Source organism: Poromitra crassiceps, assembly GCF_964638095.1.
Source record: "Poromitra crassiceps genome assembly, chromosome: 4".
Lineage (NCBI taxonomy): Eukaryota > Metazoa > Chordata > Actinopteri > Beryciformes > Melamphaidae > Poromitra > Poromitra crassiceps.
The window spans coordinates 69,784,305-69,904,603 of NC_139626.1; the positions used below are offsets into that span (position 1 = coordinate 69,784,305).

Genomic DNA, 120,299 nt, shown 5'->3' on the forward strand with positions numbered 1-120,299 from the left:
CTCTCGCGCGCCCTCACTCTTAACCCCGCATTTCTAAATAAGACGTAACGTTACTTGGTGTAGGCATACGGCTCTGGTGTCGGGCTATGCAAAACCTCTCAGCAAGCGGCAGGATTGGCCAATGTCGACTTCAGTCTCCAGAACGATCCAATCAAATCACCCGCACGTCTATCTCCTTGCTAGAGGTCCCGCCTTACAGTAGTGTTTCAACTGACTCTATCAGAATAAAATGCCAGTCGGACTTAGAGTATTATTATTATTATATTATTATACTTGGAAACCGTTTTATAAAAGCAATATAGCACTCGAGCTGCGTGGTGTTGTGGAATATATCCCGCTGATAAGCTGCTATCCCACTCGGCCTGCGGCCTCGTGGGATAACAACTTATCAGCGGGATATATTCACCACAACACACTTGCTCTCGTGATATATTGCTTAATTATAACACATTCAAGACATAATGCATCTATAGAGCTTTAATAGAACTGGATGACAATTTATAACAAGGTTTATAAAGTATTATAAGTGGTGGACATAACGTATTATTAGAAGGATTAGAATAATCTATTTTTGTTTTACACTTTACTTGCAGCCAGCAAATACTGTCCTCATAACCCTGTTATAGCATCATACAATTGCTAATAACCTTATAGTGCTGTCACTTTAAAACTCACAGTCATGTTATAGCGTAGTATTGATGTGTATTATAATACATAATGTCCACCACTTATAATACTATAAACCTTGTCATGAGTTGCCATGCATGTTTCATACATGTATAAAGCCTTATAAATGTACAGTATTGTGAACGTGCTCATAATGCATTATAGACATGACCTTCAAAGCGTTACCAAAATCATTTCAAGCATTTGAGCAGGAGCCTTTGGAGCAGGGATCAGTAACCTCTGGCACGCGAAGGGTTAATTAACCAGCGGCACAGCAGCACAGTAGCAATAAGTGCACAATTGAGATTTTCAGTAGAAATGTTGAAGTGCCCTGCCAAATTTGAAGTTGTGCCGCATGTGATTTAGGATATTTTCGGTAGTGACCCACTCTACTCTGCCTCTGATTGGTTGCCTTCCATGGCAGCGGAAAGCAGGTGGAAAAAAAGCCAGCGCAGAAGACAGAGGACGGTGCTGTGTCTCTTGTATACTGCTCACATTTCAATGTCCTGATTTTGGATGGAATAACATGACAGAGATTTACATTTTGATGTGCGAGTCATTCATCTTGGTGTGGCACACTGACTGACAAGCAAATTTGAAAATGGCACTTCATATCAAAAAGGTTGCAGACCCCTAGCCTGACTCCGCCAGATGGGGGCGGCATTGTTCCACAAATTCAGTTTGTGAAACAGAATGTGAAGCAAACCCATCCATCTGGCAACGTCAGGTTAGCCGACATGGCTGAAACCGAAGCTTCAGTCAGCAGTCAGACTAGTGGTGTAGACAGGTACTGCACACAGAGAATCATCAAAATACTTACATCATGCGATGACTTGAGACTTGGGTTCTGGTTACTTGGGACTCGATAACTTGTACCGTTATCCTTGATGTTCTTTAATTTGGCCTGTACATTCGTGTTGCAAACATGGAATTGTTTTAAAGTGAATTGTCAAATAAACTTTTTTTTATAAGACCGTTTAATCAAAAATGTGTGTGTGTGTACAGCAATATCCACTAGATGGCAATGGAATCATTGGTTACCTTGGTGGCCCCTCAATATTGTTGCGAGTTTCCACTCAGAGGTATGGCAAAAAAGAAGCACACCACTGTGTGTCAGTAGGAGTTTGGTTTAATATTGTATTGAAAAATAAATTAACGAAATAACTTTAAAACGCAACAGAAGACAAAAATCAAGATTATAAACTTTCTTTGCCAGTGGGGGGGAAAGGGGGTAGGGTAGGTCGTAGTGCTCAATGTCAGATTAAATGTACAAATATATATACCGTATATAAAAAAGGGAATTTATTAGACATATCCACAAATCACGAAAGCATTCCTTGACATCCAGTGAGCCGAGCCAGGCCGCTGCTCCTTCAGCTACAAAAAGGTCTAGAAAACTTATTTATATATTTATATTTCAGACACATGTCTGAAGAGGCTGTACACAAACAACAAGCACAGAGCTGAGGAGGGAATGATGATGACGGAAACATGACCTCTGACCCCTTGGCATGTTGAAGGGGAGGAGCCACTCCATGCTGCAGCAGGTCACACAGTTGGACAACAGAAATCTCAACCCAGCTTCAATTCAACTGACTTGGGGAGAGATTTGGCTTTAAAAACCAACACAGAGAAAAATACAAATAAAATAAATAAGTGTTGATATCTATGATGCTAACAGACAGACAGACAGAAAATGGTGGAAGTGGAAGTGGTGTGGAGGATTTGTGGTCTTGCTCTTCATTCACATAAATGGGAATCCTTAAAGTCGACAGGTGAGACAGGTAAACACACCTGGGATAAAACTTATACAATGATGGCCCTGCCCACAATAAATACCTTAACCCCGCCCACTGACACTAAAACAAAGGCAGAAAAAGAAAAAAAAAGGCAAAATAAGTCCTCCTCCGGGTCTACAGGTGAGTCTTGAAGCTAAACCAGCACGGCCAGAACCAGAACCATGAGCTACTGAGCCGGAGGAGAGGAGGGCTTTATACATCTGATCTCCTCCGTCCTGAAAATGTCCTTTCAGGAGCGAGCGGAGGGGGAGGGCGACCCCTGGTGGCTCGGCGCAGCATTACTTTTTCTTCTTGACGTTGTTGTTGGAGGCGAGACGGGGCCGCGGCGCCGCCATGAGGCTTCCCAATGGGAGTCGACTCCGAGCTGCCTCGAAGAGCTTGCACAAGATCTGAGGGAAGGAGAGAGGAGATGAGGGAAGGAGAGAGGAGATGAGAAGAGGAGATCAGAGGAGCAGGAGAGGAGAGGAGACCGAATCACAATGTGGTTTATAATAACGTCCGGGTAGCATCACGTACATACAATTTAATGGAGCGGAGCAAACGGGGCGGGAAACAACTGAGATAAAGAGAAAAACGCATGTTTGATTCTTTCATATCTCATTAATTAACAACATTTTCACTAAAGTTAGTTTGGAAACCTAATTTAGCTGTTGGGCCACAGAATAAAAACAATTACAGCTTGAGTTCACCCAAAACTAGCAGTCAGTCCGACCGGCGGTGAGATGTCAGTGTTGGGTAAATTTGGTTTCTCAACACAGTACATAAAATAATCACAACCAAACGTCAGATAGGTCAGACCACCATGTTTAACTAGCATACTGTATATGTGTTATATATTACACACACACACACACACACACACACACACACACACACACACACATATACAGTATGCTAGTTAAACATGGGTGTATATATATATATATATATATATATATATATATATATATATATATATATATATATATATATATATATATATATATATATATATATATAAGTATTGTGTCATCTCCATTCACTCCAATGGTTTTCTTTTACCTCGCAAGCATTTTGGACTTCCGTGTTTCTCATCTCCTCCAGATCAGAAATGTGGGCTTTTCTTTTCGCATGCCAGAGATGATGATTATATCGCCTCTTCTAGCTGACCACAAACAGGCAACATGCGTCACAAACTGCGGTAAAAACCCTGATTGAGACGCATGTTCCCGAATGCGGTGTATACATGATCAAAGAATCCTCCTAAAACCTGAATAATACTGGAATAACCCACGTCTTAATCGGAAAATGCTAAATTGGGGAAAAAGGCCAAATTCGGAAAATGCATCTGGAATATGCTGTTTACATGCCCCTTATCAAATTCAGAATATTGTCTTTTTCGGAATAATAGTGGAATATTGTGTGGAGGGGTGAAGAAAAGCAGTCACCCTGCTCAAAACGTCACCACACCGGTGCAATAAAAGAAACCTCACTGGAGCCCTTGCAGTGTACGAGCTGTTTTATTTATTTTTACAGCGTCTCTTTCCTGCTCTGCACCTGCTGGATTCGGCTGGGATGTGTGTGTTTCTAACTTTTTTCATGTCAGTTAAATTCCAACACAGTTAATTTCTCATATGGATGTAAATATCCTCAAATTAAAGCTGAAAAAAAAAAAAAAAAAAAAACTTCAAGTCATAGTTGAAATTCCAATGTGCTAAAACAACACAAAATGTTACTGACATGTTACTCAGATCATAGTGTTGTCACAATGCCAACATTTTGACTTTGATACTGATACCAAGTTTAGTATCACGATACTTGATACCGATACTTGAAATTTAAACGGATTCAATACTCAATAACTAATAGATCACAAACCGAATTAAATAAAAAATAAAAAATACGTGGAATATATTAAAAATAAATAAATAAAACAATCTTTCAAAAATATAAAACATTTTAAGAACCGAATACGGGAACTTTTTTTATTTAATAAACTCTGTAGCGCAAGTCCCGTCCCCCGCGCAGTGCATGCATGTGAGTTTGAGTAACAACAAAGTGATATCCATTCTCCTGGCCGATTGTCACATTTGCCCATGTACACTGTAGGTCATTTAGAGGCACCAGTATTTCATAACCAGTTTAAAAGTTCTGTGCATGGATTTAATTTTAACGTTATACGTTATAGGCTACTTTGGCTATGGGCGGAGGGCAGATATGCGGTCGCTATGACGACCAGGTGTGGGCGGAGGCGAGTAAACTTGCTATGGAAACAGAGTCTATATCAAGTAGAGACGAGTAAGACCAGATCGAGTAGAGCTGTACTGTGCTGTTATATGTGGTGGAAATGAGCCATATGTAAGTAGTAGTATGTAAGATGGCTCAGACTGAAAAGTTACAGTAGTAACATGTCTGTCCAGTAACACACGATAACCTAAGTGTAACCCAGGTTATTTCTTTTGTAGCGACACAATACAGATGTCTCTATATGTCACACTCGCGTGCTTTACCGACACTCCATGAAGGCATCATCTGCAGGAGGCAGGCTACTGGAGCCAACCTGGAGGATATGGCTACTGAAGCTGCAATAGTGTTTTTCTGCTGTCAACCCGGTTAATCTGGCTATAGTCTTCATCACATCGGCTCATTAGCCGCTATACACTTAGGTCGCTTTCACACCGACCTCGTTTGATTCGGTTGAATCGCATTAGTTTGTTTTCCTCCTTAGTGCGGTTCGTTTGGGGGGGTCCACGCGTTAGTACGACACCCCATAGGTCAGACTACACATAACTCCGACCACCCGCTAATCCGACCATTGATGTCTACGGCGGGTTTTATCATTGTAGTCTCATAATGTCGACCCTCCATTAATCCGACCATTTTAACGCCATTATTCCGACTGTCGGATTTCATACCCAGTAGTTCGACCTCGCGTAAATCCGCCTATATACAGCACTTCCAACAGAAGCAGTCTGTGCATTTCTCTGTGCGCTCTCAAACATGCACACACTACAAGATTTGTAAATGTGGCGCACCACGCACTACAGGATATTATTAAGATTATCGGCAGGATAATCACCTTGACGCCCGGCCATACTCCGAACCTGTTTCGTTTTTGGGGTTCCAGCAGTGACCAAAGCGCTCCGCCCCCCACCTCACCTCTCTCTCTCTCTTTTCCCTCATTTTCATGCCCGTCTCGCCAAACAAATGAATCTCACGGCAGTTAGCATGCGTGTAAACAACGCGACTCTATTGTCTGTACAAGTGAGAACACAAACACATGGGCTACCCAAAATATATCCCCTGCTGCATGTCTTGATGAGATTGCTTCCCGCAGCAGCAATGCCTTTTTTCCCCACACTGCTCGATAGACAGGTAGGAGATTACAACAGCCTCTGACTGGCAGGGGCTCAAAACTACGATATAACAACTTTTTATTCATTGGTCATTCATTGTGATATAAATTAGTGACATTTTCCCCCAAATACTCGTGGTTCTGTGCTGTTGGTATTTGGTAGCCTATCTGATGCCTGCAGTGCAGCGCATCAAATGAGCCGCGTCAATCTGTCTCTCTCTCTCTCTGGAGTCCCACGCAACTGTCTAATTTACTGCGGTCGGATTTTTGGGAGGTCGGATTTATGAGATTAAAATAATAGGGCGGATCTTTGGGTAGTCTAACTCATGAGTGGTCGAACTATTGAGAGGTCGGACAGAAGACTATGACCCTCGTTTGGGCAGGTGTGAAAGCAGCAATCGAACTCTGGAGCGCACCAAACAAGCGGCACTTGGTGTGGTTCCAAACAAACTCTAGTACAGTTTGTTTGTGGTGTGAACATGATCCCAACTCGATCCGACCCAAATGCACGAAGCCTCATGCATTTTTGGATTAAACAAACTTCCATTGTCAGCTGGTCTGTGCGTAACAGGCTTAGGACCATGCATTTTATGGTTAAAAATAGAGCCCGACCGATATTATCGGCCGATATTGGCGATTATCGATATATCGGTATCGGTAATATTTGGCGCCGATTTTTATTTTTTTTATTTTTTTATTTTTTTAATATATATATATATAAGTTATAGACTAGTCCATGGGCCAGACCAGATATCGGTACCATATGGGTGGGCAAAACTTTACCTATACTAAATTGTTTATAGGGTCAATATAAGTAAATTAATATATGATAGCCTTTCCACAGGAGTAGCTTTTCATATTTATTGGACATTTTCTTATTTTCCCCTATTTAGTCCATGGGCCAAACACAAAAATTGCACATATCGGTACCACTCAAGTGGACAAATTCTAATCATGATTTTTGAACAGGTATATATATCCATAGATGATATTTTAGTATGATAGCCTTTGCAGAATGGCAGCTTTGTCACAGTTATCGGCTCATGAAGTTAGCAAACCCCTACAATAAATTCGATTCTAGGTGCTGATGCATAACCTCTTTTAGGCTCAGGACCTTTAACCATGTTCTATGAGAACATGTTTGACAACATTTGAAAGGGTAGCTTCTTAGCTTTCATTTGAGCTCAGTTGTGAGTCTGTCTGACAAATAAAGAGCTCACATGGGCTCTTCAAAGTGTCAGTGACATTCATTTTTCCACAGTTTTCGCCTAAATTATAGTCTTTATTTCAGCACTGTGGCATCTAGGAACATCAGAGACACAAACAACAAACACTAGAATACTCATATAGGACTATAAGGATTCAGAAAAGGTATAATGAACCCATATTATCCCATCGTGAGGGGTGAATTTTGCCCTTTGAATTTGGTAGAAGAATGCCTTCTCGAGGGAAATGGGCCAGAACCCAAAATGTAAGATATCGGTACCATCCGGGTGGAGAAATTCTACTTACGATTTTTTTTAATTCCTATGACCATGGTAGCTTATTAGTGCTTAACCACCCCTCTTAAATTATGGACTTATGGGAATTATGGGAAATCATCTTTCTTTCATTATATCCTCTCCCTGGGGTGTCTGGACTACTAACTGTTAATATTACATGTCTAGATATAGGCATGCTATCCTATGATACTATACATACCATACCATACTATACTATACTAAATTGGCACATTTCCCAGTCAAAAAGAGGGTAAATTGGCATGCTTTTCAGTCAGAAATTGTTTTATTTGTGTTACGGTATATGTACAGCTACATTCAAAATGTTTCCAGTCTTTCAACACAATATTAGGACAATCTACCCTTCCTGAGACCATGTCATCCAGGAGGGCAACACCATCATCGTCATTCACATCTGAGTCTGTCAGCTGTGCAGCAAGCTCTTCTTCACTGTGTTGGTTGGCACATGTTTGTAGTTTGCACAGGTTTGTGCATTTCAGACCGTTATTGAGACATGTGCACTCTGGTGGTTTGCACGACCTCACACACTTGCAGGAGAGCAACTGCAAGACGGCAACTGGTGCTGGGGAACCGTGCATCCACTGGATTTCAAGCTGCCCCTCATCATCTGTGGTCCACCTATGGTCCTTAAAGTACAGTCCATTGTTGATATCATGGGAAACTCCTTTGTGAATCCACTCAGTCCAGATCAATATGAGTTTGTGAGCTTGTCAACTGCAACTGTTGCCCCGCCAGATGTAGCCAACCTGCATGATTCCAGCCACAACATCCAGCAGTGGAGGAAACTGCTCTACAGTGCTGCCAGCAAAGTCAGTCTGATCAAATTCTTGTTTGAGGAATGGAAAGGACCCAAACACAGATAGAAACTACAAGACAAGGCCTTATATGTTACCTGTGAAGTAGTCTGCTTCAAAATCAACAAGAACCAATGGGAGGAGGTAACACAGCTCAAATCCTCTCAGGAAGAAGCTGACACCTGCATGCTAATGCATGCTCTCCATGTAGCAGAGTCTGGCTTCAAGGCAATGATCATCATGGCAGACACAGATGTCCTGCTACTGACTCTGGGTTGGAGCAAGGACATCCCGGCCCCTATCGTTGCATCGGCGCTGTTTCTAGGCCGAGCGCCTGGCGCAGCGCAAATCAGTGGGCGTGGACCAGCACACTTGATATCTTGGTCTTGGCGCTAGACGCAGCCTCAACCATTACAACCACGCATTTTAAGCGTAAAATTATGCACCGTCAGTTCATTGGATAAGTGCAATAAACGAATCGCATGCTTGCCTTTTAAGCTCCATTCCAGTGGTCCAGCAAAACCAGACGAAACCCAAGCCTCTGATCCCCCCCCCCCCCCCCCCCACCCCACCTCCCTTCATCCCGTCTGTCTCCATATATCGGCTATTATTCCATATTATGATGCTTCTCAAACCAATATAACTGCAGTTGAAATACTGCAAGCATGTAAATACGCTACACTATAGCAAGATCAAAGTGAAAATAATGTTCTAAACGCATCAGCTAGAAAAATATAGCCTATTAGATTGGTGAAAGTTTGTCCAGAAAGATATAATTTTCTCTCGCCTGCTGCAGGAAGGATGATGCACATAAATATAGCCTACATTATGTAAAGTCATTGCCACAATGTGTTTTTATTGTAAAACTAAATGTGGAGTAGGGCCAAGTTATTGGAGCGGACATCACAGTATAGCAGATGACAGTAGAAGCTTCCGAAGCGCGTTCCGCTGTCACTTATCTAAATCACGTTAAATCGACAAGGGATATTTATAGCCCCAGTAGGACATATATGTTTCACATAGGGTGGTGTTTTCATTTCGATGTTTTATTTGGTCCAATATTGAAATGTTCTACAATTGGAGGTTGTCTTACCATTACACATTATTTAGATCCTCCCTTAATATAGGTTTTCGGCTCATTTGGTTGCTATTTAGTAGCGAAATGGTGAAGCACAATGCATGTTTGGACATTCACATTGCAGTGAAGTTACAGCTTATTTTTTCTATGGGACTCTGAGCGAGGGAGTCAGAGACAGTCGGTATTGTGCCTGTCAGACTGAGGAGAGAGGGAGAGAGGTGACACAGAGAAGGGTGAAAGAGGAGAGAGCCAGAGGGGAGGGAGAGAGCCAGAGGGGAGCGCTCCGCGCAACTGGCGCACTGAATAGGCCTGCTTTTCAAAGGCGCAAGGCGCTAAATTAACGCCAGGTCGGAAGATAGCAGTACGCCGGTATTTAGCGCCGACCCGCCCACTTTGGCCCATTCTGGGACTGCGCCACGCCCATTCGGCCTAAAGCGCATTTGGCAGCGTAAAGCCATATTGATATCGTCCCAAAACAGGCGCAAGGCACGTTTTTTTGCGTTTAAGGCCCGTTTTAGCGCCGAAGGCTTGTGGGAGAATAGGGCCCCCCATGTCCAATGTACCAAAAATGTGGAACACTGACAGAACAAGACAATGTTCCAGGACATCACCAAACTATGCAAATCACGCGGCGATAGTATTGCTGGCACCTTGATTGGCATGCACACGTTCACTGGCTGCAACACTGTCAGCGTATTTGCAGGACACGGAAAAGTGTGCACCCTGAACAGACAGGACATATCAAGAAGCCTTCCTTGAGCTCGGCCGTGCTTGGGATGTCTCCAATGAGCTCTTCAAGAAGCTGCTGGAAATCATGTGCCACATGTATTATGTAGGCTATATGTACCCACTACACACATTACAGATGTCAACCTCCTCCGATACCAACTTTTCTGCACCAGACGTGGGGAGGTCGAGTCCAGCCAGCTTCCACCATTTGAGGATTGGCTATTAATGCATTCCATTCATGCAAAAGATCAGACTGCAATCTCTAGACGGTCTCTTCAAACCCAGCCATCTGTACCAAGCCCCAAGGACCATGGGTGGACCACAGACGATGAGGGGCAGCTTGAAATCCAGTGGATGTGCGGTTCCCCAGCACCAGACCGTTTTGCAGTTGCTCTCCTGCAAGTGTGTGAGGTCGTGCAAACCACCAGGGTGCACAGGTCTCAATAATGGTCTGAAGTGCACAAACCTGTGCAAACTACAAAAATGTGCCAACCAGCACACTCAGATGTGAATGATGATGATGGTGTTGTCCTCGTGGGTGGCATGGTGTCTCAGGAAGGGTAGATTGTCCTAATATTGTCCTGAAAGACTGGAAACATTTTGAATGTGGCTGTTCATATAATGTAACACAAATAAAACTATTTTTGACTGAGAAACGTGTCAATTTACTCTGTTTTTGACTGAGAAATGTGCCACTTTAGTAGACAAGCATAGTATATCTAGTATAGTATAGTATAGTATAGTATGTACAATATCATAGGATAGTTTGCCTATATCTATGTAATATTAACAGTAGTCCAGACACACCCTAGGCAACGGATAATGAAAGAAAGATGATTTCCAGGGAGGGCACTTTCCTAGTTTTGAACGACAGCAGTCCATAATTTAAGAGGGGATAAGCACTAATAAGCTACCAGTCATCAAGGTCTATCATATAAGAACATAATCTAGGGATGTACGGTATAGTAAAGTAAAATTTGCCCACCTGGCTGGTACCGATTTGTTAAATTTAGGGCTCTGGCTCATTTCCCTTGAGAAGTCATTCTTCTACCTTAAGGGCCATATTCACCCCTCACGATGGGATAGTATGGGCACATGATACCTTTTCTGAATCCTTATAGTCCTGTGAGTATTCTAGTGTTTGTTGTTTGTATCTCTGATGTTCCTAGATGCCACAGTGCTGAAATAAATCTATAGTTTAGACGAAAATTGTGGAAAAACGAATGTCACTGACAGTTTGAGGAGCTCCTGTGACCTCTATATTTGTCAGAGAGACACACAACTGAGCTTAAATGAAAGCTAGGAAGCTACCCTTTAAAATTATATCAAATATATTCTCATCAAACATGAGTAAAGGTCCTAAAAAGAGCCTAGAATAGGATATGCATCAGCACCTAGAATCCAAATTATTGTAGGGGCTGGCTAACTTCATGAGCTGATAACCGTGAGAAAGCTACCATTCTGGAAAGGCTATCATACTAAAATATCATCTATGGATATATACATGTTCAAAAATCATGATTAGAATTTGCCCACTTGAGTGGTACCGATATGTGAAATTTTGGTGTTTGGCCCATGGACTAGACAGCATGGACAGCATGTTGTGTATATTTGATATTTTTTCTTAACTATTTGTTCTATTGTGTTTTTGTATTTCTAGTTATTTATAATTATTAAATTCCCAGTTAACACATTGAGTGCCACAGCGCTTCAGTAAAATTGTCTGCAGCCTGTGCCAGATTCACTTCCATTCAGTTGAAAACAGCTATAGAATTTTTTCTATTAGGACTATATTGATAGGGCTGGACTTTAATGAAACATTGAACACTCCTGCTTCTTCCAAAGAAGAAATTTTGTTTCTAGACAGTTCCATTATGAAATGACAGCCTTTGAAAAAAGTGCACTTTCAAGGGTTTTCTGTCGTTTTTTTTTTACTTTCCAAGATATAGTCCCTTTTATGAATACCTTTTGCACTCTAATTTCGAGCACATTCACTGACTCTGGCTGGTGTTTTCTGATGTGGTGGCGTGTGGTGTGGTTTTTGTGCAGCCTGCGTGCCCCCCCCCCCTCCCCCCCCCCCCCCCCCCCCCCTCTCCACCTCTGAGCTGCGGGCTCCTCCCCACACGCACAGTTTGTTTTCTGAGACTCGTTTTTGCCCCGGACGAATCCCAGCGCGCATCAAGGAAATGCCAAACGCGACTGAACGAAAAGGCTTGGCCGTTCGGCTTCGGATGCTGGCTTTCAGGCAGGGAATCGTGTGCAGATAGATAGAAGCATAAGAGCTCAGTTGTGAGCGCGGATGCAGCCGAGCCCACTCTCCGCTGTAGACAGAGCAATATATACGGCTCTGGCTGAAGCATGATCGGTTTCCACTTTGATCACGTCTTTTCCCTGCTTTCTCCTGTACAAAGTAAAGGATCTGAGGTGGGTGGCGCAGCTTCCGTGTCGATGTTTAAGGTGGCGCCGTGTGATCCCTTGAAGGGATTCATGCTCACTGGCTAGGTACGACCTTAAACAGCAGAATTATGGAATAATATGAATTATGATTTTAGGACGTGCACAGACGTCCTTGGCACTGAACGTTACTTTTTTTTAGGACGTGCACAGACGTCCTTGGCACTCAATGTGTTAAGTTTACTGTTTCATTGCATTGAGTTTATTAATAAGCTGTAAAATATCCTGCCTACATCACATATTTCAATTCATGTCAACTCAATCATATCTTTGTCAAGTGTTTGATATTTGAGGGTTGCTGATGTGGTGCCTCCTCTGGTCGTTAAGGGCGCCTGTTCGGAGGGAGGGGAACTCGTTGGAATAGCGTGATCCTCCCACGTGCTATGTCCTATCGGTGAAGCTTCCCCTGTCAGGTGAAAAGAAGCGGCTGGCTAACTGCCCATGTGGAAGCATGGAGCCAGTTTTCGGCTGTCCCCAGATCGGCAGAGGGTGGAGCAGCAACCAGGATAAATAAATAAAAAATTAGCACTAATGGGGGATTAGCACTAATGGGGGATAAACATTTGATGATAAAAAAATAAAAAATAAAAATAAAAAATATCGGCCGATATTATCGGTATCGGTAATTTTTTATTCCCTAAAATCGGTATCGGTATCGGTTTCAAAAATCCCATATCGGTCGGGCTCTAGTTAACACATTGACTGCCAGCCGTTTTTCAATGCTGTAGGTAGGTTCTGCCAGGTTTTTTTTTGAGGATTCTGGCTCATTTTACAAGAGCCGAGGATTATTTTCTGTTAGGACTTCGTGAACACCAATCATCTAAAAAGAACTAATAGAATGTGTGCTTTCTCTGTCTAAAATAGTTAGTTTGTAGAGTTAGTAGTTATGTAAGCATTAGCAGTTGAATACAGCATGGTTTCAGCGTCAGAAAAAATATTCAGAGATAAACAGCTTTTTGTGAAATTCGATAGAACAGTCACTTTAACCATTCATTTTTGGCATCAGTAAGACCTAAACAATAGTTTTGAACAGTAATTTCCTCCATAACAGCAGGAAACTCCCCTCTGCTTCCAACTCCTCCCTCTGTGGGCATTCTTCTTGGCTGCAGCGCCGTGTCACAAGCTTGTCACCAGTCTCACTGCTTTGCTGCTGCTGTGCGGCTGTGCCTGGCTGTGCCTGTCTGCGCGGCCGCTCTTTGAGGAAGTCTGGTTGGACTCGCTCGCTTCTTGGAGTTTTGGTTGAGAGCTTTGATGAAGCTTTTGCGATTCTGGTCATATTTATGCTGCGTGTTTCAAAGTGTGTTCCATCCGTAATCTATTATGCAAGTTTGCAATCCCGCACTGCCAGCAATCAGCGCGAAAACGAAAGCGTTTTCGCCAATCCATTTTCATGAGAATGGCTTCGTCACACTGCTTTTTGCTTGCCTTCCTCCTTCCTTGTCGCCACTTAGTGGGTCGGTGGAATGGGTTGTACACGTTGTACACGTCCAATACTTATATAAGAGATGTAAAAGGGTTAGATGCACAGCCCACCGTCAAAAAAAAAAAATCGATTCTGAAAACGTGTTAACACGTCGTTGGCAGTCAACAGCTGGATTCTGAAAACGTGTTAACACGTCGTTGGCAGTGAACGTGTTAAAAACAACATCTTCATTCTTCACATTATGTTTTGGTGACTGGTGAAGCTGTGTGGATTATTTTGGGGGGGGATTTTTTGCATGATTGCTGTCATCAGCAGAGTGACATTATAGGCTACTGTACCTCGGCAAGGAGGCATGGTCTCTCATCCGAACCAGCTTCTTCTGATCAGGCTATTTATTATTTTATTCTTTTTAGGTGGTCATATGTGTCTCCATAGCCTATAGGCAGCAGAAGTTGCGAGGGTTTTGTTTTACTTTTAGCAAACGAGGGGTCGTTGAGGGTCGCAGTCTCTGATTGACAGGTGCTATAGCATGTTTGGGACATGGAAATGTCGGTTATGGATCTTGCAGATACAGAGCAAGTGCAATGACAGCAATCAGTTCAGATTTTGGGGATTTCAGAGCGGTCTAATAATCGGTCCTGACCGACACGCTGATAATGGTCCCGACCGACGGTGGAGGGGGAGGGGGCCAAGTGAAGTAGGCTACAGCACACACATTATAATTTCACCCATCAAAAAATCTCTGGGAAGTTAAGATTTTCCATCCCGGGAGACTACCAGAGTTGACTGGTCAGTCTGGGAGGGTTGGCAGGACCTGTTTGGTCCACTTGCTTTTTGGCTGGTGTGAAAGCGAACCGGACCAGTTGGAAAACAAAACAATGTATAATTTTTGCATTTGGTGCGAACCAAGGAAGGAGACTAAAGCGGACTATCAGGTCTGAAAGCGCCTTTAGACGTGCACTAGTTCTTCACAAGCACTCATAGCTTTCTCCTTCTTTTACCGACGTTCTCGCTAATCCCCTGGTTGTTTACATGCTTTTCAGATAGTTTTAGCTGTTAGCTACTTAGCTCCTGTCTCTCTCCCTCTCGGTAAGATGTTAATGTTTATGTTAACGTTACGCATACCATTTCTGTATATTTGCGTGAGTGGGAGAAGTCCCCCGCTAGTGTTGATGTCCAGTGTGATGGCAGAGACACTGGGAAACCTGTGTTTGTTTATTTGCTGCGTCGTGGGTAACGTTAGTTAGACGAAGAAATCCACCACAACAACGGCTAGTTAAAGTGATAGTACCGAACTTTGGGAACTTCCAATACCGAACGGTTTTAAGCAAAACGTATCTGAATAGTATCGAAATTTATACCGTGCAACACTATCAGATCAGCTGATCAACTTCATGGAAACATGACGACACAAGCAGAAACTCCCAGGATGCAGTGCTCACCTTTCGTGGAGTCCTCTGAGAGCGATGGGAGAGAAGACAGAAAGACAGAAAGACAGAAAGAAAAACAGACAGGATTTATTTGAGTAAGAGGGAGAGGAGGAAGGTGAAGAGTGCTGGTGCTGTGCATTCACACAAGGGGAATTTTCAGATCTTCACGCGGCGAGATTACATACAAAGTCAATGCAAACGCACGAGGAGATTACATACAAAGTCAATGCAAAAATGAAACGCGCAAGTAGATGAGATTTCGCCCCAGGCAAAGCGTATCGCCTTGGTGTCGTGAATCTCTGCGGCGCAAATGAGGCGATTTTCACCTCATCGCCCCCTCATTCGCGTGAGAAGCTTTTTTTTCGCCTTGTGTAAACATACAATTATTTACAATTATTGAATTAATTGTTACAATTATAAGAGAGGATCTCATTCCGTCAAACAGGGACTGAAGCTGAAGTTAAAAAGCAGCATCGTTTGTTTTAAACCACAGAACGTGACTGGACACAACGGTTCTTCCTCTCTTCGTCATGGTAATTTAGCACTTTAGCATTTTTAGATATTAAAGTTAACATTAGTGACAAGGCTAACGTAGCTTTATCACAGCCGCAGCATGCTAGTCATCCATGGCAGCAAGGAGACATACAGACAGAGAAGCTGCTTTGGTTCAACCGTCCAGGAACATCGATTTGAACAGGAATGGCTGTTCTATCTGTTTTAGTTCTGTGGTTTAAAGCCCCCTCCAGTCAATCTGTTTAGCAGTTGGTGAACTATTTCAAACGTTCTTCTAACGTTCTATGAGCGTATAGTTGCACGTCGTCTGATTCTGTGTTATACACCAAGCAGATACGTCCGGAAAACTGTGCAAGTTACACCAGAAACAGTTTTCCTCCATAGTTTAGCTGCAAGGATAGCCGCATTATTGCTGAGATCTCAACAACCGGCCTACGCATTTCAAAATGGATGCCCCCGTTGGAAACAGCGTGATGGTTCGAGATGGTTAACAAGCTAATGTTTTGGTGACTCAGTGACGTTTTGAGCCCGATTAATACGTACAGCCAGCAGACAGCGGGCTTAGCACAAGTAGCTAACAGCTACAGTAGCTAGCTTGTATGTATTTTTTTTATTTTTATTTAACCTTTATTTACCCAGGCAAGCAAGTAAGAACAATTTCTTATATACAAAAGCAGCCTGACAAAAAGCAAGGGCCTTTTGGGGCCCTTGCTTTGATCGAATTATTATTAATATTAGTTTAATTTCTTAGGTAGAGACCCAGAATATACCCACTAGGGTTTCCTGTCTCTACGGGCACAATCTCTTTTTGTTTCTTTTTGTCTGTTTTTGATTTTAATAATCATAAATAAATAAAACCAGCTAGTTAACATGCCAGCTCGTCCTGCAGACAGAATCGAATTGGCATTATGTATAAATACAGCGTTCCATTGAGTCGTACAGATATCGTTCCATCTTAGCAACTAATTAACATAACTTTTTTAACTTGAACACAAAATTAAAAAAGTTATTTGTCAAAAAATTATGTGGCGAACAGTGTGGCTAGTCCACATGGTCAGGACATGACTCCGAAACATATGAAATATCTTCAAACGGACAAAATACACCGGAGGAGCTTTAAAGGGATAATTCTGTATTATGTGAAGTGGGCTTGTATGAGGTTCTTATGGATAGTCGGTGTTTTATCTACCAGACGGCATGCCCCCAGTTTGCAGAAGCGGAGAGCCTTAAGTAGCTCATACAACCCCAATTCAAATAATCCAATATATCCCGTTAATGTGCCGTCATATTCATTTAGCTGTCAATGTGTTTTTCCAGATGCTGGAGATTCATTTATTTTATGAAAGAAATCTGAAATGAAACAATAAGAGACATGTGAAGAGACAGACAGACAGGTGACAGGCAGGTGAGGCGTGGGACAGACAGGTGACAGGCAGGTGAGGCCAGCTAAGCCCCGCTCCTTCATCGCTCCTCTCACCTGTTCCCAGATGGTTTCCGCCACCTGGTCAATGGCTCCGCCCACCTGGCGGAACTCTCCGGAGTATTTGACGTAGGCCCAGATGCAGAGCGCGGCCAAGGCCCCGCCCATCAGCAGGTTAGCAAGCGCGGCCAGCGAGCCGGCGCCCAGGAAGCCCGTTGCCATGGAGATGGCGTACAGCAGGAAGACCAGGGCGAGTAGTGTGGCCGGCGTGCGCGCCGCGTGGAAGATGTTCTTCGCCTCGTTGTGTTTGGTGAAGTTAGCGTACACCTCATCTAGCTCCGCCTCCAGCTGCTCCTGGTAGTAGGGGTGGGGAAATCGATACAGTATAGTATCACGATATTTTGTGTGGCAATTAGGGATGTTCATCAGTTATCGAAAATCGATAATTGATCGTTAAGGAATGGAATCGATCATGTGGAATTTTTATCGATTTTGTTATTATTAAAAAGAAAAAGAAAAAAAGAAAAAAAAATTGCGGACTAGGTTTGGGTGGAATTCGTTCCTCCTCGCCCCACTCCATTGTACAGCCGACTAACGTGAGGTGGAGCTTCATATAGTCTCTAGTTTTCTGGCTGGGCACGGGCCTTAGTGCCAACAAAACTGTTTTAAACATGGGGAATTCACACCCGCATGCGCCGGGGACAGCAGAGTGTTGGAGAGGAGACACATTGAAATAAAGAGTTCATTGAGGAGAACACGTTGTCTTTCATATTTTCTGCCATAGGCATTCATTTTGTAAAATATATATATATATATAATTATTAATATGATCGATAATCGATAATTGATCGTTAATTCTCCCCGATTTTCGATTATGGACATTTTTCAAAATGAACATCCCTAGTGGCAATATATCGCATCGCACGGATGCCAAGTATCGTGATATTTTATTATATGAATTGTCAGGTGCATGCAACATTTATGACAGTGTTGGTCAGTCTGTTTTGGGGACATCATTTGCAGTGGAAAAAAGATAATAAAGTGCAATATATCCAGTGTTTCCCCTAGAAAAATTGTCAGGCCTGGAGGGATTTCAAAATGTACCCTGACCGCAATGGTGGGGGCCCTCGCTGGCGATGCTAAACTTTTAGCTAACCTGTTCGCATTAGAGGTCTTCGGGTATGCCCGACCCCCCGAATACCCGAGGTTCCGACCCGGACCCGGCCGGGTCTGGGTCCATTCAAAAGAAGTGACTCCGGGTCTGGGTCGGTTCTGGTAGCGATTGTCACGGGTCTGGGGGCTCTGACAGTGAAATGCCGGGTCCAATAAGACCCGGCGATCAGCGCTGATCACGAGAGAAACGCATCAAAACAGCACACGTGAGGCTTGTTGTCACAAACTGCAAGTAAATCCATAGAGAAAATAACTAGCAAAGAGCGTTCCCATCTGCAATGAAAATTACTTCCTCGTTTACATGAGGCACATGTGACCACATGTGCACACATGCGCCTCAGGCAAACGAGGAAGTGATTTTCGTTGCAGAGAGGTAACCCTCTTGCTGGTTCCTCGCTATGGATTTAATTGAAGATGACTGTTTCCCGTACTTTTCGATTATTATTCGATGATCGCATGGTGAGTACACAAGTCACAACATGTATGTGATTGTTTCTAGCACTGTTGTGTGTGTTTTTGGGCGAAGGAACGGCGGTAGCATAGCCACTGTACTATCTAACTAGCGTTAGGCAGCATCAACCAGGGGAGAATGCTTTAACGTTAGTTAATAAAGATGCACAAAGTTTCATTTGATATACGACTTGTAGCAGTTAACAAGCAACTTTGACGTCGACACCACTAGTCTCTCTCTCGGTATTTCTCAGATCTGAACGGGGCCGGGTCTCAGATTTCTAATAATAGACGGGTCCACTCCGGGTCCGGGTCGGACATTTATCGCTTCTGAACAGGGCCGGGTCTCAGCTTTCTAATAATAGACGGGTCCATTACGGGTTCGGGCACAAATTCCCCGGGTCCATTAGGGTCCGGGTCCGTGATTTTGGACCCGTGAAGACCTCTAGTTCGCATCTATGTTCGCACTGGCATCCCAAGTATCATCATACTATTATGGGATGGGATGCCAACAGTTGTATTATGGGATGTGCATTTCCCAGGCAATGACACACGTTGACACGCTTTGGACCAGCGCTGCACGCTGGCACGATGCTCCTAAAAGAAAAATTCTTATTGTTTTGAATGATTTGGCATATTCTATTACTGTCAACACTATTATTGTTGTATTGTAATAATATGCCATAGAGGTTTATTGAAATTTTGGGGAGAGCAGGATATATATACAGTATATTTTTTTTGCAATTTTCTTTTCAGTAGAATGGTAGGGGAAACACTGATATCACAATACTAGCATATTGCAATACTATCGTATGGTGACTTAAAGGAACACTCCGCCCATTTTCAACCAGCTTTGTATCATTAGAACATCAGTAGTATATCAGAAAACTGTAAACTGTTTTGAAGTCTGTCATTTAATTTGACAGTTATTGAGTGTTAAAGTGTGGACCGGTGACATCACTGGTCCACACTAACTCAAATTAATAACTCATTAACTCAAATCAACTCTCAATAACTGTCAAACTATATGACGGTTTTGAAGTCATTCATCTAGTTTGACAGTTATTGAGAGTTGATTTGAGTTAATGAGTTATTAATTTGAGTTAGTGTGGACCAGTGATGTCACCGGTCCACACTTTAACACTCAATAACTGTCAAATTAAATGACAGACTTCAAAACAGTTTACAGTTTTCTGATATACTACTGATGTTCTAATGATACAAAGCTGGTTGAAAATGGGCAGAGTGTTCCTTTAAGGACCCTATAAAGTCAAAAATCAGTTTTTCTTCTTGTTCCTTCAGGTGGATGTCTGAGCTTCTCTGTGCAGAATGATGTCTGTGCAGAGTTTGACACTACAAGACTGTTTCCACAATCATCTGCTGAAAGTGGAAAGTTTCTCTGAGCTCACTGAAAAGGCCATTTTCATGATTTCTAACATCACGAATGTTGGAGCCAATCCCTGTCCAGTATTCAGCAGTTAAAGTCGAGCTGAACCCAAAAATGACTTTTATATTTATTTTAGTTCACATCCCTGGGTATTCAGTGCACCTATTTAATAATGTATAAAAAAAGAAATCACAAAAATCAAATTTCTTTAGTTTTTCACACTTTTTCACATCAAAAGTTAATTTTTCACAATTTCATTCATAACTGTAATCTACAGTATGCTGATGTAACGAAGAACTAAATGTAAATGTTAATATACTTGGCCAATAAGTATGTAACATACAAAATAAAACAAACGTTAATGTCTTAATTTAATGTACAATGCACAGGACATGTAACTGATTCATTAAACTCGCATTCCAGGAATATTGTATTTACTGCGGCTGTTTACCGCGCGGCTAGTCGACAGTCCAAGCCGGCAGGCAGCACTCTTGCCTCGGCATGTTCGCATGGAAGCAGCCAGTTCTATGCGGATCCCACTCGCATAGTGGCAGAACACGCCATACAAGCGCCAGGATTGGCCAACGTGAACTCCAGTCCCCAGAACGGCCCAATCAAATCATCCACACGCTAGGTCCCGCCTCACGACCCCGTTCCAGTCAAAGCAATGCTTGTTTTCACTCGGATACGTCATCACAGTGCCTGAGATGTCAGTTCATGCCATCTTTAAAGCCCTTGTTTGGATGCTGTGATTGGCTAATTGTGTTCTAGATAACCCTGATTGGCTGCTTTGGAATTTTTAACGAGGCAGAATGAGGGAAGTCATTTTAAGGATTTTAACAAGATAATTTACCCTTTTTTGTTTGAAAAACCATCAGACACAAATTATTATTCATTTGAAAGTCTTATCGTGGGGCATCTAAAGATTCCCACCCCTACCTGGTAGCGGCGGCAGAACTCGGCCCCGCCCATCTTCTTGACAGAGCGGAAGTGTTGCACGGCGGCCTGCCGCAGTTCCCCGTTACGCCGCTCCAGCTCCACCGGTGACATGTAGGGCTGGTCTCCACCACAGAGCTGAGATACATACAGACGAGGGGTTAATACATGTAGGGCTGGTCTCCACCACAGAGCTGAGATACATACAGACGAGGGGTTAATACATGTAGGGCTGGTCTCCACCACAGAGCTGAGATACATACAGACGAGGGGTTAATACATGTAGGGCTAGTCTCCACCACAGAGCTGAGATACATACAGACGAGGGGTTAATACATGTAGGGCTGGTCTCCACCACAGAGCTGAGATACATACAGACAAGGGGTTAATACATGTAGGGCTGGTCTCCACCACAGAGCTGAGATACATACAGACAAGGGGTTAATACATGTAGGGCTAGTCTCCACCACAGAGCTGAGATACATACAGACAAGGGGTTAATACATGTAGGGCTAGTCTCCACCACAGAGCTGAGATACATACAGACGAGGGGTTAATACATGTAGGGCTGGTCTCCACCACAGAGCTGAGATACATACAGACAAGGGGTTAATAGAGTAGGGCTGGTCTCCACCACAGAGCTGAGATACATACAGATGAGGGGTTAATACATTAGTGGTCTCCACCACAGAGCTGAGATACATACAGAAGAGGGGTTAATACAGTAGGGCTGTATGCTTAGGGTCCCATAAAGGCTCCCACTGTAACATTTTCCAGACTTTTCCAGACATGTTTTTCCTCTCAAATTCCCAAACTATTTCAGACCTGGAAATGATCGAATACATTTTTAATAGTTTTCCAGACTTTCCAGACGTGCGTAGGAACCCTGTAAAAAGACTATTCATATCCACTGTGGGATGGACAATCACATCCTATAATTATTTTAAATGTTTTTTTCCCGATTTTTTATCCCATTTTATCCCCCGTTTTAGTGCTCATTTGATTACTCAATCCTGGTTGCTACTCCATCCTCTGCCGATCTGGGGAGAGCCGAGACTGATTCCATGCATCCTCCGAGACATGGGCAGTCAAGTCAGCCGCTTCTTTTCACCTGCCCGAGGGAGCTTCACCGGTAGGACATAGCACGTGGGAGGTTCACGCTATTCCAACCAGTTCCCCTCCCTCTGAACAGGCGCCCTTAACGATCAGAGGAGGAACCATATAAGCAACCAGGATGTTGCATGTTTTTGTGAAGGGGGTTCCTATATGAAGGAGACCCCCGGGAGGCACGGGGAGAACATGCAAACTCCACACAGAAAGGCCATTTTGCCGACCCCACCCGGGCGGTGGGCACTCGAGGACATGCGGACGGGCACGCATTCCTTCAGTGTTCACATCGGTCCAGGTGGGAATCGAACCCACGACCTTCGAGCTGTGAGGCGATAGTGCTTACCACTGCACCACCGTACCTCCCAATCACATCCTATAATGATCTGAAGTGATGCAGGCTTGTCACTGCTCAGACAGACTCGGATCAATGACGGAAGATGTACGTGTTGCCATGGCAACGTTGACAGATTCTGATTGGTGCGTTAAAAATACAGTTTGCATGTAGGTCACATGGCTGCATGCAGCTCACAGCAGGTCAGATGAGTCTGAGCTCAGTGTCTCTGACTCCCGTTACACCTGGCGTTAAAATGCGTTTTGTTTCCAGATTGTATCTGGATATGATTGAACCTGATTACGTTTACACCTGGCATTCATGTGTCTGAATGAGATCCAATTGCTCTGTCCAGCTCAAACAACCCAACGTCACATCCTCCTCTCATCTGTCCGTGCCAGCCTACCTACTTTTATACGTTATAATTATTTATTTATTTACATGTATCCATAGTAATGTTAGCCTGGTAAACCAGCCCGTCACATGAACTCACATTTCATTTGGTTCTGCGTGACGGTCTGGCCCCAAAGCCAGTGGAGGGGGGTTTAGCAGAAGCGGAAGAGCGGAAGAGCCAATCAGCGGCTGCGCTGTGATTGACAGCGCAAGTTGGCCAATCAGGAACGCCACTAGCACTGCACTAACAAAACAATAATGGCCGCCTCCTTGCCTGATCGTCTCGAGGAGTCATGTCAGCGTTTGTCTAGTTTAAACAGCCATAAAGTGCAGTTATTGCAGAAATAGACTCAATAACAACAATTAAACAAGTACAGGAGTATCGGCGCAACCTCAGAGTTTCTCGGCGGAAAATGTGTTTTTGCCTTCTCCCGAGTGGATTTGGGTTTGACTGGATCCGACGCTGATTGGCTGAAGGAGTTGTCTGTCAAGGCAACTACACCCGCCCATGCTCCCGCCCCTGCTAAGGACTGGGTGAAGAGTTGGGGCCAGACCGTCACGCAGAACCACATGAAATGTGAGTTCACGTGACGGGCTGGTTTACCAGGCTATAGTAATGTAGGTAAGCTAACCAAAACAAAACAAACCATTACTCCTGATCTTGGTTGCCAGTCATATGTGTTTTTATGGTCGGCGATGGTCAGCTTTTATGGTCAGTTGAATAACCGTTCTTAAACTAGATTACTGCATGGCGTCATATTTTAATTTGGAACATTTATAGTCAAATGTGAAGTTGGGCTGACTTCCAGGGGCATGTATTGTTTGTTTGGCAGACATCTTTTGTGCTGTTCAATTATAACTTAAGTAAATAAAATAAATAAAAACAAGAAGTGATGCATTACCTGCTCCATGCTCTTGTTGTAGATGTCTTTGCCTCCAGCTACAGCTGCAAGGTTATTGGCTTCAGCCGTCGCCTAGGTAACAACCGTCAACAGAGCACATGACAGAATTCAATATGGAGAATAATCCAGTCACACATTACAACTGCAACTTTGTCCTGATATACACCGACTAGAAATATGTAGCGTGCATCGCTTCTAGCGTGCGCTTCATGTGCTCGCCTGCAAAGCGCATGCTGCGAGCCGAACCCCTCACCTTATTATAGTAGTGAGATATGAGGCAGGCTGATTGATTCCATATAGACACTGACTGTCTGTTATCAACAGTCCAGACAGACAGTTTCTACATTAACATGTTGGTAATGACTGTCTGTTGTCAACAGGTGGTCACTTAAGTCCACGTCAAGCTCTGCCCTTCCTGCACAGATTTCGGGTATAAACGGTATAACTTCCAATAAATCAGAAATATGTGAAGCCTTCAATCAACATTTCATTTCAGCTGGCCATCTATTTGATAGGCTCCATACAAATCCGATTTATCCTGTTGCAGTTCCATCTCCTCCTGCGAAGGGCCTCCCAACCGCCCCTCCGCTACCTGACCTCTTCTCTTTCAGGCCGATCAGTGTACATCAGGGATACTCAACTTGCTTTGCCCGGGGGCCACTTTCGTAAAATGATAGAAGGCCAGGGGCCAGTTAATAAACAATCAATATACATTTTTCTGTAGCGGATTGTAGGTGTCAGACGGAGTTTAGTCTGACAATGTTGTGCACACCGGATAGTTACTTAGGTTAAGTACATATAAGTGCCTGGGTAGCGAGCAGATGGCGGTATTTGACAATTTAGCAGCTAAATCATAGATTATTGAAAGATATTCCATATTCCAGACTGAAATGCTATAACAGAAGTGTGAGTATTGGCCAGAATGACATGAACAGTTGGACACTTATTCAGCGGGTATCTTGCATGTTGCATTCAGGTGCACTGCAAAAAAGAAAAAAGAAAAAATTGCAATTCCATCGCGGGCCACACAGTTGAGTATCACTGGTGTACATGAAGTACGTAAATCTCTTTTCAAATTAAATGTTAAAAAATCCAAGGGGGAGGATGGAATTTCCCCATTCTTCTTGCGCCTTAGCGCCCATTTAATCGCAGCTCCGATTGCACACATATTCAATTTGACTTTCATCTCAGGAGATTCCTTCCGTATGGAAAACAGCCCAGGTCCTGCCTCTTTTCAAAGGTGGCGACCAAACACATTTGAACAATTTTCGTCCCATTTCTAAATTATGCTGTTTGGCAAAGGTACTTGAAACCCTGGCCAACCATCAATTACGTGCTTTCCTAGATTCTCACAACATACTTCAATCTAATCAATCAGGATTCAGACCCGGACACAGTACTGTCACAGCCACATCCCTAGTTGTTAATGACATTTGAAATGGCCTCGATACCCGCCAACACTGTGCGACTTTGTTCATTGATCTATGGAAAGCCTTGGACACGGTAGATCATGACATTCTGTTAACCAAATTATCCCACAGCGGCCTGGACGGGCTTTCCATCAGGTGGTTTACCAATTACCTGGCCGGAAGAAAACAGGCCGTTGTAGCCAGCGACATCAAATCTAGCTCCCTGTGTATTGACAAGGGCGTGCCGCAAGGATCCATTTTTGGTCCAGTATTATTTACTATTTATATTAATAACATTTTCTTCCCCTCCGGGCTTAACAAAGTCCATTATTATGCCGACGACACGGTCCTATACTGCTTTGGCTCCACTCCGGCTCAGGCAGTTGGGGGTCTTCAGACAGCTTTCAACTCCTTCCAACAGTCCCTGACTGAGCTCAAATTAGTCCTGAATCCGAAGAAAACCAAATGGATGCTGTTTTCTAGAACACTTAGTGTCACCGACAATTTTAGCATTTGCACTTTTCAAGGAGAACATATAGAATCGGTAATGTCCTATAAGTATCTTGGTATCTGGCTGGACACCAAACTCTCCTTCCAATCACACATTGACCACCTCACATAGAAATTGAGGAGAATTATCGGGTTCCTATACAGGAATAAAGCTTGTTTTTCATTTCATTCGAGAAAAGCTATTGTTCAATCATTAATACTGTCTGTTCTCAATTATGGTGACATTGTTTATATGCATGCTTCATCTTCCATCCTGAAGCTACTTGATGCTGTTTATCACAATGCCTTACGTTTTGTAACAGGTGATGGTTTTCTCACGCACCACTGTACTTTGTATGAAAAGGTAGGCTGGCCCTCCCTGACAACACGCAGAGAACTACACTGTCTGACTTTCATTTATAAAGCACTACTCAGGGAGCTCCCATCATATCTATATTCACTCATTTCTCTCAATACCATAAATTACCAAACACGTTCACAGTCCCACATCCGTCTGTTTGTTCCGCGTGTGTAAGGACTGAACAAGGAAAAACTGCATTTTCTTTCTATGCCCCCAGTAAATGGAACATGCTCCAGAACAATCTGAAACTGGATCATTTAATCTCTCTCGAGTCATTTAAACAACTCTTAAAGGGAGAAATGCTCTTGTTTTATTTAAAATGTGTTTTACTATTTTCTTTTTATCTTTATTCTTATTGCTGCTCCATCTTGTCTGTCTGCAACTGAAACTTCTTGTATGTGTTCTACAGTATGTACAGTAATCAGGGCACTCTTGAAAATGAGAGCTTGCTCTCAAGAGATTTCCCTGTATAAATAAATGCAAAATAAAAACAAAAAATAAAAACAGTCCAGACAGACAGTTTCTACATTAACATGTTGGTAATGACTGTCTGTTGTCAACAGTCCAGACAAACAGTTTCTACATTAACATGTTGGTAATGACTGTCTGTTGTCAACAGTCCAGAGTCAGACAGACAGTTTCACATTAACATGTTAGTAATGACTGTCTGTTGTCAACAGTCCAGACAGCTTCTACATTAACATGTTGGTAATGACTGTCTGTTGTCAACAGTCCAGACAGCTTCACATTAACATGTTGGTAATGACTGTCTGTTGTCAACAGTCCAAATAGACAGCTTCTACATTAACATGTTAGTAATGATTGTCTGTTGTCAACAGTCCAGATAGACAGCTTCTACATTAACATGTTGGTAATGACTGTCTGTTGTCAACAGGGTGAAAACAGTCCAGACAGTTTCTACATTAAAGGTCCTTACACATCGGGAGCGTTTTGTTTCTCCGTGCGATTAATTCACACGTCAATAATATTTTCTGAACCTATATCAGTCAATGCAACCGTGCATACCAACGGCGAAGTTGGTATGCACGTTATTGTGGTGTTTATATTTTCGGACCAAATTCGCTTCCGACGTATACACATCTGTTGCTGTGATTGAGAGGTGGGTCAATATTCGCATCGCAATTTTGTGCTGTATATTCGCATCGCTCTTGATGTGTAACAACAGCCTTAACAATCGCCTGCTCTATTGGCATGCGCAGTGCACATTTGCATCACTGATGACATCACAGTCACTGATGATCACAATGCCTTTTATGACATCACTGATGATGTCACAATGCCTATGACATAATCAGTGCCTATGACATCATCAGTGATGATGATTTTGGTCAATAATGATCACTGATGATGTCACATCACTGATGTCATAGGCATTGTGTTTGCTCAACTTCGCATCACTGATGACATCACATTTGCTCTTATGACATCACAGATGATGTCACAATGCCTATGACACCAATGTCTATGACATCAGTTTGTTTGTTTATTTGGATCTCTTTTAGCCCTATTGGACTATTCTTCTAAGAGACCATCAGTGATGTCACAATGCCTATGACATCATCAGTGGGACAAAAATTGAAACAGACACACATTGTCCACTTGCTCCCTTACACACACACACACGCACACGCACACGCACACGCACACACACACACACACACACACACACACACACACACACACACACACACACACACACACACACACAACCCTTTAGGGCGATAATGCCACTCATGTTTAAATACAGGGGAGTGGGGATCACTGCACAAATCCAATTGCTGGGTACAAGTTGGGTAGCATAATCACTAAAATAAATAAAAGACTAATATTGGTTGCTGGATCCAATGAAGCCACATTAGCGTTCATATATTACATCAAGGAACGTACGTGACCATAATTTATTTCAATGTCCGCTATCAAGAGCAATTCACTTGGTTAATGAAATCGCTGGGCTGGGTGCAGAGCGTTTGCTGTTTGTGGTGTGGAAGCTTCGAGCTGTCAAAAGGCAACAAGAGGCCAATCCCGACGCTTGACTGCTGTGTAGGCGGGCGCAGGGTGTGGTCTGCCCACATCCGCGGTGGGTTCCATAATAACGCGTTAATGACTGACACTCATCAGAAGCAGCCAGTAAGGAGGTCAGAGGTTATGGTGGACTGACCTGTAGCATGGACTTGGGATGAGGCAGCTCCTCTCCCTGGTAGATCTTCATGTAGGACTGAAACAAGACAGACAGACAGAAGGGCAGACAGACAGACAGACAGACAAGCTCAGTGAGACAGAAGACGACTCAAGACTTCCAAAACAAAGACTTTCTTTCTTTTGAAGACGAAAAGTAAAGGTTGTGCAGGTTTCAGAGAGAAACATTTAAAGGTTCAGTGTGTAGGATTTAGTGGCATCTAGCAGAACAGACTTTGCTGAAATGAAATATAAGATTCTTAACACGTTCACTGCCGTGGACGAGTCAATTCGTCAAGCAGAAACCAACGGTTGACTGCCGTGGACGAGTCAACTCGTCAAAAAAAAAAAAAAAATGTTTTGACGGTGGGACGTGGATCAAAGCCCCCTACGTCTCCTATAAAAATATGGGAGCCACCGAACGTGTACAACCCATTCCACCGACCCACTAAGTGGCGACAGTGCTCTCCAGACTAGAAAAAGCCGAGCCAAAACTGCAGGGGAAAGCGTGAGGAAACCATTCTCATACTGTAGAATGGTTTGGCGAAAACGCTTTCGCGCTGGCGCACAACGGTGGCGCACAACGGTGGGGGGTTCCAAAAATAGACTGGGTGCAACACACTTTGAAACATGCAGCATAAATAAGCCCAGAATCGCAAAAGCTTCATCAAAGCTCTCAACCGAAACCCCAAGAAACGAGCGAGCCCCATCCAGACTCGCCCGCGGCCCGACGAGGGGCCGCCAGGCAGCAGACAGGCAGCAGAAACTCGCTTGTGACACACCCGCTGCAGCCACGGAGGGAGGAGGAGAACACACACGGAGGGAGGAGTTTGAAGGAGAGGGGGGTGAGGGTGCTGTTATGGAGGAAATTACTGTTCAGAACTATTGTTTAGATGTCTGACGTCTTACTGATGCCAAAAATAAATGGTTAAAGTGACTGTTCTATCGAATTTCACAAAAAGGCATTTATCTCAGCTTAAATTTTCAGACGCTGAAACCATGCTGTATTCAACTGCTAATGCCTACATAACTACTAACTCTACAAACTAACTCTTTTAGACAGAGAAAGCACACATTCTATTAGTTCATTTTGAGATATTTTGTTGTCACAAAGTCCTAGCAGAAAATAATCCTCGGCTCTTGAAAGATGAGCCAGAATCCTCAAAAAAAAACCTTGGCAGAAGCTACCTACAGTAAAAAAAAAAACTGTTGGCAGTGAATGTGTTAAAGACCACTAAAGTTAAAAAAAAATCTGTTTTTCTTCTTGTTCCTTCAGTTGGATGTCTGAGCTTCACTGTGCAGAATGATGTCTGTGCAGAGTTTGACACTAGAAGGCTGTTTTCACAATCATCTGCTGAAGGTGAAAAGTTTATCTGAGCTCACGAGTACCATGACATCACGAGTACCGGAGCCAATCCCTGTCCAGCATTCAGCAGTTAAAGCCCTTGTTTGTATGCTGTGATTGGCTAGTTATGTTCTAGACAACCCTGATGGGTTGCTTTAGAATTTTGAATGAGGCTGAAGGAGAGGAAGTCATTTTAAGGATCCATCAGACACAAATTGTTACTCAAATCTTTAAACATGACTTTAGGAGGTCTTTAGGTATTTTTTAAATTAGTTTATAATCAGCTGAAAATAAGAATCGTGTTTTTGTTACCTGGCTTAGAACATAGGGTGCGGGTCCTCTTCCACAGAGCCTGCCATGTTTCTACAGTAGCCCAGAATGGACAAACCAAACACTTGCTCTAAAGAGGGCCTTTCATGTTTTTTTTTGCAAGTTTCACGTCCACCGGTAGGTCCTACATGGTTGAGGGTGAGGGGGGGGGGGGGGGGGTATTTAGTTGGTTGCAATCTGAAACCTCTCCACTAGATGCAACTAAATCCTACTAGTCTTAAAGTCTAGCAGTCTTTAAGTCTAGTCTTGCACTACTGTGCACCTCCAGTTCACCTTTGAACACCACCCGGACTGTATTGACTTCCTGGATGTATCCATATACAAACACAATAATAAACTGAACTCAACCATCTACAGAAAACCTTGCACAAGATTTACACGTCTGTCTCACCACTGTGTGACAGGTGTCAGGTGTCGGAGGGCACTCTGTCTCATGCCTTCTGGTCCTGCTCTTCACTGACCGGATTCTGGGCCAAAATATTTGATACTGTAAGGCCTACAAAATAACCCTTCAGCCGCCTTCGGCTGCTCAGAATCCTCTCTGGACTTCCCTACAGCTGTGCAACAATCTCTGACACGGGACAATTGTTGACACTCGCTCTATTATTATGAGCGCTATGATCCCAATTTTCTTGGACCATGCCCACAGATTTTCATGCAAATGTAAGATATTTGAGAGATCTTTGAGAGATCTTTGAGAGGTCACCTTGAAGTAGTGCAGCAGGTCTCTGCAGGTCACTTTGACTCCTCCAATCTCTTTTTCCACCAGGTTCTCTGGAGACAGGAGTGTGGGCACCAGGCTCACCAGCTGCTCCTTGAACTCATCGTCGATATCTGGACAGCAAACAGACAGTCAGTCAGTGACACTGACTGACACATTCACCAATAAGAGGCACCTATTTGCTGTTCCTCACATATTATAGATTATTGCGCGGCCCTTTTCCATCAGGACTTCTGGAATCCTGATTTGAGTCCCTCTGTTTTAATGTTTACGGTTATTTATTTATTTTACATTGGTTTTTAGAATCAGAATCAGAATCAGAAAGACTTTAATGATCCCCGGGGGGAAATTGGGACAAGTTACAGTAGCTCGCTCACAGAACACACATAGCATAAATAAAATAAAAATAAAAATAAAAATAAACCGTGGTAATGCAATATTAACTCATTGAATGCCAATGACGACAGCTGTCGTCAATTCAAATACTGACGTAGAGTGCCAAAGACGACGATTGTCGTCAATTGCGTTTTTTGACGGTGGGACGTGGATCAATCCCTGATACATCTCTGGTACAACTATTGTAGCTATTGGAGGTCTATAACCTATTTTACAGAACCCTTAGGTGGCGACAGTGCTCTCCACATAACAGAAAGGCAAGGAAAAAACAAAGAAGAAGTCGTTATGGAAACGGAAATCGCATCGCATCCGTATGCATCGATATGCTGAAGCACGTTACTGCAGCTGTGCCTGCAGCAGCCAATCTGCTCCCACAATTGAGCCGCTCCGTGTCGGTTGCGACAGCACATCCGCACATCCACACCGTGGAGTTGTTATTATTCTCAACTGGAAGCATCGTTGCCGGTGACAAACACACGCGGAACGCTGTAAAAAAACTGGATGTTGCGCACCCTTCACTGTGCGCACAGCAAACTCAGCAGAGAGCCACCACAGACAGGAGGAGGAGTGTGCAGTTGAGGCGAGGCGGGGCGGGGCGGGGCGGGGGGGGGGGGGGGGGGGGGGGCACGCAGAGCAGCACGCAACACCCAGACAGACCCAGGCAGCAGGACAGGATTATAAAACGCAAGCCAGAATATCCGATGCCCACCAGCAGCAAATCAAGACCAGCAAGAAGCTGCAACCAGCAGCGCACGCAGGGGCCAGCGCTGCTGGTTGTAGCTAAAAATATTATTCTGCCAAACAAAATTCCCTGGCCTAAACTGTTTTATTGAAGGAAATTATTTTTGAGGTGTGACTACATTAGAAAAGATTAGCTTCAGAGTCAGTGATGTGCTTGAAATGTTTAATTTCACAAAAGGCCAATTATCTCAGCTTCTAGAAAAAAATTGCTGTTTTTGGATGAATCAAGCTATCTTCTCCGGCTCATAACTAAAGAACGGAAAATGGGATCAATAAACTTTTTTTTGCAGATGATAGAATAGAGTCTCATCGTTCTTTGTGCGTGTTCAGTGTTTACATAGTAATATCACACAATATTCTGTGGGCCTCGAGAAATCACTGAAAACGCTCTGAAACTCTGGCACTGGGAGCGTCCGTTCTCCAAAAGTGGCTGGCACTCAATGAGTTAAGCAATAAGCAGAAAAACACAACATAGCATAGAATAACTAGTAATGCGATAGAAGCAAAAGCACAAAATAAGTAGAATGTCTAAGTAGCAAAATACCAATACGTAGAGTAAGTATAGTATACATTCCGTGTCAATTATCATTATTGCCTGTGACATATTGCACATATTGCACGTGATTTATATTAAGTCGGCTTGCCCTATACGTTACACGTGGCTCAGCCAGGCACAGTTAACCTATCGGCTGGCTCAGTCTCAGGGAGACTGAGCGTCTCCGAGGTGCTCTTTTAAGAGAGGCATTAAATAGACCAATGGCCACAGGCAGGAATGATTTCCTGTGCCTCTCCGTCTTGCATCTAGGTGGAATCAGTCTCTCACTGAACGTGCTCCTGTGTTTGACTAGCACGTCGTGGAGTGGGTGCGAGTCATTGTTCATGATGGAGCGTAGCCTGGACAACGTTCTCTTCTCTGACACCGCAGTCAGAGAGCCCAGATCCAGCCCCACAATGTCCCTGGCCTTACGGATCAGTTTGTTGAGTCTGTTGGCATCTGCTGCCTTCAGCCTGCTGCCCCAGCACACAATAGCATACAGGAAGGCACTAGCCACTTTTAATTGTTTTTTTGTTGTTGATTTTATCTTTTTTTTTTATTCCTTTTGTAAAATATTTTGATAAAATATTTAATAAAATTTGTGATAGTTTTTGTTTCTTTCCATGGTCATTTGACGGTAAACAACACAACCATTGGTCATTTGACACTTCTGAGGAAGACTGCAGATGTCAGTCGAAACTTTCAAGGTAAAAAACATCTAACGGCGCATTTGCCTGTTTAAAAGAAACAAAAACTATCATTTGAACAAAGAAGACATAATGAACCTGATTGAGCTAGTAACGTATTGTGTACATTAGAGGCGGCTGGTTGCTATAGTAACGTATTGTGTACATTGGAGGCGGCTGGTTGCTATAGTAACATGTTGTGTACATTGGAGGCGGATGGTTGCTATAGTAACATGTTGTGTACCTCTGAGGCGGCTGGTTGCTATAGTAACGTGTTGTGTACCTCTGAGGCGGCTGGTTGCTATAGTAACGTGTTGTGTACCTCTGAGGCGGCTGGTTGCTATAGTAACGTGTTGTGTACATTAGAGGCGGCTGGTTGCTATAGTAACGTGTTGTGTACCTCGGAGGCGGCCGTCAAAGTGTGGGTTGGTGGCCACCTTGAGACCGGGGTGAGGCAGCAGGAAGCAGCTGAGGTTGGAGAAGCAAGAGTGGATGTGCTTCCTCACGTTCTGCAGCTCCTCATGCTGGTTCTGCTTCACCTGAACACGCACGCACGCACGCACGCACGCACACACACACACGCACACGCACACGCACACGCACACGCACACACACACACACACACACACACACACACACAGAGACACAAAGACACGCACACACAAACAGGCCAACACACACACACACACACACACACACTCACAGATACACACACACACACACACAGAGACACAAAGACACGCACACACAAACAGACACACACTAAATTTACATGGGCAGCAATACTCTGACTATTGACCTTAATCTACATAAAACAATTTGGAATGATTATTAACTCATTGAGTGCCAAGGACGAGTATGTTCGTCAATTCGTTTAATAACGTAGAGTGCCAAGGACGAGTATGTTCGTCAATTGCGTTTTTTGACGGTGGGACGTGGATCAAAGCCAGATCCATCTCCTGTGAAAGTATGGTGGATGTTGAATGTGTAAAAGCTATTTTAGGGACCCATTAGGTGGCGACAGTGCTCTCCAGATTAGAGAAAGGCGAGGAAAAAAGAGAGAAGTCATGGGAAACGGAAATCGCACGATATGCATGAAGCATAACGTTAGCTGTGCCTGTGAACAGCAGTCAATCTGCTGCCACAATTGAGCCCCTCCGTCTCCGCTGTGATAGCCCCTCCATATGATTTAGTTGCCGACACCAGCGTCTTTCTGAAAAGTTACATTATTCTCAGCTGGGAGCCGGCGACACGCTGTGAAAAAGCGGGGGGATGCAGCGCACTTTTCAGTGCAGACAGAGCAAACGCAGAGCAAACGCAGCAGAGCCCCAGAGACACTCAGGAGGAGGAGGGGGGTGGGGCACGCAGGGCAGTATACAACCATTGACAGTAAACACAGACCCAGACAGCAGCAGGCTCGATAGACAGAGAGACAGGCAAACAAGTTGGATATCTGATGCCCACCAGCAGTAAATCAAGACCAGCAAGAAGGTGTAGGGTCTGCGCACGCAGGGGCCAGCGCTGCTGGTTGCAGCTAAAAAATATTATTTGGCCAAACAAAATTCCTAAACACTGTTTTATTGAAGGAAATTCTTTTTGAGGTGTCATTACATCAGAAAATATTAGCTTCAGAGTCAATGATGTGCTTGAAATGCTTCATTTCACAAAAGGAGGAATATCTCAGCTTCTAAATTGAAATGTGTGTTTTTGCTAAAATCAACCTATCTTCTCTGGCTGATAACTAAAGAACGGAAAATGATATCAATAAACTTTTTTTTGCAGATGATAGAAGAGAGTCTCATCGTTCTTTGTGCGTGTTCGGTGTTTACATAGTAATATCACACAATATTCTGTGGGCCTTGAGAAATCACTGAAAACGCTCTGAAACTCTGGCACTGGGAGCGTCCGTTCTCCAAAAGTGGCTGGCACTCAATGAGTTAAGGTTGTTTACATGCGTTTCTTATAGAATATAGAACAGGAATATTCATATTCCTGTTTACATGCTATATAGCAGGGGTGCCCAAATTATTTCCCATGAAGGGCCAAAACTCAATCTGGGTGGAGGGCCGAGGGCCAAAAATAAACGTTGTGGAATTACATTAAAATGTATTGTGTTTTATAGAAAATTAACATTCTAAATCTAAAATAACATTTCAATATAATCTACTTTTTATCTGTTTGGTAATTGTAATAATTTGCAATTGGTTATATATATTTAAAAAAAACATCTGCATTTGTGGGGAGCTTAAACATTTAATCAGTAAACACCCAGTTAAAAACAGTTGTATTTTCCACCTTTGTAATCAAGAGAGAAATTTGACTTAATCCTCAAGGTACTTTGAAAATCAGTTTCGTAGTGGCGATGTATATTGTACTCTTTCAAAACAGCCACTCTCTGTGTGCAAATGAGACAAACTGCTGTTGAATTTACTTCGGTAAAAAATACTCGTCTTGCCACTCCGTCCTAAACTTTCTTTTGTCAGTGTGCCACTGCCGTGATGATGATCTGTCCATCTTGCTGAGCTGGTGTAAAGCCAGTGACTGGGGAGGGATCAAATATCAGAGCTCACCCCCCAACCAGGTGATTCAGCCAACCAATCAGGAGCAATCAATCCTCAGATAGCAATGCCTCACACCCGTGTGATAGAGTCGGGGAGAGAGAATACCAGCTGCACAAAATTAACGTTAATCGTAGATAGAAGAGTCCCGACATCTCCATTCAGGTGCGGACTGCTGCTGCATAATCGGGCACGTCGGGCAAATGCCCGGTGGCCTGGCCTGCATTTTTTTTTTTTTTCCACCCCCAAATCCGTGGCGGACCAAAAAAGTTTGGCCCGCGGGCCCCAAATTGGTCACCACTGCTATAGAGCATAGTCTGATTAATAATCGAAGACATGCCCACATGACATCCCTACGACCGATTTTCCCTCCTGAGTTTAGATTCAAGATTCAAGATTTTTATTGTCACTCCGTAGTACATACATGGGCAGCATACGGCCCGCGGGCGCCCCCTGTGTGGCCCGCGATGGAATTCTTTTTTACAGTGCATGCAAGATACCCGCTGAATAAGTGTCCAAATGTTCATGTCATTCTGGCCAATACTCTTCTGTTATAGCATTTCAGTCTGGAATATGGAATATCTTTCAATAATATTTATGACTAAAAGGCTATAAAAGTAATCTTGTGTAAGAAATGACTGTTCTACATTGAATTACATTACTTTTTTTGTTCTTGTGTGACCCTCAACACAGGCTTTGAGAATCCCAGGCCACTTACTGATACTTAAATGCTTAAATTAACCCACTCATATCCTGGTTTATTTCAAGAAAAACATTTCGGCTAGTGGAAATTCGAATTGCCTGGTAACTTGAAAATCTAGCAGCCATATTGGCAGGTGGTGAAAAAAGTTAATTTCAAGCCCTGCAGGGAGAGCAGGTGGTGACATAGGAGTGAGTGAGAAAAGGATCAAATATTGGTGGTTAAGACTGAATAATGACATCACAACTGTTAATTTAAAATGAGTTATTCCTCTAAACCTGGCTTCAAATGCCCAAAATTTTTCACGCTGGTGCTGTTCAGCCCTCAGCAAAAACTGGTAGCGAGGACATTTTTTTGTGGCCCTCTCTATCATCAAAGTTGCCCATCCATGGGTTACAGCATGACAATATTTGTTCGGCCCCCGGCAACAATCTGAGTTTCTCATGTGGCCCCCCATTAAAAATAGTTGCCCACCCCTGCCGTAGTACAAGTATCACGTGTGAAATTATTGTGCTGTAGACTCTGTTACAACATTGTGCAAAATAACAGGGCATATAGGTGCATATAGTCTTTCTGCCATGTTTCTGCTGGTTTCTACTGAGTTCAACCTGAAAGCCTTTCTGTCATGTCTCTACTGGTTTCTACCGAGTTTAACCTGAAAGTTAAGTTAAGTTATCCTTTATTTATCCCCATGGGGAAATTCATCCTCTGCATTTGACCCATCCTCTACTAGGAACCTTCCTAGATCTAGGAGCAGTGGGCAGCCACAGTGCAGCGCCCGGGGACCAACTCCAGTTCTTTTGCCATTGCCTTGGTATGGGGCACTGACAGGAGTATTAACCCTAACATGCCATGTTTCTACTGGTTTCTACTGAATTTACCTGAAAGCCTTTCTGTCATGTTTCTACTGGTTTCTACTGAATTTACCTGAAAGCCTTTCTGTCATGTTTCTACTGGTTTCTACTGTTTAACCTGAAAGCCTTTCTGCCATGTTTCTACTGGTTTCTACTGTTTAACCTGAAAGCCTTTCTATCATGTTTCTACTGGTTTCTACCGTTTAACCTGAAAGCCTTTCTGTCATGTTTCTACTGGTTTCTATTGAATTTAACCTGAAAGCCTTTCTGTCATGTTTCTACTGAATTTACCTGAAAGCCTTTCTGTCATGTTTCTACTGGTTTCTACTGAATTTACCTGAAAGCCTTTCTGTCATGTTTCTACTGGTTTCTACTGAATTAACCTGAAAGCCTTTCTGTCATGTTTCTACTGGTTTCTACTGAGTTTAACCTGAAAGCCTTTCTGTCATGTTTCTACTGGTTTCTACTGAGTTTAACCTGAAAGCCTTTCTGTCATGTTTCTACTGGTTTCTAATGAATTGCACCTGAAAGCCTTTCTGTCATGTTTCTACTGGTTTCTACTGCTTAACCTGAAAGCCTTTCTGTCATGTTTCTACTGGTTTCTATTGAATTTAACCTGAAAGCCTTTCTGTCATGTTTCTACTGGTTTCTACTGAATTTACCTGAAAGCCTTTCTGTCTAGGGCATTCACAGACTAGTCGACTAGTAAAACCACTAGTCAACACTGTGCTTAGTAGTCGACTACTCGTTTTAGCAAAAAAAAAATATATATATATCTTTAAGAAAGAACATGAGGTATTTACACGACATACATGGACTATCATATCCCATATCCCCCACAAAGAACATCAAAACACAACAAAACAAAACAAGAAAACTGCATAAGATACACAATAATCCAAGAACAAACAAGACTATTGGACAAAATACCAAACAAAACAATGCATTCAAAGTAAATACATAGATCTTACCCTGTTGGCAGCTAGGAAATGCATAGCTTTAAATTGGAAAGCATCCAATCCCCCAGCTGTAGTTCACTGGTGGAATGAACTCTCAAGCTACCATACGTTGGATAACATTTACTACAAGAGCAAAGGCAGATTCTTAGACATCCCCAAAATATGGCAACCACATACAGAGTTTGACTTTAAGAACTTTTTACCCCAGTGTCATTAGGCTTATCAGGATAGGAGCTGAATGCATTGTTTTTGTTTGGTTGTTTGTCCAATAGTCTTGTTTATTCTTGGATTATTGTGTATCTTATGCAGTTTTCTTGTTTTGTTTTGTTGTGTTTTGATGTTCTTTGTGGGGGATATGGGATATGATAGTCCATGTATGTCGTGTAAATACCTCATGTTCTTTCTTAAAGATAAAAAAAACAAAACAACAACTAATCGACTAGTCGACTACCTTTAGGGACGACTAGTCGACTAGTAAAATTCACTAGTCGTGAATGCCCTATTTCTGTCATGTGTCTACTGTTTCTACTGAATTTACCTGGAAGCCTTTCTGTCATGTTTCTACTGTTTCTACTGAATTTAAAGGGATAGTTCGGTTTGTTTGAAGTGGGGTCCTATCAGCTAGTTCGATACACTAACTTAATTATGTACAGTGGTCTTGAAGCGGGGCACAGAGTCTAACGAGATCCGGCACCCAGAGCAGCAGCCTCACCAGCTTTTTCTCTCTCAGTACTGGGGGTCAACAACTAAAACGTAATTTAGCCACCTCAAACAACGCCCAGTCGCCCACCTAAACAAATCGATATCTGTGTACATGTACGCTCTATTTTGAGAATTTTCCACGCTTTACTTTTCCGCCAATCAGTCATTTCATTCGGCACTGCTTTTTCTCCCAACCGTATCACTACCGTATTCCTCCGCTAAAAGCCTGCACAGAGCCGCAGCACTGGATTACTCTGCAGTTATTTGGGGGTATTTTATTTCTCTCGGTTTGTTAGTGAAGACACAACAAATAGAATACACGAACGAAAATATGAGAGATTTTGATAGCGAGGATGATATGCCATTCACCTTGGTGACAAGAGGATACAATTATGAACCAGAGAGAATATGAAGAGGAACTTTTGCAGAGAGTGAACAGGCAGAAAGAGAGATCATGCGCGTGCTGCCTAAATGCCGTGGGTGCCCTGGCTGCAGACCTTTTTCACCATTCCCAGGATAAATTGTGGAAAACGTCCCAGACCAGAGAGGCCAGGTGACTTGTTGTCTCTAAAGTAAGTCAGTGTTTTATCTCTCTTCTAAGCCTTCCTGTTTTGTAAACCGCGGCTCTGTGCTCTGTGCTGGCTTTTAGCGGAGGAATACGGTAGTTGTACGGTTGGGAGAAAAAGCAGTGCCGAATGAAACTGCTGTTTTGCGGAAAAGTAAAGCGCTGAAAATTGTCAAAATAGAGCGTGCATGTACACGGATATCGATTTGTTTAGGTGGGCGTTGTTTTAGGTGGCTAAATTACATTTTAGTTGTTGACCCCCGTACTTACAGAGAAAAGGCTGGTTTGGCAGTGGTTTGGCTGCTGCGCTGAGTGCGTGGTCTCGTTCCACAATGCGCACTCACTCCTCAACACTCTACCTAATTAAGTTAGTGTATCGAACTAGCTGATAGGACCCCACTTCAAACAAACCGAACTATCCCTTTAACCTGAAAGCCTTTCTGTCATGTTTCTACTGAATTGAACCTGAAAGCCTTTCTGTCATGTTTCTACTGAATTGAACCTGAAAGCCTTTCTGTCATGTTTCTACTGAATTTAACCTGAAAGCCTTTCTGTCATGTTTCTACTGAATTGAACCTGAAAGCCATTCTGCCATGTTAAGGACAAGATGTTGGGCCGTCTGCTAGAGGTCTTTGTTGACACCATCGCTGCATGCAGCTAACACACTGTCCACCAGCCAGCCTGTTTGTTGCAGAGGATGAGACATATTTACAGTCTTTGCTGGTGATGACACATGGAATTTAAAACCTGTTGCAAACCGCGACAGAAGTGAGGATAAGCTGTGTATATAAACAACACATGAGTAGAGTGCAGATTTCTGCTAAAACAGGGTGTAAACGGCATCTTGGCAAGTAAATTTGGCATCTCAGGGCTTGTGGAGACTTGCGTTTGATATATTATTTTTCCAAACACATGATGCAGGTTTCCTCTGGGCGCTCACCTGTAGTCGTTTCTCCAGGAAGCTCCGCCCCCCCTCCAGCCCGTACGCATGTTCATACGGATAGCTCCAGTCTCTGATCAGGAACATCAGAGTCTGACAGAATCACACACAGGTCACACAGAAACACACACAGAGAATATCTCCTTCAAATGTTGTCCAAAGACACACATCCTGGGTGGACTGTCCTGCACAAAACTGATTTCACGGTTTTTGGAAAGACCGCACTGTTGCGATATAATGGTATCCCGTAGTTCCCATTCACCCCCTTGTTAAAATGCCCCACTTTGTAACAGTGATTAATTCATTCATGGCCAAAGACGTCTTTGACGTGTTATCAGGAATAGCCCAGAGGGCCAATGACGTGTTTGACGTGTTTTTGTTTTTATTAGTACAGCGCGTAGTTCAAAGACTTCCCCAGCCTGTGACATGTTATCAGGTCCCTAGCCTCAAAGACAAGCCGACAACACGACAACACGTTATCAAACACATACCGCAGCTGTTGTTTTGAAATGGAAGAGGAGGAGAAAACGGAGAAACGCTGCCTGTTGCATAGAGGAGAAACGCCATTGAAACACCCCTCGGCGCGCTGCGCTGGTCGCCTCTGCTGCAGGGCGAACCTGGATTGAGTTGTTCGCGGAAGTCAAACCAACATGATCGATCCGGTTCCAGCGCCTGGTCCCAAAGCCAAGCCGACCCCGTTCCTGTGTCGCAGCATTCGTCCCAGCAAGAACGAGAGGAGGAAAAGGCAGAGGCAGAGGAGGCTAGACGCTGATCTCAGACCAGTTTGGTGTTCGCCCCTCCTATGCTAATTTGCGGGGTGATCAGTAGTATTCCCTGGGAAGAGGTGCGATCCAGCAGCAGCTGTGGACAGAACTCTCTCTCTCTCTCTGTGTGTGTGTGTGTGTGTGTGTGTGTGTGTGTGTGTGTGTGTGTGTGTGTGTGTGTGTGTGTGTGTGTGTGTGTGTGTGTGTGTCTGTGTGTCTGTCTGTCTGTCTGTCTGTCTGCACACTCACTCACACTGAGTAAACTGTATTGTTGAATGTAAAAAAAGCACTTCATGTATATATATATATATATATATATATATATTTTTTTTGTCATTTGTGTCATAACGAATAATATTTACATGTCTGATGTCAATACAGTTCAAAATAAAAGAATTGAGAGCGAGTTCTGCCTGAGATTGTGTATTTTACAAAAATGGCTTTTTCTCCTGTTTGTCTTCTCAGAGAGACCTTTTTGGTGAAAACAGGGTGTATATAAATGGCTATAAGTAGAGTACAGAACATGCTAAAAGCTCACTTTTTTTTTTCCTGGTGAACCCAGAGATGTACATCTTCATTTTGAGGTATTGCAAATCACTTTGGTGCTAATAGATAATTTACTGTGGGTCTTGAAAGATGACCAACAATTATGAAAATCTTTGGCCTGTGCTAAATATTGGCAGTCCTAAACTGGCCATGAATGAGTTACCGTAAGCATCTCTACAGCCTGGACCGAAACACAGGTTTGGTCTATATAACTAATTTCACCTAATCTCACCTAATTTCAACAACTATAAGGGGGTAATTTTTTATATAACTTGCCCGCTTGGAGTAAAATAGATATATAAAGGGGGGGTGATTGACAGGTCGCCTGTCCAGTGATCGCGCAGCTTGACGATAACGGACCAATAGCAGGTGGAGCTGCGGCTCTGGGTAACCCCCACCTCACGTGAGCTGGGCAAGGACCCCAAGATGGCGACAGACAACACTTTGCTGTAAAACGTGAGTCCAAAAAATAGTGGATGGGTTTGTCCATATTATTGAGGTCAGTGCTCTGGTTAAGCCCTATCACCCGGTCTAACGATGATGTCACCAGATCTCACCTGAAAGGGCTTCTCATACACCTCTTCCATGGCAAGTCTGCCGTACTCTGTGAAGAGCTGAGGAGGGAGAGGAGACACACGACAGGTGAGCTCATACAAGATGTACAGTATATTTATGCTTTCTTTCAAATAAACAGAAGAAGAGCTGCATTAACCACCATGGCTGAACAGAGAAGAGAAATTCAAACTGGATCTGTTGTTTGATTGTATTTGTAATTAATTTAAGAAGAAACTGACATTTTGCAAAATAAAGTGTAGGCCTATCCTTTACAATGAATTACAAATAGGAAACTGTGTAGCTGGCTGGCACATAGATACCAGTACCTGACTTGAGACTTGAATTGGGTTGTGGTGACTTGGGACTTGACTCTGACTTGTACTTTGATGACTTGAAAAAGTTTCTAAAGTCTTGACTTGAGATATTTTTTGGGATGCATCGGTCACATTTTTTGCAATTCCGATCCGATTCCAATACATGAATTTGGATATCTGCCGATACCGATATTATTCCGATACCAGAGCTATTTGTTTCTTGAATATACAGTACAGGCAAAAATATTGCCAATTTTTGGCCAAAAAAAGGCAAGAAAAACACAACTTGAAAAAGCAGACAAAATGAAGAAAATATACAAGACAAAGAAGGATACTTCTAAATCAAATCTGTACTATTTAGGCATTGCTGCTTGATAAGGGCCTGTAGCTGCCTCCTACTAAGAGACATCATTAGTATTTGGTAATCAATTATCTCATAACATTAGGTACCTTGCCCAAAATATTTCACAATAGCAATTAGGTCATTGGACATTTCCATTTTCCACTCAAAGGTATTAAATAACGTTTCAACAAACCAACAATGAAACACCTGGCAGAAAAACAATTCATTCGTGAAAAGTAATAAATATACATTTAATTGCCGCGATACGTCTCTTGTCTTTTTATTTTCACTGAAATGTTTTGTGTAAATCAGTACAACCCTGACTGTGTCATCTGATGCAACGACTTGTCTCTCTCAGACAGCCTCTTCGACATGTTTCTCAAAGTGAAAACCAAGTTATGAGGTGACGTAAGGGTCCCATGCAAGAGCGACACCCTCTCAAAACACCCCAATCCTAAACTGAATTATTTCTCTAGGCCTATTTTACAATTATGGAATCATTTAGGTTACTACAATAATTAGGTCTACTTTTGATTTAGATAATTAGGCTAATTAGGCAAATTAATTATCAATGCACAACACTATGCTCCTCTGTCAATACCTGTAACTCCATGGGCAATACCAAAGCTCATTACTCAGCTGCTACTATTAGGCACCTTTCCACTGTACATATTGTGTTACTCTGTTATCTCATTACTGCTGCTATATTACCATGCACCTTATCATTATACATATTTTATTACTCTGTCACTTATATGCAAAACCATGTCGACACAAGCTCATTTTACCTCTGATGCACCCTGACCCTGCACATTTCCTGTAAACAGCAAACTTAGGCTACCTCACTTAGCTGTCAAGAATGTTTATATCTGTAAATAATGTTCATATCTGTTAATACTGTCTATATCTGTTAATATCTGAATCCTTTTATAATATTTTATAATCTCCTTAAATTCTTTATATCTTATTTGTTTGTGTCTCATACATTTGTTCTTATCAATGTTACATGAGCACCAACCACACCAAGACAAATTCCTAGTATGTGAATAATTCTGATTCTGATTTTAGACAAGTTTTACAGTTGATTCCATTTTCATTAAAAAAATTCCATGATAAAAAAAAAATTCTGGATTGCGGAAATCATATTTCCCTAATGATGCTCTTACCAAGTTTGTATCCTATTAAAACCATTATTGCATTGAAAAGTGACATGGGGTGACATGCCCCGCAGTGACTCTGTACTGACCTGGAGGTGCTGCAGGTCGTCTTCCTGGACGTTCTGAGACAGATTGTAGACCTGAAACACAGATCAGACAGAGCAGCTGAGCTCATCAGCCTGAGGCCATGTTTGCACCACAACAGTCTCTGCAGAAAACGGCAAACTGGGTGCGTCTGGGTAGTGTCGAGGTAAAAGCACTCTCCTACCAGCAGGGGGCGTATGGGTAGTGTCGAGGTAAAAGCACTCTCCTACCACCTGGGGGGAGACCTGGGTTCAATTCCCAGCAGTGGTACTTCCGGCTTGGTCAGACGTCCCTACAGACACAATTGGCCGTGTCTCCGGGTGGGAATGAGTCCTGGTCGCTGCACTAATGCCTCATCTGGTCGGATGAGGCGCTTGTTTTGGGGGGGGAGGAGAACCGTGGGGAATAGCGTGACCCTCCCCGCTGTCAGGTGAAAAGAAGCAGCTGGTGACTGCACATGTATTGGAGGAGGCCGCATGTGCTAGTCTACAACTCTCCCCAGATCGGCAGAGGGGGAGGAGCAAGGAGCGGGACAGCAGGAGGGATTGGACAAGTACAATTGGGGAGAAAATGGGTGAAAAACTCGCAAACTGTGGTTGTGTTGTGGCCTTTGGTTCTGTGTTCATATGACAGCGTTGTGATAACGATTGGCGTGCAGACCGGAGCCCAAATGTAAGACAGTAGTGACACACTGCTGCAGATTGGTGCATTAAAGAATAAAAACCCACTAAAGCCCTGTAAAAAAAAAAAGGTCTGTTTTCTTTGCAGCACGGCAGAAGGAATCGATGCATTAATCTGTTTAATTAAAGTCGAACTGAACCCGTAGTGGCGCGTGGGTCGGAGTCCGTTTCAGACTGAAAACATAACTTGTCTGAGATGACAGGTTGAGAGGCGGGTCATAGTAGCAGGGAGGGTCATAGTAGCATGTCGATTTGATAATTCTGGGGACTGGCTTTGGCATTGGCCAATCCTGGCGTGTTCCACCCCCAAATCAAGTGGAATTCAGCATGTTGTCGTGCTACGCGAGTGGGATCCGCCGAGTACCAGGCAGCCAGCTGCTTCTGTGTGGAACGAGCGGACAATCCGATGCATGGGTGCTGCCCGCCTAGCCTGGGTAAACCCATCCCCCACGTGACCTGCTCTCAGACCTGTTCTCAGTGGGAACTGAGAGAGCAGGTCACGTGGGGGCTGGGTTTACCTAGGCTACTGCCCGCCGGCCTGGAATCTCCGAGGGGCGACCCCTGACAACCAGGCACGCGCCATTATCGCTACTGCGTTAAATACAATATTCCTGGAATGTGAGTTTTAACGAGCCAGTAACATTTCTTTGCATTCTCAGACATTACCGTTTGATTTATTTATTATGTTCCATACAATTGGCCAAGTTAGTAGTTAGCTTATGGGCTAGAAATGCTGTCAGATGACAGGCACTAGGCGCCATTTTCTCCTTCATTTGGAAGAGAAAATTACCCTGAAATGAAGATTTGATTGACAGTTGCCATGTTGTGATATGATTGGTTGAAATGGGGTAGAAATGTGATAGTACTAGGTGACGTCAGCAAACTGTAGATTACTGTTATGAATGCAATCTTGAAAAATGAACTTTTGATGTGAAAAAGTGTGAAAAACTAAAGAAATTTGATTTTTGCAGTAGGCATGCCCACTATTAACGTTCATGCTGTTGTAAACAGGAAGCTAACCTGCACAGAGCTGGTCATGGTGCTCAGAGCGAACAGCGTGGCACAGTCTTTGATGGTGGACTGGCTGTCGAACGCCCCCTGTGTGTCCATTAGTAGAACTGCAACCTACAGAAAGACCAGGACACTTCTCAGGAGACAGCTTGCTATTGTGTAAACATGGGGACATGTGACATGTGACATGAGAGAGGTGCATCTCATCATGAAGTCGATGGCGGAGCTGAACGTACCTTGCTGCCGTCGGGCTTCTGCACCGTGAACACCTCGCTCCAGGCCAGGATGCCCGTGGTCTCCCGCTCACAGCCGCCCCGCCAGGTGAAGCCGGTCAGAGGCTCGTCCTGCCCGCCCATCCACAGCCCACACTGCAGACACACACACGCACACACACAGGCACACACACACACACGCACACGCGCACACGCACACACAGACAGACAGACACACACACAGACACACACACACACACACACACAGACAGACAGACACACACACAGACACACACACACACACACACACACACAGACACACACACACACACAGACACACACACAGACACACACAGGCACGCAGGTATAGACACAGGTCACACACTGAGCACCCATGCCAGCCCGTAGCTACCATTGAGGACACTGAGGTTATGACCTCGGTATTTTCTAAAAAAATATATACAGTATATATATATATATATATATATATATATATATATATATATATATATATATATATATATAAGAAAAATAGCCCCGGCCCCCAGATCTATTCATCTGTCATTGATGTTTTAAAGCCCTCATAAAAAACATGATATATGACAGTTGATCAGAAATGCAACAATTTGCTTCCTCTCTGTGTGCTATAGAAGGAAGAGACATAACTCACCACAACGTTCACATTTTGCATTGGGGCTAGATTGGGGCTAGACTTTGGGGACAGTGTTATTGACATGAATGGGTAAGTAACTCCCCTGTAACTGATGTTGGTGTAGATGGGCCATTTTCCCAAAGTTTCCTGTTCCGTACTGACCTTTGTAGGAGTGTGGATCGTGACCCCACCGCGACCCCACCTCCAGCGAGGTGTGTGTGTGTGTGGGGGGGGGGGGGGGGGGGGGGGGGGGCATACACACAAAGACGGCCTTTCTGAGTGACTGAACACATTGCCGGCATTGTGACTCAAATCCTCTTTCCAGCTTAGAGACATTACAGAGTGTGAGGAAAGAGACTGGGCCCTGAACATGTGGGTCCAGAATGTTCCTCAGTGCTGCCTAGGGGTGTCACGATATTTCGTCGCACGATATATAGCGATATCGAAATGTCACGATATCGATATCGTCAGAAAAAAATGATATCGTAAAAAAAAAAAAAAAAAAAAATTGCTCCTGAATAATAATAGAACAAATGTAGCAGAATCAACACGCATGAGTGAGGGGGTAGACTACTACTGGCATGGCAAAACAGCTCAAGGGGTACATAAGATTACATAAGTTTAGGGACCATTGAGCATGAGTTATAAATAGATTGTATACTTTATTTTTCTTTCACCATGCAACAAACATTTAGTTTGTGACAGTGTGACACATTCTATTGCAAGAGAAGCATTATCTCCCATGTTGTTTTCTAGTTATTATAATAACAATTTCCAAAAACAGCATTTGTTTTGTATTTTGTGTATTTCAAATGAAAGACTATTTTTCCAGTATTTTCCCAGGGCTCCCTTGAAAAGAGGTTTCGATTTCAACGGGACTCACATGGTTAAATAAATGACAAATAAATACATCATTTTTTTTACTTTTGTTAAAAAAAATATTGTTAACACATTGAGTGCCACAGCGCTTCAGTAAAATTGTCTGCAGCCTGTGCCAGATTCACTTCCATTCAGTTGAAAACAGCTATAGAATTTTTTCTATTAGGGCTATATTGACAGGGCTGGACTTTAATGAAACATTGAACACTCCTGCTTCTTCCAAAGAAGAAATTTTGTTTCTAGACAGTTCCATTATGAAATGACAGCCTCTGAAAAAAGACTTTCAAGGGTTTTCTGTCGTTTTTTTTTTACTTTCCAAGATATAGTCACTTTTATGAATACCTTTTGCACTCTAATTTCGAGCACATTCACTGACTCTGGCTGGTGTTTTCTGATGTGGTGGCGTGGTGTGGTTTCTGTGCAGCCTGCGTGCCCCCCCCCCCCCTCTCCACCTCTGAGCTGCGGGCTCCTCCCCACACGCACAGAGTTTGTTTTCTCACAGACTCCGTTTTTGCCCCGGACGGATCCCAGCGCGCAACGAGGAAATGCCAAACGCGACTGAACGAAAAGGCTTGGCCGTTCGGCTTCGGATGCTGGCTTTCTGGCAGGGAATCGTGTGGAGATAGATAGAAGCAGAAGAGCTCAGTTGTGAGCGCGGATGCAGCCGAGCCCACTGTCCGCTGCAGACAGAGCAATCTATACGGCTCTGGCTGAAGCATGCCACGGTTTCCCCTTTGATCACGTCTTTCCCTGCTGTCTCCTGCACAAAGTAAAGGATCTGAGGTGGGTGGCGCAGCTCCCGTGTCGATGTTTAAGGTGGCGCCGTGTGATCCCTTGAAGGGATTCATGCTCACTGGCTAGGTACGACCTTAAACAGCAGAATTATGGAATAATATGAATTATGATTTTAGGACGTCCACAGACGTCCTTGGCACTCCTCGTTACATTTTTTTAGGACGTCCAGAGACGTCCTTGGCACTCAATGTGTTAAAATTAGGGATGTCACGATACCAAAATTATGAGTTCGATACCGATACCTGCCTAAGTATCTCGATACCGATACTGAAACGATACCACGGCAAAAAACTAAAACATCAGGAAAAGTATTGGAATAAATAGAGGGGACAAAACATGGAACTTAAAACTTATTTTATTGATTTAACAAGGTAATGCACAGCCATGTAGTCATTTTACTACATGCTGGTAGTACTGCCACCACGTGTGGCGCTGAACATGCTAGAACTTTTATTATCTAGTGTAAAATTAACATAATCTCTCCTGTAAACATATTTTAAAGGAATGTGAACCGTTTAAACTTATAAATAATATAAATAAAATATAATTTCACACAGCTGCCGTAATTATAGCTATTTGTTTGATCAAAAAAAAGTACTCTGTACTTGCAGCTCCTAAGCTTCATTAACATGAAGTGCCTGATTTATGGTTAATCTAGTAATATATATTATTTTCACACATAAATGTAGGCTATTGAAATGTAGGTTTATTATGTGGTGTATCCCCCCCCCCCCCCCCCATACATGTAGGCTAGGTGTTTTTTACAATGAATTCGTATATCATTAATAATTGGGATTATTGTAAATATTAGGACAGGTGACATCCGATGACTGCTTACCATGTAAAAGCTTTAATAACACTGGCATTGAGGACCATAGTGTTATTAAATATTGTACATGGTATGCAGTCATCTGATGTCCCCTCCCCTAAACGTTACATGTCATGACTTGCTCCTTCCTTGGCAGAGATCTGTGCTCCAGCACATTGCCTCGTGTTTCACTGTAAACGAGTAGGCTATTGTGACAAGCGAACTTTTTCAGTGAAACAAGTTCGCTTGTCACACAATACTCGTTTGACTTATTTGAGGGCATGTATGTTTATTGTTCACGTTCGCTAACCTGTCGGTCTTTAAACTCTTTGAACAGGTCGGGATGCCTATCGGCAAGATGTTTAGCCAGGTTCGATGTGTTTGAGCCTTTCGCTTGGGTCGCGTTTAAGCACCTTTTACACACTGGTTTCGATGTGTCCACGGGCTTGCCTTCGCTGTCGGCAACGTAAGCAAAATATTTCCATATTTCGCTTCGTGCATCTGCTTTTTCTACAAGCGTTGGTCGGCTTGCAAGACTAGAAGACGCCGCTGCCATTTTCGCTGTGTCTGTCCTGTATGTCGGGTGCTGCAGTGACTGAGGACTGAGTGGCCAGAGAGCGAGCAGAGAGGGAAGAGGGGCACGCCCCCACATGAAGCAGACAGAGTCAGGGAGAGCTTTTTTTCAGTTTTCACGAGTCACCATTGGTTCAAGGCAAGGCTGTGTTGCCTTCAAGTGAAGTGGGACACAGGCTCTCAACTTTAATGCCGCTGTGTCTCTCTCCTCCGCTAACAAACACCACGGTCGCACACTGACGCAACCCATGACATTTTTTTAAGTATCGGTACTAAATTAACGTGGTATAGTATCCTTTTTAACGGCAGGGAACCGCGGTACCATACTAATACCGGTATATCGTGCAACCCTAGTTAAAATATCGTATCGTATCGCTATCGTGAACCCAATATCGTGTATCGTATCGTGAAATTAGTGTATCGTGACACCCCTAGTGCTGCCTGTAGCTCAACACTCAGCCTGCTCTTTACTGCTGCCTGTAGCTCAACACTGAACCTGCTCTTTACTGCTGCCTGTAGCTCAACACTCAGCCTGCTCTTTACTGCTGCCTGTAGCTCAACACTCAGCCTGCTCTTTACTGCTGCCTGTAGCTCAACACTTAGCCTGCTCTTTACTTCTGCCTGTAGCTCAACACTCAACCTGCTCTTTACTGCTGCCTGTAGCTCAACACTGAACCTGCTCTTTACTGCTGCCTGTAGCTCAACACTGAACCTGCTCTTTACTTCTGCCTGTAGCTCAACACTGAACCTGCTCTTTACTGCTGCCTGTAGCTCAACACTCAGTCTGCTCTTTACTGCTGCCTGTAGCTCAACACTGAACCTGCTCTTTACTGCTGCCTGTAGCTCAACACTCAGCCTGCTCTTTACTGCTGCCTGTAGCTCAACACTCAGCCTGCTCTTTACTGCTGCCTGTAGCTCAACACTCAGCCTGCTCTTTACTGCTGCCTGTAGCTCAACACTCAGCCTGTTCTTTACTGCTGCCTGTAGCTCAACACTCAGTCTGCTCTTTACTGCTGCCTGTAGCTCAACACTGAGCCTGCTCTTTACTGCTGCCTGTAGCTCAACACTCAGCCTGCTCTTTACTGCTGCCTGTAGCTCAACACTGAACCTGCTCTTTACTGCTGCCTGTAGCTCAACACTGAACCTGCTCTTTACTGCTGCCTGTAGCTCAACACTCAGTCTGCTCTTTACTGCTGCCTGTAGCTCAACACTGAACCTGCTCTTTACTGCTGCCTGTAGCTCAACACTCAACCTGCTCTTTACTGCTGCCTGTAGCTCAACACTGAACCTGCTCTTTACTGCTGCCTGTAGCTCAACGCTCAGCCTGCTCTTTACTGCTGCCTGTAGCTCAACACTGAGCCTGCTCTTTACTGCTGCCTGTAGCTCAACGCTCAGCCTGCTCTTTACTGCTGCCTGTAGCTCAACACTGAACCTGCTCTTTACTGCTGCATGTAGCTCAACACTGAGCCTGCTCTTTACTGCTGCCTGTAGCTCAACACTCAACCTGCTCTTTACTGCTGCCTGTAGCTCAACACTGAGCCTGCTCTTTACTGCTGCATGTAGCTCAACACTGAGCCTGCTCTTTACTGCTGCCTGTAGCTCAACACTCAGCCTGCTCTTTACTGCTGCCTGTAGCTCAACACTGAACCTGCTCTTTACTGCTGCATGTAGCTCAACACTGAGCCTGCTCTTTACTGCTGCCTGTAGCTCAACACTGAGCCTGCTCTTTACTGCTGCATGTAGCTCAACACTGAGCCTGCTCTTTACTGCTGCATGTAGCTCAACACTGAACCTGCTCTTTACTGCTGCCTGTAGCTCAACACTGAACCTGCTCTTTACTGCTGCCTGTAGCTCAACACTGAACCTGCTCTTTACTGCTGCATGTAGCTCAACACTGAGCCTGCTCTTTACTGCTGCATGTAGCTCAACACTGAGCCTGCTCTTTACTGCTGCCTGTAGCTCAACACTGAACCTGCTCTTTACTGCTGCCTGTAGCTCAACACTGAACCTGCTCTTTACTGCTGCATGTAGCTCAACACTGAGCCTGCTCTTTACTGCTGCATGTAGCTCAACACTGAACCTGCTCTTTACTGCTGCCTGTAGCTCAACACTGAACCTGCTCTTTACTGCTGCATGTAGCTCAACACTGAGCCTGCTCTTTACTGCTGCATGTAGCTCAACACTCAGCCTGCTCTTTACTGCTGCCTGTAGCTCAACACTGAACCTGCTCTTTACTGCTGCATGTAGCTCAACACTGAGCCTGCTCTTTACTGCTGCATGTAGCTCAACACTCAGCCTGCTCTTTACTGCTGCCTGTAGCTCAACACTCAGCCTGCTCTTTACTGCTGCCTGTAGCTCAACACTCAGCCTGCTCTTTACTGCTGTCTGTAGCTCAACACTCAGTCTGCTCTTTACTGCTGCCTGTAGCTCAACACTCAGCCTGCTCTTTACTGCTGTCTGTAGCTCAACACTCAGTCTGCTCTTTACTGCTGCCTGTAGCTCAACACTCAGCCTGCTCTTTACTGCTGTCTGTAGCTCAACACTCAGTCTGCTCTTTACTGCTGCCTGTAGCTCAACACTCAGTCTGCTCCTTACTGCTGTCTGTAGCTCAACACTCAGTCTGCTCTTTACTGCTGTCTGTAGCTCAACACTCAGTCTGCTCCTTACTGCTGTCTGTAGCTCAACACTCAGTCTGCTCTTTACTGCTGTCTGTAGCTCAACACTCAACCTGCTCTTTACTGCTGTCTGTAGCTCAACACTCAGTCTGCTCTTTACTGCTGTCTGTAGCTCAACACTCAGTCTGCTCCTTACTGCTGTCTGTAGCTCAACACTCAGTCTGCTCTTTACTGCTGTCTGTAGCTCAACACTCAGCCTGCTCTTTACTGCTGCCTGTAGCTCAACACTCAGTCTGCTCCTTACTGCTGTCTGTAGCTCAACACTCAGTCTGCTCTTTACTGCTGTCTGTAGCTCAACACTCAGTCTGCTCCTTACTGCTGTCTGTAGCTCAACACTCAGTCTGCTCTTTACTGCTGTCTGTAGCTCAACACTCAGTCTGCTCTTTACTGCTGTCTGTAGCTCAACACTCAGCCTGCTCCTTACCGATCGATGCTCCCATCATCTAACAAGAGAGTCCATGCAAGGGAAACCGTGACTGACCCGTATTTCCATATATATACTGTAACTGAAATGCGCCCTGACAACGCTGTTAAAATGTTTGATTTTGTTTGTTGTGAACATATAGACGGTTTTAACTTGACAACAAAAACATTCTAAATTGAACCCCCGCTCACTTCCTGTTGCAGTGTTTGCTATGGACATAAAAGAAAAAAAAACATTCAAGTGCAGGACTGACCATTCCGTGAAAACCGTCTATACAGCTGAGCAGCGAAAACAAAAGTAACGATGTCGAGTGAATATTTCTGCAGTTTGCCGAATGCTGAGAAAAAGGAAGTGCTGTGGAGTTGCGCTCTGGTGAAAACAGTCTATAACACCTGCCTAAACCCAAGAACACTGCGTCATTATTATACGTTTAAGCAGCTTAAACTCTTAACATGTTTATGAGGACCAATGTAAAAACTGGACGTGTGTTTCTGTTGGCCTGGAATGTTTTCAGAAGCTGCTCTCCTCCTTAAAGTGCTACAACTACCATTCTCATTGGATCTTTCACTCTTGGTCAATTACCTTTTTTGACCAAAAGCTTTATTAGCTGTGACCAGCAGCTCTATAAATCAGCTCTTATCATTTGCCCATATCAGGACGCTTCCACATACGTCATTTTGTATAATCGTTATACCGTTTTAGACCCGGAAGCAGATTACTCCTACCTTTATCATTTTTAGACTTGCCAAAAAGCTGTTTTCAAGAAAGAAAGAAAAAACACAAACTGTTGTAAAGTTTTAATATTTTTTGGGATGAGAACATAACATATATTCCAAATATGTTTATCAGTTTATCAGAATAACACCTATTTGGAACTTTCAGTAACGCTACGAGCATGTAACTGAAGTTGGCCACACTCGCTGCTCGTGTAGCTGCTGACTGTTGCCACACTCCATTCATAGTTGACAGTTTAGCGATGTTTACAATGCAACCGGCCGGCTAACGCTGAACCGGAAGAACAAATACAATTGCGTCTGACACGGAGGGGGGAAGTGGGCGGGGCAACATGAGGTGAATAAATCACGCTGGTTGGTTGGTCGGTCCACAAACGCTCGCCACTCTTTAGCCGCTACAGTTTTCGCCGTAGGACGCTGAAATGTGGCATGGAGGTCAAGAGTGTGTGCGGGCGTGCGTGTCTGTGTGCGTGTGTGTGTGTGTGTGTGTGCGTGCGAGCGTGTGTGCGTGCGTGCGTGTAAAGGTAAAAACGTAGGCATAAAATCATAAAAATGGTCAATCCGTGTGTGGGGGACCCCCTGTACAGAGAGGGCTGTTTAATGTGTGGGGGACCCCCTGTACAGTCAGAGAGGGCTGTTTAATGTGTGGGGGACCCCCTGTACAGAGAGGGCTGTTTGTCCTAGGGAGGTTTTCCGGAGCGGCACTTTGCAGTTCCCTGCAACAGCACCTCTGGTGGCTGTGCCCGAGGCCCCCAGAGGCTCTCTCTCTGTCTGTCCTCTCTCTCTCTCTCCATTAAATTAGCAAATTAAAACGACAATCACGCAACCGATGGTGAACTCAATCGCAGATAGCCCATATATTCATCCCATCGCGCAACCCTACTGTATAAATAATAGTGAACCAATATAGATAGATAGATAGATAGATACACTAGATAGATACATACATACAGTACATAGATAGATAGATAGATAGATAGATAGATAGATAGATAGATAGTGTTTGCATGCTTGTGAACATTATTTCTTAGCACATGAATTATTGGAAACTCAGCGTAAATGAATGACATGAAAATATTTATAAAACAAATTGGATTTTAAATTTCCATGACTTTTCCAGGTTTCTCATGGCCGTACGAACCCTGGAATTAGTTTGGTTGTACTTGTACTGTTCAGTAATTTGCAAAATAGTCTTAAAAACCAATATGAAAAAGAATCGTGATAAGATCGTGGATCATGATCCTGCTTGAAAAAATTGTGATATGATATTTTTGCCATATCGCTCACCCCTATTACAGTGAGCTATGTCGTCTTTTAACTCATTCTCTGCCAAAGACGTACCCGGACGTACTTTTAACAATGGCGTTCTGTGCCAAAGACGTACTCGGACGTACTTTCATGTTTTGGGTGTTTACATTACATCAGACACTTTCCCAGCCTGTGACATTGTTTCAAGTCAAACTGATAAAAGGAACCCGCTAGTTTAGTATTTATGGGTGGAGCCTGTGGTCGAAACAGAGTCCGACCCAGTCGTTCTCGGATGGCGGCGATGGCGAGGAAGACGCCGGCGTTTTTGTTGTTGCGCCATGGTGACGAAGGCTCCCCTTCACAGCGTTCTGATCCGTCTGACACAGATGAATCGGAGGAGAAGAAATGGGTGCCACTTGGAGAGAGCGATGACGATGGTAAAAAGTAGCCTATTTTTTGTATCGCGTTTGAGATGAAATGATCACACACACAACATTCGAGTATAATTGTCACGCATTGTTTATAACTTATGCCGCCGGCATGACTCGCTTCACGTTTCCTCTTGCCAGCTCTCCCTCTCAAGGGAGAGCTCTGTCACACTCAAGGGAGGGGGAATCACATGGATACGTCAAACGCGTCAAACCGCGTCACACACCCGTCCCCAGCAACCAAGGCGAAACATGTGTCACATAAACATTTCAAAGTTTACAGCACTAACGTAGCTATTGTGTGATCTTCTGTGCTAACGTTAGTTATGAGAGGTAACGTGACAGCAGGTAACGTTACAGCACTCGTTATTCCTGTGTGTGTGTGTGTGTGTGTGTGTGTGTGTGAGAGAGAGAGAGAGAGAGAGGTGTGAGTGTGACCACATAAGGGTTTGTTCCATTTGTTTATGCTTTTATCAAGCTAAGCTAAAAATCCACATCGCAACTGTAAAAGTAAATTATTTATTTGATTTTGTGCACATATTTATCATACTTTGATAAATACTGCGGCCAAGCCTCATCTGTCAAGAAACCCCAGGGGCCAGACTCTCTCTCTCTCTCTGTAGCCGCTCACTGGGCGGGATGGACCGACACAGCTCCCTCAAATACATTCTCTTATTTTTTATTTATTTATTTGGGAAAACAAATACTGTATAATGTGTCTGATGTGTCACTGAGGCAAAAAATAAAAGGCTCAAAAGAGAGTTCTGCTTGAAACGGTGTCCTTCACTAAAAACCTCTTTTTCTCATATTTCTGTTCCAAGGAGGGCATTTTTAGTGAAAACAAGCTAACTTCCACTGCTTGTAACTAAACAAGGAGACATGGTAGAGTTTCAGTTTTTTACAAGGGGTAAGAAGAGAGTCTCTGCTTTATTGTTTGTGTATGTTATATGTTGTGTAATTTTATTCCTAGCACAGAATATTCTGTGGTTCCTGGAAGATCAGGAAATATGCTCAAAATCCTGGCACTGGGAGCACACAGACCGAAATGACCCTGGCAGAGAATGAGTTAACTGGAAATGATCTCACACAACACTTTGCTTTGCTCTCTTCATGCTTGGTGTGACCGGCTGTAGTTTTGATTACGATGGCAGCTCCACCCCCACAAGTGTTGCATGCTTTCAGGAGGACATCTATCTGATTTACAAAAAACATGATCAACGATGCTTAACGAATTATTATCGATTTTTCGATAATTGGTGTCCATCGCTACACTGTAAACACATGTACAGCCAGGTAAACAAACACACACTGTCAACAACATGTTTGTTTACCTGGCTGTACATGTGTTTACAGTGTGTGTTTGTTGACAGTGTGTGTTTGTTTACCAGGCTGTACATGTGTTTACAGTGTGTGTTTGTTGACAGTGTGTGTTTGTTTACCAGGCTGTACATGTGTTTACAGTGTGTGTTTGTTGACAGTGTGTGTTTGTTTACCAGGCTGTACATGTGTTTACAGTGTGTGTTTGTTGACAGTGTGTGTTTGTTTACCAGGCTGTACATGTGTTGACAGTGTGTGTTTGTTGACAGTGTGTGTTTGTTTACCTGGCTGTACATGTTTTTACAGTGTGTGTTTGTTTACAGTGTGTGTTTGTTTACAGTGTGACATGTTTGTTTACCTGGCTGTACATGTTTTTACAGTGTGTTTGTTTACAGTGTGTGTTTGTTTACAGTGTGACATGTTTGTTTACCTGGCTGTACATGTGTTTACAGTGTGTGTTTGTTTACAGTGTGACGTTTGTTTACCTGGCTGTACATGTTTTTACAGTGTGTTTGTTTACAGTGTGTGTTTGTTTACAGTGTGACATGTTTGTTTACCTGGCTGTACATGTTTTTACAGTGTGTTTGTTTACAGTGTGTGTTTGTTTACAGTGTGACATGTTTGTTTAGCTGGCTGTACGGGCTGCACGATTTATCGTATTTTCATCGTCATCGCGATATGAAAATGCGACACATCGCAAAAGTCACGTGTTATCGCAAAAAAAAAAAAAAAAAAAATTAAGTTAAGTTATCCTTTATTTATCCCCTTGGGGGAAAATTCATCCTCTGCATTTGACCCATCCTCTACTAGGAACCTTCCTAGAACTAGGAGCAGTAGGCAACCACTGTGCAGCGCCCGGGGACCAACTCCAGTTATTTTGCCAGTACCTTGGTCAGGGGCACTGACAGGAGTATTAACCCTAACATACATGTCTTTCTTACAGTGCACATGAACGCAACATGCAAGATACCGGCTGAATAAGTGTCCAAATGTTCATGTCATTCTGGCCAATACTCCACTTCTGTTATAACATTTCAGTCTGGAATATGGAATATCTTTCAATAATCGTTATGACTAAAAGGCTAAAAGTAATCTCATGTGTAAGAAATGACTGTTCTACATTGAAGTAAAAATGTAAATAATTAACTTGTTGGTTTTGGATTTTTTTTTAGCTTCAAGAGTGCATTTTTGTTCGTATGACCCTCAACACAGGCTTTGAGAATCCCGTGCCACTTACTGATACGTATGCTTAAATTAACACACTCGTATTGCAAAATGAATTTAGGCCCTCACTGTAATACTTCAGAAGTTGAATTTGAAGTTCAGCATTAATACATTTGTCATTTTTTGTCTTAGATGTACCTTTGTGTGTTATTGCAATACATAATTGAGAATCGATTCTAGATTCTGGAATCGAGAATCATTGGAATCTAGAATCGATTCTGGAATCGGATCGTGACCCCAGGAATCGGAATCGGATTGGATCGTGGCTTAGCCGGATCGGAGCACCCCTACCCATTAATATATTTTTTTATAGCATTTTTTTATTTATCGCATTTATGTGTTTGTTGACAGTGTGTGTTTGTTTACCTGGCTGTACATGTGTTTACAGTGTGTGTTTGTTTACCTGGCTGTACATGTGTTTACAGTGTGTGTTTGTTGACAGTGTGTGTTTGTTGACAGTGTGTGTTTGTTTACCTGGCTGTACATGTAGCGCAGCATGAAGTCCAGCAGGAAGCTCTTGCCCTTGCGGAAGGCTCCGGCGACGCAGACCACAACCACGTTCAGGTCACACACACTCTCCTGCAGCAGGAGGCGCTCCAGAGCTACGTCCTGCAGACAGAAGCAGGTTTTTTTCTCTTTATTGACAACCGTTCAATAGAATTTCTTGTAGGAATAATAATTTGCATTCTTTACGACAATGTAAACACTCCAGAATAGCAAGGCTCTAACCAAAGTAAATAAAATAGATCCATAGAAAAATAAAATACAAGTAAAAAGTGCATAATACAAAATTAAGCTCTCAGGCAAAACATCTTCACATTCCAGAGACTCTACCTGGAGACAGAACGAGTGCTCCTCCTCATCTGCCACCACGATCTGCACTGGCCGGGGCCCACCCTCTGCAGGCCACGCCCCCTCGTGACACGCCCCCTCCGCCGCCTCCCGCTCAACGGGCCTCATCTTGGGTGTGACGGATTCGAACGCGTGACCACCTGAGGAAGGAGCGCCAGGTTAGGTTCCACTTTGAAGTGAAGATGAGACATTATTGGGGGCACGGTGGCGCAGTGGTTAGCAGCGCTGTCGCCTCACAGCTAGAAGGTCCTGGGTTCTCGAGTGGGGTTGTCAAAAAAGGGGCTTTCTGTGTGGAGTTTGCATGTTCTCCCCGTGCCCCCTGGGGGTTTCCTTCATATAGGAACCCCTCACCAAAACATGCAATATCCTGGTCGCTGAAGTGGTGCCTCCTTCGTCGTTCGGGGCGCCTGTTCGGAGGGAGGGGAACTGGTTGGAATAGCGTGAACCTTCCACGTGCTATGTCCTACCGGTGAAGCTTCCCCTGTCAGGTGAAAAGAAGCAGCTGGCTATTGCCCATGTCTCGGAGGAAGCATGGAGCCAGGTTCGGCTCTCCCCAGATCAGCAGAGCGTGGAGCCTCAACCAGGATACATAAATAAAAAAATAGCACTAATGGGGGATAAATATTGGATGAAAAAAAGATAAAAAAGAGACATTATTGATCCATGTGGAGAAAACGGATCAAGGTGGCAACAAGACACAACAAAGGAAAATTTAAGATAAATAAGAATAGGGCCAGCACAGAGTAGGCCTGGGAAGAGCACGGAGTAGGCCCGGGAAGAGCATGGAGTAGGCCTGGGAAGAGCACGGAGTAGGCCCGGGAAGAGCACGGAGTAGGCCCGGGAAGAGCATGGAGTAGGCCTGGGAAGAGCACGGAGTAGGCCCGGGAAGAGCACGGAGTAGGCCCGGGAAGAGCACAGAGTAGGCCTGGGAAGAGCACGGAGTAGGCCCGGGAAGAGCATGGAGTAGGCCTGGGAAGAGCACGGAGTAGGCCCGGGAAGAGCATGGAGTAGGCCAAGGAAGAGCACGGAGTAGGCCCGGGAAGAGCACGGAGTAGGCCCGGGTAGAGCACGGAGTAGGCCCGGGAAGAGCACGGAGTAGCCCTGGGAAGAGCACGGAGTAGGCCTGGGAAGAGCACGGAGTAGGCCTGGGAAGAGCACGGAGTAGGCCTGGGAAGAGCACGGAGTAGCCCCGGGAAGAGCACGGAGTAGGCCTGGGAAGAGCACGGAGTAGGCCTGGGAAGAGCACGGAGTAGCCTAGGAAGAGCACGGAGAAGCCCCGGGAAGAGCACGGAGTAGCCCCGGGAAGAGCACGGAGTAGGCCTGGGAAGAGCACGGAGTAGCCCCGGGAAGAGCACGGAGTAGCCCCGGGAAGAGCACGGAGTAGGCCTGGGAAGAGCACGGAGTAGCCCCGGGAAAAGCACGGAGTAGGCCTGGGAAGAGCACGGAGTAGCCCCGGGAAGAGCACGGAGTAGGCCTGGGAAGAGCACAGCGAGTGCTTTCACACCCGCCCCACATCATCACGCTTTAGTTACATTACATACATTACGTCATTTGGCAGATGCTTTTATCCAAAGCGACTTACAATAACACATTTTTGTCAGCAATAGAGCAATCAACTATGCAACACAGTCTATGATAACTACAACTTCTGAATAGTGGTAAAGTTTAGTTAGGGTTTTTTTTTTTTTATATATATATATATATAAGAGAGAGAGAGGAATGTTAGTTGAAAAGGGCCCAGTCTTGTGTGATCTGCTGGGATGACCCAGCTTCCACAGAGTCCCTGAGGCTCATCTGATCAGCTGCAGAGACCTCGTCCAGCTCTAGGCAGCTCAGCCTAGATGAGCAGCCAGGAGAGGCAGGGCTATTATGGGATGGCAGGGAGAGCCGCCACTAGCCATGTTCCCAGCTCTCCATGTACGGCAGCGTTCACCCTCCACTGCTCTCTGGCTGTTGGGAGTCATTCTTCACGCTCCCTGCAGCCAATTTAAAGTGTGACTGAGCAGCTGATGAACGCTATGCAACTATAAATGGGCAGAATGAGAAAAAGGAACTTAATAGTTCAGAGACATTAAATCCAGCTGTGTTTAGCAAGACTAGGGATTATATAAAATGTCACAGTACGATACGGTACGGCAGGGGTTCCCAACCTTTTTTGGCTTGTGATTGTGACCCGATTTTGACGTCACCAAAATCTAGGGACCCTAGACATTCAAATTCGGGTACACCATCGATAATATCATCAGAATCGAGAATATCATTCTGACTTTATTCGCAGAATTCTGACTTTATTTTCAGAATTCTGACTTTATTCTCAGAGTCCTGATTTAAAGTTATAATCTCAAACATTTTCATCTAAAAATGAATAAATAATTAAAGTCACTTTCTGATAGTGAGCCCATTGACAGTTTGGCTCTCACCTGCAATTACCACTCATCACCATAGGTGTCACCCAAGAGAACAAAACTGAAATCTTAGAGATGATCACTTTCCCTTTAAACTCAGAACTTAAAAAAGAAATCGCAAGTGACCCAAATCATCTTTGCTAGTTTAAATTGTGTGTGTGTGTTTTTTTGTGAGATCCCCCCCCCCCCCCCCCCCCCCCCCAGGCGACCTTATTTGAATTCCAGGCGACCCCACTTAGGGTCATGACTAGGGGTGGGAGAAAAAATCGATTCACCTAAGTATCGCGATTTTTAATGTCACAATTTTTTTAATCAATCTTTTATTCCAGAATCGATAATCGCAAAAAAAAAAAAAAAAAAAATGGGTGCCCGCAGTCAGGCCACTCACTGAACAGCAGGCCAGGCGCCGCCTACTGGTTTACTAGTGGTTTTATTACTTTATTAGTTAGTCTGAACTTGAAGTAATAATTACACTTCAGGGTTAAAGTGGGTGCATCTCATTGTAAAATTGGACTTGGCCCAAATTGGGCTTCAAACGGCCCAAATTGGGCTTCAAACTACTCAAATTGAGCTTAAAACGGCCCAAATTGGGCTTCAAACGGCCCAAATTTCACGCGCGTCGGCCCATATCGGCCTGCCCTGCTTGGTATCTAATGCCCGGCCTGAATTATGATCCCAGTCCGCCCCTGTTTTTAACTATATCGCCCAGCCCTACTCGTGATATAATATACAGTCTCTAGTGTATGATTCAACTTTTCCCATGTTCTAATCTAGTGTAAAAAAGCAAACAAACTGAAAAAAGAAAAGAAAAAAGAAACAAAAATCGCAATAAATCGTAATATCGAATCGTAATAATCGTAGAATCGCAATACTTAAGAATCGCAATATATATCGAATCGGCACCCAAGTATCGTGATAGTATCGAATCGGGAGATAAGTGAATCGGCACAGCCCTAGTCATGACCCTATCTACCTGTATCTACCAAAACATCAGGGTATACCCACCCTTCCTTAATTAAACGTACTATGGCCCATTTAAAAAACAAACAAACAAGTATTTTGCTTTGAAGGTAGAGCCATATGAAATCCGCGATCGCGGAAACGCGGACGGAATTGACCAATAAAAATGGAATCAACTGTAAAACGTGGAATACTGCAGAATTGCCCAAATTGGGCTGAAAATCAACAATTTAACAGGAGTAATGGGAAAATGACTAAACTCACACAGGCTAAACTGTAACAAGTTTACAGATTTTATCAGCAGCAACGTAAGATTCATGTGGGGAATGGGAGCAGCCATCTTAACTCTTCTTCTACTGTCGACTTTCACAGCATGTCAACAGTGACTACTTTACGACTGTCCCTAGTGGTGGACTGTAGAATACATGTAAATGACAGAACACAACAGAAGTCAATCTGAAGTCTGACTGTCTAAAAAGTCTGAAGTGAATGTTTTGTTCACAGTTGTTTTTTCTTTACTTGAAGCACACAATAAGAAGCTTATAAGCATGTTACAAACTAAAAAAATTAATAATTTGAATAGAATGTTTTGTACAGTCATCTACTGTATTTCTGACTTGAAGCACTTGTTAAAAATAGTGCACTGTTGTGTTGCAACATTACATTGACTGTTACATCTATCTATCTATCTATCTATCTATCTATATACAATTGAGTATGTGGGCGATGCCTGTTTCAAGTGTGTTTGGTCACAGCTATGCCGTTTTAGGTGCGATCGGGCTGAAACCTTCAGGGTGTGTAAAGGGCACCCGTGCGGGTGACCTGCCGGAGCCGGATGTTTGAATTAGGATCATTAGCTAATGATGTGATGTCATCAGTGATGATGTCAAAAGTGATGCCATAAGGGCACACACACGCACAAGGAGGCATTGTGCCAAGACTGATCAGTGATGCCATAGGGGGGCGCACACACACACACTGATGATGTCATCAGTGATATCATAATGGGGCACACACACACAAGGAGGCATTGTGACATCACTGATGCAATAACATTTAGTGAGCAACACACACACCCGCACGTGCCAATAGGGCAAGCGAGGCCGAGCTACGGGCGAGGCCGCGCATTGGGCGCACGTATAGGCATACGTATAGCCATCGAGCGCACGTGCACGCCTAGTCTTGCGTAGTCTTATTAAATTGTCATTTATTAATTCCCCCTTATTAGACACTATTTCTGATGGTAAAATGAGCGTTTAAAAAAACAGCATTTTGGAAAGAAATGAATGGAATTTGGGAAAAATAAAACGGATTTCATATGACTCTATTTTAAGAGAACGTGTGGTGATCTACTACAGTGATCCACAGTGTTTGAGCAGGCCAGGTGGGTCTGTGCTGCCTTGCTTCAGCATAGGGCTGTGGGTGAAGTCACTCCGCGTTTTGCGGGGATTGAACCTGTGACCGCCGTTCCGTCCCGTCATGTGACTCTGAGACACAGCAACTTCATTCAGGTCACTTCACACTGAGCCATGTGAGAGGCTGCCACAGGCAACACACGCATGCATGCACGCACGCACGCGCACACACACACACACACACACACACACACACACACACACACACACACACACACACACACACACACACACACACACACAGGCTTCCTGCTCTACTTCTCCTGGTAGCGACGGTACACACAACTCACTCTCTTCAGTTAGCACCTCATCTCTCTGTAGCGTCTTCTCTATGAAACAGACTTCACAGCCAATGCAAGAAATGAAATAAATAATTGGGGGCAACCTTTGCCACCACTGTCTAAAAATTGAGGGCATTTACGAAAATGTTAGGTAAGGTAATTAATTATGGATTATTTAATTACTCGTTGACTTTGGCAAAATCGTGCAATTATTGAATTTGAAAAAACTTGTCTTTTTAATACTGAATTTCTTTTCAATTTAAATACAATTTAACTGAAAAACAAAGAAAAATAAATAAATAGCCTAACTAAAATAAATAATATATAAAAAATAATTGTTTTATCTTGATTATCTTGTTTTCATAATTGTGGGAAGCCAAAATTGAAATTGAGATTAAAGTTGATTAAGCCCTATACGCAACATAGGACAGGTGGCTTCTCATTTCACTGGCAGACAGGCGAGGGTAGGGCTGCAAAATTAATCAAATATTATTCGTGATCAAGACTTTGGCTTCCCACAATCATGAAAACAAGAAAATCAAGATAAAATCATGCTACAATCGAGATATAGAATGTGCCACATTCCGTTTAGCAATGTTGCTCTGGTTTTGTCTTGTGTTGTAAATCCAGCGCACCCCTTTCCCTCGGAGTGGTGCACTCCGCCCCTCCTCCAAAGCCCAAACCTGCTGTGGTGCGTGTGGTTTCAGCTCCAGTTGAGAGCGTGTTTGTGCGTTTACTTTGAAACCTTCCTTGGTAAAAGATGACAGTTCAAAGAAATCCAGTTCAATAAATGCACGATTGTTCCCAAAGTCAAAGGGTCATCATGTTTGTGAATAATCGTGATCTCAATATTGATCAATATAATTGTGCTGATCATTTCGATCATAATCATGCAGCCCTAGGCGAGCGCCTGTCTGTCTGGGCATCTGTCAGAGTTGACTGTGTTATAGCGTCAGCAGAACCAGAGGAGAGGACTGTAGTTTGTTATAGCGTCACCAGAACCAGAGGAGAGGACTGTAGTTTGTTGTAGCTTCATCAGAACCAGAGGAGAGGACTGTAGTTTGTTATAGCGTCATCAGAACCAGAGGAGAGGACTGTAGTTTGTTATAGCGTCAGCAGAACCAGAGGAGAGGACTGTAGTTTGTTATAGCGTCAACAGAACCAGAGGAGAGGACTGTAGTTTGTTATAGCGTCAGCAGAACCAGAGGAGAGGACTGTAGTTTGTTATAGCGTCATCAGAACCAGAGGAGAGGACTGTAGTTTGTTATAGCGTCAGCAGAACCAGAGGAGAGGACTGTAGTTTGTTATAGCGTCAACAGAACCAGAGGAGAGGACTGTAGTTTGTTATACCGTCAACAGAACCAGAGGAGAGGACTGTAGTTTGTTATAGCGTCATCAGAACCAGAGGAGAGGACTGTAGTTTGTTATAGCGTCAGCAGAACCAGAGGAGAGGACTGTAGTTTGTTATAGCGTCAACAGAACCAGAGGAGAGGACTGTAGTTTGTTATACCGTCAACAGAACCAGAGGAGAGGACTGTAGTTTGTTATAGCGTCATCAGAACCAGAGGAGAGGACTGTAGTTTGTTATAGCGTCAGCAGAACCAGAGGAGAGGACTGTAGTTTGTTATAGCGTCAACAGAACCAGAGGAGAGGACTGTAGTTTGTTATAGCGTCAACAGAACCAGAGGAGAGGACTGTAGTTTGTTATAGCGTCAGCAGAACCAGAGGAGAGGACTGTAGTTTGTTATAGCGTCATCAGAACCAGAGGAGAGGACTGTAGTTTGTTATAGCGTCAGCAGAACCAGAGGAGAGGACTGTAGTTTGTTATAGCGTCAACAGAACCAGAGGAGAGGACTGTAGTTTGTTATACCGTCAACAGAACCAGAGGAGAGGACTGTAGTTTGTTATAGCGTCATCAGAACCAGAGGAGAGGACTGTAGTTTGTTATAGCGTCAGCAGAACCAGAGGAGAGGACTGTAGTTTGTTATAGCGTCAACAGAACCAGAGGAGAGGACTGTAGTTTGTTATAGCGTCAACAGAACCAGAGGAGAGGACTGTAGTTTGTTATAGCGTCAGCAGAACCAGAGGAGAGGACTGTAGTTTGTTATAGCGTGGTGTTCCTCACAGACAGTCGATCCACACACCATAGCTCCCGTTTGAATTTTTTTTTAAGGTATTTTTTGATCCAGCACCGAGCCTAGTGTGCTCTTTGGATGGGCTTGTCTTTTTAAACTATGTTCTTCACAGTCAGACCACAGCAGCTCACTGCTGACAACTGTTTCGTTAGTTGGACCAGTGGTCACGGTAATCCAATATTTTCAGTCCTTTGCAGATTTTTTTTTTTTTACAATGACAGAAAAATCGGAAGGCTGTCTGTCATTTAGGGCCATATCAAATCTGGTTGATTTTTTTTTCCAAATCCCGTTACATTTGTTCCCAAATTCAGTTTTTTCCATTTTAATTTTGGGGTTCGGATCAAGATACAGTGCACACACAGACACACGACTTTGCTCTCTCAGACAGCCTCTTCGAGATGATTCTCAAAGAAGACCATGTTGTGAGGTGACGTAAGGGGGACGCAAGACCGACCACCCTCTCAAAACACCCCAATGTGAAACGGAATCATTTCTCTAGGCCTATTTTATAATTATGAAATAATTTAGGTTACTGCAATAATTAGGTAGGTATAATTTTGATTTTAATAATTAGCTCTACTTTTATCAATTTCAGCCGATTATGGCAAATTCTGCAATATTCCATGTTTTACAGTTGATTCCATTTTGATTACCAAATTCCACCATGATTCCGTCAGTTTTTTCCCATTTTGCAGAAATCATATGTCCCTAGTGGTCAAATCATCACCTTCCATCCGTCAGAGTTGTCTGACTGTATAGCGTCAGGAGAGGGCTGTAGTTTGGAGTTCACAGTCCTTATGAAGCACTTCACAGCGGGCGTTCCTCACAGTCAGACCACAGCAGCTCACTGTTGACCACTGTTTCGTTGCCATGCAGAGTTCAACAGCAGGCTAGTCTGACTAGTGTCGCATTCACCGAATATTTTCCCTCTTTTACCGTTTTTTTTTTTACAATGACAGAAAACTCTGAAGGCTGCCAGGCATTTTAACACAGGCAGTAATAGAATATGATATTTACGACCCCGTCTGTCAACAAGAAAGTCGGACGCCATCTCCGAGTCTGACAGCATCAAAGCAGGCATGCATGCAATCCCACAACTGCTGCTGAACCAGCTTGGTGACTCAACGTGCAGAGAGCCACTTAAAGTCGAGCTGAACTCATAAATGACTTTTCTTTTCTTTTAGTTCAAATACCTGGGTATGCAGTGCACCTATTTAATAATGTATGCAAACAAAATCACAAAAGTCTAATTTCTTTAGTTTTTCACACTTTTTCACATCAAAAGTTCATTTTTCAAGATTTCATTGATAACAGTAATGTACAGTTTGCTGACGTCACCTAGTACTATCAAATTTCTACCCCATTTCAACCAATCATATCACGACATGCAGCTGTCAATCAAATCTTCATTTCAGGATAATTTTCTCTTCCAAATGAAGTAGAAAATGGTGCCTAGTGCCTGTCATCTGGCAGAATTCCTATCCCATAAACTAACTACTAACTTGGCCAATTGTTAGAAACATGAACAAAAAACAAAAACTATAATCTCTAAGAATGCAAAGAAATGTAACTGGCTCGTTAAAACGCGTATTCCAGGGATATCGTATTTACAGAAATAGCGTAAAAGGCGCGCGCTTGAGAGCGTTTGAGAGCGTGGCTGTCAGGGGTCTGCCCTCAGAGATTCCAGGCGGGCGGGCAGCACCCATTCATCGGATTGTCCGCTCCCTCCGCACGAAGCAGCTGGCTGCCTGGTACTCGGCGGATCCCACTCGCGTAGCACGACAACACGCTGAATCCCACTCGATTTGGGGGTGGAACACTCCATGATTGACCAATGCCAAAGCCAGTCGACAGAATTGTCAAATCAAATCATCGACATGATACTATGACCCGCCTCTCAATTTGTCATCTCAGACAAATTATGTTTTCAGTCTGAAACGGACTGCGACGCACGTGACGATACGGGTTCAGTTCGACTTTAACATATATATTCCAATACTGCAAACTGACAACTGATGACATCTCCTATAGAGACACTGCGGAGCACGTCATCATTCAGAAACCACGCCCAAAACGGGGGGAAACATAAACTCCCCCCCAATCCTGGCGTTCTCCTATGCATGGTCGCGTGTTGCACACAAAGATCATATACTGTATACGGAAGATGAACACTCCAACTTACTTCACCAACAGCTAGATCCACATTTTTCTTCTCGCCAATTCTCAATGGCTTCCTTGTTTTGCTCGGGAGTACAAAAAAACTTTAATAGACCTTATTCGATTGACGTCACTCACATACGGGCACGCCCACCACCGCCATGTTCTCGACATAACGCTGCAGCTTCACGAGTTAACTCGTCCAAAAAAAAAAAACGGTTGACTGTCGTGGACGAGTTAACTCGTCAACGGTGGGACGTTGATCAAAGCCCCATACATCTCCTATAAAAATATGGTAGCCACCGAACGTGTACAAGTTACAACCCATTCCACCGACCCACTAAGTGGCGACAGTGCTCTCCAGACTAGAGAAAGACGAGCGAAAACAGCAGGAAAAAGCGTGAGGAAACCATTCTCATGAGGAAACCATTCCCATTCACCGTTGTGCGCTGGGAGCTGGCGCACAACGGTGGGGGATTCCAAAAATAGACTCTGGGTGCAACACACATTGAAACACGCAGCAGAAAGCCCAGAATCGCACGCAGCTTCATCCCAGCTCACAACCGAAAAACCAGAAACGAACGAGCCCGATCCAGACTCGCCCGACGAGCGGCCGCCAGGCAGCACAGACAGGCAGCAGAGACTCGCCTGTGACACACGCTGCACAGCCACCAGAGACACACCCACGGAGGGAGGAGTTTGCGTGGTGCTGTGGGGGTGCTGTTATATTGGAGGAAATTACTGTTCAGAACTATTGTTTAGATGTCTGATGTCTCACTGATGCCAAAAATAAATGGTTAAAGTGACTGTTCTGCCTGTTCTGTCGAATTTCACAAAAAGGCATTTATCTCAGCTTTCCTTTTCAGACGCTGAAACCATGCTGTATTCAACTGCTAATGCCTACATAACTACTAACTCTACAAACTAACTCTTTTAGACAGAGAAAGCACACATTCTATTAGTTCTTTTGAGATATTTTGTGTTCACAAAGTCCTAGCAGAAAATAATCCTTGGCTCTTGAAAGATGAGCCAGAATCCTCAAAAAAACCCTTGGCAGAAGCTACCTACTGTATTGGAAAAACTGTTGGCAGTGAATGTGTTAAGTGACAATCCTATGTGAGAGCAGCGTTTATAGGAAGCTAGCCGCCGTTAGCGTTACCTGTATCATTCCAATTGTGTTTGGATGGTGACCTGCGTTAGGCATGGCTGTAGTAATGACAATAAAAAAGTCCCCGTGGTTTGTTTCTATCTCTACCGTCCACAGACGTGAAGCGAGCGAGACTGAGGATACGTCAGCAGCACAGGAGAGGTGTGTGGATAGTTGGGAGAGACAGGTGAAACTTTCTGACAGCTCCTCACAGCAAAGTCTGTTCACCTCGTTTTTTATTTTGTTTATTTATTACAGGCATTAACGGCAGCATACAAACAACAACTCTGGGGTTTTTAATGCCGTCATCACTATCGCTATTTTGTAATGGAACAGAAACGACAATAAGGCCGTTACTATAGTTGTCAGCTGCAGGACGGTATGTCAACAATATGGCGCTGTCCGCGGTTATCGAATAAGGTCTATTGGCGATTGTTTACATTTGTTGTCTGCGCAGCCCACCACACAACAGCTTTTAGCTGTGTTTAATTCAAGGGAAATGACTGGTGTATGGGAGTGAATGGAGAGCTTTCCCCCGTGATGGGCGTGGCCTATTTCATGCAGTGTCTCCATAGAGCTCAACAGTGAGCACCCACTTTTTCTCAACTCCCGTTCCGGAAGAGAATTCCCAGTCCATTTTCTCTATCCACCTTATTTTTGAATGCCCCACTGTAAAAAATAATTGTGTGTACAAGGTCTGGTTTAACGTGACTTATTGTTGCAGCTTGCCATCTAAATGGTATTCTACTTGATTTGAAAAGATGGCCACCTACACTCAGTCTCTTGTACCCTGGCTGAATTGAACATAACTTGGTCAATAAGTATGTAACATACAAAATAAAACAACCCGTAATATCTTAATTTTATGTAGAATGCAGAGGACATGTAACTGTTTAGTTAAACTTGCATTCCAGGAATATTGTGCTCTAACGATGACGTTAGTGGCTCGTGTCTGTTTCGTCCTAAAACCCACATAGGTTGCGCCAGGCGTAACCTATGTGCGATTCGAAATAACGCATCCGAGATAGAAAACGTTATGAATATAGCCACGTTATAAACAACAAACTAACGCTAACATAACTAACTAGCGGCTAATATTAGCCACAGCAGGCGATTACCCATGAATGCACTGCGCTCTTAAAGGGATATTTATCGACAAGATTTTTGCCAAGCTGGACCTGATTAGTGATTTGCTCCGTTCGCCCAGACGGGTGTCAAGCTGTCAGCAACAAGGCTGGGAGGATCACACCGGAAGAAGCACCCATCAGGCAGATCAGGCAAAAATGGCCGCCAAAAATAAGGTGGATAGACATTTCCAAAAATCTAGTTTTATTGGTGGAACCAAGCCAACCAGCGGCGCACTGAATCATGAGTGACCATAAAATATTTAACTTGGAGCAAAAACAACAAATAAAGAGCTTGGGGATCTAAAATTTGCACTTTTTATGGTTTGTTTTTGCTCCAAGTGAAACGTTTTATGGTCACTCATGATTCAGTGGGCCACTGGTTGCCTTGGTTCCAGGCTTAAAACTTGTTAGATAAGGATATATTTCAAAATGTCTATGGAGAAAATGAATGGGAGAATTCTCTTCCGGACCGGGAGAAGCCACAGAACATCATGTGACTGTTGAGCTCTATAGCTGCCATGCTGACACAGCACTGACAGAAAACCAGCCAGCCAACAAGTCAGCCAGCAAGCTAACCTCACTACAGCAGCAGCTAGCTGAGGGGAGCTCACCTGCCTGAACACGGTGCCTGGCTGGCTCACAGTCTGGGGAGATTAGCTGCTAGCTTCATAATGCTAAGCTTTTTTGTAAGCAGGGGGGAGGGGGTGGTTACAGGTAGATCTTGTGCTGTTGGAAAAATGTAAAAGTACATCTGAAGTATAAAAGCCTTGAGCACCCCGGCACTAATACTATTGGTACAGACATGGATTATATAGTTTACTTTGGTAGCATTTTAGGTGTATTTTGTTGATATGAAATCCAAAGCCTAGTCAGGATCACCTGTTTGTCTTTATAGGGCAGTGCTGCGTGTGTGGCACAATAACAGCCGGTCCTGCCATCCTCTCGTATGGAGACACACATGATCACACCAAACTCCATTCAGAAATGTGTCTGTTTAATGCAGCCGTGCTTCATGGAAAGACATACCACCAAAATACATGATGAGGACTTTTCTGCATTGCACCCACTATTCAATTCTGCATAATGTCCAACACACCAAGTAGCCTGCCATATAGTACAATGAACAAAGTATGAGTTTCAGACATGGTCTGCCTGTTATTCCCAGGCTTCTTCCAACGAAATACACAGTGGTGAGTGGCAGCCAGCAATTCAAGTTGAGATTTAATTAGGAAACTTTATCCACAAAGGGAAATTACATTACTAAACTGTACAATTAAACCAACTTTATAGGCTATAGGCCTACTAGCCTACACAAGTACCATAAACTACACTACAACTAAATGTAAACGTGCATTGCCACTCAGAGCCCAATGCACTTTTTAGCCTACTACTGGCGGGTTACATGAATGCCGAATTGAAACTATGTTTTGGGGAAACTTACTGTACTGAGTCATTGTTTACGAGATATATAATGTTACAGGAAGCACTGACACATTCAAATTACATATTTTTTTAAGGTACTTTTGCGTCACCTTCCCTCTGAGAAAATGTTATTGGTGATGGTGATGCCTCATAGACAGATTTGCTATCCTATCTGACATTTATGATTTATAACGGGAATTGGCTATTATAGCCACATACTAGCGAATGGCTGCAAACTGCCAGCGTTTTGTGTTCACCATGATGATCGCGTTTCACAAATAATGACAATAGCACAGGACAATGAAGAATGAGCTGGAAGTGGCTATAGCTGCTAGCTAATAACAGAGACACCCACACACACACACACACACACACACACACACACACACACACAGACAGCTGGGCGGCTAACGTCCTTGTTCCTGTTCAGATGGTTAAATAAATCCGTGTCCTTCCAAAATCCAAACACACAAGCAACGTTATGACGTCATGACACTGTGGCTCTCGCCTCCCAGCGGGACGGAACGTAAAGCATAACGAATAGGCTGTGAGAAGATGCGAGTGCGACAGTGTCATTTCATGAACGTGATCATCTAACGTTCCGCGATGCTCTCAGGTGCGACTCACGTTAACCGTCTGACCGTTGGTGACCGTTGACCGGACACAGGTGTGCTCACCTTCTCTCCAGATGCTGTTGGTGTGATTCCGCTGCTTCAGCCTGCTCTCCTCCGCCGCCATCTTCACCTGCTCATAGCGGACTGAGCTGACGTCACACACAGAGCCCACAGAGGGTGGCGGCGTCCGCGGGGTCCTAAACACCATCGGATAGTCACGTGACGTCATCTTGGGTTCCGGAAGAAAATTTCACCATTCATTTTTCTTTTTCTCCATCACTTTCAGAAAAATCCTCATCTGTTATTTATTTGTATTTAACCAGATAAAACAATTGAGATATAAAATCTTTTTTTTTCTGTTTTTTACAATTGTGACCTGGCCAGAAGGCAGGAATATCTAATTTTAAATTAACATTAGGATTAGACGGTTGTGATGTCAGTATTCAGTCTTAACAGTCATATATTTGCTCCTTTTCTCACTCACTCCTATGTCACCACCTGCTCTCCCTGCAGGGTTTGAGATTCAACTTTTTTTTTAATCACCAGCCAATATGGCTGCTAGATTTTAAAGTTACGAGCCAATTAATTTCAACTAGCCAAAATGTTTTTCTTGAAATAAACCAGAATATGAGTGCCACTGGGTTAATATAAGCATATGTATCAGTACAAATAAGTTAGAGCATAATGAATCTATAAATTACAGCAGGGCTATTCAACTAAATTGTTCAGGGGGCCACATTGTCAGAAACCTAAGGGACCGGGGGCCGGACCATTCTCCGAGCCAGTACACTTGACACAATGTGCGCCACCACATTTTCGCAGCCGTGATGGAACTATTATTAAGTAGGGGGTGCTGTAAGGAGTGGAATGAAACATAAAAGTGGTTATTTGCATAAAAACACACTTTGATTATGAAATGATTGTATCTTTATTTAAATATGTGCTTTGATTTTTTTTTTTTATTAACTCAATTTGTAACTTGAGTTACTTGACAAGTAGCCTAACTGGTATAATATTACCGAAATAAAAGTAATAAGTTATATTACTGAGTTACTGCTAAAAGTAATATATTACATGTAATATGTTACTTTTGCAATGGGTTACCCCCAAAACTGATTATAATAAGCAGACTTGAACTTGAACTGGTGAAGGAGCAGTTGTGACTCGGTGGATCTAATCGCTCCAAGCATCAGACTGAGACAGAGAGAGATACTTGTTTCTGAGTCCTGTGACCTTTCTGTTGAAAATGGATTGAGATCAGCTGATTTGCTCTTGTCTCACTGCAAAGAGCCTGCGTCTGTCTCTGCTGTGCTGTCTGTCTGTCTCTACTCAGTCCAGTGAGACTCTGCTGTTCTGTCTGTCTCTATTCATTCCAGTGAGACTGTCTCTGTCTGAATCTGATTGCTATAGACAGTCTTTCATTTAGCTGTATTTATTTGCATATATTAAAATAAAAAACAGATGAAAGGAAACAAGTGAATAAGAAAAGATCGTGCCGTAGAGACAGGAAATTATATTAGGCTTATAGGACGAATCAGTGTGACGTCACAACAACAAATCCACCAGAAATGCGGAAGCCCGCAGCATTTAACTAGTATGAGTTGTGCCAAACAAAGTTAATATCTCAAAAATTATACATGACATCCAGTGGTGTAGTCTACGTGATACGCAGGTATACGGCGTATACACACTGCCAAATGACTCAGATTTGCGTATGCGCACTGGGAAATGCGCTATGATAGGTATCGTTTTCACTTTCCATTCATAAAATTCACCCTGTGTCGTTCACACACAGCACCCAAGCCTTGCCTACGCCTTGCCTACGCCTTGCCTTTACCCACACTTTTAAATAGGCGTCCTTTTTAGTCAATGAGACTGTGTACACAGTTCGCCTCAACATGAACCTTGCGTGTACCCACGCCTCGCCTGAGCTGCGCCAATTTTATCGTTTAGGCGTGAGTTCTATTTTCAAGCCAACTAGGCGCGTGAATCTGCCAAGCCATGAAGGAAAAACGCAACAATATCCGTGGGAAATGGCAGTCAACTGAATTTCAAAATAAAATGGTGTTACAGCGTTGAGCAGAGAGAGAGAGAGAGAGAGAGAGAGATTGACGGGTGGCTATCACATGGGGCTTTCTCCCCGTCGGTAAACAAATCTTCAGGAGAGAGAATAGCGACCGAAGAAGCAAGATGAAGATGATAGCTGAAGCTATTGTGTAAATTTGGGGAGGAACAACAACAACAAAAAATGGGTCGAATCTCCGCCAACTTCGGGTTAACCCTACCCTCCCCCCACGGTCAGAGTCAGAGTCAGTATACCCTCTGAAAAAAGGCAGACTACACCACTGATGACATCGCTTATATTTTGACATTCTGAGTGAGAGCAGAAGTAGCTCAGGAATTTGATGTATAATATAATACATGTCATGTTAAACTTGTGTGAACTGCAGGGTGTGAATTACACGGAGGCCATCAGGTCATGGCCTATGTTGCCCCTCCCTCTGCCCGTGATGCCCTGAGATCCCTAAGGTCACCTTGGCAGTGCCCTGCTACCAGCCTGTCAGGCAGTTGCTTTAAAAGCATCAGTGGTCTCAGTTTAATGTAGCTGCTCTCTCTATGCAAAGGATGTGTCATTAGCTCATTTTAACACACATTTCAGAAAAATCGCTCTTCATGATGTCAATAGAGCAATGGCCTTTGTGCCCTGGCATGTGGCCTTGTGCCCTAAAATGTTTTAATGCCGAAGGCCAGATGGCCTTGCCCCTAAAATGACGAAATCCCCACCCTGGTGAACTGTCGCCACTGTACACCGCACAGCCGGGGCTAGAGTGAGCACTCAAAGCTGGCTCTATAGGGTCCCATTGCAGTTTCCCGCGGAAACGCGGTTTGTTTACCAAAATGCTGCTCGGCTGACCTCGTATTCTGGGTCTACCAAACTAAACCATATACAGTTGACATGTCACTTCAGCAGCAGAGGATAAAGTCCTCAAGTCCTTTACGCAAATAAATGCATCACCAGCATCATAGAAAAATACTCAAGCAAAAGTTCTCCAAAAGATAGGATTCAGTTAAAGTAGAGAAGCAACAGCAGTAAAATGTGCTATGAAAAGTATTTTTTCAGTGGCCAGAAGTCAGGGCCGGCCCTATCCATCTGGGGGCCATAAACAGGATATAGATTAGGGGCCCCCTCCCAGGGGCGGGGGTTTGGGGGCATCCGCGCTGGAAGTACTTTTAAGTAGGGGGTGCTGTAAGGAGGGGACTCTCGGTGCTGCCCGCTAGGACATTTTTTGGACTTTTAGCCATATTTAGAGGAATATTTAAAACAAACAAACGTGACGATGATGACGCTCGTTTGTAGCCATATCAGTGTCAAGCAAGCGTGTAGAACCCAGCAGCCATAGGGGTTGCCAGGGCAGTTAAACCAGGGGTTCCCAACCTTTTTGGTGCCAAGGACCGGTAGATACATGCAGGACCGGTTGTCAATTTTAATGGTTTTAGTTACATATATATTTACTCAGCAGGTGGCGACAAAGGGTAAATAACAGCCTTTTGTGTTGTACTGTATGTAGCCTACAGTATTTATGTTTTTGTTTAAACTACAAACATAAATAAACGTCATCCAATGTTTTAACTACCACACACAGCCTATAATATTATAGCCTATGTTTATTAAAAAATATATATATATATTTGAGGGGGCCCCTGGCAACTCCCGGGGCTCTAGGCAGCAGCTTAGTTCGCATATAGGGCGGGCCGGCCCTGCCAGAAGGATTTTGGTAACACTTTACAATGAGGGTACATTAATTAAGAATGATACTTTATTGATGTGTCTAGTAATCATTTCCTAATGGTGTTCATGTTAACTATATAGGTATTGTGGTTAGGTTGAGGTATGAAGTCACTGAGGTTAAGGTTACAGCAGTCATTACTGTTTTTTCCCCAAACATTCAAACACCTTTCGTGAAACTGTGACTCAATTTCTCAAAACTCTACACACAAAACTGAGAAGAGTCAACAAATGTGTCAAAACTCCACAAATCTCTTACAAAATGACACACCCACAGTATTCAAAACCATCTTATTGTTCTCCCTTCTCAAAATGGATTATTTCCACCAAGACAATACACACAAGCATGTAGAAATTGCTACATGCTTGGCCAATAAAGCTGATTCTTTTCTTTTATATATTTTATTTTCATTTTTTTATAGAACAATATACAAGACAAACAGGTTCAGACAGAGGAAATGAAAAAACAAAACAAAAAAACAAACATACATGTGCTACCAGCCGCACAGTGTCCATATGTTTACAATAGATGAAATAAATGAAATACCAGCCGCCATCCGTCGCCCCTAGCTTAAGTCACTTATCATTCTTGACCTCATCAAAGTTCATCAAAGGGCAAAAACAGGTCCCAGATCGTAGAAAACCTCTTAAGTGAGTTGGTTCTCAGGGACCTGAGTCTCTCCATCTGTACAACAGAGATCATGTCCATCAGCCACACCTGAAAAGAAGGTGAAGAGGAGGACTTCCATTCCTTTAAAATTGGTTTTTTGGCGACAGTTGTCCCCAGTGTCAGAGACTGTTGCACAGCTATAGGGAAGTTCAGTGAGGACTCCGAGCAGCCGAAGATGGCGAGTTCTGCCTCCGGCTGTAGGGTTATTTTGTAGGCTTTAGAGTACCAGTCAAATATTTTAGCCTAGAATCCTGTTAATGAAGGGCAGGACCAGAAGGCATGAGATAGTGTGCCCTCTGACACCTGACACCTGTCACACAGTGGAGAGACAGAAGGGAAGATCCTGTGCAATTTATGCTTGGAGTAGTGAAGACGGTGAGTGACTTTAAATTGGATCAGCTGGTGCCTGCTATTAACCAATAAAGCTGATTCTGATTCAGCTATCGCTTATGTCTTATAGAGCATCAGTTACACACTGCTGTGATCAATTTAAAACACTACTGTGAGAATGGAGCGGTACCAGATGGAAGCAAGGCAGAGGCAGAGTTCAAATCATCCTTAGTTGATTTATTTTCTTTGATGCACCAGGTGTATTTACAGAATTTGATAAGTGAAAACTCAAAAATACAAAAATGTTCTGAGACATAAAAATAAAGAAAATAGATAATTATTCTAACTGGACAAAACAGAACTAAACTCTAAACAAACACATAGGCTAAAGCCCAAATGTGGGCCCTATGCTAGGCAGCCAGCAGTCCTGGTCCCATTCCCTGCCTGAAGCAGGGCAGAGTGAGCTCGATCTCCAAGATGCTGGCCCCTTATATACACCCAGACTCTCCTATGTGGAGACAAACATAATTAGTTATCAATTAACCACACCAAACATCAAGAGTTCCATTCAACACAACTATTATTAACATTGACTTTCCCTCTTGTCAACATAATACTTTGTAACTCTATGAGTAGTTAAATACATTAGAAATTCAATCTATACTTTAACCAATTTAAACCCCCCTCTACTCAACCACACTTGGCATGTCCCACTGCTCCCCCGTCTACAATTGGGCTGGACTGCTCTGCCTCGGTAACGCCCACTGAGTCCAGACCCGGACACTGCCTAGTCTCTTAAAACAGACTGTCTTATCTACATCCGGCAGATGCAGCTATATACAGTCTGTACTTCGTGGGGGAGAATCATGCACCAAACGGAAGAGGAAGTTGAAAGGCGGGACTTCCGCTCATTCGTCCAATCAGAATTTAACATTAGCTAACTAGCTGTATACTGCTGTAGCTATCGTTAGCTAACGCTGATTAGTAAGACGAACGATAAGCTCAGTAACGTTAGCAACTTACCTCATCACTTTCGTTTAACTCTGGAATAAGTGCACGTCTTGCACGAGGTTCCTCCAAGCCGCGGATACATCGTTTACGTCGTCGGCGTAGCTTCCATGGTAATTCTAAAGCACTGCTAGCATTAGCAACCTGCATCGGTTTAAGTTTCCGGGGGGAACATTTTTTTCGTGGACACGCGTGTCGTGATTGGTCAGATTCCGTCGAACTTCCTTCCGGTCTGAAGGTTTTTTTCACTACTTCCTTGTGCATGTTCTGGGGGTCTAACGTACAGACGGTATGGCGAGAGCATTTGAAAATTGCGGAAGCCAACTCGTCTGTTCTAAGAGACTAGACACTGCCAAGTGCAGGAGAGAAGAGTTGAGAAACACAAGGGGTAAGAATGTTTGTGCAACATTTTCCAATAAATCTGCTACGTCATAAACTGTCTCTGCTTCATTATTTAACTGTCGTATGTATTATACAATGTGTGTAAATTGCAGGATGATTATCTGGATAATGCCCACGGATATATTACTATCATCAACGCAGGAAGACCTGGCAGCATGGCTGAAACGCTGCAGTGAAACAGAAGACAGACTTCAATGAAAAGTCGCACACATCCAAACAGTTCAATTTAACCCCAGCGCCCAGATGTAACCTATATACAAGGAAATGTTATTATCATGCATGTAATGTTACTGTCTGGCCATGTATATTAACATAGGGCATGGGGCTTCCCCGTGACAACTACCATCAAAATAGTGTCCATGTATGTTTTGGCCTCATGGCTTCAATAGTGTATTTGTTATAATTTTTGTTAAATTGTATATTTATATTTAAATTGTATATGTATTTATTTGTTTTATTTATTTATTGGGGGGGGGTAGCATTTACTATGCAACACAAATGTTAGCTATTTTAGCTCAATTTAGTACAATGAGAAACACAAAGAAAATGTTTAGACTGTCTTTCTGGGGATGTATAAATCAGTGCACAGATACAAAAAGGAAATAATTATTTGTAACTGCAATACAAAATGTTCATCTGACTGTATACGTCACCTGAGGCCTCTTTATACTCTGACACATGACTGAAGTGTTTTTCCAGGTGAGTTTGACCAGTTCGTAATCAGGGTGTTGCATTTTGAAGGCCAGTGTGTTTTCCAGCTGACCATTGTGTTTTGAGTTTTGCAAAGGTGATTTATGTTTGACGGAGAACAATGGAATTGTGCTCAGAGTTGAGCAGTTTTGAGTCATGTTGAGCTTCACGTTTTTGGAATTGTGTGCATATAGTTCCATTCTTTGTGTTTGGGAAAAAACATAATTCATTTAGCAACAGCCCCACGAGGCAGTGTTTTGCAGATTGAACACAGCCCAGGGTTTTTCCTGGCTCAGACTTGGCCTTTGGGGGTTGACTAGCACACAGTCACACAGTAAGCATGAGCAGACTGATCGCTTATGTGTATATTGTGTGTATATTTGACTTTTGGTTTAGTGCACTTCGACGTTCCAAAAATCTAGGAACCCCAGACATTCACATTTCAGTACATCGGTAATATCATCAATGATGTCACATGTAACAGTATGCCGACTGTTTCCCTCAGAATTCTAACTTTAATCTGATAATTCTGACATTAAAATCAAAACGCTGATTCTTTTCTCAGATTTCTGATTTTAATACGATAATTCTGACTTTAATTATCCTGAACACAAATATACCAGTCATAGACCCTTTCACAGCAGCCATTTTGTGTCTCAAGGCAGGGTATGGTTAAAAAGGTAGAGCACAAACACAGCCCGGGACTTGAGACACAAAATGGCTGCTGTGAAAACGGTCTATATCAGACATTATGGAGCAATGTGTTTTCACAGCACCTCAAGTTTCAGACATGTCATTTCAATGTACAAATGTGAGACTTCAAATGTGAAGTTCTCTAAATTGATAGTAACAAAAAAAAGTTTGATCTTGAGTTGGTGTGTAGTCAGAGCTGTCCTGAAGGGGACTTGGACTTGAGTCGCACTTAAGTCACACACACAGTGACTTGAGACTCATCCTCAATGACTTGAGACTTGACTTGGACTTGAGGTTTGGGACTTGTGAACAATCTTAATGTTAAATGCTGATACTGTATGCTAATAGATAAAGGAGTGATGATAACAGTACATGCTTTGAATTCCTTAGTTTGAGCTATGCAGTGTTCTAAGCAGACTGGATGGCATGCAGCAGATGATAGAACGCTCATTCATAAGAGACTTGAATTGGACTTCTGATGAAAGACTTGAGACTTGACTTGGACTTAATTACCCCTCAAAGACTTGACTTGCAAAAAATGACTTGTGAGCATCTCTGTCCTGAACTCAAATATATGAGTCATTGTCAGAACATAATGGAGCAACACGTCTGACATGCTCACCAAATGAGAGACAACATACGACAAAGCCTGTATGTAGCCTGTTGCACACCGTTTCGAGGAAACAGAACATTCAACCCGGAAACCGGAGCACACCTTTTTGCAGGGGGGGTACGGTGGTGCAGTGGTAAGCGCTGTCGCCTCACAGCTCGCTGTGGGCGCTGGAGTTGTGGCCTGCCCCCTGGAGGAAAGGACAAGCCTGGATGGGTCAAATGCAGAAAACATATTTCCACATGGCCGCATGCATGTGTATAGTCTGTTCGTGTGACAATAAAGACGGGCTGCCGTCTGAAATCGTGTTTTTTTTTTTTTTGTAGATTGAACACACCCCAGGGTTTTTCCTGCCTCAGAATTGGCCTTTGGGGGTTGACTACGCACAGACACAGTAAAGCATGAGCAGACTGATGGCTTACTGTTGTGCGTATTTATATCATCAATGATGTCACATGTAACAGTACAGACTTTCCCCCTCACAATTCTGACTTTAACCTGAGAATTCTGACATTAAAATCAAATGTTGATTTCCCCCCTCAGATTTCTGACTTATCTGAGAATTCTGACTTTAACTATCCGGAACACAAATATACTGTACCAGACCCTTTTCACAGCAGCCATTTTGTGTCTCAAGGCAGGGTATGGTTAAAAAGGTAGAGCGCAAACAGACCCTGCATTGAGATACAAAATGGCTGATGTGAAAAGAGTCTATTGTCAGAAATGATGGCGCAATGTGTTTTCACAGCACCTCAAGTTTCAGACATCAGTCATTTCAATGTACAAATGTGAGACGTTAAATGTGAAGTTCTCTAAATTGATAGTTAAAAATGACTGGTTTTGAGTTAGTGTGCAGTTTGATTTGTCCTGATCTCAAATATATCATTAATTTTCAGACCTTATGAAACAATGTTTTTTTTTTTTACTTTACTGCACCCCAATTTTTTAGGAAGGAAACCATTTGAAGCTACACATGTGGGACGTAAACATGCTTGATTTGGACTTAGTATGCAGTCAGGGTTATCCTGAACTCAAATATATCAGGCCTGCCTTTGGGGCTAAAACCTCTGGGGGCAGCAAACATTCCTCTATGCAGGAAAAACCCTGCTGCCAGGTGTCAAGTCAAAAATAAAAAATAGAGACAGTCATCTTTTATACAACATTTATTGATGATGCTTTCAGAGACGGATCAGTGCAACATGCCCGTGTGAGTGAATGTCTCCTCCGCTACAATAGTGCCCCGCAAGAATAAGTTCTAAAATCACGAAATGCATTAGCTCATCTAAGTCAATGGGATTTTTGAATAGGTTTTTGGTTCGATGTCTGAAATAAGCTCTGAAATAAGTCTCAAAAGACAAGACTTCTGATCAAGTCAAACTATTGTGTTGTAACGGTTTATAAGTGAAATCAATAGCCTACCTCTATCCAAAATATTGCATGTTACCTTGAAAGGAAAATCTGTACTCTGCACTGCAGTCTGAAGCAAGCTTGTCTGCGTTCTTCTTCTACTTGTTAAATTTGAGCCGCCGAGGCAAATAAGACCTCTAAAGTGTGTTGCTGCCCTCCACTGGTGGGACATAAAGTACACTGATATTGTAAACTAAAGCCTTTCTCTACTAAACTGGTATGACCTCCAGTCTGATCACCATGAAGCAAACAGCCAATCAATAGAAACACAAATCCTGTCTGCCTGCTACTATTTTCCGCGCAACTGCAACACACTTAGGCTACGTCATAAATGTTGTTTATCACCCGTAGGGGGCAGCAGTAGCGCCAAAGAACTTTTATGGAAAGAACTGACAGCTCCATATTGCCCCATTGCAACATCAGCGCCCAGCAGCCTCCGCCATTTTTTATTTTTGGAAGCGTGACAGCGCCAAAAGAACCTCGCACAGGCTCGCAGTGGTCAGCTGCGGTAGCGCGGGCCCCTATAATCAGCCTCTCTAAACAGTAACTCAATGGGAGAACACTCTAAATTTCGTGGATTCACATCTTTTCTGGGCGTACTGCAAATCTTGATTGAAGTGGTGTAGTGCAGGGATGTAAAACAACAACCATATTGTGGAAACTAAGCAAATTTTTTCGTTTTCTTTGTTTAGTTTTTTCAAGATAAATAGCTAATGCGGCTGTCGTCCACTCCGTCAGAAGTGTGTTGCCGTGGTTTTAACCTCGGGTCCTTTGCATTTACTATTTATCTTGAAAAAACTAAAAGAAAAAAACGAAAAATTTTGCTTAGTTTCCACAATATGGTTGTTGTTTTACATCCCTGCACTACACCACTTCAATCAAGATTTCCAGAAAAGATGTTAATTTCACGAAATTTAGAGTGTTCTCCCGTTGAGTTACTGTTTAGAGAGGCTGATTATAGGGGCCCGCGCTACCGCAGCTGACCACTGCGAGGCGCATTCTGTTTCCAAAAATGGCCGGAGTGTCCTCTCTTTCCTTCCATGCTCTTTGGTAGCGCTGTAACTGCAAACGGCTTCAAATCTCACGAAGGAGAAGAAGAGGCACCAGGAAGCAAAGAAGGAGAAGGAGAAGAAGAAGAAGAAGAAGAAGAAGAAGAAGAAGAAGAAGAAGCAGCAGCAACAGGAATTGTCATCACGTGATTTCCGCTGGATCGAGACTAATAATGCACGCCTAAAAGAGGAGAGAGATCAGAGTGAGAGGAGGGTTTTGACAGTGTTGTGTCAGTGAAGTGAGCCGAGCTGGTGATGTCGCAGAGCTCTGCAGACTGGCCTCTGTTAGGTCCGCTGGCCTGGATCCACTACGTCAATAAGAAGGTGGAGGTGAAGGCGCGAGAGGAGCAGCTGCATCGCGGCTGGCTGCTCACCGTGGACCCGGTGTCCGCCAGGTAAACTGACTCCATCATAGGCCTACTGTAAACATAGGCTAGTGGCTACTGTCCTCTAGTAAGAGAGTGGCGTCAGCGGAGGACCAAAATGCGAGACTCATTAGCCAATGAACAGCCAGGAATGGGTCTCGCGCTACTTTTGCATGCTAAAATAAAGCTGATAATGTACAATTTGATTCAAGGGGGGGAAAACCCTTTCAGAGTACAACACAAACTGTCTATTTTGCTGCAACTGGACAGTGCTGCTTATTTTACTCAAGTTCCACTTTCTACTTCCTGGAAAAAAACTGGTCCATTGGACTGATTGGAGTGAATGGAGATGTCGGAACTCTTCTATTATACGGCTCTGGTGGCTACTACAGTCAGTCAACAGTGGTTGGTTGTGGTTCCCACACGTTTTCACCTCGAGGAGCCCTAAACGTACACACATTATTAGACCCTCATCTGAGATTGTGTCCCTGGGTAAAGTAAGGGGGCCAGATTTCTGAAAGTAAAATCGGGGACATTTCCAGTTCTGCAGTGACAGTCAATATCTCGTTAAAATATCCAATCTAGGACAATGCTGCTTTTATGTATTTTGATCATGATACTGTAATAAAATGGTGCAGGCCAACTGATATCTCTCCAAAATACCACATTTTAGACACTGAGACCTTGACGAGCACCATGGGGGGAAAAATCATGCTGTGATCTGATATCAAAAACTTCTGACATTTGGAGATTGCAGATTGCACTAAATGAATAACATCTGTAGCATGACATGGTTGGGGACCAATGGATGCCTTAGGTCTTCTACTTTCATATGATATATAAATATCTTCACTATAGCTTTAAAAATGAACCTGCTACTAGCCTCTGAACAACAGTCATGTCGGCCAGCCTGTGAGAACAATCTCATGGTTTTGTAGCTTAAAAACGCAGGGCACATCATCTCGTCTAATGCATGACGACTTCATGACATCTAGGAATTTTGCGCGCGTCCCGCGCAACATTTCGTCATGCAATTGCCCCACCAATTTTATCCAGGCCCACCCAATTTTATCCAGGCCCCCCCATAATTGAATTTCTGCCTACGCCCCTGTAATGATTGAAGCTGGTCGTTCAAGGATCAAATTAAGCCTTGTCCTCCTCAGGAGCCCCATCATCCTGCTCCTCAGGGGTCAAGCCTTGTCCTCCTCAGGAGCCCCATCATCCTGCTCCTCAGGATGATGGGGACCATCATGATCGCCACCACGGTGTTGTTGTTGCTGGCGTTGTTGCTGGTGGCGTTGTTGCTGGTGGCGTTGTTGCTGGTGGCGTTGTTGCTGGTGGCGTTGTTGCTGGAGCCGTTTGGTAGTTGCAGTAACTTGCTACATGGCAGAGAGATTACAATATGGTCAGTATCTCAAACTAACTTACTTTTTAGAGGCTTTCTCCTATATCTTTCTCACTGTAGATCATTTTCTTGATAAGTGGATCAACAAAACATTAGCACCATGGAGAGAACTTTTGTGTGTGTGTGGGTGAGTGTTTGACTGTTACACTCTAGATAGAGAGGTAGGAATAACAATAACAACCTCACTATTTTGACACTTTCACCCTCAGGGTTTAGAGTCAAACAAGCAAACACTTACCGCTGTAGTCATAGCAACAGTTGCCATAGTGCTGACAGGAAGATGAGCAGGAGCAGCTTCCCAGGTTGCTGCCACAGTTGTAATGACACGAGGGCCCAGCTGGGGGAGACAAAGGTTAATTCATCAATTTTACTTCAAGGAGAAATGTGCTGCTATTTGTTGCAACTTTGCTTATTTAGGGAGGTTAAAATACTTGTTGTTGGTGGCGTTGTTGCTGCTGGTGTTGTTGCTGCTGGCATTGTTGCTGCTGGCATTGTTGCTGCTGGTGTTGTTGCTGCTGGCGTTGTTGCTGCTGGCGTTGTTGCTGGTGCTGGGGGAGACGTTTGGAGGTGGTTGGGTAAATAAGAGTGTCTAGGTTCTGAGGGGACGTTTTGTTGTTGGTCTTTTTGCAGAGTTTGTTCAAGTGAAATGGTGAAATGGTATTTTGTCATAATCACAGTGACTTACCCACGACACGGTACTGGGCATTAAATCCTTGGTAGGTGGCGCTATGGTCACTTATGAAGCGCACAGTCATGTTATAACTGGTGGAGTAAAGGGTGGAGGTGTCCCCATTACACAGCTTTCTCAGAAGCCTGTCACTGGTGCTGGGGCCATCATAGACAGAGATGCTATCGAAACAGCTGCGTTCAAGCCTGTGATCAGAGCATAAGAAGTACAGAGGGTGAAGTTCAAGCAGCACAGACAACACAGAAACAGTAGCAGTGACTGTGGGGATTCCATGACAGCATGGAAACTTCACTGTCATCTTACTTCACAGGTATCATTCATCTTATGATGTGAACCAGGTGGTGAATGAGACACAACTCCTTTCATCACTCGAGGAGGAGAGAAAAAAGAGGATCAACACGTTACAGAAGACAGTCTGAACTGCTGCTCTTATCGTATCTCTCTTAGAACAAATCCTCATTTGCCATCACAGAAACAAGTCCTGTAATCCTGACCTTACACTAAATCCCAACTCATTGTAATTGTGTGTCCTATGATTGCAATTCTCTTAAACATCATCAATAATTATAGTGTGAAACTACAGGAACTATGCAGAACTAACTGTACAGAAGCATCAGAACTGTCAAAATATGGTTATTTTAAGACAAGAAAAGAATAATTTGCTTTCAATTCAAAGGGCCAAGATGGAGGCATTGGTGACAGCAGTGGTGACATGATTCCTGAGTTTTTGGGCCGAGGTCACAGAGCATGTCAGCAGAGACATTCATGTCATCAGCAGGGTTCATTAAAGGGGCTGTACGTGGTTTTTTAAATAAGACACAGTGTTATAGCTCTACATTTCCACAGCCATCACTGATATAGAGTGTTTGGTCAGTAACATGTGTCTCCCAGTCCCTCCGCTCTGTCAACAGAAAAGACATTTGTCGAATCCTCTCTCCTGATTGGATAAAAGTAGGAACGGGATAGCAGAAAATGTATTTTCTGTATAGTGCAGAGTGGAGGAGCCATGTTACTGCCCAAACACTCTATCGCTGTGTCTGAAACGCAGGGAAGCTGCCTATATAGGTGGCATTTCTAGGTAAGAATTGTTGTAATTAGGCTGAAAAAGTGTCTGAAAAAATATGAATGGTGAACGGAGACAGACGTTACTCTTTTTGATCCCAAGAAAGTCGCAGTTTGTCCTGAAACTGAAACGTAAGGTTTAGTTTTGTCAATCGACTACATCTGTCGTGTTGCACATTATACGTCACACCATCAACAACATGGACGGGCGGGAGAGATGTCACTTACGCGACTGGTTGTGCGTAGTCTTTCTGATTTATAACTTATAGTGCCACAGTTTTACCACAAAGTGTGACTTTCTCAACTTGCAGAGTTCTCTTTTACATCGACAAACATGATATGTGATGTGTACGCCGTGGCACAATTCAAAATGAGTCACGTCTATCTCCGTTCACCACCATTATTTTCTCAGACGCTGGTACGCTGAGAGAGGCAGGAAGTGACGTTCACTTTGGCTCCCTATACAGGAGTGAGCCCAAAGCAAGACATTGAATACATGTTGAACATTTGCGCCATGCAAGGCTGAACTAGAAAGGTGGAGGCTGGAGTGGTGGAGGCAAAGCTTGCCAGAAGCAGCAGCAGCAGCGATGTGTGGCAGCATAGGTGAAGCAAAGATGGGTTGAGTTCAGCCCTGACAACACGTAGCAAACAAACCGTTTAAACAAAAACGATGGTGCTTTGAACACCCTGTTGTGTGACGCAAGCATTGCACCTATCTGTTGGATCCACTGTGCCTCTTTAAACCGCAGGGTTGATAGAAACCTGGCTGCTGATTGGGTAACACCTCTGACACGCCCACCAAACAAGAGACAACGTACCTCAAAGCACCGTTACACACCATTTAGAGTAAACATCAACCCGAAAACCGTAGCACACGGTGCACACCGTTTCGCAGATTGAAGATACCCCAGTGTAAAAGGAGGCCATTATTTAAATTGGCACCCTGTTGTGAGAATAACACTGATTGGTGAATGATTAAACACTGGTCCAATCAGTGGCTGTCAGCTGATTACAGCTGGGGCGCAGGCCTATGACTTCTGTGTCCTGCATGAACTAACGCAATGCTTCATTTTTAGGCCAGGTTCTGAGCTGTCCTAAAGTTCACACACACACACACACACACACACACACACACACACACACACACACACACACACACACACACACACACACACACACACACACACACACACACACACACACACACACACACACACACACACACACACACACACACACACACACACACACACACACACACACACACCCACCCTTCTGTAGTATCCAAATCCTAAATGCCTTTGAGATAAGACAAAGGTCCTAATTATAGTTAACTGGTCCTACCTGGTTCTGTCAGGGCAAAAGTCTACTTTTCTAAAGTCACGATTTCAGACTTTGTACGTTTCTGCAATATTCACCCAGATGAACATGCTTACTTCACGTTTTGGATATCCAGCTGTATAATTCCACTGTTTGGTCTGATGTACCATACACAGTCTGCGTAGTTTGGGTAGTTTCCTGGATAGTTGGGGCTGTCAAAGTGGCCTGTGGGGTTGTCCAGGAGGCCACCACAGGGTGCTGCATCTGAAGAGACATAACATTTCTGATCAATTCAAAATCAAGTACTGGAAATTAAAACACGGACACAGATTAAAACATGTTGTATGTTACTGGTCAAGACGTGTGGTGTGACAGTGAGTCATTTGCTCATAGGGTTCATATACTTCAACACATTATTATATCAGCCACAGCTGAAATGAGTTACACGCTTGACAAAAAGCATCATCAGTAAGACAGGCATATTGATGACCAACATTTGATCAGAAGTCACAAATCAGAAGCTTGAGAAAGAATGAGACTGACCAAAATTCCTCCTAAAGAATAAAGACAAATATATTCTATGTGTTTTAAATGGATACACTGTGAAAATAAAGTTGGAAGAATGTGTGAGAGACTGTCGGCTGTAAGACGCCAAAAAGCGCCGGCTGTAACATCTGTTGAGCAACGATACCAACGCCTGCTGTAAGACGCCGAGGCCAAGTTGAAGGCCAGAAATAATAGTCAAAGCGTCAGGTGGTGGGTCGTAAGATGCCGAGGCCAAGTTGAAGGCCAGAAATAATAGTCAAAGTGCCAGGTGGTGGGCCGTAAGACGCCGAGGCCAAGTTGAAGGCCAGAAATAATAGTCAAAGCGTCAGGTGGTGGGTCGTAAGACGCCGAGACCAAGTTGAAGGCCAGAAATAATAGTCAAAGTGCCAGGTGGTGGGCCGTAAGACGCCGAGGCCAAGTTGAAGGCCAGAAATAATAGTCAAAGCGTCAGGTGGTGGGTCGTAAGACGCCGAGACCAAGTTGAAGGCCAGAAATAATAGTCAAAGCGTCAGGTGGTGGGTCGTAAGATGCCGAGGCCAAGTTGAAGGCCAGAAATAATAGTCAAAGTGCCAGGTGGTGGGCCGTAAGACGCCGAGGCCAAGTTGAAGGCCAGAAATAATAGTCAAAGCGTCAGGTGGTGGGTCGTAAGACGCCGAGACCAAGTTGAAGGCCAGAAATAATAGTCAAAGTGCCAGGTGGTGGGCCGTAAGACGCCGAGGCCAAGTTGAAGGCCAGAAATAATAGTCAAAGCGTCAGGTGGTGGGTCGTAAGACGCCGAGACCAAGTTGAAGGCCAGAAATAATAGTCAAAGCGTCAGGTGGTGGGTCGTAAGATGCCGAGGCCAAGTTGAAGGCCAGAAATAATAGTCAAAGTGCCAGGTGGTGGGTCGTAAGACGCCGAGGCCAAGTTGAAGGCCAGAAATAATAGTCAAAGCGCCAGCTTCCTGACTGGTCGATCAGGACGAAGATGTTTGCTTCATATGTTTGTACACAGCCTGGAAAGGAAATAGTTTTTTCTCCACACATTCTTTCTTTCACTATAGACGCTTTTAACTTGACAACAAAAACATTTGAAATGTAACCCCAGCTCACTTCCTGTTACAGTGTTTGCTATGGACAGAAACAAAGAAGAAGGAGCAGAGCAGGACTGAGGGCTGTAGTGCTGTGGGAGCGCACAGAGATGGGCAGTATTTGAAATACATGTATTTAAAATACGTATTTGAAATACATTTGTGTATTTTGTCATTTGTATTTGGCTGGACAGGGAAAAATAAGATCTAATTTGTATCAAAATACTTTCAGACCATGTATTTTGTGTACCTATTTTAAGTACATAAAATATGTTTTATTCGCAAATTGACACATTTTAAACATTGGTTTAAACCGTGGAATAAAAAAAACGCAATGTGAGATGTCACTTCTACTCCGCCTCTGATTGGCTCAGAACAAACTCAACCACAAATCAGAGGCAGAGTAGGATGAGTCTTGAGTCGGACTTCACATCACTTCTTCGTCTAAACTAGTACTAGCCACAGGATTAGCAAGTTCCATTCACCATGAAAGCCATACTGCAGCAACTTTAATTACCATGGTTACATGCTACTGAAAAGTCACCTTTCGTGGTGGAATAAATCATGTTGCTGGATTTCTATATTGTTAAATAAAGACTATAATACTGTATGTGACAATTTACTGACTAGGCAGAGCACTTGATTGGCTCGCGCAGCGGTAGCTCAGCCGCTGTGCGGCCTCACCCGCCCTGCAGGTCGCATTATGCAGCTCAGCTGCTGCGTGGCCTCGCCTGCTGTATTGGCATACGCAGAGGACGATTACTCAACTTCGCATGCCTATGACATCATCAGTGATGTCATAAGATGATTTTAGTCAATAATGATGTCACTGATGACATCAATGATGATGTCATAGCCATTGTGACATCATCAGTGGGATAACAATTTAAACAAAGTCCACTGTCTCCCTTTCATATGATGATGATGGTGGATGTGAAGTTGTTTAAAGGGGACCTACTATGTTTTTTTTCTAGATTTCAGTTATATATGTATAAACTATTATGATGTCAGATATCTATATGGCTAAACATGATCAACTTGAGGTTAACATGTAGAAATGCTGCCTATACTGTAAGTCAAAAGCCCTCACAGAAGGCCAGGGGCGTCATGCAAGCCAAACTTCTGAGTGGCCGACATTCGGCGGTGACCAAAGGTCCCCGGCTAAAACATTTCTGTGGCGACCTAAGATCTGAATAGATCTGCACTGATTAAATCAGTCTGCCCAGATAAAGTGTGCTGAATTCACTCATGATTGATTGATTTATTTATCAATGGGTCCATTTAGCTATTTCTAAAATGTTGGCCATTTGAAGCCAGATTTAGAGGAATATCTCATTTTATATTAACATTAGGATTAGACTGTTGTGATGTCATTATACAGTTTTAAACATCAATATTTTGCTCCTTTTCTCATTAGGGTAAATACTGTATATTTATTTAGAGATTTTGGTCAAATACTTGTGCTTTTATGGTTATTAGCTTAGTCACTCACTTCTACACTATAGCTTCTAGACTGCTGCCACTTTTCTTGAAATAGCTCACCCTTGCTTCACCTAAAATGTTATTCACATAAAAAGACTATATCCACAAGAACTGCGGAATATTATTGCCCTGGATACATCAAATGGAATTCAGTGTTTTTCTAACTACAGTATAACCTGTGATCAAAACGAACAGCTCACTGCCATAACAGCTCTGGCTAACATTACAATGCTAACTTTAGCTGCATGGTAGATACAAGTAAGCCAACTAACTTGCTATGCAAACTATGCCTATAATAACTAACAGCATTTCATTTGTATCTTTCATAGTCTGGGCAACAGTTCCCTCTGTCTTCACAGCCAGTGGCACAAGAGCAGTTCCCAACCTGCTAGCTACATATCTCTGCAGGAACCTGCTGCAGTTACAGTGAGAACAGACACAACAATTCTCCATTTCCACCATGTAAATATAAGAGTGTCTAGGTTCACATGGGACGTTTTGTTGTTGGTCTTTTTGCAGAGTTTGTTAAAGAGCATCAAAATGGTGAAATGTATTTTGTCATAATTACAGTGACTTACCCACGACACGGTACTGGGCATTAAATCCTTGGGAGGTGACGCTCTCATCACTTATGAAGCGCACAGTCATGTTATAACTGGTGGAGTAAAGGGTGGAGGTGTCCCCATTACACAGCTTTCTCAGAAGCCTGTCACTGGTGATGCTGGGGCCATCATAGACAGAGATGCTATCAGCACAGCCTTCAAGCCTGTGATCAGAGCATAAGAAGTACAGAGGGTGAAGTTCAAGCAGCACAGACAACACAGAAACAGTAGCAGTGACTGTGGGGATTCTATGATAGCATGGAACTGACCTTACACTAAATCCCAACTCATTGTAATTGTGTGTCTATGATTGCAATTCTATTAACTCATTGAGTGCCAGCCACTTTTGGAAGACGGATGCTCCCAGTGCCAGCCCTTTCAGAGCGTTTTCAGTGATTTCTCGAGGCCCACAGAATATTGTGTGATATTACTATGTAAACACCGAACACGCACAAAGAACGATGAGACTCTATTGTATCATCAGCAAAAAAAAGTTTATTGATATCATTTCCCGTTCTTTAGTTATCAGCCGGAGAATATAGGTTGATTTCACCAAAAACAGACGTTTCAGATTAGAAGCTGAGATAATGAGCCTTTTGTGAAATGAAGCATTTCAAGCAAATCACTGACTCTGAAGCTAATATTTTCTGACCTTAAACATCTGAACAGTAATTTCCTTCAATAAAACAGCACCCCACCCCCCTCAACTGCAAACTCCTCCTCCTGGGAGTGTCTCTGGTGGCTCTGCTCGCTCTGCTGCGTGTGTCAGGCGACAAATCTCTGCATGGAGCTGGGATAAACTCATCCCCACCAACACACAGCTTGCATGCCAGAGCTGGGAGAAACTCACCCCCACACCAACACACAGCCTGCATGCCGGCGGAGCTTGGAGAAACTCATCCCCACACTAACACACAGCCTAACACGCACCCAGCGTCTATTTTCGGAGCGCTCCGTTTTTGTGCACCGGCTCCCAGCGCGACACCGAAAAGCCAAACCGGACTGCTGAGAATGGTTTGGCCCTTCGGCGTCGGGTGCTGCTTTTCTGGCGGCTAATCGTGTGGAGAAACTATGCAGCAGAGACAGAGGGGCTCAGTATTGGGAGCGGATTGACTGCTGTTCGCAGCTAACGTTAGCTCCAGCCAGAGCAATCTATACGGCTCTGGCTCCAGCATCGGTTTCCATTTCATCACGGGGCTTCTTCTGCTGTTTTTCCTCACCTTTCTCTAATCTGGAGAGCACTGTCGCCACCTAATGGGTCCGTAAAATAGCTTCTACACATTCGACATCCCCCATACTTTCACAGGAGATGCATCAGGCTTTGATCCATGTCCCACCGTCAAAAAACACAATTGACGACAATCGTCGTCATTGGCACTCTACGTCAGAGGTTCTCAAATGTTTTTCAGCCAAGGACCGCTTACAAGAAGAAAATATACCGGGGACCCCCTCATTCTGATTTGTGATTTTGGGATAAACTTAATTGTTTCCACGGTAACGTGTTTGACTTTTAAATTGATAGGTTTGTTAGATTAGAATGTAATCCATGAACCATTTTAGATTTAAACCATACAATATTTTCGTTGAACTATGAAGCTTTTGCCAAAAAAAATAAAGTTTTTATTTTTATTTTCCTGAAAACTTTTCGCGGACCCCCTGGCAAAGTGCCACGGACCCCTGGGGGTCCCCGGACCCCCATTTGAGAACCACTGCTCTACGTTACTATTTGAATTGACGACGATTGTCGTCATTGGCACTCAATGAGTTAAACAACATCATTAATTATAGTGTGAAACTACAGGAACTATGCAGAACTAACTGTACAGAAGCATCAGAACTGTCAAAATATGGTTATTTTAAGACAAGAAAAGAATAATTTGCTTTCAATTCAAAGGGCCAAGATGGAGGCATTGGTGACAGCAGTGGTGACATGATTCCTGAGTTTTTGGGCCGAGGTCACAGAGCATGTCAGCAGAGACATTCATGTCATCAGCAGGGTTCTTTAAAGGGGCTGTACGTGATTTTTTAAATAAGGAACAGCGTCATAGCTCTACATTTCCACAGCCATCACTGATATAGAGTGTTTGGTCAGTAACATGTGTCTCCCAGTCCCTCCGCTCTGTCAACAGAAAAGACATTTGTCGAATCCTCTCTCCTGATTGGATAAAAGTGGGAACGGGATACCAGAAAATGTATTTTCTGTATAGTGTAGAGTGGAGGAGCCATGTTACTGACCAAACACTCTATCACTGTGTCTGAAACGCAGGGAAGCTGCCTATATAGGTGGCATTTCTAGGTAAGAATTGTTGTAATTAGGCTGAAAAAGTGTCTGAAAAAATATGAATGGTGAACGGAGACAGACGTTACTCTTTTTGATCCCAAGAAAGTCGCAGTTTGTCCTGAAACTGAAACGTAAGGTTTAGTTTTGTCAATCGACTACATCTGTCGTGTCGCACATTATACGTCACACCATCAACAACATGGACGGGTGGGAGAGACGTCACTTACGCGACTGGTGGTGCGTAGTCTTTCTGATTTATAACTTATAGCGCCACAGTTTTACCACAAAGTGTGACTTTCTCAACTTGCAGAGTTCTCTTTTACATCGACAAACATGATATGTGATGTGTACCCCGTGGCACAATTCAAAATAAGTCACGTCTATCTCCGTTCACCACCATTATTTTCTCAGACACTGGTATGCTGAGAGAGGCAGGAAGTGACGTTCACTTTGGCTCCCTATACAGGAGTGAGCCCAAAGCAAGACATTGAATACATGTTGAACATTTGAGCCATGCAAGGCTGAACTAGAAAGGTGGAGGCTGGAGTGGTGGAGGCAAAGCTTGCCAGAAGCAGCAGCAGCAGCGATGTGTGGCAGCATACAGTAGGTGAAGCAAAGATGGGTTGAGTTCAGCCCTGACAACACGTAGCAAACAAACCGTTTAAACGAAAACAATGGTGCTTTGAACACCCTGTTGTGTGACGCAAGCATTGCACCTATCTGTTGGATCCACTGTGCCTCTTAAAACCGCAGGGTTGATAGAAACCTGGCTGCTGATTGGGTAACACCTCTGACACGCCCACCAAACAAGAGACAATGTACCTCAAAGCACCGTTACACACCATTTCGAGTAAACACCAACCCGAAAACCGTAGCACACGGTGCACACCGTTTCGCAGATTGAAGATACCCCAGTGTAAAAGGAGGCCATTATTTAAATTGGCGCCCTGTTGTGAGAATAACACTGATTGGTGAATGATTAAACACTGGTCCAATCAGTGGCTGTCAGCTGATTACAGCTGGGGCGCAGGCCTATGACTTCTGTGTCCTGCATGAACTAACGCAATGCTTCATTTTTAGGCCAGGTTCTGAGCTGTCCTAAAGTTCTCACACACACGCGCACACGCGCACACACACACACACACACACACACACACACACACACACACACACACACACACACACACACACACACACACACACACACACACACACACACACACACACACACACACACACACACACACACACACACACCTTCTGTAGTATCCAAATCCTAAATGGCTTTGAGATAAGACAAAGGTCCTAATTATAGTTAACTGGTCCTACCTGGTTCTGTCAGGGCAAAAGTCTACTTTTCTAAAGTCACGATTTCACACTTTGTACGTTTCTGCAATATTCACCCAGATGAACATGCTTACCTCACAATGTTGAAATCCAGCTGTATAATTCCACTGTTTGGTCTGATGTACCATACACAGTCTGCGTGGTTTGGGTAGTTTCCTGGATAGTTGGGGCTGTGAAAGTGGCCTGTGGGGTTGTCCAGGAGGCCACCACAGCTGGGTGCATCTGAAGAGACATAACATTTCTGATCAATTCAAAATCAAGTACTGGAAATTAAAACACGGACACAGATTAAAACATGTTGTATGTTACTGGTCAAGATGTGTGGTGTGACAGTGAGTCATTTGCTCATAGGGTTCGTATACTTCAACACATTATTATATCAGCCACAGCTGAAATGAGTTACACGCTTGACAAAAAGCATCATCAGTAAGACAGGCATATTGATGACCAACATTTGATCAGAAGTCACAAATCAGAAGCTTGAGAAAGAATGAGACTGACCAAAATTCCTCCTAAAGAATAAAGACAAATATATTCTATGTGTTTTAAATGGATACACTGTGAAAATAAAGTTGGAAGAATGTGTGAGAGAGACTGTCGGCTGTAAGACGCCAAAAAGCGCCGGCTGTAACATCTGTTGAGCAACGATACCAACGCCTGCTGTAAGACGCCGAGGCCAAGTTGAAGGCCAGAAATAATAGTCAAAGCGTCAGGTGGTGGGCTGTAAGACGCCGAGGCCAAGTTGAAGGCCAGAAATAATAGTCAAAGCGTCAGGCGGTGGGCCGTAAGACGCCGAGGCCAAGTTGAAGGCCAGAAATAATAGTCAAAGCGTCAGGTGGTGGGCCGTAAGACGCCGAGGCCAAGTTGAAGGCCAGAAATAATAGTCAAAGCGCCGGCTTCCTGACTGGTCGATCAGGAAGAAGATGTTTGCTTCATATGTTTGTACACAGCCTGGAAAGGAAATAGTTTTTTCTCCACACATTCTTTCTTTCACTATAGACGCTTTTAACTTGACAACAAAAACATTTGAAATGTAACCCCAGCTCACTTCCTGTTACAGTGTTTGCTATGGACAGAAACAAAGAAGAAGGAGCAGAGCAGGACTGAGGGCTGTAGTGCTGTGGGAGCGCACAGAGATGGGCAGTATTTTAAATACATGTATTTAAAATACGTATTTGAAATACATTTGTGTATTTTGTCATTTGTATTTGGCTGGACAGGGAAAAATAAGATCTAATTTGTATCAAAATACTTTCAGACCATGTATTTTGTGTATTTTAAGTACATAAAATATGTTTTGTTCGCAAATTGACACATTTTAAACATTGGTTTAAACCGTGGAATAAAAAAACCGCAATGTGAGATGTCACTTCTACTCCGCCTCTGATTGGCTGATTGGCTCAGAACAAACTCAACCACAAATCAGAGACAGAGTAGGATGAGTCTTGAGTCAGACTTCACATCACTTCTTCGTCTAAACTAGTACTAGCCACAGGATTAGCAAGTTCCACTCACCATGAAAGCCATACTGCAGCAACTTTAATTACCATGGTTACATGCTACTGAAAAGCCACCTTTTGTGGTGGAATAAATCATGTTGCTGGATTTCTATATTGTTAAATAAAGACTATAATACTGTATGTGACAATTTACTGACTAGGCAGAGCACTTGATTGGCTCGCGCAGCGGTAGCTCAGCCGCTGTGCGGCCTCACCCGCCCTGCAGGTCGCAAACGCAGCTCAGCTGCTGCGTGGCCTCGCCTGCTGTATTGGCATACGCAGCGCACGATTGCTCAACCTCGCATGCCTATGACATCATCAGTGATGTCATAAGATGATTTTAGTCAATAATGATGTCACTGATGACATCAATGATGATGTCATAGCCATTGTGACATCATAAGTGGGGCAAAAATTTAAACAAAGTCCACTGGCTCCTTTTCATATGATGATGATGGTGGATGTGAAGTTGTTTAAAGGGGACCTACTATGTTTTTTTCTAGATTTCAGTTATATATATGTATAAACTATTATGATGTCAGATATCTATATGGCTAAACATGATCAACTTGAGGTTAACATGTAGAAATGCTGCCTATACTGTAAGTCAAAAGCCCTCACAGAAGGCCAGGGGCGTCATGCAAGCCAAACTTCTGAGGGGCCGACATTCGGCGGTGACCAAAGGTCCCCGGCTAAAACATTTCTGTGGCGACCTAAGATCTGAATAGATCTGCACTTATTAAATCAGTCTGCCCAGATAAAGTGTGCTGAATCCACTCATGATTGATTGATTTATTTATCAATGGGTCCATTTAGCTATTTCTAAAATGTTGGCTATTTGAAGCCAGATTTAGAGGAATATCACATTTTATATTAACATTAGGATTAGACTGTTGTGATGTCATTATACAGTTTTAAACATCAATATTTTGCTCCTTTTCTCATTAGGGTAAATAATACTGTATATTTATTTAGAGATTTTGGTCAAATACTTGTGCTTTTATGGTTATTAGCTTAGTCACTCACTTCTACACTATAGCTTCTAGACTGCTGCCACTTTTCTTGAAATAGCTCAATCTTGCTTCACCTAAAATGTTATTCACATAAAAACACTATATCCACAAGAACTGCAGAATATTATTGACCTGGATACATCAAATGGAATTCAGTGTTTTTCTAACTACAGTATAACCTGTGATCAAAACTAACAGCTCACTGCCATAACAGCTCTGGCTAACATTACAATGCTAACTTTAGCTGCATGGTAGATACAAGTAAGCCAACTAACTTGCTATGCAAACTATGCCTATAATAACTAACAGCATTTCATTTGTATCTTTCATAGTCTGGACAACAGTTCCCTCTGTATTCACAGCCAGTGGCACAAGAGCAGTTCCCAACCTGCTAGCTACATATCTCTGCAGGAACCTGCTGCAGTTACAGTGAGAACAGACACAACAATTCTCCATTTCCACCATGTAAATAAGAGTGTCTAGGTTCAGATGGGACGTTTTGTTGTTGGTCTTTTTGTAGAGTTTGTTAAAGAGCATCAAAATGGTGAAATGTATTTTGTCATAATTACAGTGACTTACCCAGGACACGGTACTGGGCATTAAATCCTGGGTAGGTGTACCTCCCATCACTTATGAAGCGCACAGTCATGTTATAACTGGTGGAGTAAAGGGTGGAGGGCTGATAACCACACAGCTCTCTCAGAAGCCTGTCACTGGTGCTGGGGCCATCATAGACAGAGATGCTATCGGAACACCAGTTGCGACCAAGCCTGTGATCAGAGCATAAGAAGTACAGAGGGTGAAGTTCAAGCAGCACAGACAACACAGAAACAGTAGCAGTGACTGTGGGGATTCCATGACAGCATGGAAACTTCACTGTCATCTTACTTCACAGGTATCATTCATCTTATGATGTGAACCAGCTGGTGAATGACACACAACTCCTTTCATCATTCGAGGAGGAGAGAAAAAAGAGGATCAACACGTTACAGAAGACAGTCTGAACTGCTGCTCTTATCGTATCTTGTTACGGCCCGAGGCCGTATGTGTATTGTATTCTGTTTCTCTACCCTGTTTGCATGTGGTGTGGATGTGTGCTTGTGTGCTGAGTGAGAGTTCTTGTTGTGAGTGGATCTTCTAACAGGTGATGGCAATCAGCAGTGATTGGCCAGTGGTGGCTGCTGATTGGTCGACTCCGCAGTTCACTTCCTTTATAGCTCCCTGGATTCAGCAAGATGGTGGGGAGAGGGCTGTGGCTATGCCGTGCCGTGGTCATTCTCCCCCATTTCTCCTCACTCCTCAACACCATGTTAGCTTTTAGCTATGGCTTTTACTGTTGTTGCTGGAGTCTGTGGTGTGCCTGCCTTCTGAGAAGCAGTAGGGGTTAACTGCCATTTTTGTTGTGGTTTTGTTTTCTCCTGTTTCTTTAGTTAGGGAGTTAGGCTTTAGTTAATGTATTTTGGTTATTTACTTTCTGGTAGGGATTATCTAGTGGGGGGGTGTGAGTTGTTTGTTTGCTTTGTTTCTTTATAGTTTGGCATTGTTATCCCTGAAGTCAATGCTTCTGGAACATCTAGATCGGTCTAACCTTCAGTGTCTATGCTGTAATATTTATTATGTCAAATAAATGGCCCTTTTTTGCCTTTTTTAAAGCCTTGCTCTTGTGTCACTTTTATGTTGCGGCCTGACCCTAGACCGGGTCGTAACATATCTCTCTTAGAACAAATCCTCATTTGCCATCACAGAAACAAGTCCTGTAATCCTGACCTTACACTAAATCCCAACTCATTGTAATTGTGTGTCTATGATTGCAATTCTCTTAAAGGTCCCATTCCGTGCAAAAGCTGTTTTTACTTGGTCACAAGCTCAGAACTGCCACAGTTGGATTTGTCCCTATCCAGCTTCCCCCTGCAGTCTCCTCCAAGCCACACCCCCAAACGCTTTGTTTGCCCAGAGGGGAATTGGGACGTCACGAGCTTCCTCACGCATACTACGCGGGTCTCTCTCACACAAGCTATCTGCACCATTTTGTCTATAGCCACAAAATTAACACTTCTAGCTGGAGCGACGCCAACTGTACGTGATCCAGCAACTGCGGAGGTGCATTCGGTAAGTCTAGGGATTTTGAGATGTCCTCTTTAGCGTAGTAACCGTTAAGTTAACGATAACTCGCAACCTAGCGTGCTGGTCCACAGACGCTAATCTGATTGGCTGCTGGGAGCCTGGGGCGGGCTCTCCCTCAGCGGCCAATGGGAACTGTTAGTTCTGAATATATTATAGAAACCGACCATTCTTGGGAAGCGACGAGATGAGGAAGTGAGAACTCCGTCACAACAAACGGGGTTGCTATATTTTCGACAAATTAATCCAGAATCATGTTTTATGGAGAGACACACGTTTTTAAGAGGTTACAGCTGCACGAATTGGGACCTTTAAACATCATCATTAATTATAGTGTGAAACTACAGGAACTATGCAGAACTAACTGTACAGAAGCATCAGAACTGTCAAAATATGGTTATTTTAAGACAAGAAAAGAATAATTTGGTTTCAATTCAAAGGGCCAAGATGGAGGCATTGATGACAGCAGTGGTGGCATGATTCCTGAGTTTTTGGGCCGAGGTCACAGAGCATGTCAGCAGAGACATTAATGTCATCAGCAGGGTTCATTAAAGGGGCTGTACGTGATTTTTTAAATAAGACACAGTGTTATAGCTCTACATTTCCACAGCCATCACTGATATAGTGTTTGGTCAGTAACATGTGTCTCCCAGTCCCTCCGCTCTGTCAACAGAAAAGACATTTGTCGAATCCTCTCTCCTGATTGGATAAAAGTGGGAACGGGATACCAGAAAATGTACTTTCTGTATAGTGCAGAGTGGAGGAGCCATGTTACTGCCCAAACACTCTATCACTGTGTCTGAAACGCAAGGAAGCTGCCTATATAGGTGGCATTTCTAGGTAGGAATTGTTGTAATTAGGCTGAAAAAGTGTCTGAAAAAATATGAATGGTGAACGGAGACAGACGTTACTCTTTTTGATCCCAAGAAAGTCGCAATTTGTCCTGAAAATGAAACTTAAGGTTTAGTTTTGTCAATCGACTACATCTGTCGTGTTGCACATTATACGTCACACCATCAACAACATGGACGGGCGGGAGAGACGTCACTTATGCGACTGGTTGTGCGTAGTCTTTCTGATTTATAACTAATAGCGCCACAGTTTTACCACAAAGTGTGACTTTCTTAACTTGCAGAGTTCTCTTTTACATCGACAAACATGATATGTGATGTGTACCCCGTGGCACAATTCAAAATGAGTCACGTCTATCTCCGTTCACCACCATTATTTTCTCAGACGCTGGTACGCTGAGAGAGGCAGGAAGTGACGTTCACTTTGGCTCCCTATACAGGAGTGAGCCCAAAGCAAGACATTGAATACATGTTGAACATTTGAGCCATGCAAGGCTGAACTAGAAAGGTGGAGGCTGGGGTGGTGGAGGCAAAGCTTGCCAGAAGCAGCAGCAGCAGCGATGTGTGCCAGCATAGGTGAAGCAAAGATGGGTTGAGTTCAGCCCTGACAACACGTAACAAACAAACCGTTTAAACGAAAACGATGGTGCTTTGAACACCCTGTTGTGTGACGCAAGCATTGCACCTATCTGTTGGATCCACTGTGCCTCTTTAAACCACAGGGTTGATAGAAACCTGGCTGCTGATTGGGTAACACCTCTGACACGCCCACCAAACAAGAGACAACGTACATCAAAGCACCGTTACACACCATTTCGAGTAAACATCAACCCGAAAACCGTAGCACACGGTGCACACCGTTTCGCAGATTGAAGATACCCCAGTGTAAAAGGAGGCCATTATTTAAATTGGCGCCCTGTTGTGAGAATAACACTGATTGGTGAATGATTAAACACTGGTCCAATCAGTGGCTGTCAGCTGATTACAGCTGGGGCGCAGGCCTATGACTTCTGTGTCCTGCATGAACTAACGCAATGCTTCATTTTTAGGCCAGGTTCTGAGCTGTCCTAAAGTTCTCACACACACACACACACACACACACACACACACACACACACACACACACACACACACACACACACACACACACACACACACACACACATCCTTCTGTAGTATCCAAATCCTAAATGCCTTTGAGATAAGACAAAGGTCCTAATTATAGTTAACTGGTCCTACCTGGTTCTGTCAGGGCAAAAGTCTACTTTTCTAAAGTCACGATTTCACACTTTGTACGTTTCTGCAATATTCACCCAGATGAACATGCTTACGCCACGTTTTGGATATCCAGCTTTATAATTCCACTGTTTGGTCTGATGTACCATACACAGTCTGCGTTGTTTGGGTAGTTTCGTGGATAGTTGGGGCTGTGAAAGTGGCCTGTGGGGTTGTCCAGGAGGCCACCACAGGGTCCATCTGAAGAGACATAACATTTCTGATCAATTCAAAATCAAGTACTGGAAATTAAAACACGGACACAGATTAAAACATGTTGTATGTTACTGGTCAAGATGTGTGGTGTGACAGTGAGTCATTTGCTCATAGGGTTCATATACTTCAACACATTATTATATCAGCCACAGCTGAAATGAGTTACACGCTTGACAAAAAGCATCATCAGTAAGACAGGCATATTGATGACCAACATTTGATCAGAAGTCACAAATCAGAAGCTTGAGAAAGAATGAGACTGACCAAAATTCCTCCTAAAGAATAAAGACAAATATATTCTATGTGTTTTAAATGGATACACTGTGAAAATAAAGTTGGAAGAATGTGTGAGAGAGACTGTCGGCTGTAATACGCCAAAAAGCGCCGGCTGTAACATCTGTTGAGCAACGACATCCTGAGGGACTGCTTTGACCAAGTAGTATGGAAGGAGTTCAAAGCTGCAGGAGACCTGGGCGAGTATGCAGAGATGGTGTCATGCTTCATAAAGAAGTGTACCGACGACATAGTCCCCACAAAGAGAGTCAAAATAATGCCAAATCAAAAGCTCTGGGTCCACAGCGACGTCAGGGCTGCCCTTCACGCCAGGACCACCGCCTTCAGTTCTGGCACACCAGAACAATACAAGCAGGCACAATATGCCCTCCGGACCGCTATAAAAAAAGCACGGAGAGATTATGGAAGGCAGCTGGAGTCAAAATTGGACACTAACAACCCCAGACACCTGTGGAGAGGACTCCATGCTGCCACAGACTTCAAAGAGGTGAAACGACAGAACCCCAGCACGTCACCCACCCTACCGGACGAACTCAACGCGTTCTACGCTAGGTTCGACCCCTCTGCCAGAGCGCCTCCCCTCCCCCTCTCCCACCCCTCTCCCCCTCTCCTCCCCCCCATCACCCCCCCCTCCCTCCTCACCCCCACCACCCCCCCTCTCCCCCTCCTCTCCTCCCCCCCCTGCCACCTCTCTCCCCCCATCACCCCTCCCCTCCTCTCCTCCCCCCCCATCACCCCTCCCCCTCTCCGCCCCCCCCCCCACCCCTCCTCCTCTCCCCCCCGACCACCTCCTCCCCCCCTCCTCCCCCCCACCCCTCAGCACCCCCACCCCCTCCCATTCCCACCTAGGGTCCGCCCCACACTCCCCCCGGACCACGACCCGCTACAATTTGCATACCGCCCCAACAGGAGCACAGCGGATGCAGTAGCACACGTGCTCCACACCGCCCTGTCCCACCTGGAGGGGAAGGACACCTATGTAAGAATGCTGTTCGTGGACTACAGCTCAGCATTCAACACCATAGTACCCTCCCGGCTGGTACGCAAGCTCAAGGATCTGGGACTAAACACAGCAATGTGCGACTGGATCCTGGATTTCCTGACAGACCGCCGCCAGGTGGTGAGGGTGGGCAACCTCACCTCCTCACCACTGACCATCAGCATAGGAGCGCCCCAGGGGTGCGTCTCCAGCCCCTTCTGGTACGACCTCTACACCCACGACTGCGTGGCGACTCAAACTTCGAACACCATCGTGAAGTTTGCAGACGACACAGCGGTCGTGGGGCTGATCTCGGGGGGTGACGAGACGGCCTACAGAGAGGAGGTGGGGGCCCTGGAACAACAGTGCCAGGACAACCACCTCTCTCTGAACGTCTCCAAGACCAAGGAGATCATTGTAGACTACAGGAGGGGGGGGGGGGCACACACCCCCCAATCACCATCAATGGCACAGTGGTGGAAAGGGTGGACAGCTTCAAGTACCTGGGAGTCAACATCCACCAGGACCTGACCTGGGCCGGTCAAACCGCCACTGTTGTCAAAAAGGCCCAACAGCGAATACACGGACTCAGGCGCCTGAAGAAATTTGGGCTAAGGAAAGAAATCCTTAGGGACTTCTACAGAGGCACCATTGAAAGCCTGCTGACTGGCTGCTTCACCACCTGGTACGGGAACTGTACCACCATGGACCGCAGGGCGCTACGGAGGGTGAGGCCCAGCAAGTAACAGGATGTGAGTTGCCAGAACTGCATGAACTGTATAAACAGCGGTGCCTCAGGAGGTCCCTGAAGATCATCAAAGACACAAACCATCCCCACAACAGCCTGTTCTCCCTGTTACCCTCAGGGAGGAGATACAGGGTTCCAAAAGCACGCACAAATCGCTTGAGGAACAGTTTCTTCCCGCAGGCCACGAGACTCCTTAACATACACAAATAGTGTAGTAGCCGTACCGTACCGTACTGCAGCTGCTACCATTACGTATGTCTAATGTTTAACTGTATGTAAGGTACATGCTATTTGCACCTGTATGTCAAATACGTTGAATTTAAAATGTTTAAGCACGTCTAATGTATGCACATGACATGTGCACCTATGTGCAGTGAATATGCCACTGTCTCGGACTTGTCTTATCACTATACTGCCTTATTGCTTATTGTTGCTTATTGCTTATTGCTTATTGCTTATTGCCTTACTGCTTATTGTTTTTGCACTCATATGCCTTGCTATATTTGTACTATGTTGTAAACGGAGTCCACAGCACAAGAATTTCACACGTGATACTTGTACCATGGAGTGACAATAAAAATCTTGAATCTTGAATCTTGAATCTTGAATCTTGAATACCAACGCCTGCCGTAAGACGCCGAGGCCAAGTTGAAGGCCAGAAATAATAGTCAAAGCGTCAGGTGGTGGGCCGTAAGACGCCGAGGCCAAGTTGAAGGCTAGAAATAATAGTCAAAGCGTCAGGTGGTGGGTCGTAAGACGCCGAGGCCAAGTTGAAGGCTAGAAATAATAGTCAAAGCGTCAGGTGGTGGGCCGTAAGACGCCGAGGCCAAGTTGAAGGCTAGAAATAATAGTCAAAGCGTCAGGTGGTGGGCCGTAAGACGCCGAGGCCAAGTTGAAGGCTAGAAATAATAGTCAAAGCGTCAGGTGGTGGGTCGTAAGACGCCGAGGCCAAGTTGAAGGCTAGAAATAATAGTCAAAGCGTCAGGTGGTGGGCCGTAAGACGCCGAGGCCAAGTTGAAGGCTAGAAATAATAGTCAAAGCGTCAGGTGGTGGGCCGTAAGACGCCGAGGCCAAGTTGAAGGCTAGAAGTAATAGTCAAAGCGTCAGGCGGTGGGCCGTAAGACGCCGAGGCCAAGTTGAAGGCTAGAAATAATAGTCAAAGCGTCAGGCGGTGGGCCGTAAGACGCCGAGGCCAAGTTGAAGGCCAGAAATAATCGTCAAAGCGCCGGCTTCCTGACTGGTCGATCAGGAAGAAGATGTCTGCTTCATATGTTTGTACACAGCCTGGAAAGGAAATAGTTTTTTCTCCACACATTCTTTCTTTCACTATAGACGCTTTTAACTTGACAACAAAAACATTTGAAATGTAACCCCAGCTCACTTCCTGTTACAGTGTTTGATATGGACAGAAACAAAGAAGAAGGAGCAGAGCAGGACTGAGGGCTGTAGTGCTGTGGGAGCGCACAGAGATGGGCAGTATTTTAAATACATGTATTTAAAATATGTATTTGAAATACATTTGTGTATTTTGTCATTTGTATTTGGCTGGACAGGGAAAAATAAGATCTAATTTGTATCAAAATACTTTCAGACCATGTATTTTGTGTACCTATTTTAAGTACATAAAATATGTTTTATTCGCAAATTGACACATTTTAAACATTGGTTTAACAGTGGAATAAAAAAACCGCAATGTGAGATGTCAATTCTACTCCGCCTCTGATTGGCTGATTGGCTCAGAACAAACTCAACCACAAATCAGAGGCAGAGTAGGATGAGTCTTGAGTCGGACTTCACATCACTTCTTCGTCTAAACTAGTACTAGCCACAGGATTAGCAAGTTCCACTCACCATGAAAGCCATACTGCAGCAACTTTAATTACCATGGTTACATGCTACTGAAAAGTCACCTTTTGTGGTGGAATAAATCATGTTGCTGGATTTCTATATTGTTAAATAAAGACTATAATACTGTATGTGACAATTTACTGACTAGGCAGAGCACCTGATTGGCTCGCGCAGCGGTAGCTCAGCCGCTGTGCGGCCTCGCCTGCTGTAATGGCATACGCAGAGGACGATTGCTCAACTTCGCATGCCTATGACATCATCAGTGATGTCATAAGATGATTTTAGTCAATAATGATGTCACTGATGACATCAATGATGATGTCATAGCCATTGTGACATCATCAGTGGGACAACAATTTAAACAAAGTCCACTGTCTCCCTTTCATATGATGATGATGGTGGATGTGAAGTTGTTTAACACTTTCAGTGCCACGGCCCTTGGGCAAAAGGTTGCTTGCTGTGCCACATAGGCCGCAATGCATTTTAAAACAGTCATATAATTTCTTTAATAATTACTATGTAAACACTGAACACGCACAAATAACGATGAGACTCTCTTCTATCACCTGCAAAAAAAAGTTTATTGATCCCATTTTCCGTTCTTTAGTTATGAGCCGGAGAAGATAGCTTGATCGAACGAAAAACAGAGCTTTTTTTCTACGAGCTGAGATAATGAGCCTTTTGTGAAATTAAACATTTCAAGCACATCACTGACTCTGAAGCTAATTTTCTGATGTAGTCACACCTCAAAAATAATTTCCTTCAATAAAACAGTGAAGGCAAGGGAATTTTGTTTGGAAGAATAATATTTTTAGCTGAAACCAGCAGCGCTGGCGCCTGCATGCGCTGCTGGTTGCAGCTTCTTGCTGATCTTTTGCTGCTGGTGGGCATCGGATATTCTGGCTTGCGTTTGCCAACCCTGTCCTGCTGTCTGGGTCTGTGTTGTGTACTTGGCTCTGCGTGCCCACCTCCCCCCCTCCTCCTCCCCCCCCCCCCCCCCGTTGTGGGAGGAGTGTCTCTCTGCTCTGCTGTTTTCTCGTTTTCTCTGCCTGTGCTCAGCACTGAAAAAGTCAGCTAGATCCTGCTTTTTTACAGCCGCGTGTACCAGCTCCCATGCTTCGAGTTGAGAATAATAACAAATCCACGGCTGATCATGTGTTGCAGCGGACACGGAGGCTGTTGCAGCGGACATCGAGGTGCTCAATTGTGATAGCAGATTGGCTGCTGCAGGGGCACAGCTAAACGTTGCTTCAATGAAGCCGCTGCATACGGACGGATGCGATGCGATTTCCTTCCCCCCAATGACTTCTTCTGTGTGTTTCACTCCACGTTCTCTCATCTGGAGAGCGCTGTCGCCACCTAAGGGTTCTGTAAAATAGGTTAGACACATTCAATACCTCTGAATATTGTAAGAGGCGATGTAAGAGGCATAGATCGACACCCCCCCGTCAAAAAAAAAAAATCGAGTTATGACGCCATTTGGCGTCGCTGGCACTGTACGGTAAATTTCTAATGACGCCATATGGCGTCGCTGGCACTGAATGTGTTAAAGGGGACCTACTATGTTTTTTCTAGATTTCAGTTATATATGTATAAACTATTATGATGTCAGATATCTATATGGCTAAACATGATCAACTTGAGGTTAACATGTAGAAATGCTGCCTAGAGACCTTATTCGATTGACGTCACTCACGTACTGGCACGCCCACCGCCGCCATATTGTCGACATTACGCAGCAGCTCTCAAGTGACAGCCTATGTGGAGCAGCGTTTATAGGAAGCTAGCCGCTGTTAGCGTTACCTGTATCGTTCCAATTGTGTTCGGATGGTGACCTGCATTAGGCATGGCTGTAGTAATGACAGCAATAAAGTCCCCGTGGTTTGTTTCTCTCTCTACCGTCCTCAGACGTGAAGGGAGCGAGACTGAGGATACGTCAGCAGCACAGGAGATGTGTGTGGATAGTTGGAAGAGACAGGTGAAACTTTCTGACAGCTCCTCACAGCAAAGTCTGTTCACCTCGTTCTTTTGTTTATTTATTACAGGCATTAACGGCTGCCGTCGGCAGCATACAAATAACAACTGTGGGGGTTTTATTGCTGTCATTACCATCGCTATTTTGTAATGGAACAGAAACCACAATAAGGCTGTTACTAGTTGTCAGCTGCAGCGCTGTGTGCGTGCAGGACGGTATGTCAACAATATGGCGCCGTCCAGGGTTAGCGAATAAGGTCTATACCAGAGGAGGTTTTTCCAGTGAGGCATAGGAGGATGGTCCTCCTCTATTAGATTGGGGATTTTATATAAAAAAAATATATATTAAAAAAATATATTTTTTATTTTTATTTTTATATTTTTCATTTTTCATATTTTTTTTTATAATAAAATATCAATCAAATGTGTTTTTTCTTATGTGCAGACGCTCATTTTTTCATTCATTATATAGCTCCATGCAGACGAGTCACTCTGGCCCTGGTCCCAGCATGGGGGAGGGGATTAAAAAAACACCCGCCCTGTGGGCTTGATTTATTTGGTAATTTATCTAATGAAAAAATAAGATTGGTTGAAAAAGACTTGCAATTCACAGAAAACAGTGAGAGTGATGTGTTTTCCAACGAATCAGATTGAGGAGGAGGGGAGCTCTCCCTTAGCCCGTGAAACCAGGTGAAACCCTAATTGGTTGTTGTTTGATAGATAGATTGCTTGACATTGATTGACATTCTGTATTGTCCAATGCTGATGAATACGTCTGAAAATCGGCAACGTTGTTCCACTGCCTGGTCTGTGGTCTCTCACGCTGAATCAAGGAGGTGAAATCCACTGCTTGACCTGACAGGAAGGATTTACTGAGACAGTAGCAGCATATCATATTTCCCTCTTATTTTTATTTACTTTTTTATCAATCAGTAAGTGTTCACAAGCCAGACAGTCGTTGATATTGAATTACCACCAAAACGAGTTTCGAGTTGCGGGGAGACGAGCTGCGCGATACGGGCTTTTTGCAATGTCAGAAAACTGGAATATTTGCAACGTCTCGACTGCAGCGTTTCCCCTACAGACAGCATGGATATTCAAGTAAGTCAATTGATTTCAAGTTATCCGAACCTTCTATTAAATTCGGCGTGGAAATGGTTCACCGAGCAGCGCTATTTTTGTCGTATTGAAGTTTCATCCTGTAATTTCTTATACTAAAACCCGCGAACTTTAAATTCACACATTTTTTAACTGAATTTGGCCTGTAAATCGATAGCTGACAGCGGGCTCAATTTTAAAGCTTGAGTGGTGATCTTTATATCATATGAAAGTAGAAGAAATAAGGAATCGATTGGGATGAAGCATGTCAACCTAGGATGTCGGGAAGGGGGGGTAAATAACGCTCCAAAGTTGATAACTAAATGAGTAGTGCAGCACTGTTCACAGGAAGACACACTCTCGTTCCAGATGCAATTAAGTGTAATTTAACGCTATTTGACAACAGTTTCGGCCATAGACTTTGTCAAGTATCATACAAACAGTGCAAGACAGCCATTATAAAGACAGGTTAGCTGATTGAATGGACAACACCTGTCTTGTGAAAGCACACCTGAGTGTGAGACATCATAGGATGAATCAAAACATTGATGTCACAGGTAGGCTGTATACCATAATATATCATGAATCTATGTGAATAAATAGATTTATATAAATAGTAATCACAGCCTAATGCATAGAGATAAATCCTGAAACCTTCTCGCAACAGTTCTAGCCTAAGCCAGTGGTTTTCAAAGTGGGGTCCCCAGCAAAAAGGGGGGATAATCTATTTTCACTATAATTCCATGCCATCCATAAGTAACACAATCTAAGATAGTGTAGAAGTGAGTAACTAGGCTAATTATAACCATAACAGCACAAATAATTGACAAAAATCTCGAAATAAATATACAGTATTTACTCTGAGAAATGAAATAATGAGAAAAGGAACAATTATTGATGGTTAAAACTGAATAATGACATCACAACAGTCTAATCCTAATGCTAATTTAAAATGAGATTTGGGCGTTTTGGGCAAAAACTGCTTGTGGGTGAGAGTATCAGCAGCAGAGCACACGTCATATTTTCCCTGGGACCGCCTCAGGTGCCAGGTGCTGTTCCGTCCTGTAGTCCTCTCACTGCGTGCTAATGCAATGCTCCTCACTGGGTGGAAAGCTAAGAGGCTTGACAGCATGGGAAACATGGCAAATACACACACACACATGCGCGCGCGCACACGTGAAAAAAAAAAGCCCAAAAAGGGGCGATGACCTTCGGTCGCCGCACTAGCTTCCTCCCCTGTTTCCAAGCTCACCAGCCACCACTGATCTATACTGTAAGCCAAAAGCCCTCACAGAAGGCCAGGGGCGTCATGCAAGCCAAACGTTTGAGGGGCCGACATTCGGCGGTGACCAAAGGTCCCCGGCTAAAACATTTCTGTGGCGACCTAAGATCTGAATAGATCTGCACTGATTAAATCAGTCTGCCCAGATAAAGTGTGCTGAATCCACTCATGATTGATTGATTTATTTATCAATGGGTCCATTTAGCTATTTCTAAAATGTTGGCTATTTGAAGCCAGATTTAGAGGAATATCTCATTTTATATTAACATTAGGATTAGACTGTTGTGATGTCATTATACAGTTTTAAACATCAATAGTTTGCTCCTTTTCTCATTAGGGCAAATAATACTGTATATTTATTTAGAGATTGTGGTCAAATACTTGTGCTTTTATGGTTATTAGCTTAGTCACTCACTTCTACACTATAGCTTCTAGACTACTGCCACTTTTCTTGAAATAGCTCAATCTTGCTTCACCTAAAATGTTATTCACATAAAAACACTATATCCACAAGAACTGCATAATATTATTGACCTGGATACATCAAATGGAATTCAGTGTTTTTCTAACTACAGTATAACCTGTGATCAAAACTAACAGCTCACTGCCATAACAGCTCTGGCTAACATTACAATGCTAACTTTAGCTGCATGGTAGATACAAGTAAGCCAACTAACTTGCTATGCAAACTATGCCTATAATAACTAACAGCATTTAATTTGTATCTTTCATAGTCTGGACAACAGTTCCCTCTGTCTTCACAGCCAGTGGCACAAGAGCAGTTCCCAACCTGCTAGCTACATATCTCTGCAGGAACCTGCTGCAGTTACAGTGAGAACAGACACAACAATTCTCCATTTCCACCATGTAAATAAGAGTGTCTAGGTTCACATGGGACGTTTTGTTGTTGGTCTTTTTGCAGAGTTTGTTAAAGAGCATCGAAATGGTGAAATGTATTTTGTCATAATCACAGTGACTTACCCACGATACGGTACTGGGCATTAAATCCTTGGTAGGTGGTGCTCCCATCACTTATGAAGCGCACGGTCATGTTATAACTGGTGGAGTAAAGGGTGGAGGTCTGCCCATCACACAGCTGTCTCAGAAGCCTGTCACTGGTGCTGGGGCCATCATAGACAGAGATGCTATCATCACAGCCGCCATCAAGCCTGTGATCAGAGCATAAGAAGTACAGAGAGTGAAGTTCAAGCAGCACAGACAACACAGAAACAGTAGTAGTGACTGTGGGGATTCCATGACAGCATGGAAACTTCACTGTCATCTTACTTCACAGGTATCATTCATCTTATGATGTGAACCAGGTGGTGAATGACACACAACTCCTTTCATCACTCGAGGAGGAGAGAAAAAAGAGGATCAACACGTTACAGAAGACAGTCTGAACTGCTGCTCTTATCGTATCTCTTTAAGAACAAATCCTCATTTGCCATCACAGAAACAAGTCCTGTAATCCTGACCTTACACTAAATCCCAACTCATTGTAATTGTGTGTCCTATGATTGCAATTCTCTTAAACATCATCATTAATTATAGTGTGAAACTACAGGAACTATGCAGAACTAACTGTACAGAAGCATCAGAACTGTCAAAATATGGTTATTTTAAGACAAGAAAAGAATAATTTGCTTTCAATTCAAAGGGCCAAGATGGAGGCATTGGTGACAGCAGTGGTGACATGATTCCTGAGTTTTTGGGCCGAGGTCACAGAGCATGTCAGCAGAGACATTAATGTCATCAGCAGGGTTCATTAAAGGGGCTGTATGTGATTTTTTAAATAAGGAACAGTGTTATAGCTCTACATTTCCACAGCCATCACTGATATAGAGTGTTTGGTCAGTAACATTTGTCTCCCAGTCCCTCCGCTCTGTCAACAGAAAAGACATTTGTCGAATCCTCTCTCCTGATTGGATAAAAGTGGGAACGGGATAGCAGAAAATGTATTTTCTGTATAGTGCAGAGTGGAGGAGCCATGTTACTGACCAAACACTCTATCACTGTGTCTGAAACGCAGGGAAGCTGCCTATGTAGGTGGCATTTCTAGGTAAGAATTGTAATTAGGCTGAAAAAGTGTCTGAAAAAATATGAATGGTGAACGGAGACAGACGTTACTCTTTTTGATCCCATGTCAAGAAAGTCACAGTTTGTCCTGAAACTGAAACGTAAGGTTTAGTTTTGTCAATCGACTACATCTGTTGTGTCACACATGATACGTCACACCATCAACAACATGGACGGGCGGGAGAGATGTCACTTATGCGACTGGTTGTGCGTAGTCTTTCTGATTTATAACTTATAGTGCCACAGTTTTACCACAAAGTGTGACTTTCTCAACTTGCAGAGTTCTCTTTTACATTGACAAACATGATATGTGATGTGTACCCCGTGGCACAATTCAAAATAAGTCACGTCTATCTCCGTTCACCACCATTATTTTCTCAGACGCTGGTACGCTGAGAGAGGCAGGAAGTGACGTTCACTTTGGCTCCCTATACAGGAGTGAGCCCAAAGCAAGACATTGAATACATGTTGAACATTTGAGCCATGCAAGGCTGAACTAGAAAGGTGGAGGCTGGAGTGGTGGAGGCAAAGCTTGCCAGAAGCAGCAGCAGCAGCGATGTGTGGCAGCATAGGTGAAGCAAAGATGGGTTGAGTTCAGCCCTGACAACACGTAGCAAACAAACCGTTTAAACAATAATAATGTTGTGATCGACACATTATGGACTGTACTGTATCATGAGAAATAGGAATGAACATATCATGATTTAACAGGCTCTTTTCTGTGGCTAAGAAACCTCTTTTGAGAGGAGACAAATGGCTTTTGTGGTTGCTCCAGGACGTTTCACACCTCTCAGAGCCTCAAAGGATTCCGGCCATTGTTTTATCTCTAAGGGTAATCAAGCCATAAAACCCCCCTTTCCCTTGCCTCAACTTACAGAATGGGGTGAGCCCACTCAAATAACACAGTGGGCTGGGCATAGCCCAACACACCAAAGACACATGACAGGCCAATGAGAACCCTTCGTGATTTCTACCTTGCAGTAACAAAACTGGTGGAAAACAGTTTTAACTGTGAGTCTCAACTAAGCTTTCGTGCGCAGCGGAAGGGTCTGGAGGAGCCAGGAAGCCAGCTCCCCTCCCCCGCTCGCTGCACCCCCTGCGGCCTGCAACAAAGGCCTGACCAGGGCCTCAGAAGGAACCAGGCCTCAACCAGACAGCAACACCAGAGGTAGAAATCGGCTGAAAGGCCCGCCGTAAGTCCCACGAGACATAGCATGCATAACTGAGATAGCTCTACTTAATCTCAGTTTAATTTAAGTCGGTTTAGCGTTATAAGTCGCAGGGAAAACCCTCCTTACGCTTCCAGACTTGCCACAGCCTGGCACAACGACGGCTGTAGATCAAGCTTCCAGACGTGCCACAGCCTGGCACAACGCCAGCTGTTGATCAAGCTTCCAGGCAAGACCGCCTAACCAACGGCTGAAGAAAAGACACACCGCAGCAGATCCAACCAACTGCTGCAGACGAAAGACGCCCAAGACAGCCCGTGGCTTGCAACCAGCCACAAAGAAGGACCACAGAGCACAGCACGACCCTCGACTCAACGAGCAGAGAGACTGCACGTCAACCCCCGGCATCATCTGCACCCCCAGCAGACGTCCGCTGCCCGCTTTTCCAGGCCAGGGTGAACCGCGCTGCAGGCCATCGCTCCCACAACCCAAAGCCATCCTCCCTACTGCGCGTAGGACAACTCTCCCCAACCAACAGGATCCCGCTCCACAGAGTGGAACACACGTGAGAGTTCATTCATGGTTTAATGGTTCTGGGCAGTTAGGGTTAAAATGCATTACCATGTATATGTTGATTACAGTATCCTGTATGTTGATGTACCATGTTTGCACACTGTTGAATGATATAGACGCCTGAAGGTGAGCGCTAAGTTCAGAAGAACTCAGCGGCCATCAGCGGGCCACTCTCCTCTCTCCCTCTCCCTCTCACCCTCCCCCACTCTCTCGGCCTCCCAGCTGAGCCCGTTCAACCGAGAGGGCTAAGCTTGGAACGGTCTAGAGATGTTCAGAATGTCCACCCGCAAAAATACAGTTAAGCTGAATTAGAGAGTTTGATTAGTCACTCACACAGAGTGATCCAGGCTAGGCAGGCAGAGTGATCCCTTCCTAAATTCGGCAGAACCGCCATTTTGGAAAGGAGGCGGCTCCAGACCGCCCCCCAGCCACCTCTGTCTGACTAGGTCAATCCTTCCTCAACTTTGGCAAAACCGCCATTTTGAAAAGGAGGCGGTCTACACACGATCAGCCCGCCTCTCAGCCAGTCCTGTGATTACATCACAGAGACAGCCAGAACGAGCCACTCCTCCCTCTCTCCCTCCTTCTCTTCCCCTAAAGCACACGCACACACACACACACTCACACACACACACACACACACACACACACACACACACACACACACACACACACACACACACAAACAAACACACACACACACACAATTGATGATGTTTATTCACATTAGGTATTAGCTATAGATGTGGTAGAGTATTAGTCATAAAAGTAAATGTGATGAACTGATATTTTAATCATTATGTTAATGTCAATTGATATTGTGATTTATTAAATCTTTTTATTACATAATGCTATGAATCTTGGTGGTTATTCATGAGGTATTTTATCTGTGGAAATCTGTGACAGAAGCTTACGAACTTTGACCCTTCAATTAACTGTACAATGTACACTGTATCATTATGAGACTGATATGACAATTTGGTTTGGTGTCTAAACAAGTCATAACTTGACTTTTAGACAGGTCTGTAGCCTTAACTACAGTGGTGCCCCGAATCTTACAGAGAATACAATATTTTCTGTCAAATCTAATAAATTTATGAATATTAATAATTCATAATTATTAATAATCATATTTCATAACCAAACCAGCTCCTGCGAGCACAACAATAATAATAATAATACATTTTATTTGGAGGCGCCTTTCAAAACACCCAAGGTCGCCTTACAGTGCATATAAAAACAGTTTCACATAATAAGAACATATACATATTAAAAACAGGGCAAATTACACCAGGAATAAAACATAGCTATAAGAAGAAATGAAAATGCAGATTGGTTGGGGAAAAGTGACATTAATTACGGAGAGTAGGCCAGTTTGAACAGGTGGGTTTTGAGGTGGGATTTGAATGTTGTGATGGTGTCGGACTGTCGGATGTGTGGGGGTAGGGAATTCCAAAGCTTGGGGGCAGTGCAGCTGAAGGCCCTTGCACCCATGGTAGTGAGGCGGTGTGAATTGACAGTGAGGAGACCAGCAGTGGAGGAGCGCAGGGAACGGGAGGGGGTGTAATCGTGCAGGAGGTCAGAGAGGTAGATGGGTGCTTGGTGGTTGAGAGCTTTATAAGTGAGCAGGAGGATTTTGTAATTAATTCTGTATGGAACAGGGAGCCAGTGGAGTTGGATGAGAATGGGGGTGATGTGATCAGAGGATTTAGTGCGGGTAATGATCCGGGCGGCAGAGTTCTGTATGAGCTGGAGTCGGTTGAGGAGTTTGGTGGGGAGGCCGGAGAGAACAGAGTTACAGTAGTCAATCCTGGATGTTACAAAAGCATGGACCAAAACTTCTGTGCTGGATTGGGAGAGGGATGGGCGGAGTCTGGAGATGTTGCGGATGTGAAAGAAGGCAGTCCGGGTGATATTTTTTATGTGGGGGGCGAAAGAAAGGGTATTGTCCAGGATGACACCGAGGCTTTTGACTTGTGCAGAAAAGGGAACAGGGAAACCGTCGATGGTGATGTGGGGGGTGGGGGGGATTTGGGATTTGGTGAGTGTGTTTTTGGAGCCGATGAGCAGGGCCTCAGTTTCATTGCCATTAAGTTTTAGAAAATTCCTGCTCATCCAGCTGTTGATGTCATGGAGGCAGGCAGTGAGGGAGGTGGGGGGGAGGGTGGAGGTGGGTTTAGTGGAGATGTAGACCTGTGTATCGTCGGCGTAACAGTGGAATTGAACACCATGGTGACGGAGGATTGTGCCCAGGGGAAGGAGGTAAGTGATGAATAACAGTGGGCCCAACACTGACCCCTGGGGGACACCTAGTGAGACAGCAGAACACCCAGACCTGTGATTCCCAAGTTGTACAAACTGATGTCTGTCTGTGAGGTATGAAGAAAACCATAAAAGTGCAGTGCCGGTGATCCCAATGTCAGCTAGTCGTTGCAGGAGTAGTGGGTGGGAGATGGTGTCGAAGGCGGCGGTGAGATCAAGAAGGATGAGAATGGTAAGTAATCCAGAGTCAGCTGCACGGAGGAGGTCGTTCTTGATTTTAACAAGGGCTGTTTCGGTGCCATGTTTAGCCCGGAAACCGGACTGAAAGGGTTCATGGAGGTGGTGTGAGTCGAGGTGGGACTGTAGTTGTGCGGCAACCACCCTCTCAAGTGTTTTGGAGATGAAGGGAAGGTTGGAGATGGGGCGGTGGTGGTTCATGTCGGATGGGTCGAGACCCGGTTTTTTGAGGGTGGGTGTGATTGCGGCCATTTTGAGCTGGGGGGGGACAGTACCAGAGGTGAGGGAGGAGTTGATTATTTTTGTGATTGTGGGGGAAATGGAAGACAGGCAGGCTTTGACAAGGGTAGTGGGGAGGGGGTCAAGCTGACAGGTGGTGGATTTGGCTTTGCGGATGAGATCAGAGACGGAGTGTTCTGTGACTGGAGTAAAGTTGGAGAGGGGACAGATGAGTGGCTTGGCCAAGGTAGCCATCCAGGGTGGATCACTGGCGGGAGTGTTAGATGAGGCCAGCTGTTGGTGGATGGTATTGATTTTAGAGTTGAAAAATTGCAGAAAGGCAGTGCAGTGATCAGAGGTGATGTTTGAGGGGAGGGTCCTGGGGGGCTGAAGTAGATGGCTGACTGTTGAGAAGAGGGCCCGGGTGTTGCCTTTACCAGTGTTGATGAGGTTGGAGTAGTAGGAGGATTTGGCAGTGGAGAGGGCGTTCTTGTAATGATGAAGGTGATCGGCGTATAGTTGGATGTGAACTGAGAGTCCGGTTTTTTTGCATAGCCGCTCCAGTCGGCGGCCGGCGGTTTTGAGCTGGCGGAGGTCAGCAGTGAACCAGGGAGCAGTGTGTGTGAAGGAGACTGTGCGGGTTTTCAGGGGGGCCAGAGCATCAAGTGAGGACGAGAGACAGTCATTTTAGTGATTCACCAAGTCAGCAGGGGAGGAGAGTGGGGGGGGGCAGGGGTAAGAGTTGATGAGGGAGGTGAGATCAGAGGGGTTAATGCGTTTTATGTTCCTAAAGGAGATGGTCCGGTGTTCTTTTGCTTTTAGTAGGGGGTCGTGGATGTCAAATAGTACAACTTTATGGTCAGAGATGGGGAAAACTGCATGGGCGAGGTTACAGGGGGTGAGACCAGTGCAGCAGATTAAGTCCAATATGTGACCTTTGTTGTGCGTTGGGAAATTAACATGTTGAGTGATACCGAGACAGTCCAGGAGTGAGGTGAAATCATTTGCAAGGGCATTGGACGGGTTGTCAATATGGATGTTAAAGTCACCCTGTAAGATGACAGTGGGGGACAAGGCACAGACAGATGTTAAGAGTTCTGAAAATTCAGTAAGAAAAACAGCAGAGGGCTTTGGCGGTCTGTAAATGGTGACAATGATGGTGGGTTTTGAGCCAGTGAGTTTTACAGCAAGACATTCAAAGGAGGAGAAGTGGGGGAGAGCGACAGTAGTAACATTGATGTTCTGACGGTGGAGCACGGCGAGACCGCCGCCCCTCCCGGTGGAGCGGGGTTGACGGACATATGTAAAGCCAGGTGGGATGGCTTCATTGAGCTGGAAGAAGTCATTTGGCTGTTGCCAGGTCTCAGTGAGGCATAAGAAGTCGAGTTTCCTGTCCAGAATAAAGTCACGCACCAGCAGTGCCTTGCTGGTGAGAGATCATTAAAAAGAGCCAGTTTAAAACAGACAAGCGGGGTGTATGTGACTGCCTTAGGCAGGGGGATAAAACAGTGTGGTCTACAGTACGGGCAGCAGTGCGAGGGGGGCGGGGCTCGGTGGACCAGAAGGAGTGTATGTTTGTGTTACTGTTGTGATTTGTGTAGTGAAAGATACACAAAAAATGTACAAAAACGATGGTGCTTTGAACACCCTGTTGTGTGACGCAAGCATTGCACCTATCTGTTGGATCCACTGTGCCTCTTTAAACCGCAGGGTTGATAGAAACATGGCTGCTGATTGGGTAACACCTCTGACACGGCCACCAAACAAGAGACAACGTACCTCAAAGCACCGTTACACACCCTTTCGAGTAAACACCAACCCGAAAACCGTAGCACACGGTGCACACCGTTTCGCAGATTGAAGATAGCCCAGTGTAAAAGGAGGCCATTATTTAAATTGGCGCCCTGTTGTGAGAATAACACTGATTGGTGAATGATTAAAGACTGGTCCAATCAGTGGCTGTCAGCTGATTACAGCTGGGGCGCAGGCCTATGACTTCTGTGTCCTGCATGAACTAACGCAATGCTTCATTTTTAGGCCAGGTTCTGAGCTGTCCTAAAGTTCACACACACACACACACACACACACACACACACACACACACACACACACACACACACACACACACACACACACACACACACACACACACACACACACACACACACACACACACACACACACACCCTTCTGTAGTATCCAAATCCTAAATGCCTTTGAGATAAGACAAAGGTCCTAATTATAGTTAACTGGTCCTACCTGGTTCTGTCAGGGCAAAAGTCTACTTTTCTAAAGTCACGATTTCACACTTTGTACGTTTCTGCAATATTCACCCAGATGAACATGCTTACTTCACAATGTTGATATCCAGCTGTATAATTCCACTCTTTGGTCTGATGTACCATACACAGTGTGTGTTGTTTGGGTAGTTTCCTGGATAGTTGGGGCTGTCAAAGTGGCCTGTGGGGTTGTCCAGGAGACCACCACAGCTGGGTGCATCTGAAGAGACATAACATTTCTGATCAATTAAAAATCAAGTACTGCAAATTAAAACACGGACACAGATTAAAACATGTTGTATGTTACTGGTCAAGACGTGTGGTGTGACAGTGAGTCATTTGCTCATAGGGTTCATATACTTCAACACATTATTATATCAGCCACAGCTGAAATGAGTTACACGCTTGACAAAAAGCATCATCAGTAAGACAGGCATATTGATGACCAATATATAGACGCTTTTAACTTGACAACAAAAACATTTGAAATGTTACCCCAGCTCACTTCCTGTTACAGTGTTTGCTATGGACAGAAACAAAGAAGGAGCAGAGCAGGACTGAGGGCTGTAGTGCTGTGGGAGCGCACAGAGATGGGCAGTATTTTAAATACATGTATTTAAAATACGTATTTGAAATACATTTGTGTATTTTGTCATTTGTATTTGGCTGGACAGGGAAAAATAACCATGTAGACCATGTATTTTGTGTATTTTAAGTACATAAAATACGTTTTATTCTCAAATTGACACATTAAAAAATTGGTTTAAACCGTGGAATAAAAAAAATGCAATGTGAGTTGTCACTTCTACTCCGCCTCTGATTGGCTGATTGGCTCAGAACAAACTCAACCACAAATCAGAGGCAGAGTAGGGTGAGTCTTGAGTCAGACTTCACATCACTTCTTCGTCTAAACTAGTACTAGCCACAGGATTAGCAAGTTCCACTCACCATGAAAGCCATACTGCAGCAACTTTAATTACCATGGTTACATGCTACTGAAAAGTCACCTTTTGTGGTGGAATAAATCATGTTGCTGGATTTCTATATTGTTAAATAAAGACTATAATACTGTATGTGACAATTTACTGACTAGGCAGAGCACTTGATTGGCTCGCGCAGCGGTAGCTCAGCCGCTGTGCGGCCTCACCCGCCCTGCAGTTCGCATATGCAGCTCAGCTGCTGCGTGGCCTCGCCTGCTGTATT

The 120,299-nt window shown here is 43.9% G+C and overlaps 1 protein-coding gene across 1 annotated transcript; it reads right to left on the reverse strand.

Moving 5' to 3' along the window:
- Positions 1–1,880: 1,880 nt before the first annotated feature.
- LOC310775977 (atlastin-2) lies at positions 1,881–72,396 on the reverse strand. Its single transcript, XM_083636097.1, has 16 exons — positions 72,331–72,396; positions 58,587–58,744; positions 58,227–58,361; positions 46,020–46,151; positions 45,793–45,897; positions 44,098–44,148; positions 42,197–42,253; positions 40,330–40,422; positions 33,452–33,590; positions 30,679–30,806; positions 28,281–28,337; positions 23,843–23,914; positions 21,110–21,244; positions 17,218–17,514; positions 15,240–15,254; positions 1,881–2,854 (listed from the first exon to the last, which is right to left on the reverse strand). Exons 1-16 carry the CDS (start codon positions 72,389–72,391, stop codon positions 2,744–2,746), a joined length of 1,746 nt encoding a protein of 581 aa, XP_083492223.1. The 5' UTR covers positions 72,392–72,396; the 3' UTR covers positions 1,881–2,743.
- Positions 72,397–120,299: the final 47,903 nt, after the last annotated feature.

What these genes read in the sequence shown, in the direction of transcription:
- LOC310775977 (XM_083636097.1), bottom strand. Translation starts at nt 72,391, where the DNA reads ATGGCGGCGGAGGAGAGCAGGCTGAAGCAGCGGAATCACACCAACAGC. An exon ending in ATCCCAAGTCCATGCTACAG is followed by an intron (nt 23,915 to 28,280) that starts GTCAGTCCACCA and finishes GTTGTTACCTAG; the next exon opens with GCGACGGCTGAAGCCAATAA. An exon ending in AGTTCTGCCGCCGCTACCAG is followed by an intron (nt 17,515 to 21,109) that starts GTAGGGGTGGGA and finishes CCCTACTACCAG; the next exon opens with GAGCAGCTGGAGGCGGAGCT.